Source organism: Bos indicus x Bos taurus, chromosome 5 (assembly GCF_003369695.1).
Source record: "Bos indicus x Bos taurus breed Angus x Brahman F1 hybrid chromosome 5, Bos_hybrid_MaternalHap_v2.0, whole genome shotgun sequence".
In the NCBI taxonomy this organism is placed as follows: Eukaryota; Metazoa; Chordata; class Mammalia; order Artiodactyla; family Bovidae; genus Bos; species Bos indicus x Bos taurus.
The window spans coordinates 64,849,682-64,993,860 of record NC_040080.1 but is presented as its reverse complement, the minus strand read 5'-3'; the positions used below and the strand labels follow the sequence as shown (position 1 = coordinate 64,993,860).

Sequence of the window (144,179 nt, the reverse complement as noted above, 5' to 3'; positions counted from 1 at the left end):
GTTGGTTAGAATTTAGCTGGTGAGACAAAATATACAAAAAAGACCTAACACTCAGGAAGCAGTCAACAAAAGTTGGGAAATAATCCACAGTGGCACCCAGAACAGGGCCTGGAAATAAAGGTCAAATGAATTGAATGGATGAACAAATGAAGATGGGACTTAACTGGCTCGCGTGGAGTGGAACGGTAGTACACAGAATACTGACAGAGAGTTTAAGAAACAGTAAATAGACCTATAGTTACTACTTCTATTAAGAAACATGCAGGAAAAGTATAGTCTGGATGGACAAAGGCCTTCAATGTCAGGTAAGAATTTGATTTTCCCAGTCTGCCACTTAACATGCAATTTTGGACAAGATAATCAATTCCTTGCATTTCATAATTTTTTAATCTGTGAGATGAGGGTACATGCCTTATATAGTTGTGAGGATGGAATGTTACAAAACCCAACATGGTGCTTAGTACTGCTGCTGCTGCTGCTAAGTTGATTCAGTCGTGTCCGACTCTGTGCAACCCCATAGACAGCAGTCCACCAGGCTCTGCGGTCCCTGGGATTCTCCAGGCAAGAACACTGGAGTGAATTGCCATTTCCTTCTCCAATGCTTGAAAGCGAAAAGTGAAAGTGAAGTCACTCAGTCGCGACCGACTCATGGCGACCCCATGGACTGTAACCCACCAGACTCCTCCATCCATGGGATTTTCTAGGCAAGAGTACTGGAGTGGCTTGCCATTGCCTTCTCCAGGTGCTTAGTACACAGGTGGCTAATAATAAATGGTAACTGTTACTATTCCTATTATGCCATGAGAGCAAGCTAGATTTAAACTTAAAATGTTTAATTGGGAGTCAGTGCAGTAAGGAAAACAACATGAACAAAGTGGTGTGAAGAAAAGGGTACTAGAGAACAGAAAAGCTAGAACTGGAGACCTGCTAATCCAGGTCTATAGCTTTGTGATTAGGAAACTAAGAAAACTTGTAATGAAACTATTGTTTCAAATGAAAAGTGCTAAAATGGAACACTCTGGATTAGCAGGTCTCCAGTTCTAGCTTTTCTGTTCTCTAGTACCCTTTTAAAGGCCTTATAATAAGACATGGAGAAGGCAATGGCACCCCACTCCAGTACTCTTGCCTGGAAAATCCCATGGACGGAGGAGCCTGGTAGGCTTCAGTCCATGAGGTCGCTAAGAGTCAGACACAACTGAGCAACTTCACTTTCACTTTTCACTTTCATGCATTGGAGAAGGAAATGGCAACCCACTCCAGTATTCTTGCCTGGAGAATCCCAGGGATGGAGGAGCCTGGTGGACTGCTGTCCATGGGGTAGCACAGAGTCAGACACGACTGAAGCAACTTAGCAGTAGCAGTATAATAAGGTATACACCATGATATTAATAGGATTTACAAATCAATTTGTGATTCTGGGTCTTTTTTACCTTTTTATGTTTATAATATTTTCTACTTTTTTACTCTATTTTTTCAATTTATTTTCTATTGAAGTACAGTTGATGTATAATACTATATGGTATATAGGTGTATAATATAGTGATTGTATTAATCATTAATTTTCTAATTTTTCACTATACCATTCTAATCTGTTTTATTTTGAATAGTTCTTATGCAAATATTTTTATATAAAAAGATTTACAGTGAAGTCAATTTTGGAAGCTAGGAACTCTTTAATAAAGTCTTCTGATCATTCAGTTCAGTTCAGTCACTCAGTCGTGTCTGACTCTTTGTGACCCCATGAATTGCAGCATGCCAGGCCTCCCTGTCCATCACCAACTCCCAGAGTTCACTCAGACTCACGTCCATCAAGTCGGTGATGCCATCCAGCTATCTCATCCTTTGTCGTCCCCTTCTCCTCCTGCCCCCAGTCCCTCCCAGCATCAGAGTCTTTTCCAATGAGTCAATGCTTCACATGTTAGCTGACATTTATTGAACAGCCTAGATGGATTGAGCAAAATCTTGCCGTTAATGTCTGTCTCAAACCACCAGCAATCCACATGGAGTCATTAAGAGTGAACAGGTGGTACCTCCACGAAGCTGATGTATCTTCCAGGACAGGAATCAATGGTACCCAGAGAAGCAAGAGAGAGGAGAGGGCCATGGCTATGTTCAAAGGCTTAGGAACTCAATTACTTTCTCCATCACATTTCAGTTCATGTCCCATCAGAGAGAATTTCTCTCATTCTTGGGTAATTATGAGAACTGGGTTAAAATAAAAAGCCATTTATTTAAGACAAGTTTTTAAAGCATGGCTTTAAGTTTCTCTGTGAGCTTACATGCTCCTTTGCTTATAAAATGCAATAAATATTTGTTGATGTGATATGTTATCCAAAATACAAAGTGAAAATGGAAGTCACTGAGTCATGTCCAGCTCTTTGCGACTCCATGGAATATACAGTCCATGGAATTCTCCAGGCCAGAATACTGGAGTGGATAGTCTTTCCCTTCTTCAGGGGATCTTCCCAACCCGGGGACTGAACCCAGGTCTCCTGCATTGCAGGCAGATTTTTTTAGCAGCTGAGCTACAAGGGAAGCCCAAACTATAAGGTGACTAATAGCAAACAGTGACTTTTAAATCTTTAAACCATCTGTATTCAACACCATTCATATAATTATGCTCCATAGTAATAGTTACAACTGTATCATACAATATTTGGGGCAAGTTATCAACAATAGTGATTTTTGCATTTAAATGTTTAATTTGTCCTTCTCTTACATTAATAATATGGCAGAAAAACAACTGCTTGAAGAGTTTTAAAATTCCATAAAATGGTAATTTAGACGAATGTAGGTTCTTAATTGTATGCACATAGACACAGCCCTACACTGAAATTTTGGTATGTTCTATGATTTGGAAAGTTCATGTTCTTATACTTCAGCTGTAATGTGGTCTCATTTATCAAAAGATTTCCCACCTATCCTGAACAACTGAATTTAACTAGCCAATATGCAGCTAACATCAGTAGCATTTGGAGACATTTTTTCAGCAAAGGATTTTTTTAATCTTCAGTTTCAGTCACTCAGTCGTGACTGACTCTTTGAGACCCCATGGACTGCAGCAAGTCAAACTTCCCTGTCAATCACCAACTCCGGGAGCTTGCTCAAACTCATATCCATCAAGTCCGTAATGCCATCCAACCATCTCATCCTCTGTCATCCCCTTCTCCTTCTGCCTTCAATCTTTCCCAGCATTCAGGGTCTTTTTCTAAAGAGTCAGTTCTTCGCATCAGGCGGCCAAAGTATTGGAGTTTCAGTTTCAGTCCTTCCAATAATATTCAGGACTGATTTCTTTTAGGATGGATTGGTTGGATCTCCTTGCTGTCCAAGGGACTCTCAAGAGTCTCCTCCAATACCACAGTTCAAAAGCATCCTCTTCAGCTTTCTTTATGGTCTAACTCTCACATGCATACATCACTACTGGAAAAACCATGGCTTTGACTAGATGGACCTTTGTCAGCAAGATAATGTCTCTGCTTTTTAATATGCTGTCTAGGTTGATCATAGTTTTTCTTCCAAGGAGCAAGGATCTTGATTTCATGACTGCAGTCATCATCTTCAGTGATTTTGGAGCCTCCCAAAATAGAGTATCTCACTGTTTCCCCATCTATTTATCATGAAGTGATGGGACTGGATGCCATGATCTTAGTTTTATGAATGCTGAGTTTGAAGACAACTTTTTCACTCTCCTCTTTCACTTTCATCAAGAAGCTCTTTAGTTCCTCTTCGCTTTCTGCTATAAAGGTGGTGTCATCTGCATATGCGAGGTTATCAATATTTCTGCCTCAATCTTGATTCCATCTTGTGCTTCATCCAGCCCAGCATAATTTATATGCAGCCCGGACTCTGCACATAAGTTAAATAAGCAGGGTGACAATATACAGCCTTGACGTACTCCTTTTCATATTTGGAACCAGTCTGTTGTTCCATGTTCACTTAAAACTGTTGCTTCTTGACCTGCATACAGATTTCTCAGGAGGCAGGTAAGGTGGTCTGGTATTCCCATCTCTTTAAGAATTTTCCACAGTTTGTTGTGATCCACACAATCAAAGGCTTTAGCATAGTCAATAAAGCAGAAGTAGATGTTTTTCTGGAACTCTCTTGCTTTTTTGATGATTCAGCAGATGTTGACAATTTGATCTCTGTTTCCTCTACCTTTTCTAAACCCAGCTTGAACATCTGGAAGTTCACGGTTCACATACTATTGAAGCCTGGCTTGAAGAATTTTGAGCATTACTTTGCTAACATGTGAAATAAGAGCAATTGTTCAGTAGTTTGAGCATTCTTTGGCACAGACTTCCTTTGGGATTGGAATGAAAACTGACCTTTTCCAGTCCTGTGGCCACTGCCGAGTTTTCCAAATTTGCTGGCATATTTAGTGCAGCACTTTCACAGCATCATCTTTTAAGATTTGAAATCGCTCAACTGGAATTCCATCACCTCCACTAGTTTTGTTCGTAGTGATGCTTCCTAAAGCCCACTTGACTTCCCACTCCAGGATGTCTGGCTCTAGGTGAGTGGTCACACCCTTGTGGTTATCTGGGTCATCAAGATCTTTTTTGTACAGTTCTTCTGTGTATTCTTGTCACCTCTTCTTGATATCTTCAACTTCTGTTAGGTCCATACCATTTCTGTCCTTTATTGAGCCCATCTTTGCATGAAATGTTCCCTTGATATCTCTAATTTTCTTGAAGAGATCTCTAGTCTTTCCCATTCTATTGTTTTCCTCTATTTCTCTGCACTGATCACTGAGGAAGGCTTTCTTATCCCTCCTTGCTATTCTTTGGAACTCTGCATTCAGATAGATATAGCTTTCCTTTTCTCAAACTTTGCCTTTTGCTTCTCTTCTTTTCTCAACTATTTGTAAGGCCTCCTCAGACAACCATTTTGCCTTTTTGCATTTCTTTTTCTTGGGGATGGTTTTAATCACAGCCTCCTGTACAATGTTACAAACCTCCGTCCATAATTCTTCAAGCAATCTGTCTATTAGATCTGATCCCTTCAATCTATTTGTCACTTCCACTATATAATTGTAAGGGATTTGATTTAGGTCATACCTGAATGGTCTAATGGTTTTTCCTACTTTCTTCAATTTAAGCCTGAATTTGGCAATAAAGAGTTCATGATCTGAGCCACAGTCAGCTCCCGGTCTTGTTTTTGCCAACTGTATAGAGCTTCTCCATCTTCAGCTGCAAAGAATATATTTTCAATATGATTTCCATATTGACCATCTGGTGATGTCCATGTATAGAGTCGTCTCTTGTGTTGTCGCAAGAGTTTTGCTATGATCCATGTGTTCTCTTGGCAAAACTCTGTTAGCCTTTGCCTTGCTTCATTTTGTACTCCAAGGCCAAACTTGCCTGTTATGCCAGATATCTCTTGACTTCCTACTTTTGCATTCCATTTTTTAATCTTACACCCAGGAAAAATAAAGATGTAAAGGGAGAAAATGTTTCAACCTTCCCTAATTTAAGCTTTTGGATTGTCTCCCTCTGGGACTTAATCACAATTGTTTTGAGAAAAAAAAAAAGAAGAAGAAGAAAAAGGAAAAAAAACTAGCTTTTATTGAGTTCTTAGCTCAATATAGTTAATCATCAAGGAAATGTCAATCAAAATGACAATGAGATATCTCCTCACACCTATTGTCAAAAAGCTATTGTCAAAAAGTCTACAAATAACAAATGTTGGCAAGGATGTGAAGAAAAGTGAACCCTTATACACTGTTGCTGGGAATGTAAATTGGTGCAGCCACTGTGGAAAACAGTATGGAGGTTTCTCAAAAAACTAAAAATAGAACTACCATATGACCCAGCAATTCCACTCCTGGGTATATATCTCCCAAAAAATAAAAACACTAATTTGAAAAGATATATACATTCCAATGTCCATAGCAGCATTATTTACAATTGCAAGACATGAAAACAACCTACCTGTCCATTAACAGATGGATAGATAAAGAAGATGTGGTAAATATACACAATGGAATACTACTCAGCCATAAAAACTAATGAAATTTTGTCATCTGCAGCAACCTGAATGGACTTGGAAAGCATTACACCAAGTGAAATAAGTCAGACAGAGAAAGACAAACACAGTATGATATCACTTATATGTGTAATCTAAAAAAAATAGAATGAAGTAGTGAATGAAACAAAAAAGAAGCAGACTTATAGCTAGAGAAAAAACACTAGCGGGTACCAGTGAAAGTGGGAATGGCAATATAGGGGTTAGGGACTGGGTGGCACAAACTATTGGGCATAAGTTTGGCTCAAAGATGTATTGTACAGCACAGGAAATATAACCAATATTTTGTAATAATTGTATATGGGAAATAACCTTTGAAACTGTATAAAAATAAAGAATGTAAAACAAAAATTTTAAATAAAATATTAAAGTTTTAAAAAACTAGCTTTTATTGAGCACTTACCATGGACCAACCAGGTACTATGAAAAGTGCTTTCCATACTGCAGCTTTTTAATCCCTCCCCAGTGATCCTTTACAGGTGAAGAAATTATGGCTCAGAAGTAAGGGACCTGTCTAAGGTCACTTTTCTACAAGTGGCAGAACCAAAATCTAACCCCTACCTGTTCAACTCCAAAAGCCTTTGTTCATGACAATTCCTCTCTGGCCCCAACTCATGTGAGCCTGAGCCATCCTGAGAGATAAGTGGCCCAATCAGCACCTTCAACAGGCCAGTGCTGCTGCGTATCTTTCAGGCTATCCTGGGGATGCTGTATGATCTCCTATGAATGTTCATGTCCAATAAAAATCACGTCTTAGAGAAAAAGATTAAATGATTATGCTATACACTTTATGTAGCACTTATTGTGTCAGGCACTGTATAAATATAATGCATGTTTATTTTTAATCCTCAAAAGCCTACACATTAGGTATCATTACCGTCAGCTCTAATTTACAGGTAGTAATTTAAAACAGAGAAATTAAGTAAACTGTCTAGGGTGACACAGCTGGCAAGTAGAAAATCTGAGATTCAAAGGCAGACAGGCTAGTGCCAAGGGCCAGGTGCCAACTGCCTACACGTCCTCTCACAGAGACCAGGCTATTGTTTTCACATCTCCCGCTGACTCTGGGTAAAGCAAGGACCAAGGCTTTTGGAAGCAGATTTACTATTTGAGGTTTGGAAATACACTTCTTGGCAAAGTATTTGGGGATGTAGAGATAAATTATTCAATTCAAAAAACATTCTGTTTGTATGCTCATGTACCTTTTTGTACAAAACACTCTAGACTTGTATTTTCTTTGGTAAGACCTAAAGGGGAAATAAAAATGTTATGACCATAATAAAAGGGCTTTTAAAATATATATAGACTCCAAGACCTTTCTTCTAGTCAGATAATATCTAACTGACTATAGGAATATTAACAAGTGAAAGACCATGCATTTGAATTGCAGAAAATTAATATTTAATTTGGTGTCTATGGTATATTCTCAGGCATAGGACAGGGTGATTTTTAAAAGCAAAATAAGAACATAGTGCAGCTCACAAAGCACTCAATTGTTGTGAGCCCCCTCTAGAGCCAGATTAACATGAGTTAATCAGCCTATTAATTAAATAATTCAATCACCTATATGAACCTTTTTCCTAATATGATCTCATAACCTTTGGCCCCATAGAAGTGGAACTCATTCAAACTAATTAAGCTGCTGCACATTGGCTATGTCAGGCAGAAAAAAAGGAAATTCCTCATCCAGCAATGTTCTAGTGCAGAAGAGAGAGTCTAAAGACTGGGAATGAAGCCATTTAAATGAATGCCCACTCTCTCCTGATTTAATTGTGCTGCACTGAATTGACTAACAAGACCAAAATGAGAAAACCCATCCAATTATTAAGAATTGGGTGTATCCATTGCCCTTCATACACCATTGACTTGATTCACTTTGGAAAGCAATGCAGATAAAAGAAATTCAAATATTTAAGTAGACTTTTTTCCCTGGGAGAGAAAATGGTCTTGTCACAGGGCTGAAATCATCCTGAAATACAAGAACGGGTGCTTGATGCTGAAAACTGCGACCCTGGGAACTAAAAGACAGCCTAGGGCTTCCCTGGTGACTCAGTGGTAAAGAACCTGCCTGCCAATGCAGGAGATGTGGATTCAAACCCTGGGTCAGGAAGATTCCCCTGGACAAGAAAATGGCAACCATTCCCGTATGCTTCCCTGGGAAATCCCATGGACACAGGAGCCTGAGGGGCTACAGTCCGTATGGAGTTGGACATAACTGAGCAACTGAGCACGTATGCATCCATGCTCTTGACAATGAAAATTTAGCCTGAACACAATGGAAAAAGCTAGTAGTAATAAAAGGTGGCCTAATGACAAATAGATTGAAGGGACTGGATCTGATAGACAGAGTGCCTGAAGAATTATGGACAGGGGTTCGTGACATTGTGCAGGAGGCAGTGATCAAGACCATCCCCAAGAAACAGAAATGCAAAAAGCAAAATGGTTGTCTGAGGAGGTCTTACAAATAGCTGTGAAAGGAAGAGAAGTGAAAGGCAAAGGAGAAAAGGAAAGATATACCCATTTGAATGCAGAGTTCCAAAAAATAGCAAGGAGAGATAAGAACACTTTCCTCGGTGTTCATTGCAAAGAAATAGAGGGAAACAATGGATTGGGAAAGACTAGAGATCTCTTCCAGAAAATTAGAGAAAGCAAGGGAACATTTCATGCAAAGATGGGCTCAATAAAGGACAGAAATGGTATGGACCTAACAGAAGCAGAAGATATTAAGAAGAAGGTGGCAAGAATACACAGGACTATACAAAAAAGATCTTCATGACCCAGATAATCACAATGGTGTGATCACTCACCTAGAGCCAGACATCCTGGAATGTGAAGTCAAACAGGCCTTAGGAAGCATCACTATGAACAAAGCTAGTGGAGGTGATGGAATTCCAGTTGAGCTATTTCAAATCCTAAAAGATGATGCTGTGAAAGTGCTGCACTCAATATGCCAGCAAATTTGGAAAACTCGGCAGTGACCACAGGACTGGAAAAGGTCAGTTTTCATTCCAATTCCAAAGAAAGGCAATGCCAAGGGCTGCTAAGACTACTGCACAGTTGCATTCATCTCACATGCTAGCAAAGTAATGCTCAAAATTCTCCAAGCCAGGCTTCAGCAATACGTGAACCATGAACTTCCCAATATTCAAGCTGGATTTAGAAAAGGCAGAGGAGCCAGAGATCAAATTGCCAACATCCGCTGAATCATAGAAAAAGCAAGAGATTTCCAGTAAAACATCTACTTCTGCTTTATTGACTATGCCAAAGCCTTTGACTGTGTGGATCACAACAAACTCTTAAAAATTCTTAGAGAGACGGATATACCAGACCACCTGACCTGCCTTCTAAGAAATCTGTATGCAGGTCAAGAAGCAACAGTTAGAACTGGACATGGAACAGCAGACTGGTTCCAAATTGGGAAAGGAATACATCAAAGCTATATATTGTCACCCTGCTTATTTAACTTATACATCGTGAGAAATGCTGGACTGGATGGAGCACAAGCTGGAATCAAGATTGCCAGGAGAAATATCAATAATCTCAGATATGCAGATGATACCACCCTTATGGCAGAAAGCAAAGAAGAACTAAAGAGCCTCTTGATGAAAGTGAAAGAGGAGAGTAAAAAAGTTGCTTAAAACTCAACATTCAGAAAACTAAGATCATGGCATCCGGTCCCATCACTTCATGGCAAATAGATGGGGAAAAAATGGAAACAGTGACAGACTTTATTTTGGGAGGCTCCAAAATCACTGCAGATGTTGACTGTAGCCATGAAATTAAAAGTTAACTTCCTTGGAAGAAAAGTTATGACCAACCTAGACAGCATATTAAAAAGCAGAGACATTACTTTGCTAACAACAGTCTGTCTAGTCAAAGCTATGGTTTTTCCAGTAGTCATGTATGGATGTGCAAGTTGTACTATAAAGAAAGCTGAGCACTGAAGAACTGATGCTTTCGAACTGTAGTGTTGGAGAAGACTCTTGTCTTGTCAACTTGGACAGCAAGGAGATCCAACTAGTCCATCCTGAAGGAAATCAGTACTGAATATTCATTGAAAGGACTGATGCTACAGCTGAAACTCCAATACTTTGGCCACCTGATGCGAAGAACTGACTCATTTGAAAAGACCCTGATGCCGGGAAAGATTGAAGGTAGGAGAAGGGGATGACAGAGGATGAGATGGTTTGATCGCATCACCGACTTTATGGACATGAGTTTGAGCAAGCTCCAAGAGGTAGTGATGGACAGGGAGGCCTGGCGTGCTGTAGTCCGTGGGGTTGCAAAGAGTAGGACACAACTGAGCGACTGAACTGAACTGAATAATAATCCAAAGAATAGCAGTGTTCTAAAGTGTACTATGTATGGTTGCAGAAATAGAAATAACTGTCACTTACTGAGAATGAAGTACTTGCTAAACTTGGGGCAGGGGGTGGGATGTAACATATTGAGACAGACACAGTATTAGTAATCAGACAGCCTGGGATCCGGTTCTGACACCTCCACCTGTGTGACATTTTGAGGTTTATTTCCCTTTGTAAGACGGGGTCAATGACACCCATCTGACTGAGTCACTGTAAGGATCAGGTAAGATAATGTATATGTGGCAGAGATTGCTATATGGACTCCCAACTTTTAGCTAGCACTTGGCTCCTTGGAATAAACACTATTTCCCAGACTCCCTTGCAGTTGAGTGTGGGTATGGACTACATTACGGCCAATAGAAAACAGACACCTGTGTATGTGGTAGTTTTCATTCACCCCCTTTAACTCAGTCATCCTCATGGAAACCTGGTGATCTAGCTTGCAGGAGAAAGGGATAAAGCATACACTCCTGAAGATGACTGATTCCCCCTTATTCACACTCCCGACTAATACCCAGGATGTGAGTATGAGAGGATAGCTGAGGATAACTGTCTCTTTCCTGGACGAAGAGACATAGGCAAGATTGTCCTTGTGGAGAGCAATGATCTCCAAAGAGGAGACCTTTTGCTTGAGTCCACAGTGTGGCCAGAGAACATAACATTTCTTGACACCTTGGGTAATCCAAAGTGACGCGATAGTTGATCAACAGTCAGGATTTGTAAAGGGTTCTCTTTACCAGGGCAGCCAACAGTAATTTATGATACTGTTTTCGTTTGATAAAATCACTGTGTCTTTAATCATGAGTTCAAAGAGCTTGCAAAATCTCTCATGATCCAACTTTTGCCCACCTTCAGAGGTTGATACCAGTCATTCGAATGTGCAGTTCCCCTCATGTGTCAAACTATATGTTCCCATCCCTTGCAATGGCTCACATCCCTGCCACCTGCTGAACCTCTACACATCCTTCAGAACTAAGCTCGAATGTCTTCCCTTTGTAAAGCTTCTCATGATTTCCACAGGTGGAGAAAACTGCCTCTCCAATACACTAGCCATTGCAGCATTTTGTTCACATGACTGTCTTCCCCACCTGACCATGAGCTCTTGCAGAGTAGGGACCACATGTCTTTGTATCCCCAGCACTTGGGACTTAGATATCTTAGACTCAAGTTACAGATAAATGTATTAACTAGCACTTAATCAAAAATTAATTGGCTGTCTAGCTAAAAGGATGTCTTCATGATCTGAATGGACTCAAAGTTAATCCCCCCTCAAAATAAATCAGATCCTGGTTATTAGGAACATCGTACCCCAGAGAGATATACATGATACTAGCAAATCTCTCAAACGAATTTTAGTAGGGAGGACCAGGATACAAAAGTTTGAGGACAGTTAAATACATACATACCCTGCTGCTGTTGCTTCTCAGTCACTTCAGTCGTGTCCAACTCTGTGCAACCCCATGAACTGTAGCCCACCAGGCTCCTCTGTCCATGGGATTCTCCAGGCAAGAATACTGGAATGGGTTGCTGTGCCCTCCTCCAGGGTATCTTCCCAACCCAGGGATGGAACCCGTGTCTCTTACATCTAACCTATATTAGCAGGTGGGTTCTTTACCACTAGCATCACCTGGGAAGCCAGCATACATACTTACGACCCAGAAATTTCACTCTGAGGTTTATACCCAAAAGAAATGAACATGCGTGTCCACACAAACAGTTGTACGTGAATATTTGTAGTAAAACTGGAAACAATCCAAATATCTACCAACAGGTAAGTAAATAAACAAACTGTGGTATGCTCATATAATAGCATATGAATATTACAAATAAAAAGCAGAAAGCTATGAATACATGCAACAACATGGATGAATCTCAAAACAATATGTTGACTAGTCCATTCACATGAAGCCAAACAATAAACCAAAAGAATGTATCTACAGTGGTTGTCTCGGATGGGAGGATTTATGCCCCCCTTTTTAAAGGGGGCACATGGGAATTCAAAGATTAAAAAATGTTTCATATCTCAATTTGAATGATGATAATCTGATGAATATATTTATCAGAAATTGCTGAACTAAAGATCTGTGCCCTCTACTACATGTAAACTATCCCTCAATAAAGAAAAAAGTTTGAGGACTACTGCTTTATAAAAATCACACACTTCAAGAAGTAATACTATAGACATTTTCCCTTGGGAGGTGGGAAACCTGGAGTATAGCTCTATTTGAAACATCAGCTCATAGGAGGGAATATACAGTGCTATAGCCAGCATAAAAACAATGCAAAATATAAACCCTATTAAAAATGACAAACTGTCAGTCTATTGAGGCATCAAAGAGGAAAAACTGTTGTTCAAAAGCCTTCATTAAAATTTCACTTTTGCTTGCCTGTCCATAATAGATCTCAAATCAATTCTTTCATGATGAATTGACTATTATAATATTGCCTATTATATTTAGCCTATATTTTATGAAAGTGGAGAAAAATATTCTAACTTGAGGAGGCAATCAGGGAAATGTGATTGCAAATAACAGCAAACAAAGGCATTTTATGAAGCTGGAGTGATTGGTAAGTGCTTTGAGATCTGTGAACTAAGAGCTATGCAGCCTGAGCCTGGTCGCTGAATAAGAAAATGCTTTTATTTTCAATAATCTGCACAACTGATACCAGTGGTCAACACATTTACCCCCAAACCTATACTTTATATTTACTCCTCTGAAGTAATTCAGTGTTTCTAAGCCTTTAATACTGAATATCCTCCTTGGTGTCCTGGTAAATATTGCAGAAACAGGAACTCCTTTACTGGTGTACACATACACACACCACATTTATCTTCCACTCACTGGGTGTGCTCTAGAGTTACGGTCCAACTCTCCCACTTATTAGCTCTGGAAACTTGAGCAATTTATTTAATCTCTGTTTTCCAGATCTTTCATCTGTAAAATGATATAATAACAGAATGTACCTTAAAATCATTTACAGGTTAAATACAGTTATGTGTTTAGCACAGAATCTAGCTCATAGCAAACATCAGTAAATGCTAGAAAAAAGGCAACCATACAATAGAACTTATCAATTAATTAAAAAAAGATAATGATGCTGAAAGGGGGGAAATTGATTTCCTAAAATCATGCAGATGTTTGATGACAGAACTGGTACTAGAACAGAAATTTCCTGACTCCTAGACCAATGGTCTTTCCAAAATCCCTGCTCTTTTCTCCTCTGTCCCCCAACTTTTACTACTCCATGACTAAGAAGACACTGTGATGATCAGAGTCAAGAGACTCACATTCTACTCCCAGACTGACACTTCCCTGAACTTCTCATTTCCTTTCTGTAAAATGGAAAGATTGGAAACAAGACTGCAGAGATTCTGACCAGCAAAAGTATTCTGTGATTCCATTAGCAAATCTAAACCCTGCACCATTTTTATGAATGCAGAGTGGGTCAGAAATCAGTTACACCACCAACTGTAGTCTTCTGCTTTGACTGATCACTTGTCCAGTTGTCCAGTCTTTCACTCATTACCTTGATATCTGCCTCCAAAGTTCTCACCCTCTGCCTGGAGCAACATGGGCAGGAATGTAATGAACACAGGTGAGGCAGGGAAAGGCAATATAGGAGACTTGAGAGCATGTTCCTCATGCCTGATGGTTTATACAACAGCCACCCAAATTAAAGCGCAACCAGCAATTCTATTAATATAAGAGCATATAGCATGTTTTATGAAAATAAGCAGTATACAAAGTCTGGGAACTAAGTTCGATTCTGACTGCAAGAAAATGTATTCCTCTTCCTTCTCTACCATGAAAAAAGAGTGCTCATTTAGAGTAACAAGTTCTGTACACACAAGTTTTATAAGAACTCCCAGGTGTAAGTAAGCATGTGAATGCCATAGGTTAAAAGAAGAATAGAGGTGAGCTACACCACTGTGATGAGCTAGAAGCCAACTCATCATCTCTCTGCTGGCTTTTAGAGAGCTTACGACAGACTCAGATGCATTGCCTGTCTTGTCCCTGAATTCTTTTTTTTCCTAAAACCCCACATAGCCCATCATGTCCACAGCAGAGGATCTGACCCACATAGGTGGGAACAAGTGGTTTATCAGCTCATCAAACATGAAGTAAAAGTAAGGACATTGAATAGTCTTACCCTTCACCCCGAGAGAGAACAATATAGGAATCCCCTTCATAGGAGGAACAGAGGAAGGAATTGAGGACATTTAGCTTAGAAAAAAGGTCAACTGAAGCAAAAAAAGAAACATCAGACATGAAAAGGGCCAAGCCATGGTGGAGAAAAGCAGTCACTTCCCATTAACTAGAATGAACATAACTCTCATTGTCCCTACGATGCTACTGGCTTATGTCTGTGGACCCAGGGCCAGTTTAGCCTTCATCCCATTGGAAATATTTTTATTAAAGCTGCATTAAGATAACTCAGAATGGGTTTGGTAGACTTCCACTTTGTACTTCCAGCTTCTGCCTTCATTCTCCTTTAGCTTTGTCTAAGACCCCCATGCAATAAACAGATAGCTAACTTTAACACATGGTTTCCAACTGAGAGATGATTAACAATGCATCTCTCTTTTCCTGACCCTTTCCAGAGGCAAGGTAACCAGCACTTCCCTTTCAACAACGGTATACAGTGTGCCCTCTTACCCAAATGATAAAAGATATCCATACACAAACAGGAGAAACTACCCATCTCAGTTCTGGAAGACAGATTCAGGATTGCTTCCTCTACTGGCAGCTTGGTAGACTGGCCGCTGAGATGCTTAGATGCACAAAGAGGCCGTGCCCCACAGTTTACCAAAGCATGGGTTGTTTTTCTTGGGTCATTAAGTCATATCCAACTCTTTGTGACCCCATGGACTGAAACACACCAGCCTCCTCTGTCCTACACTATCTCCCAGAGTTTGCTCAAATTCATGTCCACTGAGTTGGTGGCACTATCTAACCATCTCACACTCTACCACTCACTTCTTTTGCCTTTAGTCTTTCCCAGAGTGGGAACATGGGAAACTTAGAGTAGACTCTGGACAGTTCTGCCATAGAGAGAAACACAGAAAGTAGTCTAAACACTCTTACTCTAGTGTAGTTGTCATGTATTGTATGGAGTTTAACTGGTAATTTTTTTATTTTGTAACAAATCTTTTGGCAGCAATGATTTTTTAAGTGCTTATTCATAAAATAGTAAGTACTAAATTTCTATTTTTCAAGAATGTTAAGAGTTGCCATCCATCATGGGGCCTATAACAACATCACTGACCACATAGAAACCTGAAGATGTGAACCTCTAAAAAGCATCAGCTTCTACTTCAAAAGTTATTTTCAGAAGACTGTGACCCAAAATAAAGATTTAACACTTTCAGTTCCACAAAGTCTTTTTTTATGTCACTCTATGAGGCACAAATTTTGATCTAGATCAAATGACTGTTCTAAATTCATTTTACTTATTTTATATTCCAAATGTTTCTGTGCAGATACCAAAAATAAAAAGAAAGCTGTATGCATTGCTTCTGTAAGCAGAAACTGTCAGTTTTATATCAGTGTCAGCACTGAAGTTTCAAAGAGAAAAAATAATTGGTTAATTCCAAAAACAGATCTAATATTTTCAATATTTCTACCCATCTCATAAAAAAGTTCAACAGTGAATATTAAAATTCCTATGGCAGAAATATAATTTTTGGAATACAATATCATGGTTAATGCAATATTCTTACTAAATTAAGGAACCCATGGGGAGAGCAGCTGAAAAGAAAAGCTTGATTAAAATCCATGTGTTCTAGAAGACATACAGATGGCTAACAAACACATGAAAAGATGCTCAACATCACTTATTATCAGAGAAATGCAAATCAAAACCACAATGAGGTACCATCTCATGCCAGTCAGAATGGCTGCTATTAAAAAGTCTACAAACACTAAATGCTGGAGAAGGTGCAAATAAAAGGGAACCCTCTTACACTGTTGGTGGGAATGCAAACTAGTACAGCCACTATGGAGAACAGTGTGGAGATTCCTTAAAAAACTGGAAATAGAACTGCCATACGACCCAGCAACCCCACTGCTGGGCATACACACCGAGGAAACCAGAATTGAGAGAGACACATGTATCCCAATGTTCATCACAGCACTGTTTACAATAGCTAGGACATGGAAGCAACCTAGATGTCCATCAGCAGATGAATGGGTAAGAAAGCTGTGGTACATATACACAATGGAATATTAGTCAGCTATTAAAAAGAATGCATTTGAATCAGTTTTAATGAGGTGGATGAAACTGGAGCCTATTATACAGAGTGAAGTAAGTCAGAAAGAAAAACACCAATACAGTATATTAACGCATTATATGGAATTTAGAAAGATGGTAACAATGACCCTATAAGTGAGACAGCAAAAGAGACACAGATATAAAGAACAAACTTTTGGACTCTGTGGGAAAAGGTGAGGGTGGGATGATTTGAAAGAATAGCACTGAAACATGTATATTACTATATGTGAAATAGATCACCAGTCCAAGTTCAATGCATGGAAAGGGGACTCAGAGCCTGTGCACTGGGACAGCCCTGAAGGATGGGGAGGAAGGCAGGAGGGGGGTTCAGGATGGGGAACACATGTACACCCCTGATTCATGTCAATGTATGGCAAAAATCAGTACAATATTGTAAAGTAATTAGCCTCCAATTAAAATAAATTAATTAATTTTTTAAAATAAAATCCATGTGTTCTAAACATGCTGTATCAATGGTTCTTCTGATAAGTCTGATGTATTTCTTAGCACAAACTAACAACAACAACAACAAATATAAGTACAACCTATGGAGCAGAAATGACTTAGCACTGGTTAAGATACAACATAATTTATAATTATGTCCAAATAAGTTGCAACATTCCACCAATAAAAATTAAATATACAGGTAAAATTTTACTAATATTTTTATTTATATAATGGTTACAGTAGTTGAACCTGAAAATATTTTACTGAAGTTGATGTAGAATGCAGAAAGAACAATTTGCCCGTGAATTAGAAAATACTTCAGAAAACTATGCATTTTAATTATTTGTAGCTCCTTTCACTTTCAAAAGTCTTAATTTTTCTCCAAAGCGTTCTGAAGGGCACTCCATCTAAAACTCAGGAGAACAAAATGAATACAATCAGAGGAAGGCAGTAAGAGGCAGATTTCAATTCAAGGTAAGAAAGCTTTCATCTAATCAGAGACATTTGACAAGAGGGAGCGTAGTGTGGGAGAGAGATCACCTGACACAGTGTCCAGAGAGGCAGCTGATTTCATTATTGACAATGGAATGGGCCGCTGCGAGAGGCCCTGGGCTCACCACCACTGGAAATTAAACACGATCAGCAAAGGGACCTACCTGAGTTGGAGAAGGATCCAGAATATCTCTGAGCTTCCTTTAAACCCTGTGACTGATTCATTCAACAAATGATCGTTGCTCTCTCTTGCCCTGCTCACCCTGGAAGTAGCTAGTCGGCCACTGTGTCATGTGAGATGATAAATGTTTGTTGTCGTAAGTTGTTAGAAAAAAATTGAGTGCCCCTTACATGTGAGGCATGGTTCCAGCGGTGGTGAACAACTGTATGAAGTGCCAATAAGTGCTTGATATCTGGCTACCAGAAAAATAGGCCAATAAATCAAGTAGTGAAAAATGTGAAAGTGAGTATGTGAAAAAGGACTGAAAACTCTCAAGTACAACACAGATGCGAGCTATAATTGCTGTTAAATTGAACTATGTATTTATGTCTTTAATTTATTCTTCGTTTGATAATTAGTCATACACAGAGCTGTTTTATATACATGATTCTAGTCTTCCAGGTTCAGGTTTTCAGCTTTCTGTTTTCAGTTGAGTACCCCTTAATTGGTGTTAACTTGTATTTAGTTTTGTGAAACCATCCTTCCATGTAAGCATGTTCTACTTCCAGAATAGCTTGTGTGAGTCTCAAGGTCAAGGTCCCATCTTGCCTCTTTCCACTCAGCACTCACAGTGTTTAGATCAAGGTTGGGTACTCATAGCAATCTCAGGACACCAGATTGGCCCCACAAAGATGCTTTCTTCCCCATTTGGTGTGAGTTAAGTCTCAAATTTTTCCCACTTTTTTTTTTTTTTTTTTCCCATAAGAAAAAAACATTTACTTCAGGAAATAAGAAAATCTGTGGTAAGAAGAAGCCATTAGCACACGGAGGATGTGCTAATAAGAGACAAAAACATTTTATCAGCCTGATATACATTTTTCTCTTGCAGAAGACTTTACCTACTAGGAAAGCTGTGACAAGCATATTCTGATTGAGAAGAGGCATATTTCTGAAGGAGACAGTGCCTTGGACGGTGGAAGGAATGACCTGTGACAGTTGTCAGTCTTGACCCATGCTGGCAGGCTCTGCCTGGAGGGGGACCTGGCTCCCTGCATAGGAAGGTCCGCATGCTGTCCCTGGGACTGTGCCACTCACCATTTTTATGACAGCTCTGGCCCATGGGAGTAGCTCACTGATGGCAGGCTGTTTGCCTCATCACTCCTCTTTGTTCTTAATAGGAGAGAAACCTATGGTAGCAGTAAGGTGGACCTAATGCGGCCTGGAGTTCTGCTTTGTGCCCATTTAATACTGAGGAATGGAGTCCATGGTGAAGCTCCATCTTCTCTTCTAAGATCTGTCCAACAACTGTCATGACAGCCTGAGCCTCAATAGCATTGCTGTAATCAGACTTCTTCTGACAGTTCCATGGCTCTGAGCGGTCCCTGCTGCAATCTTGCCTTTTTGGTGGGGCTGTTCTGGTCTTTTGCCTTTCTGGGGAAAAATCCACTGCAGAAAGTGCTTAATCCTTTCTCTGACGTGGTTTTCTAAAGAAACCTTCCCCTTCTTCAGGATTAACTGGTGAGACTTGCTTTGTAGGGACTCTGCTGATTCCTTTCTCTGGCCAGGGTGGCTCAACTTGCAGGCCAGGTAGGACCTCCATACTGCCAACCCCTTTTTTATTTTATTTTTTTTTAATTGAAGGATAATTGCTTTACAGAATTTTGTTGTTTTCTGTCAAACCTCAACATGAATCAGCCATAGGTATACATCCCCTCCCTTTTGAACCTCCCTCCCATCTCCCTTCGCATCCCACCCCTCTATGTTGATACAGAGCCCCTGTTTGAGTTTCCTGAGACATACAGCAAATTCCTGTTGGCTATCTATTTTACATATGGTAATGTAAGTTTCCATGTTGCTCTTTCCATACATCTCACCCTCACCTCCCTTCTCCCCATGTCCATAAGTTTATTTTCTATGTCTGTTCCTCCATTGCTGCACTGTAAATAAATTTTTCAGTACCATTTTTCTAGATTCTGGATATATGTGTTAGAATACGATATTTATCTTTCACTTTCTGACTTACTTCACTCTGTATAATAGGTTCTAGGTTCATCCACCTCATTAGAAATGACTAAAAGGTATTCTTTTTTCTAGTTGAGTAATATTCCATTGTGTATATCTACCACAACTTCTTTATCCATTCACCTATCAATGGACATCTAGGTTGCTTTCACGTTCTAGCTATTGTAAATAGCGCTGCAATGAACAATGGGATACATGTGTCTTTTTCAGTTTTGGTTTCCTCAGGGTATATGCCTAGGAGTGCGATTGGTGGGTCATATGGTGGTTTTATTCCTAGTTTTTAAAAAAATCTCCATACCCTCTTCCATAGTGGCTATATCAGTTTACATTCCCACCAACAGTGCAAGAGCATTCCCTTTTCTCCACACCCTCTCCAGCATTTATTGTTTGTAGACTTTTACGATGGGCATTCTGACTGGTGTGAGGCGAAATTTCATTGTAGCTTTGATTAGCCTTTCTCTAATAAAGAGCGATGTTGAGTATCTTTTCATGTGTTTCTTAGTTATCTGTATGTCTTCTTTGGAGAAATGTCTGTTTAGGCCTTTTTCCCACTTTTTGATTGGATTGTTTGTTTTTCTGGTATTGAGTTGTATCAGCTGCTTATATATTTTGGAAATTAATCCTTTGTCAGTTGTTTCATTTGTTATTATTTTCTCCCATTCTGAGGGTTGTCTTTTCACCTTGCTTATAGTTTCCTTTGCTGTGCAAAAGCTTTTAAGTTTAATCAGGTGCCACTTGTTTACTTTTGTTTTTATTTCGATTACTCTAGGAGGTGGGTCATAGAGGATCTTGCTTTGATTTATGTCACCAAGTATTCTGCCTTTCTTTTCCTCTAAGAGTTTTATAGTTTCTGCTCTTATATTTAGATCTTTCATCCATGTTGAGTTTATCTTTGTGTATGGTGTTAGGAAGTGTTCTAATTTCATTCACCTGGCGCACTAAGCGCGGCTGAGAGGAGCTACCCCACGCCCCCAAGCCCGAGGCCAGGGGCCGCGGCCAGTAGGACCAACCCCACATCCAAGGAGCCGTAGCTGTTCGGGCGCAGGAGGGCCTAGAGGAGCTATCCCACGTTGAAGGTCAGGAAGGGTCGCAGTGAGAAGATACCCCTCGTCCAAGGTAAGGAGCAGCGGCTGTGCTTTGCTGGAACAGCCGTGAAGAGATACCCCACACCTAAGGTAAGAGAAACCCAGGTAAGACGGTAGGTGTTGCAAGAGGGCATCAGAGGGCAGACACACTGAAACCAAACTCACGGAAAACTAGCCAATCTAATCACAATAGGACCACAACCTTGTCTAACTCAGTGAAACTAAGCCATGCCTGTGGGGCCAGACAGGCAGGTCATGGTGGAGAGATCTGACAGAATGTGGTCCACTGGAGAAGGGAATGGCAAACCACTTCAGTATTCTTGCCTTGAGAACCCCATGAACAGTATGAAAAGGCAAAATGATAGGACTGAAAGAGGAACTCCCCAGGTCAGTACATGTCTAATATGCTACTGGAGATCAGTGGAGAAATAACTCCAGAAAGAATGAAGAGATGGAGCCAAAGCAAAAAGAATACCTAGCTGTGGATGTGACTGGGGATAGAAGCAAGGTCCAATATTGCATAGGAATCTGGAATGTCAGGTCCATGAATCAAGGCAAACTGGAAGTGGTCAAACAAGAGATGGCAAGAGTAAACGTCGACATTCTAGGAATCGGCGAACTCAAATGAACTGGAATGGGTGAATTAAACTCAGATGACCATTATATCTACTACTGCGGACAGGAATCCCTCAGAAGAAATGGAGTGGCCATCATGGTCAACAGAAGAGTCTGAAATGCAGTACTTGGATGCAATCTCAAAAACGACAGAATGATCTCTGTTCGTTTCCAAGGCAAACCATTCAATATTACAGTAATCCAAGTCTATGCCCCAACCAGTAACACTGAAGAAGCTGAAGTTGAACGGTTCTATGAAGACCTATAAGACCTTTTAGAACTAACACCCAAAAAAGATGTCCTTTTCATTATAGGGGACTGGAATGTAAAAGTAGGAAGTCAAGAAACACCTGGAGTAACAGGCAAATTTGGCCTTGGAATACGGAATGAAGCAGGGCAAAGACTAATAGAGTTTTGCCAAGAAAATGCACTAGTCATAACAAACACACTCTTCAAACAACACAAGAGAGGACTCTACACATGGACATCACCAGATGGTCAACACCGAAATCAGATTGATTATATTCTTTGCAGCCAAAGATGGAGAAGCTCTATACAGTCAACAAAAACAAGACCAGGAGCTGACTGTGGCTCAGATCATGAACTCCTTATTGCCAAATTCAGACTGAAATGAAGAAAGTAGGGAAAACCACTAGGCCATTCGGGTATGACCTAAATCAAATCCCTTATGATTACAGTGGAAGTGAGAAATAGATTTAAGGGCCTAGATCTGATAGATAGAGTGCCTGATGAACTATGGAATGAGGTTCGTGACATTGTACAGGAGACAGAGATCAAGACCATCCCCATGGAAAAGAAATGCAGAAAAGCAAAATGGCTGTCTGGGGAGGCCTTACAAATAGCTGTGAAAAGAAGAGACATGAAAAGCAAAGGAGAAAAGGAAAGATATAAGCATCTGAATGCAGAGTTCCAAAGAAGAGCAAGAAGAGATAAGAAAGTCTTCCTCAGCGATCAATGCAAAGAAATAGAGGAAAACAACCGAATGGGAAAGACTAGAGATCTCTTCAAGAAAATTAGAGATACCAAGGGAACATTTCATGCAAAGATGGGCTCGATAAAGGACAGAAATGGTATGGACCTAACAGAAGCAGAAGATATTAAGAAGAGGTGGCAAGAATACACAGAAGAACTGTACAAAAAAGATTTTCACAAACAATGATGTGATCACTGACCTAGAGCCAGACATCCTGGAATGTGAAGTCAAGTGGGCCTTGGAAAGCATCACTACGAACAAAGCTAGTGGAGGTGATGGAATTCCAGTTGAGCTATTTCAAATCCTGAAAGATGATGCTGTGAAAGTGCTGTACTGAATATGCCAGCAAATTTGGAAAACTCGGCAGTGGCCACAGGACTGGAAAAGGTCAGTTTTCATTCCAATCCCAAAGAAAGGCAATGCCAAAGAATGCTCAATTGCACTCATCTCACATATTAGTAAAGTAATGCTCAAAATTCTCCAAGCCAGGCTTCAGCAATATGTGAACCGTGAACTTCCTGATGTTCAACCTGGTTTTAGAAAAGGCAGAGGAACCAGAGATCAAATTGCCAACATCCGCTGGATCATGGAAAAAGCAAGCAGTTCCAGAAAAACATCTATTTCTGCTTTACTGACTATGCCAAAGCCTTTGACTGTGTGGATCACAATAAACTGTGGGAAATTCTGAAAGAGATGGGAATACCAGACCACCTGACCTGCCTCTTGAGAAGCCCATATGCAGATCAGGAAGCAACAGTTAGAACTGGACGTGGAACAGCAGACTGGTTCCAAATAGGAAAAGGAGTATATCAAGGCTGTATATTGTCACCCTGCTTATTTAACTTATATGCAGAGTACATCATGAGAAATGCTGGACTGGAAGAAACACAAGCTGGAATCAAGATTGACGGGAGAAATATCAATAACCTCAGATATACAGATGACACCACCCTTATGGCAGAAAGTGAAGAGGAACTAAAAAGCCTCTTGATGAAAGTGAAAGTGGAGAGTGAAAAAGTTGGCTTAAAGCTCAACATTCAGAAAACGAAGATCATGGCCTCCGGTCCCATCACTTCATGGGAAATAAATGGGGAAACAGTGGAAACAGTGTCAGACTTTATTTTTTGGGCTCCAAAATCACTGCAGATGGTGACTGCAGCCATGAAATTAAAAGATGCTTACTCCTTGGAAGGAAAGTTATCACCAACCTAGATAGCATATTCAAAAGCAGAGACATTACTTTGCCAACAAAGGTTCCTCTAGTCAAGGCTATGGTTTTTCCTGTGGTCATGTATGGATGTGAGAGTTGGACTGTGAAGAAGGCTGAGTGCTGAAGAATTGATGCTTTTGAACTGTGGTGTTGGAGAAGACTCTTGAGAGTCCCTTGGACTGCGAGGAGATCCAACCGGTCCGTTCTGAAGGAGATCAGCCCTGGGATTTCTTTGGAAGGAATGATGCTAAAGCTGAAACTCCAGTACTTTTGCCACCTCATGCGAAGAGTTGACTCATTGGAAAAGACTCTGATGCTGGGAGGGATTGGGGGCAGGAGGAGAAGGGGATGACAGAGGATGAGATGGCTGGATGGCATCACTGACTCGATGGACGTGAGTCTGGGTGAACTCCAGGAGTTGGTGATGGACAGGGAGGCCTGGTGTTCTGTGATTCATGGGGTCACAAAGAGTCAGACACGACTGAGCGACTGAACTGAACTGAACTGTTGAGTTTTCCTAGCACCATTTATTGAAGAGGCTGTCTTTACCCCCATTGTATATTCTTGCCTCTTTAGCCAAAAAAAAAAGGTACCCATAGGTGCATGGGTTTATTTCCGGACTTTCTATCTTGTTCCATTGGTCTATATTTCTGCTCTTGTGCCAGTACCATACTATCTTGATGACTGTACTTTGCAGCATAATCTGAAGTCAGGAAGATTGATTCCTCCAGCTCCATTCTTCTTTCTCAAGACTGCTTTGGCTATTCAGAGTCTTTTGTGTTTCCATATGAACTGTGAAATTTTTTGATCCACTTCTGTGAAAAATGTCATGGGTAATTTCATAGGGATCACAATGAATCTGTAGATTGTGTTTGGTAGTAGTCATTTTCACAATATTGATTCTTCCTACCCAAAAACATGGATTATCTCTCCATCTGTTTATGTCATCTTTGATTTCTTTCATTAGTTCAATTCAGTCACTCAGTCATGTCCAACTCTTTGCAACCCCATGGACTACAGCACACCTGGCCTCCCTATCCATCACCAACTCCCGGAATTTACTCAAACTCATGTCCATTGAGTTGGTGATGCCATCCAACCATCTCATCCTCCATCATCACCTTTTCCTCCCACCTTCAATATTTCCCAGTGTCAGGGTCTTTTCAAATGAGTCAGTCCTTCCCATCAGGTGGCGAAGTATTGAAGTTTCAGCTTGAACATCAGTCCTCCAATGAACATTCAGGACTGATTTCCTTTAGGATGAACTGGTTGGATCTCCTTTCAGTCCAAGGGACTCTCAAGAGTCTTCTCCAACACTACAGTGTAAAAGCATCAATTCCTCAGCACTCAGCTTTCTTTATAGTCCAACTCTCACATCCATACATGACTACTGGGAAAACAGTAGCTTTGACTAGACAGACCTTTGTTAGCAAAGTAATGTCTCTGCTTTTTAATATGCTGTCTAAGTTGGTCATAACTTTTCTTCCAAGAGTCTTTTAATTTCGTGGCTGCAGTCACCATCTGCAGTGATTTTGGAGCCCCCCCCCCCCAAAAAAAAAGGTTTGTCACTGTTTCCCCATCTGTTTGCCAGAAATTGATGGGACCGGGTGCCATGGTCTTAGTTTTCTGAATGTTGAGTTTTAAGCCAGCTTTTTCACTCTCCTCTTTCACTTTCATCAGAGGCTTTTTAGTTCTTCTTCACTTCCTGCCATAAAAGTGGTGTCATCTGCATATCTGAGGTTATTGATATTTCTCCCAGCAATCTTGATTCCAACTTGTGCTTCCTCCAGCCCAGCGTTTCTCATGATGTTCTCTGCAAATAAGTTAAATAAGCAGGGTGACAATATACAGCCTTGACATACTCCTTTCCCGATTTGGAACCCAGTCCATTGTTCCATGTCCAGTTCTAACTGTTGCTTCTTGACATGCATACAGACTTCTCAAGAGGCAAGTCAGATGATCTGGTATTCCCATCTCTTTCAGAATTTTCTAGAGTTTGTTGTGGTCCACACAGTCAATGGCTTTGGCATAATCAATAAAGCAGAAGTAGATATTTTTCTGGAACTCTCTTCCTTTTTCTATGATCCAGTGGACATTGGCAATTTGGTCTCTGGCTCCTCTGCCTTTTCTAAATCCAGCTTGAACATCTGGAAGTTCATGGTTCACATACTATTAAACCCTAGCTTGGAGAATTTTGAGCATTACTTTACTAGCGTATGAGAGGAGTGCAATTGTGCGGTAATTTGGGCATTCTTTAGCATAGACTTTCTTTGGGATTGGAATGAAAACTGACCTTTTCCATTCCTGTGGCCACTGCGAAGATTTCCAAATTTTCTGGCATATTGAGTGCAGCACTTTCACAGCATCATCTTTTAGGATTTGAAATAGCTCAACTGGAATTCCATCACTTCCACTAGCTTTGTTCATAGTGATGCCTCCTAACACCCACTTGACTTTGCATTCCAGGATGTCTGGCTCTAAGTGAGTGATCACACCATTGTGATTATCTGGGTCATGAAGATCTTTTTTGAATAGTTCTTCTGTGCATTCTTGCCACCTCTTCTTAATATCTTCTGCTTCTGTTAGATCCATACCATTTCTGTCCTTCCCATCTTTGCATGAAATATTCCCTTGTTATCTCTATTTTCTTGAAAATATCTCGTCTTTCCCATTCTATTGTTTTCCTCTATTTCTTTGCTTTGATCACTGAGGAAGGCTTTCTTATCTCTCCTTGCTATTCTTTGGAACTCTGCATTCAAATGGGTATATCTTTCCTTTTCTCCTTTGCCTTTCACTTCTATTCTATTCACACCTATTTGTAAGGCCTCCTCAGACAACCATTTGGGATTTTTCCATTTATTTTCCATGGGGATGACCTTGATCCCTGACTCCTATACAATGTGACAAACCTCTGTCCGTAGTTCTTCAGGCACTCTGTGTATCAGATCTAATCCCTTGAATCTATTTGTCATTTCCACTGTATAATCATAAGGGATTTGATTTAGGTCATACCTGAATGGTCTAGTGGTTTTCCCTACTTTCTTCAATTTAAGCCTGAATTTGGCAATAAGGAGTTCATGATCTGAGCCACAGTCATCTTCTGATCCTGTTTTTGCTGACTGTATAGAACTTCTCCATCTTTGGCTGCAAAGAATATAATCAATCTGATTTCAGTATTGACCATCTGGTGATGTCCATGTGTAGAGTCTTCTCTTGTGTTGTTGGAAGAGAGTGATTGCTATGACCAGTGCGTTCTCTTGGCAGAATAGCTTTTGCCCTGCTTCGTTCTGTACTCCAAGGCCAAATTTGCCTGTTACTCCAAGTATTTCTTGACTTCCTACTTTTGCTTTCCAGTCCCCTATAATGAACAGGACATCTTTTGGGGGTGTTACTTCTAGAAGGTTTTGTAGGTCTTCATAGAAACGTTCAACTTCAGCTTCTTCAACATTACTGGTCGGGGCATAGACTTGAATTACTGTAATATTGAATGGTTTGCCTTAGAAACGAACAGAGATCATTCTGTCGTTTTTGAGACTGCATCCAAGTACTGCATTTCAGACTCTTTTGTTGACTATGATGGCCACTCCATTTCTTCTAAGGGATTCTTGCCCACAGTAGTAGATATAATGGTCATCTGAGTTAAATTCACCCATTCCAGTCCATTTTAGTTCTCTGATTCCTAGAATGTCAATGTTCACTCTTTCCATCTTCTGTTTCAACACTTCCAATTTGCCTTTATTCATGGACCTAACATTCCAAGTTCCTATGCAACATTGTTCTTTACAGCATTGGATTTTAAACTATTTCATTCATGTCTTATAATTTTCTGTGTACAGTTCTTTTGTCTCCTTAGGTAAGTCTATTCCTAGATATTTAATTCTTTTTGTTGCAATGGTGAATGGGATTGATTCCTTAATTGCTCTTTCTGAATTTTCATTGTTAGTATATAGAAATGCAATATATTGCATTGTGTATTTATTTTGTATCCTGCAATTTTTCTAAATTCACTGATTAGCTCTAATAATTTTCTAATGCTACCTTTAGGGTTTTCTATGTACAGTATCATGTCATCTGCAAACAGTGAGAGCTTTACTTCTTTTCTGATCTGGATCCCTTTTACTTCTTTTTCTTCTCTGATTGCTATAACCAGGACTTCCAGAACTTTGTTGAATAATAGTGGTGAAAGTGGATACCCTTGTCTTTTTCCTGATCTTATGGAGAATGCTTTCAGTTTTTCACCATTGAGAAAAATGTTTGCTGTTGGCTTATCATATATGGCCTTTACCATGTTAAGGTAAAAGTGCATGATCAAGGTGCATGAGCTTTTCGATGTGTTGCTGAATTCTGTTTGCTAAAATTTTATTGAAGATTTTTGCATTTATGTTCATCAGTGATATTGGCCTGTAGTTTCCCTTTTTTGTGTTGTTTTTGGTTTTGGTATCAAGGTGATGGTGTCCTTGTAGAATGAGTTGGAAAGTGTTCCTTCCTCTGCAATTCTGCAGTTTTTTCGAAAGAGTTTTAGAAGGATAGGCACTAGCTCCTCTCTAAATGTTTGATAGAATTCTCCTGTGAAGCCATCTGGTCCTGGGCTTTTGATTTAGGGGGAGATTTTTTATCACAGCTTCAATTTCAGTGCTTGTAATTGGGTTATTCATAATTTCTATTTCTTCCTGGTTCAGTCTTGGAAGATTGAACTTTTCTATGAATCTGTCCATTTCTTCCAGGTTATCCATTTTATTGCCATATAGTTGTTCATAATAGTCTCTTATAATCCTTTGTATTTCTGCATTTCTGCATATAGTTGTTCATAATAGTCTCTTATAATCCTTTGTATTTCTGCATTGTCTGTTGTAACCTCTCCTTTTTCATTTCTAATTTTGTTGATTTGATTCTTCTCTTTTTTCTTGATGAGTCTGGCTAAAGGATTGTCAATGTTGTTGATCTTCCAAAGAACCAGCTTTTGGTTTTATTAATCTTTACTTCTGTTTCTTTCATTTCTTCTTCAATTATTTATGCTCTGATCTATATGATTTCTTTCCTTATACTAATTTTGGGGATTTTTGTTCTTCTTTTTCCAGTTGTTTTAGGTGTAAAGTTAGGTTGTCTATTTGATGTTTTTCTTGTTTCTTGAGGTAGGATTGTATTGATATAAACTTCCCTCTTAGGACTGCTTTTGTTGCATCACATAGGTTTTGAGTTATGTTTTCATTGTCATTTGTTCCTAGAACTTTTTTGATTTCCCTTTTGATCTTTTCAGTAACCTATTGGTTATTTAGAAACGTGCTGTTTAATCTCCATGTGTTTGTTGTTTCTTACAGTTTTTATCTTGTAATTGATATCTAGTCTCATAGTGCTATGGTTGGAGAAGATGCTTGATATGATTTTAATTTTCTTACATTTACTGAGGTTTGATTTGTGACCCAAGATGTGGTCCATCCTGGAGAATGTTCCATGTGCACTTGAGAAGAAGATGTATTTTTCTGCATTTGGATGGAATGTCCTGAAGATATCAATGAGATCCATCTCATCTAATGTATCATTTAAGACTTGTGTTTCCTTATTAATTTTATGTTTTGATGATTTGCCCATTGGTATGAGTGGGGTGTTAAAGTCTCCTACTATTATTGTGTTACTGTCAATTTCTCCTTTTATGTCTGTTAGTGTTTCTCTTATGTATTGAGGTGCTCCTATGTTGGGTACATATATATTTATGATTATTATGTCTTCTTCTTGTATTGATCCCTTGATCATTATGTAGTGTCCTTCCTTATCTCTTGTAATCTTCTTTATTTTAAGGTCTAATTTGTCTGATATGAGGATTGCTACTCCAGCTTTCTTTTGCTTCCCATTGGCATGGAATATATTTTTCCATCCTTTTTCAGTCTAGATGTGTTTTGAGCTCTGAAGTGGGGTTCTTGTAGACAGCATATGTATTAATCTTGTTTTTGTATCCATTCAGCCAGTCTGTGACTTTTGATTGGAGCATTTAATCCATTTAAATTTAAATTAATTATTGATATGTATGTTCCTATTGCAATTTTCTTAATTTTTGGTGTTGCATTTGGAGATCTTTTTCTTCTCTTGTATTTCATGACTATATAAGCCCACTTAATATTTGTTGTAAAGCTGGTTTGGTTGGTACTGAATTCTCTTAACTTTTGCTTGTCTGAAAAGCTTTTGATTTCTCCATCAATTTTGAATGAGATCCTTGCTGGGTACAGTAATCTTGGTTGTAGATTTTTCCCTTTCAGTACTTTAAATATATCCTGCCATTCCCTTCTGGCCTCTCTGCTCCCCTCTGGCCAGCAGAGTTTCTGCTGAAAGATCAGCTGTTAAGCATATGGGGTTTCCCTTGTATGTTACTTGTTTCTTTCCCCTTGCTGCTTTTGATATTCTTTCTTTGTGTTTAGTCTGTTAGTTTGATTGGTATGTGTCTTGGCATGTTTCTCCCTGGGTTTTTCCTGTTTGGGACTCTTTGTGCCTCTTGAATTTGATTAGCTGTTTCCTTTTCCATGTTGGGGAAATTTTCAACTATAATCTCTTTAAAATTTTTTCTCATACCCTTTCTTTTTCTCTTCTTCTTCTGAGACCCCTATACTTCAAATGTTGGTGTGTTTGATAATGTCCCAAGGTTTCTGAGACTATCCTCAGTTCTTTTCATTCTTTTTACTTTATTCTGCTCTTCAGAAGTTGTTTCCACCATTTTATATTCCAGTTCACGGATTTGTTCTTCTGCTTCAGATATTCTGCTATTGATTCCTTCTAGAATATTTTTAATTTCAATAATTGTGTTGCTTGTCTCTGTATGTTTATTCTTTAATTGCTAGGTCTTTGTTAATTGATTCTTGCATTTTCTCCATTTTGTTTTCAAGGTTTTTTATCATCTTTACTATCATTATTCTGAATTCTTTTTCAGGTAGTTTGCCTATTTCCTCTTCATTTATTTGGACTTCTGTGTTTCTAGTTTGTTCCTTCATTTGTGTAGTATTTCTCTGCCTTTTCATTACTTTTTTTTAACTTATTGTGTTTGAGGTCTCCTTTTCCCAGGCTTCAATATTGATTTTTTTCTTCCTTTTGGTTTCTGCCCTCCTAAGGTTGGTCCAGTGGCTTGTATAAGTTTATTTTAGGGTGAAATTTGTGCTGAGTTCTTTGTTTGTTTTTCCCCTGTTGGGCAAGGCTGAGTGAAGTGGTAATCCTGTCTGCTGAAGATTGGGTTTGTATTTTTGATTGTTATTTAGATGAGGCATCCTGCACAGGATGCTACTGGTAGTTGGGTGATGCTGGGTCTTGTATTCAAGTGATTTCCTTCCTGTGAGTTCTCATTATTTGATACTCTCTAGGTCCAGTACTCTTGCCTGGCAAATCCCATGGACAGAGAAGCCTGGTGGGCTGCAGTCCATGGGGTCGCTGGGAGTCGGACACGACTGAGCGATTTCACTTTCACTTTTCACTTTCATGCATTGGAGGAGGAAATGGCAGCCCACTCCAGTGTTCTTGCCTGGAGAATCCCGGGGACGGGGGAGCCTGGTGGGCTGTCTCTGGGGTTGCACAGAGTCGGACACGACTGAAGCGTCTTAGCAGCAGCAGCAGGTAGTTCTCTAGTAGTCTAGGGTCTTGGAGTCAGTGATCCCACTCCAAAGGCTAAGGGCTTGATCTCTGGTCAGGAATGAAGATTCCACAGGTGGTTTGTTATGGCATTAAGTGAGATTATAAAAAGTATCCAAAAACAAGAAACCAAAAATGAATCCCAGACAAATAGCAGTTAAAAAATCAGGCAAGTAATAATTAAAATAATGGAATGTGCACATATTACACATACACCCATGAGCAAAGTCAAAGCAGTCCAACAAAAATAAAGTATAGTAGACTCACCTGGCAAACAAAGGAAATCAAAATTATATGTGCCACTTAAGTACAAAACTAATTAAAGCACAAACTAGAAAGCAAAACTAAAGCAAGGTGCCAAGTAGTGAATAAAGCAATGAAAACAAAACTATCAAATATGTTGATAGGAAAGGAAAGAAAGAATAGATATACAAAGTTAAATAGAGGTAGATGAAGAAGATTTGTATACATTAAAAATTAACTGCAATGGGAGAAGAACAATAGGAAAGGCAAACAAAGGAGTAAATGTAGAAAAAATATAGTAGGTTTAAAAAATTAAAATTAAAAAAAGAGAAAAAAAGAAACCTCCACAGAACTGAAAAGCCCAGTGTAGTGACAGAGGTTTATAACAACAATAAAAAATGTGACTGAGAAAAAAAGCTTAATTAGATTTCATAGTGCCAATAAAATCGACAACTACAACAGAGGCGGGGGGGGGAGGGGGCGGTGGTGTGTGGTGGTGGGGGGTGGGGGTAGAGAAAAAAGTCCAAAAGGATCTATAGAACAATCAAAACATAAGAATAAGAAATGATTTTCTTGAATCACTGCTGTCAGACCCCTTTCCCTCACTGAGTGTCACAGTCCTCCTCAACTCCCTAGGATGCCCTCCAACACCGTGCTGATCTCTGTACCTACTGTGGGGCAGCTCAGATTCTAATCTGGTCCTACTCCTGTGTGTTCTTGCCTCCAATGCTCACAGCTATCAGAACTAGTGTGTTTTCTTTTGTGGGAGCTTTCAATGTCCTTTTATATATTCCATAGACACAGAGTCTGCCTAGTTGACTGTGTGGATTTAACCTGCACCTCCTACAACTGGTGGGAAGTTTGGGTCTTCTTCCTTAGCCACACTGCCCCTGGGATTCAACTGTGGTTTTATTTCCACCTCTTCATGTGGGTTGTCCACTGGGGTTTGCTCCTGAGGCTTCCCTGGAGGACTTTGGTTTGCCCCTGTGAGGGCCAGGTGTGGAGGTGGTGCAGTTGCTTGGGTCACAGGGATTCTGGCAGCACCAGGTACTCAGGGGAGTTGGCGGTTAGGACAGCAGAAAATATAGTGCTCTAGAAGGGTATGGCAACCAGTATTGACCAATATGCTTCAGTATTCTTGCCTGGAGAACTCCCCTCCCTGACAGAGAAGCCTGGCAGGCCACAGTCTTCAGGGTACAAAGAGTTGGACATGACTGAAGCGATCCTGTGTGCAAAGATAAATGCAAGATATTTTTTGCTTGTGGCAGCTCTGCCCCAGCGAGAGTTGAGAGTGAAGGTGGCACTGCTGCTTGGCTTGTGGGGACCCTGGTGGTGCTAAGTGTGCAGGGACACAGGACTGCCTCTGCCGCAGGAGTTATGGCCCTATCAGAGTCTTTTTTGAGCCTCTTGTAGCTAGCGATCAGAAGGCCTCTTTGGCCAGTCTTTCTCCATAGATCCACCCATTCAGGCACTTAGAGGGCTCCGTTGCCTGGGACCCTTCTCTGTTGTTTGGCATGTCAGGCACAGAGAGAAGCCCCCCAGCTGGGGTCCTACTCTGTAGATTGGTGTTTCAGGCACTTAAAGGGGCACCCTGGGTGGGGTCCTACTCTGTAGTTCAGTAAGTCGGGCATTTGATGGTCCAGCCTCTCTATTGTTCAGCTGCCAATGCTGGCATGGGGTGAGAGAGAGGTTATGGTGATGGCTCCACCCCCTACGCATGACTCAGCAGTATTGCCTTGCTTCCATGGCTGCCCAGCTTTCCTCTATAGGCGTTTCCCACCACAATCTCCTCCCTCACTTCCCCTCAATCTGTCTCTCCACTGTCAACAGCAGCCCTCACCCTGGGGTTGCTCCACAAGCCCTACACTACAGCTCCCAATCGCTGCACCTTCCAGGCGACCTGCGGCCCTGTCCAGGGTATGTATGGCTGCAGCAAGGGCTGTCTGATTCTCATTCCATTTAGGCTGCCACAGATTAGCTGTTTCACTCTCAGCCTTAAATGTTTCTCCTCTGACTCAGACAGTTGCCCCGATGTGGGGATCAGACCCCCTGCTTCAGTTCCCCCACCCACCGAGGGAAGGTCCATTCCTACTAATGCTCCTGTTTTTCCCCCTCTAAGTTTCTACATCCTATCGAGTTTTGCATGGTTCTATATATTCTTTTTCACTGGTCAGGTACTCCTGTCTGCTCTCAGCTGGTATTCTGCATGCACTTCTGTGTCTGAAGGTGTGTTCCTGATGTATCCATGGAGAGAGATGTACTCCATGTCCATCTACTCCTCCGCCATCTTGTTCTCCCCCCACCTTTCTTTTATAGAGTAAGCCCTTTCTGTGCTCCTTCATTGTTCCCATCTCCTACTATTCCCCCACAAAATGAAATGTTATTGTGACCAAGATTCAGCAAACAAAACTAACACAACTCAAATCCTTAAAACCTAAGAATACATCTCAGTAGAAATTCAAACCCACTACTGTACCCAGCAGCTTTTGATTCCCAAAAAAGATAAAAACCTGTGCCTTAATATCTAATTCTTCTCCACTCCCCTCAATCACACTGGATCCTTTATCATTATTATAATGTTTCTTTGCATAAATGGCTGAAAGCATTCTATGCTCTTGAGAGCTCGTCTGAATCACACCCACAGATCATATTGGGTGAACTTGCAATTATTTCCTGCAAATGCTCCATGAATGTGCCGAAACCAAGCATGAACACTGCCAGCCCAAGTGCATTTTTATTTTTCCCCAAGACTTTACAGCATCTAATTTCTGAAAACAGGGGGTGTAAATAGTAGTTTCTAACACAAAACTGCGGATGCTCAATTTGCAGAGGAAAAAGTTTCCAGTTTCTACATTCATGATTTCAATGTTTAAATTGGGCTTCCCTCATAGCTCATTTAGTAAAGAATCTGCCTGCAATGCAGGAGACCCCAGTTCAATTCTTGGGTTGGGAAGATCCGTGGGAGAAGGGATAGGCTACCTACTCCAGTATTCTTGGGCTTCCCTTGTGGCTTAGCTGGAAAAGAATCTGCCTGCAATGCAGGAGACCTGGTTTTGATTCCTGGGTTGGGAAGATCCCCTGGAGAAGGGAAAGGCTACCCACTCCAGTGTTCTGGCCTGGAGATTTCCATGGGGGGTCACAAAGAGTCAAACACGACTGAACGACTTTCACTTTCACCTTTTCACCTTCGGTAAAACCATAAATAGTATTTGATCAGCTGCCACATCTCTTTCATTTCCAGCAAAGGTTATGACAGAAAACTCCCACAGTTTAAGGACGACAGGGGCTCCTACTTTCTTCTAACTTTCACATAACTGGGAAAACATTTATGAAACTCTTACTGATATATGGTTTATGTTCCCTGACAGCTACTTTGTATGCCAGGGAGCATGAAGGTGCAATGGGAGGGGAGAGTCAACATCACATCAGGAAGGAGCAGAATGTGACATGGAGGAAGGCCCATCCACACAGGAAGAGAAAACGGAAAGCCTCCCACTTCCAGATCCCAGTGCAGTACAAGGAGGAGAGCCCAAATGCCCGTGACTACCCTGTTCCCTCTGAAGTGGGACCCGAGGAGTAGGAGCCATAATAGAAACATCTAGACAAACAGATACAGAGAAGCATGAGAGCTTTTGGTAGGATCTGTGATTTGGTGTGCTTTCCTGAGCAGAACTCGGGAAGCCTATGAGGCTACAGGGAGGGTTTCATCCTAAGTAGCATGGGAATGAAGTTCAGGCCTGGTAGAGGGAGGAGCCTAGACAGAGGAGCCCTGGCAGTGCTCCTGGCTTCCCGAGGCTTAAGCAAGGTGTGCAACAAGCAAGGACTGACTGTACAGCACAGGGAACTGTACTAAGCACCTTGGAACAACATCTAATGAAAAAGAAACTGAAAAAGAATATGTGTGTGTGTGTGTGGCGGTTGTTGGGGTCGGGGGGTGGGGGGTGGTTATTCCCAGATGATTCAGTAGTAAAGAACCTTCCTGCCAATGCAGATTCAATACCTGGATCAGGAAGATCCCCTGGAGGATGAAGGATGAAATGGCAACCCAGTCCAGTATTCTTAAATGGAAAATTCCATGGACAGAGAGTCAGACACTGAGCAACTGAGTACATACATATATATGGAACTGAATCACTTTGCTGTACACCTGATACTAACACAACATTGTAAATCAACTAACTTAAATAAATTTTTTTTAAAGGCATCCAAGAGATCTTGGACCTCCCACCTGCTCTGGAACAGGGGTTCAGGGACCAGAAGGGATTTGCGAAGGACTGTAATTAGGACAAAACAGTTGCAGCAGAAAGAACTTCATGATCAGAGGCAAAAGTAAGAACTCAGTATTGGAGATCTGACATCCAAATGACCAGAGGGGCCCATATCCAACAGTGGGAACAGAGGGAGCAGCCACAGCATAGAGAAGATTAGTGAGGAGCCAAAGAACACTGCATGGCTCTGAAATTCCCACCTCTCCCCTGCTGACAGGAGGTCACACGTGCCTCACCCTTTGATCTATCTAAGTATCATCTTAGAATAGGAGGGGCAGGAGGGACGGGCCTCTAAAAGACTGAATAGTTACCCAAAGGGGACTTGGTCATCCAAGGGAGGCTATTTAAACCCAAAGGTTCAGATATAGCCTATATCTTTGTGACTGTGTGGATCACAAAAAACTGGAAAATTCTTCAAGAGATGGGAATACCAGACCACCTTACCTGCCTCCTGAGAAACCTGTATGCAGGTCAAGAAGCAACAGTTAGAACTATACATGGAACAATGGACTGGCTCCAAATTGGGAAAGGAGTACATCAAGGCTGTATATTGTTCACCCTGCTTATTAAACTTATATGCAGAGTACAACATGAGAAATGCTGGGCTGGATGAGGCACAAGCTGGAATCAAGATTACCAGGAGAAATACAGTAACCTCAGATATGCAGATGACACCACCCTTATGGCAGAAAATGAAGAGGAACTAAAGAGCCTCTTGATGAAGGTGAAAGAGGAGAGTGAAAAAGCTGGCTAAAAAAAAAAAAATTTTTTTTCAGAAAACTAAGATCATGGCATCCAGTCCCATCACTTCATGGCAAATAGATGGAGAAATATTGGAAACAGTGAGACTTTATTTTCTTGAGCTCCAAAATCACTGCAGATTGTGACCGTAGCCATGAAATTAAAAGGCACTTGCTCCTTGAAAGAAGAGCTCTGGCTTATTAAAAAGCAGACGTTACTTTGCCAACAAAAGGTCTGTATAGTTAAAGCTATGGTTTTTCCAGTAGTCATGTACAGATGTGAGAGTTGGACCATAAAGAAGGTTGAGCATCGAAGAATTGATGATTTTGAACTGTGGTGTTGGAGAAGACTCTTGAGAGTTCCTTGGACTGCAAGGAGATCCAACCAGTCCATCCTAAAGGAAATCAGTCCCGAATATTCATTGGAAGGACTGATGCTGAAGCTGAAACTCCAATACTTTGGCCACCTGATGTGAAGAACTGACTCATTGGAAAAGACTCTTATTCTGGGAAAGATTGAAGGTGGGAGGAGAAGGGGTCAACAGAGGAAGAGATGATTGGATGGCATCACTGACTCAATGGACATGAATTTGAGCAAACTCTGGGAGATGGTGAAGAACAGGGAAACCTGGCATACAGTCCATAGGGTTGCAAAGAGTTGGATACAACTGAGCAACTGAACAACAGGGATAGCATAAACTGACAAAGTTAATTTCCACACCTCCCACTACCTACCCCCACCCAGCTGAGTATGGTCTGGTAAGGAAGATCACATCAGATTTAGGAAACAAAGAAATCCCATTTGTTTTGCACATCTGTGTGAGTCATGTGAATTTAACATTCTGCTTACTATCCACAGTCCTAAGCTCTCCCTTGCTACCATCCAATTTTAAAATACTCAGTTTATTTCAAATGTTGTGTGTGTGTATGTTTTCAGTCCCAATAAGATTTCCTTTTTCTTCTAGGTCTTATCTCATCAAGATATACCTGAGAAAATATTGAAACTTGGTAAAAGATGCCCCCCCAAAAAATCCCAACACTGCTCTGACAAAACCAATGGGGGGACATCCCCAGATTGCCAGCCCCTGGGATCCTAGGGCTATGATGACTTAATGAAATCAGGAAGGAAGAAGGGTGTGTGTTCGTGTTGCCAGACCAACAAGCTCTGCCATTCATCCACTGAAACATTCAAAACCAGACTGGGAGGTTCCAGGGGCATCTAAATGTAAGGAAGACCTTTAAATTTCCCCAAATGAAACACACATCCCCACCAAATCTTCAAAGCCTTAAAAGTGTCTACAAACTGACCCAGTGGTAGGAGATAATAGTGAACCACCCCTACACACAGAGCAATCTTGTGTTAGCTTCCCACCACCACCATAGCATGCCATCGTCATGGTAACAAGGCAAACCTGTCCCCTCTCTCATCCCAGGGGCAGTCTCCTTGAGTCTCTATGTTACCCATTTGTAAGTTATTTTCCTCCATTCAAGTTCACCCTTGATGTTCCATCATCTTCAAATCCTTTTGGAAAGAGAAAGTGAGTGAGTAAATTCATTTTATTCTTATAAAAATGAATACCATTCCAAGATTAACCTGGGACAGGAATAAAAAGGATGGAGTATATGCCTTTCTCAAGGCAAGCCAAAGCCCTGCAGGACAGGATTCCAGGGTTTGACTGCTGTTCCTTCTATTGCTGTCGACAAGGTCCCTTCCCGCTGACAATTTCCTTTGCTTTCATCTGTCCAGGGCCTACCATGGTTTGAGTTGTTCAAGCCTGAGACCCCATTCTGTATAGTGATGTCAGAGACCTTTGCCTTCTTCAAGTTAGCCTTGCTTCTACACTTTCCCTATGCACTCTTTTGTAGGCAGCGTGCTTTCAGTTATAGAAGTCACACAGTTATACTCTGGTTTGCTATTTTAAAGTGCTAGCCTAGAGGGTTTAGGATGAGGGGATGGGAGGAAGGCTCAGGAGGGAAGGGATATATATATAGTTATGACTAATTCGTGTTGTTGTACCACACATTGTAAAGCAATTATCCTCCAATTAAAAAATAAATAAAAGGGCTTCCCTGGTGGCTCAGTGATAAAGAATCTACCTGCCAATGCAAGAGACACAGATTTGATCCCTGATCCAAGAAGATCCCACATGCCTCAGTAGATTCATTCATATCAAATGCTGGTATGTGGCAGGTACTCCAATGGTGGCTATTGCTATCCCCACCCCCAACCCTCTATAAACCCCAGTCATTTCAGACTCCCCTCTCCCTGTGAACACCAAGATTTTTCACAACTGTGTGCTTAGTCACTCAGTAATGTCCAGCTCTTTATGACCCATGGACTGTAGCAACTAAACCTGAGCACCACAACTGTAGAGCCTGTGCTCCAGAGCCGGGGAGCCACAACTACTGAGCCCGTGAGCCGCAATTATTGAAGCCTGAGTCCCCTAGAGCCTGTGCTCCACAACAAGAAAAGCCATCACAGTGAGAAACCCATGTACTGCAACTAGGGAGTAGCCCCCGCTTGCCAGAACTAGAGAAAAGCCTGAGCAGCAATGAAGACCCAGCACAGCCAAAAACAAATAAATAAAATTATAAAAAAAAAAAAAAAAGAAGAAGAAGAAGAAGAAACAGCCCCAAAAAAGTGCCAGTTCTTTCTTGTATTCTGCCTTGTAAAATGCCTCCCTTCTCTCACATCTTAGGCAATAATTAGCATCTGGGGGAGCAGGGGGTGGGGAGTGGGGAAGGGGGGGTCTGCGGTTAAAAAACAAAAGAAGGCATCCTCCTTCCAAATAGTTTTCTTCCTCCTTGAAGTCCAGGTATCACTGGATGATGAAAAGTCCAGTTGCTGCTGCTGCTAAGTCACTTCAATCATGTCTGACTCTGTGCGACCCCATAGACAGCAGCCCACCAGGCTCCCCCATCCCTGGGATTCTCCAGGCAAGAACACTGGAGTGGGGTGCCATTTCCTTCTCCAATGCATGAAAGTGAAAAGTGAAAGTGAAGTTGCTCAGCCATGTCCGACTCTTAGCAACCCCATGGACTGCAGCCTACCAGACTCCTCCATCCATGGGATTTTCCAGGCAAGAGTACTGGAGTGGGGTGCCATTGCCTTCTCCGGAAAAGTCCAGTGCACATGGATTATATTTCCCAGAGTTGCTCTTTCCATTTTTACTAGTAGAAACTTTTTTTAAAATGCTCTATCAATATTTAATGATAGCAATTATCTTTGGCAAAAGTTCCTTCAATTACGTAAGATAGAAGGACAACATTTGTATAGCCCTGGTATAAAGATTCTCATTCCATTACATTCAGTGGGGGAGAAAAAATGTAATAAATTATTAACTACCTAAAATTGTTGCCATGAATAATAACGTGGTCAGCGAGGACTTCCATCAATACGCAAAATCAGTCCTATGAAGACGCCACCACCTACAACCGTACACACAGCCCTCCCTTCTCACTCCTGAGGCAACCCCAGGAGCATGTTTTCACCCTGACTACACCTCCTCTTCCTGAACTGGTGTCAATGTTGAGAAGTGAAATCTGAAATCCGGAGAGAGGCACAGTGTTTTCTAAAGGGAAAGTCTGGCTGCAAGCAGAGCCCTCAGCCTATGGTGTCACCACTAATGCTGAAAAGCCAGAACCCCAGTGCTGTCCTCACTGTGTGCTGTGCCTCATTGCTCAGTCCTGTCCGACTCTTTGTGACCCCATGGACTGTACCCCACCAGGCTCCTCTGTCCATGGGGATTCTCCAGGCAAGCATACTGGAGTAGATGACCATGCCCTTCTCCAGGGGATCTTCCCAACCCAGGGATTGAACCCGGGTCTCCCGCATTGCAGACAGATTCTTTACTGTCTGAGCCACCAGGGAAGCCCCACAGGCTCTGTGAAATCTGGCCACTGGCCTGAACTCTCCCAGACGCTTCCCAAGGATGACTGTATGACTTCCACCAACACTGTTTTGAAAAAGGCAAGACAAAAGAAACTGAGTTTTCATGTGAAAAACAATTGAGCATTTACATCTTCCCAAATATTTCTAGAACTCTAACCCAGTAATGAACTCTAAGCAGTAATGAAAAAATTACTGATAAACAAAAATTAGAAGCCACTTTCTTAGCACCACAGCTGAATAGTTCTCCCATGTGGACCACAAGAGCACTGAGGCTACTCACTGCAGTGAAAATGAAAGTGTTAGTCACCCAGCAGTCCTAACTATTTGTGACCTGCATGGACTGTAGTGCTGTAGGCTGACCGTTCATGGGATTCTCCAGACAAGAGTACTGGAGTGGGTTGCCATTCCCTTCTCCAGGTACCTTCCTGACTCAGGGATCAAACCCAGGTCTCCTGCATTACAGGCAGATTCTTTACCATCTAAGCTACCAGGGAAGCCCACTCACTGCAGCGATTCCCACTATTTTGTCCCAGGTGACACTTTCTGCCATTGCTACTTGAGCTCCTTTTCAAGAAGAATGCAGCTCTCCCTGGGAGAGGAGTAAAGAAGACCAAGGGACTATCACATCTGATCCTTTATCACCTCTTCCTGAACATGGAAGAAAAGTTCTTCAGGAGGGAACCCTGAGAATTTCTCCCAGCTTCATCCTAAACCTGGAATCCATACCTCTTTGCACTGGATTCATGGTGTATTTTCTACCCAAATATATATCTCTGTCGTTACTGCAACTACCTTCTCTACCACCACAGCTCATCCATGTAACTATTAATAAAAGAGTATAGATCATCTCTATGAGAATCAGCTGATAAATCCAGTGGGCAAAAATTCACCTAGCTAGGCGACTGAAGCTAGCTTCAACCAAGAACATCCAAGATTTCATCGATAGGAGAAAGGGAACAGGCCTTGGTCCAGATGCCCCACTATCTGTTTGATGTCCATAAGAAAAGCATTCTTCATGGTCTTGAAGGATTCTTACTCAAAATGGCAGCAGGATAAAGAATACAAGCAAGCAAAGAATCACATGGGCTCCCAGAACTTGGTGTAGAATATAACGTGTCAGAAGGAGCAGAATCGCACACCCGGTGGTGTGGAGCAGAAACTGTGCAGAGCATCCCTGCCTGGCAGGAAAGGAGATGACCGCCAAAAGCAACTCAGATCTGAAGCTGCCGACAAAGGCTCTGCAAATGAACCCCACTTTACGAGAGACAGCAGGAAGCAGTTTGTAGTCTGAATGGAAACTAGTCTGCACAACAATGAAAACTTTCTGTACAATGTTGGTCCTAAAACTAATCATTACTTTACTGAAAAAGAAAGTTTGGAATTTTGTAATACTCAATATCTCCCCCAACTTTACTTTTTTTTTTTTTTCATTTTTCTGTGACTACTAATAAATAAATGCTTTTTAATTAAGTATGGTATATTACTAAAGATTATCAAGTTATGACTTAAATTTATAACTTAATTTGCCATCTTGAAAAAAATTAACAGCTGAATTGAGGTTTACAAAATTCAAGGAAAGCAGGGAGGGAGGGAAAGAGAGAGGGGAGAGATGGGAAACAATTCACTTGTCTGAAAATTGCACAATGGTAATCTATACAATGGAATATTTACAGAACCATTAAAATCATTTTCACAAAAAAATAGGCTATGTCATGGGGAAATGTTCATGATATAGCAAGTAAAAAATCAGGAAATAATACATTATAAGACAATTTTTCTAAAAAAAAAAAACTCAGCCCTGGTAAAAATACCCCAAAATACCACTTTTTCCCCTTGATGATATGATAGAGGGATTTTTATTTCCTTTATATTTTTCTGTGTGTGCATGCATGCTAAGTCGCTTCAGTCGTGTCCAGCTATTTGCAACCCCATGTAGCCCTCTGTCCATGGGATTCCCCAGGCAAAATACTGGAGTGGGTTGCCATACCTTCCTCCAGGAGATCTTACTGACCCAGGGATCAAACCTGCATCTCCTGCAGCTCCTGCATTGCAGGCAGATTCTTAACTGTTGAGCCACCAGGGAAGCCCATATTTTTCTGTATTTTCTATAATACATGCATGTAACTTTTATGTTCAAAAAAATAATAGTGTTTTTTAAAGACTATCTCAATCATAAGACTTAAGTCATAAGGATTTAAGCATATAAAAAGATAAGGTAAAGGATCAGAGAGGTAGATATTGGCCGTGACCTTCCAAGTTCCATCTGGGGTAGGACCCTGGAGATGACCCTAGCTGATATTAGGGGTAAGAGCAGCAGGCTGTCACTGACTGATGCTATTTAAGATTCAGATTAGAACCACCTCTTCATTTGGGGGGTTCATTGTTGCTGAAAAGTTCTTTTGAGATTCAGTTGTATCTGAATTAAGTGGGTAAAATTTCGAACCTGTAATTATTCCCTAATCTGGCCATGTCTTACGATTTTCTGCAATGATTAAGATAGGCTTTACAAGCCCAGAGATAAATCCATGCACCTATGGACACCTTATCTTTGACAAAGGAGGCAAGAATATACAATGGAGAAAAGATAATCTCTTTAACAAGTGGTGCTGGGAAAACTGGTCAACCACTTGTAAAAGAATGAAACTAGAACATTTTCTAACACCATACACAAAAATAAACTCAAAATGGATTAAAGATCTAAACATAAGACCAGAAACTATAAAACTCCTAGAGGAGAACATAGGCAAAACACTCTCCAACATAAATCACAGCAGGATCCTCTATGACCCACCTCCCAGAGCAAAGGAAATAAAAGCAAAAATAAACAAATGGGACCTAATTAAACTTAAAAGTTTTGCACAATGAAGGAAACTATAAGAAAGATGAAAAGACAGCCTTCAGTATGGGAGAAAATAATAGCAAACGAAGCTACTGACAAAGAATTAATCTCAAAAATATACAAGCAACTCCTGCAGCTCAATTCCAGAAGAAGAAATGACCCAATCAAAAAATGGGCCAAAGAACTAAACAGACATTTCTCCAAGGAAGACATACAGATGGCTAACAAACACATGAAAGATGCTCAACATCCTCATTATCAGAGAAATGAAAATCAAAACCACAATGAGGTACCATCTCACACTGTTGAGAATGTCTGCTATCCAAAAATCTACAAACAATAAATGCTGGAGAGGGTGTGGAGAAAAGGGAACCCTCTTACACTGTTGGTGGGAATGCAAACTAGTACAGCCACTGTGGAGAACAGTGTGGAGATTCCTTAAAAAACTGGAAATAAAACTGCCATATGACCCAGCAATCCCACTACTGGGCATACACACCAAGGAAACCAGAATTGAAAGAGACATGTGTACCCCAAAGTTCATCACAGCATTGTTTATAATAGCCAGGACATGGAAGCAACCTAGATGTTCATCAGCATGAATGGATAAGAAAGCTTTGGTACATATACACAATGGAATATTACTCAGTCATTAAAAAGAATACATTTGAATCAGTTCTAATGAGGTGGATGAAACTGGAGCCTATTATACAAAGTGAAGTAAGCCAGAAAGAGAAACACCAATACAGAATACTAACGTGTATATATGGAATTTAGAAAGATGGTAATGATAACCCTATATGCGAGACAGTAAAAGAGACACAGATGTATAGAACAGTCTATTGGACTCTGTGGGAGAAGGCGAAAGTGGGATGATCTGAGAGAATAGCATTGAAACATGTATATTATCATATATGAAACAGATCGCCAGTCCAGGTTCGATTAATGAGACAGGATGCTCAGGGCTGGTGCACTGGGATGACCCAGAGAGATGGGATGGGGAGGGAGGTGGGAGGGGGGTTCAGAATGGGAAACACATGTACACCCATGGCTGATTCATGTCAATGTATGGCAAAAATCACTACAATATTGTAAAGAAATTAGCCTCCAATTAAATTATTTTTTTTAAAAGGACACACAAACAAAAAAAATAAGATAGGCTTTACAATCATAGCAGCTTTGTCTTATAACAAGACAGAAGACGGTGCCTATCTCTTTATATTGCATGGAAGAAAAATCCAATGAAGACATCTGTCCCTCAGGATGAAGAACAGAGAAATTAATCAATCTTAATTTTTCTCAAAATTTTTCATCTTCATTGACTGTTCAACTGTCCAAGGCCCTTTGTTTGCACTATTAGATCATAAATCTAATTTAATAGCATGCAAAAACTAAGCAATTTTAGGTCCAAGTGGACTGTTTACTAGTTTTCCTTTCATTAAAGATGATTTTCTTCTTAAAGAAGACTCCTGCTTCTGATTTTACATTTTCTTTCTCGAAGAGGGAGCTGATATTGTTTCTACATGCAACTTACATACTGGCAGCAGCAGTACCCAGCTTTACCAGACAGTAACGTTCAAGCCATGGTGTTCAAGGTGCTGGAGGCTCCATTTTCATAGGAATGGGATCTGGGTTAACACAGCAGATCACTTAGGCTGGGGAGGGCTAAGAATGTTTCTAGAGGACTTCTCAGAACTATCTGGCCTTAGTATCTCTGCATAGAACTTGTCCCCCACACCCTATCCTTCAGAGCACCAACATTTCTCTAAAATCTGGCATTTGCAGCCCTCAAGGTTTAGATTCCTACTCAACATTTATCTGTGTTTTCCCAATATCTAATAGAACTCATTCCCTAAACAGAAGCATATTGAGCATCTCCACTGTGCTCAACAGACACTGTGATAAGTGTTGGTTTGAAGGCACTGAACAAGACAGACCCAGCTGCCATTCTCAAGGGTTCATTCAATAGGGAGAAATAGATGAGAAAATACTTAAGCCCAATTTCAGTCAGTGTGAGATCAGTGAGGAAAATCAAGCACAGTAGTGAAATAGAAAGTTACAGGGGCAAGAGCTTGGGTTGGGTGAACAAGGAAGGCTCCACTGAGGAGGAGGAATTTAAGCTTAAATCTCATACAGAGAAGGAGCTGCCATTAAGAGAGCAAGGGAGGTATGCACCAAGAAAAGAACTCCAAATTCAAAAGGACTGAGGCAGAGCAAGTTTCATTCACAAGAGGAACAAGCAGGGAGCTAGTCTGGCTAGCATCTAGGGAAAGGAGGGCCAGACAACATTAGAGAGGTAGACTGAGGCCAAATCATGCAAGATCTTGTAAGAAGGAAGCTCACATTTTATTTTAAACATGGATGGGAAAATGCCAAAGCTGTACTACCACTGTCTGAAGAAGCTATCATCTCATCTATAAAACTTAGGAAGGATGATTCTGGTCTGTACCATTTTACTTCAAGGCACCCCCAACACTGGGATTTCCTAATGGACACAGCTCCAGGGTACCTGAAGGTCTTAAAGGTGCTCAAAGCCCTGCAGTAGCTTCATGAATTAGAGGCAAGCCCATCAGTCCTTCCATATTCATTTTAATCTAAAATACTTTTGAAAGATATCACAAACTTTAATTGTGGTTAGAGAGAATATAGCCAAGTTCCACATTCCAGCTCCCTCCACAAGTACCCCCAAGCTCAATCTCAACCCACTCCCACCTGTCCTTCTCTGAAACCCACCTCTCCCATAGCATCCTGCATCCAAGGACCAACAAATTCACTTCTCTAGTTTCAAAAGCCAGGTATAATTACCTAACACCTTGCACACCCTCAGCTCTTATTTAATCCTCACCAAGTCCTTATAAAACCTTCAATTCCACCTGCTTCTCTCCAGCTCAGTCATCATTATACAGCAAGTATCTCTGAACTGGTCTCACAGTCACTTTTGTTCTCCTGCAATACACTGCAGCCTGAAAGGTCTTAAAGATGCTCAAAGAGCTCTGCAACAGCTTCTCGATATGCTTAGGACAACTACTGAGCCAGCCTACAAGGTTCTGTGTGGTCAGGTCACGTTACTCACTCTAGACGTATTTGTATATGTGTGCTCCAGCCACTCTGGCCCCAATCCATTCCTCAAATCATCTCGAGGTCTCTGCCCTTATTTTTACAACCCATATCTTTGCTTTACTTGGTTAATGCCTACTGATTTTTAAGATCTCACCACAAACATCGCTTCCTTAGGAAAGCTTTCTTGGATTTCCCTATTTGATTTTCTCACAGCTTGTATATTCATAGCTCCTATGAAAACAGTGGAAACACTGCACAAAACTAATTCAATTGTTTTTATTTCACTTCCTGATACATACACATTCTAGTAAACTTAGGTTAACTGATGAGTAAGGAAGGACTGAAAGGAATAGGAACTCTAGGTTGTCTAGTCTTTCCTTTTATGTCATCATTCTCAGTGTAAGCAACTGGCTAATGAAGGGAAGTAACACAAGTGAAAATGGGCAAGATAGACTTCTCTGGTGTCTGATATTTCTTAGAATGCTACTGCTAACTCCCATCACTCAAAGCAAGTTCTGGTTCAAATGCAAAGTGTGGCTTCGTGGGTAGGGTTGCCAGAGTTTGCAAATAAAATACGCAAGACATTTAAATCTGGATCACAGATAAATAACAAATCATTTTCCAGTATAAGTACATCCCAGATATTGCATGGGACATACCGTATCTTAGGGCTGTTGGTGCTCCCTTCTTCCTCAGTCCTATGTATAACCTTTTTTTTAAATTGTGATAAAATACATGTAACACAAAATTTACCATACTAACCATTTCTATGACTCAGTTGCATTAACTACATTCACATTGTGCAACCATCACCACCAAACATCCACAGAATTATCTTTATCTTGCAAAACTGAAACTCTAAACCCCTTAAACACAAACTTCATTTTCCCCTCCCCAAAGTCCCTAGCAACCACCATTCTGCTCTGTGTCTCTATGAATTTAGCTACTCTAAGTGCTTCAGATAATTTAATCGTAGAGGTTTGGGGTTTTTTTTTTTTACAGTATTTATAGACAGGCTATTTTAGTTAGCATAACGTCTTCAAGGTTCACCTATGTTCACCTAGTGTATGTCAAGATTTCTTTCCTTTTTTTGTAAAAAAAAATTTAATCTTTTTTCAGCTTTATTGATGTGTAATTGACAAAAATTGTATATTTCAAAGGTGTACAATGTGATGGTTTCATGTAAGTGTACATTGTGAAATGATCACCAAATCAAGCTAACTAGCATTCATTACCTCACATAATTACCTAGCCTTCTCCCCTTCTGGCAACCACCTGTTTGTTCTCTGTATCTATGGTTCTGTTTCTGTTTTGTTATGCTTGTTCCTCTATTTTTTAGACTCCACATGTTAGTGAAATCATACCATATTTGTCCTTCTCTGTCTGGCTTACTATCTGTCTCACTTAGGATACTACCTTCTGGGTCCATCCATGTTGCCAGCAAGATTTCATTCTTCTTTATGGTTAATATTCTATTACGTATACCTACCATGTCTTCTTTATTCATCTGTCTATCAGCAGACACTTAGGTTGCTTCTACATCTTGGCCATTGCACACAATGCTGCAATGAACCTAGGGGTGCACACATCTTTTTGAAATAGTGTTTTTCTTTGGAAAAGAGCCTGAAGTGGAACTGCTTTACCACATGGTAGTTCTATTTTTAATTTTTTGAGGAAACTACATATTGCTTTCCATAGTGGCTGTACCAATTTACTTTCCCACCAGCAGTATGCAAACAGTCCCTTTTCTCCACATCCTCACCAAGACTTGTTTTTTGCTGTCTTTGGGTGATAGATTCTGAGAAGTGTGAGGTGATGTCTCACTGTGATTTTTATTTGCATTTCCCTGATAATTAGTGATGTTAAGCATCTTTTCATGTGTCTTTTGGCCATTAGTAAGGATGTTGGGGAAATGTCTATCCAGGACCTCAGCCCATTTTTCAATCAGGTTGTTTGGTTTTTTATGTTGAATTGTATGAGTTCTTGGCATATTTTAGATATTAACTTTTATCAGATATATCATTTGCAAATATCTTCTCCCATTAGTAAGCTACTTTTTCATTTTGTTGATAGTTTTCTTCATTATGCAAAAGCTATTCACTGAGATGTAGTCTCATTTTGTTTCCCTGAGGAAATAGATCCAGAAAATATTCCTAAGATAAGATCAAAGAGCATACTGCCTATGTTTTCTTCTTAGAGTTTTATGGTTTCAGCTCTTACCTTTAAGTCTAACCCGTTTTGAGTTAATTTTTGTACCTGGTGTAATAAAGTAGTACAGTTTGATTCTTTTGCATATAGCTGTCCAGTTTGGGGGTTTCCCTATTGTATAGCTTCACTGTATTTACCTTTCCTTTATATCATTTATCAAAGTTTGTGAGTATATTTTAAATTGAAGTATTACATTATTCAATCAAGCTTTCCTACAAGTCTATGAGCTCCATGAGGATAAGGGCGTTGTCTTCTTAGTTAGCCATCACCATGATCATCTAATATTGAGCTGAGCACCTAAGAGATGTTCAACAAATATATGTTGACTGAATGAATGGGTTGTAACACCCAAGATTGCAATTGCATTCACATTCTATGCATAGCACAAGCTAGAGGCTATGGTGATGTAAAGGAACTAAATGTGACCCTACCCTCAAGAAGATTTGGAGATGAAAACAGACAGATAGTAACAGAGAAGGTGTGAGAAGCACATGAATAACAGAAGCAGCCAAAGAAGGGAGAGATTAATTCTCTAAAAAAGATGGAAGCAAAGTTAAGAAATATGGTCTGAATCCCCAACTTTCATCTAGGCTTTCTTCAATCTCCTAACAGATTTTACATCCTACTCAATACTTTAGCTTTCCAAAATGAAGATCTAATTCTTTAACCTATTAATTTATAGACTGGACCAAAGTATATAAAGGTGAAATGGAAAAAAAAATTATCACTTTCATTTTCAAACCTGATATAGTCTTTCTTCTCCATCCAAAGCTGCTTGGAATGCTATCAGAAGATCTCAATACCAAGACCTCTGCCCCAACCTTGCTGTGTGTGTTAGTCAGCTCAGGCTGCCGTAACAAAATACTATATACCAGGTGTTTAGACAATGGACATTTATTTTCCCACAGTTCTGGAGTCTAGAAGTTCAAGATCAGGTTGCCAGCATGGTCAGGCTCTGGTAAGAACTCTCTTCCTGGCCTGCAGATGGCCGCTGTAGGGGAAATTCACTGTTTTTACCTCTATCCTCACGTTCTCAACACTTCAGATAACACATACTTGGGGCTTTTTCCCTGACCAGTTTTCCAACCTCAGCTGAGTGTCCTACAACTCAATTCTGACACTAATTGGAGTTACCACTAACCCCAGAGGATGAAGATTCAGTCCTATAAGACTGCCTCCCTCCTCAGATGTCAGTTGCAAGTAGTAGGTCCCCGGGTTACTACCCGAACCTCTGTCTGACTTGGCTATAAATCATGTCTCCCAACCTCCATTTCAGGTTTGAGAATTTGCTAGAGTGACTCACAGAATTCCAAAAACAGTTTACTTACTACAGCCCATTTAGTATAAATGGTATTTTAAAGGATACAAATAACCCGTCAGATGAAGAAATACATAAGTGAACTCTGGAAGCATCTTTCCCTGTGAAGTTGGGGTGTGCCATGCTCCCAGCATGTGGGTTGTTCACCAGACTGGAAGCTCTATCAACCCTGTACTTTGGGGGCTTTTATGGAGGTTTCATCACATGAGTGAGTGAAGTCACTCAGTCGTGTCCGACTCTTTGCAACCCCATGGACTGTGGCCCACCAGGCTCCTCAGTCCATGGAATTTTCCAGGCAAGAGTACTGGAGTGGGTTGCCATTTCCTTCTCCAAGGGATCTTCCCAACCCAGGGATCGAACCCGGGTCTCCCTCACTGCAGGCAAATGCTTTACCATCTGAGCCACCAGGGAAGCCTTTGGAGACTTTTATGGAGGTTTCATCACATAGGCTTGACTGATTATTAACTCAACTTCTAGTCCTTCTGCCCTCTATGGAGAATGGGGGATGGGGCTGAAAGTTCCAAGCTTCTAGTCATGGCTTTGTCTTTCTGGTGACCAGCCCTCACCCAGGAACCCATCAAAAGTGGCCTTATTAGAACAACAGATACTTCTATGACCTGACTAGATTCCAAGGCATTTTAGGAGCTCTATGCAAGGAACCGGGGGCAGAGACAAGTAACTTTTCTATTATTTCACATCTGTTTTTTTCCCTGTGTCCTCACATGGTGGAGAGAGAAAGAGATCAGGAGTCTCTCTTACAAGGACAGTAATCTTACTAAATATCAGGGACCCAGCCTATGACCTCATTTAACCTTAATTATGTCTCTGTAGTCCCTATCCAAATATAATCACACTGGCAGTTAGGGCTTCCATATATGAATTGGAGGGTGGGGAACACAATTCAGTCCATATTTCTGTGATCTTGTTCAAATGCCAAACTACTCTGGTCTTCATCTTCAACCAGAGCCCACAAGCTTCTTGTTTTTGTGTATAAAGTTTTATTGGAATGCAGCCATGCTCAATCATTTACATGTTGTCTATGGCTGTGTTTGCACTTCAAAGGTGTAGTTGAATAATTGCAACAGTGATCTATCTAACAGCCTGCAAAGGCTAAAACACTGACTACCTGGCCCTATACAGAAAAAGTTTGCTGACCTTGTACTTGGGTGATCCCTCAGGACTCTTTCAGCTTTAACATTCTAGGATTCTATTCATGCCTTCGACCTGGAATATCTTTTAGTTCAAGTCTTCAGGTTCTGTAAAAAACATTAGTGACCTAATGACTCTTTTAGTGGGTATTAAATGCTTATACCAATAGAGATGTTTTCTTTAATCTCACACTGTAGCTAACCTCTGCACTGTTATTAAGTGAGCTTAAGTAGACATGGAACAAAGTCCTTAGACATAGTAAATGCATTTTATATCTCCATAGCCAAATACATTCCCACTAAATCATTGTTTTAGGGGCTCTGTTGAGTGCCTAATGTAGCGAGAAAAAACAGAAGTGTTCTGGCCTCACTGGTTTCCCCTCTCTGATCTTGTATAGCCCCTCTAATCTGTACCAAACAATCTGACACAGAGATATGCACCATTTTGAAGTGCTTTCTAGTTACATTATGTGCATTAGCCTTGTATCCCACACTAGACAGTCAGCAGCTTGGGATCAGGGATCATGCTTTCTGAATCAAAAAAGTACAGAATTATAGAATTAAAGAGCTAGAAAAGATATTAATAATCATAATCCAAACTTCTTGCTTCACACATGAATAAACTGAGGCCCAGACCAAACAAATAGCTTATCTTACTTCTCATTAACTGCCATAGTACTTATCAAGCGCTTGATTCAGCATTTCTGTATGGCAAGGACTTGCAAAATGATTAGAGAAGGAAATTAGAAAAGGAAATTAAGAAGAAAGGAAATTTCCTGGATCTTGACTTGAAAGACTTCTGGTGGTATGTTCTAAAAAGCAATCTAAACTCTACAGTTTCTTGTACCTCTAACACAACATTTTTTAACATGTAGTCTGTGGAACACCAACCCCAAGAGAGCTTGGAAAAGGCCTCATACTGTATACCTGCCTGGAGAACCAAATGTATACCATTATAGCAAGGCTCTGAGAAGCTCTGAGGTAAATATACCTGATTTACACCAAGATGCACAAACACCTGGCAACAAAGCCACTTTTTTTTCACAGAATATCTATCATCTCAGAAACACAGGGAAATATACAAGAAAGACAAAGTCAGACAAACGTGGAGTTTGGTTAAACCAGTGGATAACTGCCCACTCTCTAAGAACAGGTGAACTCTTTAAAGTCAGGCCAGTACACTGAATAGATTTTTACTCCCACAACCTACATACAACTGAAACACTGATGTTCAGTTCAAAGAAGGCAATTATCTTCTTCTCAAATTGAGTGCAATGATATCTTTCCAATTAAAGGTAGAATCCACTCTATTGGCACCCTGCTAAAGAGTAAATTGAGTTGATGAAGACAGCTATCAGTAATAACCATGGGTGTCAAATGGTAAAAGTAACAAATTAATGGAATATTTTTTGAGAGAAGAAAAGGTCTATTTAGGAACCACATGTAACTTGCTCTTCAGGCTTGGTCACAGTACTAGTAAGTTGGTGTTTAAAACACTCCCAGAGACTCCCACTGCTGGCCAAGACCAGATAGCAAGGACCAGATTTACCTTCCCAACTAAATCAAAAAGTGGACAAGTATATGAAATAATAGGTTTCAAGGCATAGGACATAGGCAACAAAGAACAATGATTCCTGAAACACAGAAAACAAATGAGGTGAACCATACAATTGATCTAGCTTACTGCCTTGAAAAAGCTCCATGACACAGCACAGAGAGAGGGAATCATGACAGAGCCCAGTAGGCAACCTGAGACAAAGAGAGAGCACTAGGAGTACAGGAAGACCAAGACAGCTAGAATTCATAAGACAGAGTAGCAGAGAGAAGACGTATGAGACATAACTCCAGATAGCTGAAGAAACCACCTGAGAAGATTAAAGGGAGCCATGCCCAGCTGTTCCCACCATCCAGATTGGAAACCTCATGACTCCTGGGGCACTGAGTAGAATGACTTGCACAGAAGTGACTTGCACTGATAATAGGGAATAATTGTTTAGTTGCCAAGTCATGTCTGACTCTTTTGCGACCCCATGGACTGTAGCCAGAGGGAATAATTAACCCAAGACTAAATGCTGCCCTGCTCCTCAAAATAACCTTAAAAGCAAGACCCCAAAAGAACAAAAGTTTTCAAGTAAGTTCATTGTTCCCATGAACAAGGCTCAAGAATATTAATAGTTATACAAAAATATCCAGTGTATAACAATGTAAAATTCAATGTCTTCTATTCAAACAGAAAATTACCAGATATGCAAAGAACCAGAAAAACACAACCAAAAATGAGGACAAAAAGCAAATTAGAATTGACACAGATGTTAGCATTACAGATAGGACATTAAAACAGTTATTACAACTGTGTTTCATGTGTTTAAAATGTGAACTAGAGACATGGCAGCAGCAGCAGAGACACGGTAATACAAAAAGACCCAAATTGAATTTCTATATATGCGTATGACAATGTCCAAAATAAAAAAATCATTTGTGAAAACAATTGGAGTCATTTTTCTAAATTCAAATCTCTACAAAATCAACTGCTTTCTTAATTAAGAAAGCAATTGCTGGCAATTTTCAATTTACCAATGAGTTTACAAATTCCAGAAGTTTTACTTGGTCAGTCCTAGTGTGGAATTAAGAACTTATTGCCCATGAAAACAATGCTCTTATTTATTGATTCATTCAGCAAACTTCTAGAAGATTGCCTATAAATTGAATCCTTTGAGGATTCAGAGTGTGCAGGACATTGTTCCTATATACAAAGAGTATTTTAGTAGAGAAGATACAGACATGCAAAAAAAACAAAATAAAATAAAAAATATGTATGTTGATATATGTTAAGTACTAAGAATGTCATTTAGATCAGTGTTCCTTAAAATTTGGTCTATGAGCTAGTGAGCACCCCAATTCCCTAGGACTTGCTTAAAATGTAGATCCTTTAGTCTTTCTCCAACTCTCCTGACCCCAGATCTCTGGAAGTTATTTGTATAAACCCCAAAGTTTCAGGGTAATGGCATATGTGATACAAGCAATATACGGTAGAAAAAAAAAATTTTTTTTTTCATCTCTTTCAGCTGCTATGGCCAGGGAAATGTTTAGAAATTCAGAAATTGATTAAAAGAATTTCATTACATGGAAACTGAAACTCAAAGCATTTTATGCAAGGATTCTGATTTCTGAATAACAGAGTGCATGCATGTGTGCTCAATCATATCTGACTCTTTTTTTTTTTAATATCATCTATATTTTTTATTTTTATTTTTTTAATTTTATTTTATTTTTAAACTTTACAATATTGTATTGGTTTTGCCAAATATCAAAATGAATCCGCCACAGGTATACATGTGTTCCCCATCCTGAACCCTCCTCCCTCCTCCCTCCCCATACCATCCCTCTGGGTCGTCCCAGTGCACCAGCCCCAAGCATCCAGTATCATGCATCGAACCTGGACTGACAACTCATTCCATATATGATATTATACGTATTTCAATGCCGTTCTCCCAAATCATCCCACCCACTCCCTCTCCCAACCTCATGGACTGTAGCCCATCAGGTTCCTCTGTTCATGAGATTTCCCAGCCAACAATACTGGAGTGGGCTGCAAGGATCTTCCTGACCCAGGGATCAAACCCACATCTCCTGTATTGGCAGGTGGATTCTTTACCACTGAGCTACCTGGGAAACCTGACTGACAGAGTAAGGAACTCTAAAAATCCACTTTGCCCATAAAAAAGCAATGAGAATACTAGCAAAAATTGTCAAAATTATCTTTTTCAGAACTCTAGAAATTAGCCAAAGTTTTTGACAATCCAAGGTGTGTTTACTCAAAACAGTAGTTGAATCTCCATAAAAAACAGGGAGTTTTGTTTAGCCCTATTCCTATTCATCTCTCCCTAGCTCTGCAATGATCTTGAAAACCAGCAGCCTTGCAATCACAATAGTCATGAATACCAGCAACCTAGAAACCATTAGAAAGGGAAGAATGAATTTGGGGCTGTTCAAAAGCCCCATTCCACTATTTGACCTACCTGGCACATCCCTAAAAACCCCCACTTTCAGGGTTCATCTTTATTCCTCCTGATTCAGAGCTCATTCATCAAAAACAGATTTTTCCCCTTGAGTCATTGTTCAAAAATAATCAGCAGCAATTGCTTAATAATAACTTGCTGAGGCAGCAATAACAGCTGGGACAAATGAGATGCTAACCAAAAACTTAAGAGGAAAAGCTGGAGAATGGGATGTCCAGAGGGAACTGTGAAGGGTTGTGGCCTATTTTTGGGTATTTAGAAGGTCTTTTGCAGGACTGGGTATAATTCTCACCTCTGGCTGACCATGAAGCTCTGGACAAGCAGGAAATAAAGACTAAAATAGTGTTGTAAACTGTCTGCCACAGCATTAAAAACATTTCCTGACACACTCAAACACACACACACACATACACACACACACCCCCTTGCTGAGGCTTCCAGATTTATTAGTGCAAAGTATATAAGGAAATCTCTGTCTTATCATTAACTGACCACTAAGATAACTGAGCAGAGACTGCAGTGACCACACACAACAAAGAATACAGACTTTACAGAATTAGTTCAGGAAAGTCACTAAACCAGAAAACAAACAAAGAAACAACAACAGCAACAAAACCGCAGCAGCAGCAACAACCAAAACAAACAGCAATAACCAATCCAGGATGAGTAGGGAGTGGAATCTGACTTCCAGAATTCCTGTATTACATTATTTTAAATGTTCCAATTTTAACAAAAAATTATGAGACATGCAGAGAAACAGGTGAATAAGGCCCATATAGGATGTGAGGGGCAATAAATATCAACTGTTCCTAAATTAGCTTTGTATCAAAGTCACTAGACAAAGACTTTAACTTAGATAAAGATGTTAAAAGAACTAAAGAAACTTATGTCTACAGAACTAAAGAAGAGTAGAAGAACAATGTCTCACCAAAGAGAGAATATCAATAAAAGGACAGCAATTGTTAAAAAGAACAAAAATTATTGAGTTGAAAAGTACAATAACTGAAATGAAAAATTCAGTAGAACACTTAGCGTATTTGAGGATACAGAGGAAAGAATCCACGACCCTGACAATACAACAATTGAAGTTATCCAGTCTGACAACACTACAAAGCTACAGTAATCAAAACATCACATTGGCACAAAAACAAACACAGGGATCAATGGAAGAGACTAGAGAGACCAGAAATAAACCCACACATCTACAGTCTATCAACTTTCAACAAAAGACACAAAAATACATAATGAGGAAAAAAGTCTCTTCAGCAAGTAGTGTTGGGAAAGTTGTACAATCTCATGTAAAGCAGTAAAGTTAAAACACATTCTCTTACCATACACAAAAATTAAATCAAAGTGACTTAAATATTTAAACAAAAGACATGACATCATAAAATTCCTAGAAAAGAACATACGAAAACACTCTCTGACGTAAATCATACCAGTGTTTTTTTAGGTCAGTCTCTCAGGGCAATAGAAATAAAAACAAAAATATATAAATGGGACCTAATCAAACTTACAAGCTTTTGCACAGCAAAATAAACCATAAACAAAATGAAAAGACAACCTACAGAATGGGAGAAAGTATTTGCAAACTATATAACCAATAAGGGTTTAATTTTCAAAATATACAAACAGCTCATATAACTCAAAACAATAAGCAAGCTATTTGAAAAATGGGCAGAAGACCTAAATAGATATTTCTCCTAATGGAGAAATACAGACAGCCAATAGGCACGTGAAAAATGTTCAACATGGCTAATTATCAGAGAAACGCAAATCAGAACTATAACAAGGTACCACCTCACATGAATCAGAATGACCATCATTTAAAATTCAATAAATAATAAATGCTAAAGAGGGTATGGAGAAAAGGGACCCCTCCTACACAGTTGGTGTGAATGCAAGTTAATGCAGTCACTATGGAAAACAGAATGGAGGTTCCTCAGAAAATTGAAAATAGAATTAACCTATGATCCAGCAATCCCACTCTTACGCATATACCCAGACAAAACTCTAATTCAAAAAGATACATGCATCTCTGTCTTCATAGCAGCACTCTTCACAATAGCCCAGACATGGAAACAACCTAAATGTCTATTGACAAATGAATGGATAAAGAAATATGGAGAGAAAAGGTAAGATAAGAATATTTGACAATTTGTAAAGTTTAAAAATAAAATAAAATTTTAAAAAAAGAATATTTGTAAAAAATAACAGCCAATTGTAAAGGAAAAAATAAACATTAATCACATCCAAGAAACTCAACAAACTTCAAATGGGATAAACTCAAAGATACTCTCACCCACACACATCATAATCAAACTACTGAAAGCCAAAGTATTTTGTACAAGACAGGAGACAGTAAAGGACCTGGATTAGATATGCATAGAGTTCCGGGATAACAGGAGAAAGCACAGTTTAAAAAGTTCATTTGGGATTAGGCTACCAAAATAGTACTGGCTTGAAGCGATAAAGGCCTGAACCAAAACAGCAGCATTGAAAAATGGAAAGGAAGGAATAAAATAGAACATTATAAAAGCCAAATCAGTAAACCTAGACACTGATGTCATTGGCAGTGTGTATGGAGAGCACTCAGAAATGACCCAAGCTTTCAAGTCTCAGTGGCTGCAAGATGGCAAAGGTAAAGAAATCAGAAATAGTTGGTTAGAAAAGGAAAGATAAAAATATGAAGAGTGTGATTTAGGATATGTGGAATCTGAAGCCCTGAACAGACACAGAAACCACTAGTAAGGGGTTGAAAATGTGGAACTGAGAGAGACGGGAAGGGCTGCAGTCCTGGTTTGTTCCTACTGCCCTGACATCACATCCAGTTAAGCATCTGTGCCAGGCAACAGCGTCCCAATTTGGGCAACAAATTATATGACCACACTATCTCTGAGGGAGAGAGTAAAAAGATGAGCTTAAAAGCTCACAGCACAGAACACTGGGAAATGCCCACAGATAGGTGAGAAGAGAAGGAATAAAAATGAGCCATGGAAACATGAAAACAGAATCAGAGAAATAGGAAAGTATCTTCAGAGAAGAGAACAAGGTGTATGACTGGGGGAAGATGGTCGGCTTTGATGTGATTTTCAGAAACCCCAGGAGGGCAGATTCCATCAAGTGGATTATGAAACATCCAAATTTTTTTTAATTTTGTCATTCAAGAAAGTAACAAGTTAGAGGATGGTTTGTTTTTTAATGCTAAGTATATTTGCTGGCTGAGGGGAAGGAACTAGCAGAGATGAAGTGATAGAAGTAAATGCCAAGATAATGAAAAGAGTGAGGTCTCAAAGGAGGTGAGCACAGCAGGAAAGGAGATGGCAAAGACAGGAATTAAAACATCATGTGAAAGTGAAAGTCACTCAGTCATGTCCGACTCTTTGGGACCCCAGGGACCCATGGAATTCTCTAGGCCAGAATACTGGGGTGGGTAGACTTTCCCTTCTCCAGGGGATCTTCCCAACCCAGGGATTGAACCCAGGTCTCCCACATTTCAGGTGGATTATTTACCAGCTGAGCCACAAGGGAAACCCAAGAATACTGGATTGGGCAGCCTATCCCTTCTCCATCTTCCCGACCTAGGAATCAAACCAATGTTTTCTACATTGCAGGCAGATTCTTTACCAACTGAGCTATCAGAGAAGCCCAAAACATCATGTAAGTGGAGCTTTTCTTAAAAATAAATGAAGGCAGAAAATGTTTGAAGCAATGAGAAGTTGTGGTAACAGAAGAAAGGAACAGAAAATGAAGGCATTATCATTCCTTGCAGTCAGGAATGGCCCTTATTTATTGAGTGTAAATGCGCCTGACCACTTGGATTCAAATTCAGCTCTGCCATTTCTGTTATTTCAAACAAGTTGTCTGACACTCTGTGCTTCCATTCCCTCATCTAGAATAAGAATAATCATATCATTGTTGTAAGGTTGAGTGTACACAAGCAAAAGTGATTAGTAACACTGAGTGTTTAGTAAGCACTCAATTGTTATTTGCCTAGTATTATCTGAAGCTCCCTAAATATCCCACAAATAAATGAAATCAGAGTCGACATAATCTGCTGGAAGCTAGGATTTGGGAATGGTGTTGAAAAATAAAGATCAAGAAGATGAGAATGCTAGAATTCTACAGAAGGCAAAATTAAAATAACTAACATATCAAGATCCTGGTTAAGGGAGAGACTCCTAAAACCAAAGAAAGTTGATGGTGACTGGTATGTGATAAGGATGAAAGGAAGTCTGAGTAGGTGTCAGGGAACGTGAGGGGAAGAACCCAGCAAGCTAAATGATGAACTCTCCAATATTCCCACATAATGAAATGCCCTAGTTATCCCCACAAGGTCTGGGAGATTGTATTAAGACAACATATTACAAAAAAGCACTTGCCAATTATGCACACACATGGAAACCAGAGGAATATGCCAAAAACTTCTTTGCTTTCTCATAAAGTCATCTTTCAGTTAATTTAGTCCACCTCAGATAAACCACCTGAAGTTTCACATTCTCCTTCTGGATTTCTTCCCTCTTCCATCTCTCCCTGCTTCACCTCAACTCACTGGTCCTTTTCTATCCCCTTCCTCTACTTCCAAGTCCCAGCTCCACCTGAGAGAGGCAATATTCCTGTGTAAAGAGACTCCAGGACCTTCAAATCTTTCTCAATTAACATTGACAATATCTTGTCTGACTTGAAAAAACTTGTCTGACTCTTTTTGACCCCATGGACTAAAGCCCACCAGGTTCCTCTGTCCATGGGATTCTCCAGGAAAGAATCCTGGAGTGGGTTGCCATTTCCTCTACCAGGGGATCTTCTCGACCCTGGGGTGGAACTCATGTCTCCTGCAGCTCCTGCATTGGCAGGTGGATTCTTTACCACTGAGCCACCTGGGAAGCCCAGAGCAAACTTACTACTATATTAACAAAATCTCTATCTCTTTATTTCAATTTAGAAAACACATCTCTAAGATGAGAAAAGAAACAGAAGGTGGCAGGGGCAAATAAAATCCTGTCTTGTAAGGTAATCATTTTAAATACAGAGTTTGTCCCAGCCTCCAGAACAGTGTCTAAACATGATCATCCCCTAATGAATTTTGGATGGATGAATAAATGAAAAAATACAAACTTCAAAGTAAAACATGACTGCCTTGAACAGTAATGACTGTTGACATCTATGATAGTCTTTCCTGAACTTTTTGTTTGCTAACTCACTATTAGACCTGATTGCACTGAGTCCCAATGTTTCTTGCTTCCCTGTATCCACACCCTTGGCTGGTTGTCTTCTCACTTTGATTCTGGGCATGGCCATTTGATTTGCTTTGGAGAATGAGAGAAAGCAGTCAATTGGACTGAGCAGAAGCTTAAAAAGATGCTTGTATATTAACTATCATGAACATGAGAACAAGCCTGAGCTAACCTAGTGGAGGAATGTAACAAACACAGGAAGGACAGATGACGTGTCCCTATCAAGTTCATCCTAGGCCCACAAGCCACTGGCCTACCCACCAGCTCATCACATCATTGAGATCAGTGGAACCACCAAATTCTTGAAATATAATAGTTTTTGTTTGAAACCACAAGGTTTGAAGTCATTAAGCAACAATGGCTAAATTGTTCCAAATCCCCCCGACTCCCAACTGCATTAGACTGGCAGCCCCACTGCACCACTCTGAAGGGTGAGAGGACCATTCACACCATCATCTATGTTGTGCAATGCAGGGCCTTTCAGGCTGCACACAGCAGCACCGCTGGGGGAGCACCAGAGTAAATCAAACCCTCTCTCTCCTGCTTGCCCTTCACCTTTAATGACAAAGGAAGAAAGTGAAAAGAAAGTTAAAGGCAGCTTGAGCTACCAAAACTAACTGCATATTGCAAAAGGAACCATTTCACTTGACTGAACAGTTCAAACAAATTTCAGCTCCTGAGCATTTTAAACACAGAGAGAAAACAATATAAATAATGTATGTGTGTGTGTGTATATGTGTGTGTACATACATATACATACATATATATCTATATGGCTGTTAATGAATCATTTGCAAGGGACATTTTGAATGTAAAATGGTGTGAATTTCTACACTCCTTCTTTCTGGCTTTCCAGGCAAAAGTCCCATCAATCTCTAAACCCTGACACCAGGCAGTTCATTGTTTTTCAAATTTATGACATTTTTCAGCCCACTGTTTTTAAACTGTCACCCTCAGTGGGTAGCTGGCACAACTCATTGCTACTCTCAGCTCCCACTGAGCTCATCGCCCTAGGAGTGATGTGCTAGCAAAATTTCCAGTTGACTGATCTCCAGGATGGTAAACACTCTCTGTGTGCTTCCTCTGATGACATCATTAGTTTTGTCCTCCAACCTTACCCAGAACAGAAATAATTAAGATTGTGATTGTCCATCCCAAACACAGATAATGAAAATGAAGGTAATTGAAAATAGAACCAGTCATTCTACTCAATCTCTTGGTGGGATGGAAGACTAACTCTCTCCCAGACATCCCAATAGTTTTATGTCATTGTTGCAAAAACGTCTCTAATATTGCAGGGTCTATCTGGTCTATTGAGAGACTATTCTGTATCTGGTTCTTCACTGAAACAGGCTTATTTTGACCTGCTGAATTTTCTCATTTATTTTATGAAATGCATAACTTATGCACTCAATTCTCATCTCAGGAAACAGTCTGATTTCTCCCAGAGTTTTCAAACTAAGTACATGGAATTCAGTGAATGTGGAAGTCAGTTTCTCCCCTTTGTCCCTGGTTGGACATTAGGGTGGAGTAGGTGCCTGAATGGGCTTCCCAGGTGACTCAGTTGTAAGGAATCCGCCCGCCAGGAAGGAGATGTGGGTTCAATCCCTGGGTTGGGAAGATCCCCTGGAGAATGGAAATGGCAACCCACCCCAGTACTCTTGCCTGGGAAATCCCATAGATAGAGGAACCTGGCGGGCTACAGTCCATGGGGTCGCAAAGAGTAGACACGACTGAGCGACAGTTAGGTAGTTAGAATAGAAAAAAGGAGTTCAAAATGGCGGTAGCTAAAAGACAAAGAAAGGAAAAGCCTGTGAAAATAGAACAAAGGAAGGTTCAAGGACCAGAGTGAGGACCTCAGGTAAAACAAACATCCCTCCTGGCTAGCCCAATTTACATAAGGCAGGCCCAGAGGGGAGGAGAAAAAACATATAAAAAGAGGAGCCAAAATTGAGCTGGGGGGCCTCTCTTCTCTTTGGTCTTTTGGGTCAGCATGCCCTCATGCCTTGAGGATGTATTTTCCTTTACTTTCTAAAGAAAACTGACCTGTAACACGGAGCTGTAACACTGGTCCATTTGAGAGCTGTAACGCTGGTCCATCAGTCGCTTCAGATTTTTGTTGCAACAAGACAGAACCAAGGATATTACACACTCCCCCAACACGACTGAAAAACAACAACATGTGCCTGAGTGGAGGAATCAGAAAACCAGGATCAGCTGCTTCTGCCCCAAGCAGGGGTGCAGCCTGCACACGTCACTGTCATGTCTAATCCTCAGATGCCTTAGCGACAAAACAAGGGTTTGGATGATTTCCAAGGCACTGAAAGCTTATATATTGGAGTGAGCAAAAAGTTCATTTGAGTTTTCTCAGCAGATATTACGGAGAACCCAAATGAACTTTTTGGCCAGATCAATATTATCCACAGATTTTTGTGATATTTTCATTCACTTTGCTAGAGAGCATACACTTATTTCAACCTTTATCGCATTTCCAATCGATATACCTCTTTTTTTAATTGTTTGCCTGGATACAATTTTCATAAGTGTATTTTTAGTTCCCCCTTCAATCTTGGGCTTGAAAGGATCTGAAAAGTAATTGTGCAACTCACTCATTTAACAAACATTTAGTGAGCACTTATTGTGTGCCAGTCCCTAGGCTAGGGGCTTGGGAAAATAAAATGTAAATGATTATAATACTGATGTTCTTAATTATTTCTCTTCAAAAACACTGAATGAGAGACTTGATCTCAGCCTCAACCCAAAGTATACATCTAGTCTAAGAAAATGTTTAATTCAAAAGATCACTATGTTATACCAGACCCAAGAAGACACTAAAACCCTTTGCTAATATGGCATTGGCAACTCATACCCTCCAGCACATTTTAAAGAGATAGTGTTAAAGTGATTTGAGTTCTGAAAGTGTGTTAGTTGCTCAGTTGTGTCTGACTCTCTGCAACCCTATGAACTGTAGCCTGCCAGGCTCCTCTGTCCATGGGATTCTCCAGGCAAGCATACTGCCATTTCCTTGACTTGTCTAGCCAGTGCCTGGTACAGTGGGAAAGAACTATTGTAAGTTTTATCTTCCTACCCTTCCTTCCTTTCTTTCCATCTCTTTTTCCCTAAAATTAGCCTGTCTTCTCTCTCACTCTTCCTACTCCAGCTGTACTCAAAGGGTACGTCACTGAAGCAGCAAGATCAGCAAGCATCTTCTTCATCCCCACTTTCAACACTAGTGAACTGACAACTGCCTACTTTGCTTCTAACCTGACTGCATTCCCAACCTTTTATCCAGTACATGCTTACACCAACATAAACTGGAAACCAAGTGGGTGAAAGGAAACCTGGTATTATCCATAATTTGCTGTGTTATTAAGAAAGCTGCACTTTTGGACTCTGTGGGAGAGGGCGAGGGTAGGATGATTTGGGAGAATAGCATTGAAACATGTTTAATATATGTGAAATGAATCACCAGTCCAGGTTCGATGCATGATACAGGATGCTCAGGGCTGGTGCACTGGGATGACCCAGAGGGATGGTATGGGGAGGGAGGTGGGAGGGGGGTTCAGGATGAGGAGCATGTGTATACCCATGGCAGGTTCATGTTGATGTATGGCAAAACCAACACAATATTGTAAAGTAATTAGCCTCCAATTAAAATAAATAAATTTCTAATAAAAAAAAAAAGAAAGCTGCAGAGTCTGATATTAACCAGGAAGTCAAATAATTCACGTTTGCAGGAAAATTCTACATCTGCTGTTCTCCACTCCCTAACAAGTCTCAGTAAGATTGAATCTGTTGTGTGACTACATATTTACATAACAGATTTTTCTCTGCTTTTCTGTTGCTCTAACTGATTTAGAATGTAACTCTAATCTCCAGTGCCCCTCCCGCCAGGAACTAAGTCTATTAGAATTCAAGAATAATGAAGACTCATTAGTAGTGGTGTATAAGTCATTACAAAAGATAATTTACCACACAAAGAAAATAAATAATTAAAAAGGTTTTCAAACACAGTATTTGGCCACTTTTTTAATGAAATATATCCTAAGAACTAATCACATGGACCACAGCCTTGTCTAACTCAATGAAACTATGAGCCATGCCATGTAGGGCCACCCAAGATGTATGGGTCTTGTTGGAGAGTTCTGACAAAATGTGGTCCACTGGAAAAGGGAATGGCAAACCACTTCAGTATTCTTGCCTTGAGGACCCCATGAACAGTATGAAAAGGCAAAAAGATAGGACACTAAAAGATGAACTCCTCAGGTCAGTAGGTGCCCAATATGTGACTGGAGATCAGTGGAGAAATAACTCCAGAAAGAATAAAGAGATGGATCCAAAGTAAGAACAACAATCAGTTGTGGATGTGACTGGTGATAGAAGCAAGCTCCGATGCTGTAAAGAACAATATTGCATAGGAACCTGGAATGTTAGGTCCATGAATCAAGGCAAATTGGATGTGGTCAAACGGGAGATGGCAAGAGTGAACATTGATATTTTAGGAATCAGCAAACCAAAATGGACTGGAATGGGTGAATTTAACTCAGATGACAATTATATCTATTATTGTGGACAAAAATTGGTTAGAAAAAATGGAGTAGCCATCATAGTACACAAAAGAGTCTGAAATGTAGTACTTGGATGCAATCTTAAAAAGGACAAAATTATCTCTGTTCATTTCCAAGGTAAACCATTCAATATCACAGTAATCCAAGACTATGCCCCAACCAGTAATGATGAAGAAGCTGAAGTTGAATGGTTCTATGAAGACCTACAAGACCTTCTAGAATTAACACCCCAAAAAAGATGTCCTTTTCCTTATAGGGAACTGGAATGGAAAAGTAGGAAGTCAAGAAATACCTGGAGTAATAGGCAATTTGGCCTTGGAGTACAGAATGAAGCAGGGCAAAGGCTAATAAAGTTTTGCCAAGAGAATGCACCCGTCATAGCAAACACCTTATTCCAACAACACAAGAGAAGACTCTACACATGGACATCACCAGATGGTCAACACCAAAATCAGGTTGATCATATTTTTTGCAGCCAAAGATGGAGAAGCTCTATACAGTTAGCAAAAACAAGACCAGGAGCTGACTGTGGCTCAGATCATGAACTCCTTATTGCCAAATTCAGACTGAAATTGAAGAAAGTAGGGAAAACCACTAGACCGTTCAGGTATGACCTAAATCAAATCCCTTATGCTTATACAGTGGAAGTGAGAAATAAATTTAAGGGACTAGATCTGACAGAGTGCCTGAAGAACTATGGATGGAGGTTCGTCACATTGTACAGGAAACAGGAATTGAGACCATCCCCAAGAAAAAGAAATGCAAAAAGGAAAAATGGTTGTCTGGGGAGGCCTTATAAATAGCTGAGAAAAGAAGAGAAGCAAAAAGCAAAGGAGAAAAGGAAAGATATACCCATCTGAATGCAGAGTTCCAAAGAACAGCAAGGAGAAATTAGAAAGCCTTCCTCAGTGATCAATGCAAAGAAAGAGGAAAACAACAGAAAGGGAAAGACTAGAGATCTCTTCAAGAAAATTAGAGATACCAAAGGAACATTTCATGCAGATGGGCTCAATAAAGGACAGAAATGGTATGGAACTAACAGTAGCAGAAGATATTAAGAAGAGATGGCAAGAATACACAGAAGAACTATACAAACAAGAGTTTTATGACCCAGATAATCACGATGGTGTGATCATTGACCTAGAGCCAGACATCCTGGAATGTGAAGTCAAGTGGGCCTTGAAGCATCACTACAAACAAAGCTAGTGGAGGTGATGGAACTCCAGTTGAGCTATTTCAAATCCTAAAAGATGATGCTGTGAAAGCGCTGCACTCAATATGTCAGCAAATTTGGAAAACTCAGCAGTGGTCATAGGACTGGAAAAGTCAGTTTTCATTCCAATCCCTAAGAAAGGCAATGCCAAAGTACTGCACAATTGCACTCATCTCACATGCTAGTAGGGTAATGCTCAAAATTCTCCAAGCCAGGCTTCAGCAGTATGTGAACCATGAGCTTCCAGATGTTCAAGCTGGATTTAGAAAAGGCAGAGGAACCAGAGACCAAATTGCCAACATCCATTGGATCATGGAAAAAGCAAGAGAGTTCCAGAAAAACATCTATTTCTTCTTTATTGACTATGCCAAAGCCTTTGACTGTGTGGGTCACAACAAACTGTGGAAAATTCTGAAAGAGATGGGACTACCAGACCCCCTTTCATGCCTCCTGAGAAATCTGTATGCAGGTCAAGAAGCAACTGTTAAACTGGACATGGAACAACAGACTGGTTCCAAATAGGAAAAGGAGTATGTCAAGGTTGTATATTGTCACGCTACTTATTTAACTTATATGCAGAGTACATCATGAGAAATGCTGGGCTGGATGAAGTACAAGCTGGAATCAAGATTGCTGGGAGAAATATCAATAACCTCAGATATGCAGATTACACAACCCTTAGGGCAGAAAGTGAAGAAGAACTAAAGAGCCTCTTGATGAAAGTTAAAGAGGAGAGTGAAAAGCTGGCCTAAAGCTCAACATTCAGAAAACTAAGATCATGGCATTCAGTCTCACCACTTCATGGCAAATAGATGGGGAAACAATGGAAACAGTGACAGACTTTATTTTGGGGGGCGCCAAAATCACTACAGATGATGACTGCGGCCATGAAATTAAAAGACACTTGCTACTTGGAAGAAAAGCTATGATCAACCTAGACAGCATATTAAAAAGCAGAGACATTACCTTGCTGACAAGGTCCATTAGTCAAAACTATAGTTTTTCCACTAGTTATGTATGGATGTGAGATTTGGACCAAAAAGAAGGCTGAGTGCCAGATAATTGATGCTTTTGAACTGTGGTGTTGGAGAACTCTTGAGAGTCCCTTGGACCTAAAGGAGATCCAACCAGTCAATTCTAAAGGAAATCAATCCTGAATATTCATTGGAAGGACTGATGCTGAAACTGAGGCTCCAATACTTTGGCCACCTGATGCATCAGAAAAGACCCTGATGCTGGGAAAAATTGAAGGCAGGAGGAGAAGGGGATGACAGAGAATGAGATGGTTGGATGGCATCACTGACTCAATGGACATGAGTTTGAGCAAGTTCCAGGAAATGGTGAAGGACAGAGAAGCCTGGCGTGCTACAAATTCATGGGGTCACAAAGAGTCGGGCACAACTAAGCAACTGAACAAAAAAACAAGCACATGAAATATATGTTTGGAAATGAGAAAGGTAAAGGGAAGAAATGAAGTTGGAGAATTAAGCAGGAGTTCATATACTGAATACTTTCTCCCAAAGTGAATGTGAAACCATGGGAGGATTTCAAGTGTGATCCTATTTGCATTTAAGAAAGGAAACATTGACTATTTTATGAAGAGTAGACTGGAAAGAGCAAGAGAGTTTAGGGCAACAAGTTAAGAGGTTGGTGCCTATCCCAGCCACTAGGCTCTCTCCACAACACCAGTATCAAAACATTTTGAGGCTCCTTCACAGCCTTTATCCCTCTGCTTTAAAGCATTTACATACATGCTTTCTCTCTCCTTCTGGAACAATCTTCTTAAGGTGGGAACTAAGTCACATAGCCTCATAATAGCCAGCAATTAACACTTAGGATATACTAGCACCCTAGGTACAATGCAGGAGACTCCGGTTGGATTCCTGGGTAAGGAAGATCCACTGGAGAAAGGATAGGCTCCAGTATTCTTGGGCTTCCCTTGTGACTCAGCTGCTGAAGAATCCACCTGCAATACAGGAGACCTGGGTTCAGTCCCTGGATTTGGAAGATCCCCTGGAGAAAGGAAAGGCTACCCACTCTAGTATTCTGGCCTAGAGAATTCCATGGACTGTATTGTCCATGGGGTCACAAAGAGTCAGACATGACTGGACGACTTTCACTTTCACTTTTAGGTACAAAACGTTTAACTCCACAGTAACCACAGGAGATAGCTATTATTCCCCATTTACCAATGAAGAAATTCTCATTCGGAAATATTTGCCCAAATAGGCTGGTAAATGGTGGCGCTTGGATTCCCATGCAAGTCTGCCTTGCTCCAGGTCTCTCTTCACTCCTGCAGTGATCAATAAACACACACACCGTTGAGCTGCAAGATGTCTGATTCCAATCTTATCAAACTACAGATTTTCGTTTGATGTGTGCTTTCCAACAAATGGGTGGGAAAATGTTAACCATATTTCAGGCTTTTTTTTTTTCCCCCTGTACCAGGGGGCTTTTTATTCTCACAGTAAATGTAAAGGTGCAATTTGGGGTTTTTCAAAACAGTATCGTAAGTACTGAACAGACTTACCAGCCAAGTCGGATGAAAAGGAAAAGGATGCTGGAACCAAAGAGGAAAGCCAAGGCCAGCCAAGAGCATCCGCGGCAGGCTCTGTGCAGTACCAGGAAACATTAAAGGCTGGCATCACTCCCCTCTTAATCCATAATGTGACTGAGCTGCAACCCCAGTGGTTTTGAGAAAAAAGAATCAGCAGAATTTTGCAACTTTAATAGAATGTATAAGCAACTAAAAGTTGCAGGGATGCCTTCTCTTCATTACCTCAGCAGTCATACTCTGACCTTGTGGCCGCTCTTTGTGAAAAACCCTATTATGTTTTCTCACTTAAGTAGAATTAACATTTTTCCCTCTGTGGCATGAACTCATGGTAGACGAAAGCTTTCATAGATAGCAAGTAGTTTTTCAATGTCACATTCCTATCACAGTGTTATGGAACAAAACTAATTGTCATCAGGATTGAAGGCAATTCTATTCACAGCAAGATAAATTGGATTTCTAAACTGTGATTTCCATTGTGTTACCTCTGTGTATCATGAAAGTTATCCTGATGTGCACAGCAGTCAGGCTACTTACTTATACAGTGACGTCCAGCTTTATGCTGAATCTGTCATCTTTTGCTTCCCAAGGGAGGACAGAAGCACAACAGAAGCATAATTGTAGACCACCATTCAATGGAAGGGGTTAATGAGGATACATTGCTTTAAATATCAGTGTGAACATTCAAAGACTACAAGAAAATAGTCCATTCCCTTAGAAGAGTAGGCATCCTTGTGAATTGTCCATTTCATTACTGTGGAGTTTTATGTGCATGTGAGGTTTCTCTCTCTCTCTACTTTTTTAATAATACTTTTTTAGATATATGCATACAGTATAACTGGGCTTCCCAGGTGGCTCAGTGGTAAAGAATCTGCCTGCCAATGCAGGAGGCACAAGAGACAAGGGTTCGATCCCTGGGTTGGGAAGATCCCCTGGAGGAGGAAATGGCAATCCACCCCAGTATTCCTGCCTGGGAAATCCCATGAACAGAGAAGCCTGGAGGGCTACAGGCTGTCACAAAGAGTCAGACACGACTGAGCCACTGAGAACAGCATACAGTATAACTATTTCAAAATGTAAACCACCACCAATAAAAATATCCCATCTTGCAATCTGTAAATTTGGACTCCACTCATCTTAACTTTTAATATATTGAGCAATGTCTTAGGTTGCACTTTCAAAATCTTTTAGAAAAAAATAAGATTTTCTAAGTTAATTAATAGATTAAAAATACTATGGAGAACGAGATGGACAGTGCAAATGTTCGTGCTGTTGTCATTAAAAGGCAAACTAGGACTTGCGTGGTATCCAGGGGCTAAGACTCTGAGCTCCCAACATTGGGACCCCAGATCTGATCCCTAGTCAGGAAACTAGATCCCACACGCCACAACTAAGAGAATGAGTGCCGCAACAAAGATCAAAGATGCTGCATGTCGCAACCAAGACCCAGGGCAGCCAAATTTTTTTTAAAAAATTGTTTTCTAAAGGCCTCTCACAAAAAGAAAAAAAAAAAAAAAGTCAAACTGGGGATAGTAAAGCCTAGAACCATGGACTTCAGAGTCAATCCTCTGGGTTTGAATCTTGTCTCACCACTGTTGTGATCTGGACAAATTACTGAACCTTACTGTGCCTCCATTTTCTTATCTGCAAAATGTAGATTATAAGAATACACACTTCATAGTAGATTGTCATGAAGATTAGAGCTAACAACATACTTAGAAAAATTCCTGGCACACACTAAACACTCGGTGGTACAACTTATTATTACTACTACTATTATTATCTGAAAGCAGCCTGTTTTTTACACAAACAAGTGATAAACTACTCATAGTTCTATCTCAATCATTCCAGCAGGTTAACTTAAAATCTCTTGCAAGCAGTATCATGTTGCCTCATTCACATTTCTAAGCATCTTTGAAAATAAGAACACTGCAGTCCTAAAAAAAGAAAAACAAACTTTTTATAGTTTACTTTTCCCCACTTATTTTTTATTGATGGTAATTTTCTATGTTGAAAGCAAATCCAAGTTATCCAGCCCATTGCTGTTGTTTAGTCACTAAGTCATGTCTGACTCTCTGCGACCCCACAGACTGCAGCATGCCAGGCTTCCCTGTTCTTCGCTATCTCCCAGAGTTTGCTCAAACTCATGTCTATTGAGTAAGTGATGCCATCCAACCATTTCATCCTGTTACCCCCTTCTCCTCCTGCCCTCAATCTTTCCCAGCATCAGGGTCTTTTCCAGTGAGTTGGCTCCTCACTTCAGGTGGCCAGCGTATTGGAGCTCCAGCACTGGAGCCAAAAAAATAAAATCTGCCACTGTTTCCACATTTTTCCCTTCTGCTCGCCATGAAATGATGGGACTGGATGTCATGATCTTCATTTTTTGAATGTTGAGTTTTAAGCCAGCTTTTTCACTCTCCTCTTTCACCCTCATCAAGAGACTCTTTAGTTCCTCTTTGCTTTCTGCCATTAGAGTGGTGTCATCTGCATATCTGAGGTTGTTGATATTTCTCCTGGCAATCTTGATTCTAGTTTGTGAGTCATCCAACCTGGCATTTCACATGATGTACTCCGCATATAAGTTAAATAAGCAAGGTGACAATATACAGCCTTGATGTACTCCTTTCCCAATTTGGAACTAGTCCATTGTTCTATGTCTGGTTCTGACTATTGCACTTGACTTGCATACAGATTTCTCAGGAGGCAGGTAAGGTGGTAGTCCCATCTCTTTAAGAATTTTCAAAAAAAAAGAAAAGAAATTTCCACAGTTTGTTGCGATCCACAGAGTCAAAGGCTTTAGCATAGTCAATGAACCAGAAATAGATGATTTTATGGAATTTCCTTGCTTTTTCTATGATCCAGAGGATGTTGGCAATTTGGCCTCTGGTTCCTCTGCCTTTTCTAAATCCAACTTGTACATCTACAAGTTCTCAGTTCACATACTGCTGAAGCCTAGCTTGAAGAATCCTGAGCACTGCCTTGCTAGCGTGTTAAATGAATGCAATTATATAGTTTAAATATTTTTTGGCATTGCCTTTCTTTGGGATTAGAATGAAAACTGACCCTTTCCAGTCCTGTGGCCATTGCTGAGTTTTCCAAATTTGCTGGCATATTGAGTGCAGCACTTTAACACCATCATCTTTTAGGATTTTAAATAACTCAGATGGAATACCACCTCCACTAGCTTTGTTTGGTGTCCAATCAATACCTGGGCGTTGTTCCTTTGTTTCCTGTCAAATCCTTATAGGATCTTGGAAAATATCACCACCTGTAACATTCCCCACTGTAAGACACAAGATAAAATTCCTTTGTTTTTGGCATGGGTCATTTATGTATACTGGAAATTATATAATCATACATCTTATTTGCTAAATACTAAAAGGAAAGGAGACATTATACCTTACAGTGTCTCAGAAAGAGGTAAAATAAAGAGAATGCGAACAAGTAACAGTTTCCTAGTTCATTTGGATTAAAGAGAATTCCTAGTTACACACGATGAGGTTTTCACAAGCAGCAAGTTAGAGAACCTATATTTTTGTGTCAATACAAAACTGCCAAATGATTTTTCCCAAAATTTAAATTTTTCTATCTAACAAAACTGATTTTCTTGAGTCCAAGGAGGGTATGTTATTCATCCAGCAGTATCTAGCAAATATAGATTGTACAATACTTATTGACCTAAGTAAATCTGAATGGCACAGCACTGGGCTCAAGGGAGACACTCAAATATTTTTCGAATGAAATGAATGAATCAGACAAAGACTAACGGAAACTGGTTCTGGGTGATCTGTCTTGCTGGTTGTAATAGAGATTAAGAGAGAAATATAGGAGGGTGGAATGGATACCATCCCAAAGCTACACACACACATACATATCTAATACAGAAAGTCCCCTCCATACTAATGCATTCCATTCTGATACCACGTTCCATTTGTTCAGTTGACTGACAAGTCCAACAAAGGAAGCCTAGGTACCCAACTGACACAACTGGGTACATAGTACTGTACTGTAATAGGTTCATAATACTTTTCACACAAATAATACATTAAAAAAAACACACAAAAAATAAAATAGGCTTAATCTTTCAGTACAATACCTTGAAAAGCATAATAATAGAGTACAACAGTAGTACAGGAGTTGGCATCAAGTGAACAGACAGGAAGAGTTACTGACTAGAGGAGGGAGAGGAGGTGGGAGATGGTAGAGCCAAAGGATCATCAGCAGTAGGAGATGGAAGGCAAGCTTCAATTTCACTCATGCCTGACATTGATGGCATAGGTTCTGGTTCCATGCTGAAACCAGATGCACATTTCCCACCTTTGAAAGTTTGCAGCTTGAAGGTTCCTAGGTAGCAGAGTTTTTATATATGCATTCACATACACAACCTGAAGCAATATCAGTAATCTACATTGAGAATTAATAGGAGCCAGCACTTCTCTGCTGGTCTAATGGCTAAAGACTCCAAGCTCCCGATGCCAGGGGACTGAGCTCAATCCCTGGTCAGGAAACTAGATCCTGCTTTCTGCAACTAAAAGATCCCACATGCAGCAATGAAGATGGAAGATCTTGCAAGTCACAACTGTTGTATAAATAATGACAATATTAAACAAATTGCTTGGATATAATCCACCATTTACAATAGGCTTGATCTGTTCTTGAGGGAGAAAATTTCCCCAATTTGTATCATTTTGGCTTTTAAATCTGAAAAAAAAGGAAACAAACTTTCTGAAATGTCTACTGAGATAGATCGAAGCTGCTGCATCCCTGTTCATCACATTCAGGTCTAGGGTAACCACGTGTCATCATCATTCCCCAGCACTGGAACTGAGAACTGAGTTCAGTCCTCCCACATGACATCATTATTCCTAAGATCTTTCAAGACATTTGAAAGCCCTTCAAACTCTCTTATTCTTCTCAGTCCCTGTCCAGTCCAACCAGGAAGGCAGACAGTTGCCAGAACGGTTAGGTCAAGGATTGAAACAAGTGGGGAATATCTCTTTCTACAATGATGAGTATATTCATCCTATGCAAAAAGATAAGTAGATAGAGGTAAATCTATATTATAATCAAGGGTACTGCTCTTCATAGTAGAAATAAGCAAGACATTTCCTCCAGATTTTATTTCATATGCCATCATTTCTCAACACTGATTTCTGTTCATAAACAAGTTTCACTGGGAAATTTCCATTTAAGACAGTATATTTAAAGTAGCCCAAAGAGAAACCATTTACACATTTTGCTGTAGTTCCAAGTAAGGTCAATTTCACTGAGGCATATGGCAAAATTTTAAAAATACTTAAAAGTCATTGAAACAAGTTCATTATCAGAGGAGATCATATGCATGTTCACAGAGGAGATGCAGATGTTACACTGAGATTTGTCAAGTTGTCAAGGAAAACAACTCAGGGCCAGGGCCAGAAGGAAGGAATTCTTGTCTCCTAAGGCTAACCTAAGTAAAGAGAAGCACCCCAGCTTGCCTCTGCCAAGAATGCTGTTCCATAGCAATTAAAAACTCTGGATGGAATATTGAAAACATCTTTTTTTTTTAATGCAAGTATGGGCTTGTCAAGAAAACAAAGAGTCCTCAAAACCCAAAAATCAAGAGAAACGGGAAACACAGAGAAGCAGAGCCCCAAAATTGACATTTACTCTGTCGGCATTTGCCAAACCCCAGAGTCCTTAAACTTCATTTTCTGACCTTAAAGATCATAAGGGTCAGTCTAAAGTGGGAGGCTCTATAAGAGATTTCCCCCTGAATCACAAAAGGCCACACTCACAATATCAGAGTGAAGTAGAAATCAGCCAGCCCCAGTTCAAGGAGGCAGCAAATAAAATTGCCTGCCTGCCCTAAATGCTGTCACTAGTTTGGGGGTAGGTGTGGAGGGCGTGAATCTCCCTTGAGAATTCTTAACACAAGCTGATTCTTTCTAAAGCTTGTAGCCCAAACAAATAATACCTTGGAGTGAGAAAACTTAAACAGATACTTCAGAATAAAGTGATCTCACATTGGTAATGCCCTGGACATCTAGCAGAAACTAATGAAAACCCTAAAAGAACCCACCTTCAATGTAGGCATGAAAAATTCTCACGGATAAAAATAGGAAGTCAGAGTCACAAATCCCAAACCAGGGAAGCATTTAACTCACTGTGAAAGGCAGCAGAAACAGCAGACGACATAAACTAACTTGTAAACTTCAAATATAGGAAGAAACCTACAAGTATGTTTACTTTTGTTTAAAAATTTAAAAGGGAGGGTTGAAACTATGACTAAGAAGAAAAAGACTTCAGTACTCACAGGAAGAAGTGGAATCTCTGGAGCTATGGCAGGAAAAGAGGGACAGGAAGGGGCAGGGCCACCTTGCCCGCAGTCAGCCATCCCCCAGGCCCCCAGTCTGCAGTGGCTGCTGCCCTACAGGGAGCTTAAGTATCAGGGATAGATACCTGATTGGATACCTGGATGATCTAGTAGTTTTCCCTACTTTCTTCAATTTAAGTCTGAATTTGGCAATAAGGAGTTCATGATCTGAGCCACAGTCAGCTCCCGGCCGTGTTTTTGCTGACTGTATAGAGCTTCTCCATCTTTGGCTGCAAAGCACATAATCAATCTGATTTCAGTGTTGACCATCTGATGATGTCCGTGTGTAGAGTCTTCTCTTGTGTTGTTGGAAGAGGGTGTTTGCTATGACCAGTGTGTTTTCTTGGCAGAACTCTACTAGCCTTTGCCGTGCTTCATTTTGTACTCCAAGGCCAAATTTGCCTGTTACTCCACGTATTTTTGACTTCCTGCTTTTGCATTCCAGTCCCCTATAATGAAAAGGACATCTTTTTCGGGTGTTAGTTCTAGAAGGTCTTGTAGGTCTTCATAGAAACATTCAACTTCAGCTTCTTCAGCATTACTGGTTGGGATATAGACTTAGATTACTGTGATATTGAATGGTTTGCTTTGGAAACAAACAGAGATCATTCTGTAATTTTTGAGATTGCATCTAAGTACTGCATTTTGAACTCTTTTGTTCACTATGATGGACACTCCATTTCTTCTAAGGGATTTTTGCCTACAGTAGTAGATATAAAGGTCATCTGAGTTAAATTCACCCATTCCAGTCCATTTTATTTCACTGATTCCTAAAATGTCGATGTTCATTCTTGCCATCTCCTGTTTGACCACTTCCAATTTGCCTTGATTCATGTACCTAACATTTCAGAGGTTCCTAGGCAATATTGCCGTTTATAGCATCGGACTTCACTTCCGTCACCAGTCACATCCACAACTGAGTGTTGGTTTTGCTTTGGTAAATAGATGGGAAAACAATGGAAACAGTGAGAGACTTTATTTTGAGGGGCTCCAAAAATCACTGCATATGGTGACTGCAGCCATGAAATTAAAAGACATTTGCTCCTTGGAAGAAAAGTTATCACCAACCTAGATAGCATATTAAAAAGAAGACACATTACTTTGCCAACAAATGTCCGTCTAATCAAAGCTTTAGTTTTTCCAGTAGTCATGTATGGATGTGAGAATTGGACTATAAAAAAAGCTGAGCACCAAAGAATTGATGCTTTTGAACTATGGTGTTAGAGAAGACTCTTGAGAGTCCCTTGGACTGCAAGGAGATCAAACCAGTCCATCCTAAAGGAGATCAGTCCTGAATATTCATTGGAAGGACTGATGCTGAAGCTGAAACTCCAGTACTTTGGCCACCTGATGCAAAGAACTGACTCATCGGAAAAGACCCTAATGCTGGGAAAGATTGAAGGCAGGAGGAGAAGGGGCTGACAGAGGATGAGATGGTTGGATGGCATCACTGACTCAATGGACGTGAGTTTGAGTGAACTCCGAGAGTCAGTGATGGACAGGGAGGCCTGGTGTGCTGCGGTCAATGGGGTCACAAAGATTCGGACACGACTGAGTGACTGAAATGAACTGAACTGAACTGATAGATTTATCATGTCCTTCGTTGTGACTGCCAAAGAATGACCACACCCTCACCGGCTCATTGTCAGTCTTCCTAACACAAGTGTGCTACAGACTGAGAGGTGAATTTCCCCTGCTGACACTCAAACGTGTTTTCTGAAAGGGTGTTTGCAAGGCGTTGTGGTTTATCAATCAAGGGATCCACAAACATTAAAAAGATGCCTTCCAAGCAGGGTGAAAATCTAGGATTCCCATGGGTCCTGAGATTTCTTGGACAGCCTGGAACTCTTCACCAGAAAAGAAGGGGGTGAAGGCCAGTTTACAGATTTCAGTGGAGGCTTTGGGGGCTCCATATACAAAGGACTTCCCTGGTGGCTCAGGTGGTAAAGCATCTGCCTACAATGCAGGAGACTCGGGTTCAATCCCTGGGTTGGGAAGATCTCCTGGAGAAGGAAATAGCAACCCACTCCAGTATTCTTGCCTGGAAAATCCCATAGACGGAGGAGCCTGGTAGGCTACAGTCCATGGGGTCTCAAAGAGTCAGACACGACTGAGCGACTTCACTTTCACATACAAAGATGTGGATTCAGATTATTCAGATCAAGGAATAATCAACTTTGAAGGTGATTGACACAATCAAAACCAGCCCTGAAAACAGAAGAATCATCCTGTCTGCTTGGAATCCAAAAGATCTTCCTCTCGTAACCCACCTCTTGACCCTGCCTCTGTGCCATACCCTTTGCCTTTCTATGTGGGAACCGTGAGCTGACCTGCTGGCTGTACCAGAGGTCGGGAGACAGGGCCTCAGTGTGCCCTTCAACATCACCACATGGTCAGTGAATTTCAAGAGTGGCATATAGCTATTCCCCCAAATTTGAGCAAGCTGAATAATACCATCAGTCATAATAATGGCTAGTGTGGTTATGAACACTTAATGTTTATTTGTTTTATATCTTGCTGTAATAAAGAAACGTTCTGCATTCAGAGAAAGACTTTAGAAAAAATTTTAATAGAATCCTTAGAAATTAAAAATCTCATAATTAAAATTTAAAACTCAGTAAACATGTTTACTGTGTGGCTAGACCCACTGAAAGAGCATTTATGAAATAGACTATAATCCTGAAGAAGTCAGCAAGAATATGGAACAGAGAGACAAAGAAGTTGAAAATAATGAAACAATCATTAAAAAGCAAAGAAGATAAAGTGAGATGCAATGGGAGATCTAAGTCAGTGAAGTAAGGCAAGAAAATGAAAGAAATGAATTTAAGTACTAGAAAGGAAGAAACTACTTGTGTATGATATATTATCTATACAGAAACCTCTGAAAAAATTCCAGATTTTTTTAATAAACAGTAGAACTTAACATGAGATCTGAATATAAAATCAATTGTCCTTCTAAACCAACAGAAAAGAGTTCAAATGCATAGTTTTTTTAAAAGATATAATTTATGGCATTTTAAAAATGTGAAGAATATAAAAATAAACATACCAAAGATCTTTATAAGAAAAAATTATAAACTTTTATTAATAGACATTAAAAATATCTAAATAAATTGAGGCCATGTTAATGTATAAAGAGAATCATTATTAAAAAGATGTCAATTCTCTTCAACTTAATTTATGGATTCAAGACAGTCAAAACTGTAGGGAGTCTTCTGAGTCTTGACAAGCTAATTCTAAAAGAATATGGAATAGAAAACATCCCATAAAGCCTAAGGTATGCCTGAGGAAGAACTAGGTGGGAGAAGTTGTTTTTTAAGTGATACTTGAAGCTATGTTAATGAATATATTGTGGTATTTGCATTGGAAAAGACAAATACACCACTAGGACAGGATAGAAAACCAGAAACAGCCCCATGTGTTTGGAATGTGATTTATATTAATAGCAGAGATGTGGAATCACAGGGCAGTGGGAGAAAGCTGGATTTCCAATGGATTCAGTTCAGTTCAGTCGCTCAGTCGTGTCCGACTCTTTGCGACCCCATGAACCGCAGCACGCCAGGCCTCCCTGTCCATCACCAACTCCCAGAGTTCACCCAAACCCATGTCCATCGAGTCGGTGATGCCATCCAAGCATTTCATCCTCTGTCGTCCCCTTCTCCTCCTGCCCTCAATCTTTCCCAGCATCAGGGTCTTTTCTGATGAGTCAGTTCTTCGCATCAGGTGGCCAAAGTATTGGAGTTTCAGCTTCAACATCAGTCCTTCCATTGAACATCCAGGACTCATCTCCTTTAGGATGGACTGGTTGGATTTCCTTGCAGTCCAAGGGACTCTCAAGAGTCTTCTCCAACACCACAGTTCAAAAGCACCAATTCTTCAGTGCTCAGCTTTCTTTATAGTCCAACTCTCACATCCGTACATGACTACTGGAAAAACCGTAGCCTTGACTAAATAGACCTTTGTTGGCAAAGTAATGTCTCTGCTTTTTAATATGCTATCTATGTTCGTCATAACTTTCCTTCCAAGGAGTTAAGCGTCTTCTAATTTCATGGCTGCAATCACCATCTGCAGTGATTTTGGAGCCCAGAGAAATAAAGTCAGCCACTGTTTCCTCTGTTTCCCCATCTATTTGCCATGAAGTGATGAGACCAGATGCCATGATTATGCTGCCCCAACTAGTTATCCATATTAAAAAAGGGGTGAGAAATCTCACCGTACCCACAAAACTCAATTCTATATGGATTAAAAAGTTAAATGTAAAAGGCAAAACCGTAAAATGTTTGGGTGAAAATCTCAAAGATTATCTTTATGATATTAGGGAAGGGAAGGATTTCTTTAGTAAAGTACACATATGTGTATACACAAACACACACACACACACACACACACACACACACACTCCTACCAATAACAATGGGTAAGTTTAAGTAGGTTAAAATTAAGAAATTCTGTTCACCAAAAGATACCATTAAGAGAGTGAAAAGGCAAGGCACAGAGTAAGGACCTGAAAAAATGACAAAATGTTCAGATCTAGACTATATATGGAACGAATACAAATAAATAAGGAAAACACAAGCAATCTTATAGAAAAATGAGGAAGGATGAACAGAAGTTTTGTGGAAGAGGAAGATAAAAAACATTCAACAAGCACAGGAAAAGAAATTCAATTCAGTTCAGTTCAGTCACTCAGTCGTGTCCAACTCTTGGAGACCCCATGGACTGCAGCACAACAGGCCTCCCTGTCCATCACCAACTCCCAGAGCATACTCAAACTCATGTCCATCAGGTCAGTGACGCCATCCAACCATCTCATCCTCTGTCGGCTGTCTCTCACTGTTTCCATTGATTCCCCATCTATTTGCCATGAAGTGATGGAACCGGATGCCATGATCTTAGGTTTCTGAATGTTGAGTTTTAAGCCAACTTTTTCATTCTCCTCTTTCACTTTCCTCAAGAGGCTCTTTAGTTCTTATTTGCTTTCTGCCATAAAGGTGGTGTCATCTGCATATCTGAGCTTATTGATATTTCTCCCGGCAATCTTGATTCCAGTTTGTGCTTCATCCAGCCCAGCGTTTCTCATGATGTACTCTGCATGTAAGTTAAATAAGCAGGGTGACAATATACAGCCTTGACGTACTCCTTTCCCAATTTGGAACCAATCTGTTGTTTTTTAGTAATTAGGAAAATGCAATAAGTTCTGGCTTAGAGCCATAAGTTATGACTTTACTCCTGCAAGATTTGCAAAAATTTAAAGATAATGTTGTCAAGTGTTGGCAAAGATGTGGGATAACAGAAGCAGTGATATCTGCTGGTAGGGAGGGTAAATTGGTAAAAATCACTTTGACATTTATATAGTTTATCTTAAGGTTCACACAATGCAGGGCCTATCAACTTCACTCCTGGATAAACTTGAGAAGCTCTTGCACGTGGGCACCAACTAACAATGTTCAGAGCACCACTGTTTTCTAGAGGAATGGATAAATTATGATATTTCATGTAATGGCATTCTTTGCTGACATGAGCTACAGCTACATGCAAAAAAAAAGTGGATGAATCTTAGAAACATGTTGAGTGTAAACAGTTGTCAAAGAAAACTTACAATATGATTATATTTATATGTCAGAAACATGTAAGCTAAGTACTATCTTATTTGCAGACACAGATTTATGTAGCAAAACCACATGGAAAAATAAGAGAATGATAAACTCAAAATTCAGGGTTGTGATTGTTCTGAATGTGGAGAAAAGAGGGTGGAACCCAAGGGACACATGCAAGACTTCATGAGTAATGAGGAAGTACAAGTTTTCAAACTGGGTCATGAATTCCTGGCAATTTATTCTATTGTCATTCTTTGGAGATTAAACACGTTTCATGTATACTGCTTTGTATCTGCAATATTTAATTAAAAAATTTTTAAAGATGATAAGACAAATAAGTGACAGAAAATATCTATCATATGTGTAAAAACAGACAAAATGAGAAGCACAAAATAGAATAATCTTCTACCAATTACTAAGAGAAAATGAAAACACAATAGAAAAATGAGCAAAGGGTATTGTGCAAATCACACAATAAGAAATACAAATGGCCAATAAATACATGAAAAGACATTTAATTTCACTAATCAGTGCAAATGAAACAGAACTATATTTCACCCATCAAACTGAAAGCATTTTTTAATGTGATAACAGCAGGATTAGTAATGGTGTGAAAAATGAACTGACAAAATCTTGTGGAGGACAATCTGATGTTATCTATCAAATTTTAAATGTAAATACTCTTCTGCTCAGCAATTCTGTATCTAAGAACCCATCTGATAGAAATACACATACATTTAGGTCATGTTGTATATAAAATGTTCATTGTAGCATTGTAATAATGGAAAATTGGAAATGACTTAAATGTCCATCAGTAACAAATAGTTTATTTATTTTATCATTTTGAAGTGTCTTCAACTACCAGCAGAAATTGTGCCTTAAATAAATAGGGACTCTTTTTTCTGTTTTTTTTTTTAATCATATAACAAGCTCTGCATAAAACTCATACCACTGTTTGCTCAGCTGCTCCACTTTGTCATCAAGGACCCAGCATCTTTTCATCCCTCAACTCCTCCATCTTTGAGTACTGACTGATTATGTTCTCAGCTCTTCACTCTCTTTGTCTGCAGTGTAACCTTGCAGTGTGCTATAACAGGCTGATGTTAGACTTGGCCTTGCAACCTTGATTAGCCAGTTGAATGTGAGTGGAAGTAACTGTGTATATGCCAATTCTAAGCCAAGATCATAAGTATCTTGTGTTTCTACTCACCTTCTTGCACTCCTGTGTTGCTTCATAAAAAGAACTACATTAGAGAGCTACTGATGCAAGGAAAATGAGGAAATACATAAACAGACCTGAACCTAACACCCAACTTGGAGCCACACCCAGCCAGTCTGAAATGAGCCCAGCAGAGCCAGAGATCGCTCACATACCTCTGAGTGTGGAAACAAAAGTTTACACTTGTAATCCACTGTGATTTCAACGTGGCTTGTTAGACAGAAAAATGAAATAATAAGCTTGGCATGGTGACTTTGCAGCCTTATGCCTGTGGCCTTGGGGCCTCAAGATAGTTTCAAGCTCCATAAATTGCAACTGACTTCAAAGCAGGAAGTGGAGGATGTGAGAATGGCCAGGGCAGAGATAAACCTCCTCGTGATGCTTTTGCCTTTTTTCAAGGAATAGAGATTCCCTGGACACCTCTCTGCCAACTTCCCCTCACATTTCATACTCCAGATTGTGTCACACGGTCTCTTTAGCTATTACAAAGGGTAGAAAGTACATACTTGCAAAGGGGACCGACTGGCTGGAGAAAAGGCCTATCTTCTCTGAGAACAAGAGATATTTGCCCTTTCAGTCAGTTCAGTTCAGTCGCTCAGTCATGTCTGACTCTTTGCGACCCCACGGACTGCGGCATGCCAGGCCTCCCTGTCCATCACCAACTCCCAGAGCTTGCTCACACCATGTCCATCGAGTTGATGATGCCATCCTTTACCTGGACAAAATCAAGGGCTTACTGGCAAAGTATGTATAACTGTGGTTTCTTCCACACACGTTTTGTAACACTGAGCAGAGCTCAGATAGAATAAGGTAGATTTATATGTAGTGACATGAAAAAAAATTAAGGTCATTCAAAAAGAATAGGCAATTGCAAAACAATACATGTAATATTTTCACTCATGTTAAAAAATAAGAAATTCAAGTTACAGTGCATACATATGTATGTAAATACACAGGAAAGGGTCTAAAAAATACACATCAAACTCTCATAGCAATCACTGCTGAGGAAGAGGTGGTTTAGGAAAAGGATACATTTTAAAGAACCTTCCTGAGAACCTTCTGAAAAACAAATATCGTGTATTAACATATATATGGAATCTAGAAGAACCAACCTATTTGCAGGGCAGGAACAGAGATGCAGACAGAGAGAATGGACTTGTAGACACAGCATGGGAAGGAGAGAGTGGGGCAAATTGAGAAAGTAGTGAGAGTCAATTCCTAGGTAGGTCGGTAAGAAGTCCAGGGAGCTCAGATCCCCAGGAGAGGGGGGCCTGGGGTTCTTGAGGAGATAGGGCTCTGGAATTCTCAGGGAGGAGGAAAGGACAAACATCTTTTTCCTCTACATTCTTTAGTCTTAGTCACATAAAACATTTTTTTCTTTAAGCCCCGAACTGATGATTACACAACAAACAACTCAGTTCAAACTCTACTAGGGATTATATAACAACAATGTATCCTGCTTGAGGACAGTTTCTCCTTCCTGAAACCCTTCTGACTAATCCTGTTATCTTAAAATGTACCTTATGGGAGTGGGTCTGGTAAAATATTTACAACCTTGAGACATTCTTTTGATTTATTGTAATAACCAATTTTAAAAGTATATAATTCCCTTGCTAAAGTCTAGCGAGGGGGGCACTGTCCATCCCCCTTCTGATGTCTATGTCAGAAGCTTTCTCTGTTCCTTTTCTTACTTTAATAAAACTCTGCTACACAAAAGCTCTTGAGTGATCAAGCCTGGTCCCTGGTCCCGAAGCTAAATCTTCTTTGGAGATCACAAATCAGACACCATTCACTGTAAGCTATCAGTAGCATTGACATATATACACTACCATGGTAAAATAGATGGTTCCTGGGAAGCTTCTGTATAACAAAGGGAGCTCAGCTGGGTGCTCTGTGATGACCAAGAGGGTTGGGGTCAGGGTGGAATGGGAGGGGGGCTTAAGAGGGAATGGTAGGTGTTAGTCACTCAGTCCTGTCCAACTCTCTCCAACCCCAGGGTCTATCCATCGAATTCTCCAGGCAAGAATATTGGAATGGATTGCCATTCTCTTCTTCAAGGGATCTTCCTGACCTAGAGATCGAACCCATGTCTCCTGCATTGCAGGCAAATTTTTTACTATCTGAGAATATACATATACTTATAGCTGTCTCTGGTGGCTCAGAGGATAAAGCATCTGCCTGCAATACAGGAGACCTAGGTTCGATCCCTGGGTTGGGAAGATCCCCTGGAGAAGGAAATGGCAACCCACTCCAGTATTCTTGCCTGGAAAATCCCATGGACAGAGGAGCCTGGAGGGCTACAGTCCACAGGGTCGCAAAGAGTTGGACATGACTGAGCGACTTCACTCACTCATAGCTGTCTCACATTGTTGTACAGCAGAAACCAACACAACATAATGAAGCAATTAACAGTCAGTCAGTTCAATTGCTCAGTCATGTTTGACTCTTTGTGACCCCGTAGACTGCAGGATGACAGGCCTCCCTGTCCATCACCAACTCCCAGAGCCTACTCAAACTCATGTCCATTGAGTTGGTGATGCTATTCAACCATCTCATCCTCTGTCTGCCCCTTCTCCTCCTGCCTTCAATCTTTCCCAGCATCAGGGTCTTTGCAAATGAGTCAGTTCTTCATATCCGGTGGCCAAAGTACTGGAGTTTCAGCTTTGGCATCAGTACTTCCAATGAATAGTCGGGACTGATTTCCTTTAGGATGGACTGGTTGGATCTCCTTGCAGTCCAAGGGACTCTCAAGAGTCTTCTCCAACACCACAGTTGAAAAGCATCAATTCTTCGGTGCTCAGCTTTCTTTATAGTCCAACTCTCACATCCATACAGGACCACTGGATAAGCAATTATATTCCAATTTAAATTCCATATAAGCAATTATATTCAATTTTAAAAGTAAATTTTTTAAAAATTAAGTTATATTAAAAATAAAAGTACTTTTTCCTGTTGCTCTATGTCCTTACTTCTGTATTGCTTAAATTCTTAAGAACATACAATAATTTATGGATTGCTTTTTTAAAATTTTACTTTTCATTAAAAACTAAAAGCTGCATAAGTGAGAAAACTGAACATTGAAAGAGAATATGAGCTAGACGATCTGTAAATTTTTTCTCACTCAAAGGGAGGAAAAAAAATTTTTTTTCTCTATAATCCAATCAATTTCTGGCTTCTAGAAAGGAAACAAAATCACTCAGAGAGATGTTTTGTTTGTGCACTGTGAAGTCAAGTGGGCGTTAGAAAGCATCACTACAAACTAAGTTAGTAGAGGTGATGGAATTCCAGTTGAGCTATTTCAAATCCTGAAAGATGATGCTGTGAAAGTGCTACACTCAATATGCCAACAAATTTGGAAAACTCAGCAGTGGCCACAGGACTGGAAAAGGTCAGTTTTCATTCCAATCCCAAAGAAAGGCAATGCCAAAGAATGCTCAAACTACCGCACATTTGCACTCATCTCACACGCTAGCAAAGTAATGCTCAAAATTCTCCAAGCCAGGCTTCAACAGTATGTGAACCGTGAACTTCCAGATGTTCAAGCTGGATTTAGAAAAGCCAGAGGAACCAGAGATCAACTTGCCAACATCCACTGGATTGTTGAAAAGCAATAGAGTTGTTGAAAAGCAAGAGAGTTCCAGAAAAACATCTACTTCTGCTTTATTGACTATGCCAAAGCCTTTGACTGTGTTGTGTGGATCACTAAACTGGAAAATTCTTAAAGACATGGGAATACTAGACCACCTGACCTGCCTCCTGAGAAATCTGTGTGAAGGTCAAGAAGCAACAGTGAGAACTGGACATGGAACAACAGACTGGTTCCAAATTGGGAATTTGTCACCCTGCTTATTTAACTTATATGCAGAGTACATCATGTGAAATGCCAGGCTGGATGAAGCACAAGCTGTAATCAAGATTGCTGGGAGAAATATTAATAACCTCAGATATGCAGATGACACCACCCTTATGGCAGAAAGTGAAGAAGAATTAAAGAGCTTCTTGATGAAAGTGAAAATGGAGGATGAAAAAGTTGGCTTAAGGCTCAACATTCAGAAAACAAAGATCATGGCATCTGATCCCATCACTTTAGGCAAATAGATGGGGAAACAATGGAAACAGTGACAGACTTTATTTTGGGGGGCTCCAAAATCACTACAGATGATGACTGCAGCCATGAAATTAAAAGATGCTTGTTCCTTGGAAGGAAAGCTATGACCAACCTAGACAGCATATCAAAAAGCAGAGACATTACTTTGCCAACAAAGGTCTGTCTAGTCAAAGCCATGGTTTTTCCAGTAGTCATGTATGGATGTGAGAGTTGGACTATAAAGAAGGCTGAGCACCAAAGAATTGATGCTTTTGAACTGTGGTGTTGGAGAAGATTCTTGAGAGTCCCTTGGACTGCAAGGAGATCCAACCAGTCCATCCTAAAGGAATGGTTGGAATGGTTCAGTCCTGAATATTCATCGGAAGGACTGATGCCAAAGCTGAAACCAGTACTTTGGCCATCTGATGCAAAGAACTGACTCATTGGAAAAGACCCTGATGCTGGGAAAGATTGAAGGCAGGAGGAGAAGGGGCCGACAGAGGATGAGACGGTTGAATGGCATCACTGACTCGATGGACATGAATTTGAGTAAGCTCCAGGAGTTGGTGATGGACAAGGAAGCCTGTCATGCTGCAGTCCATGGGGTTGCAAAGAGTTGGACACAGCTGAGCGACTGAACTGAACTTGTCATGTCTTTAAAATTGAAATCCTTTGTAAAGTCCTATCTCGCTTGTTAACAAGCTTCATTAAGAATGTTAGACTACCCAGCATTAATCTCCACATACCCCAGCCTTCCTAACCGGGCAACTCAGAGACTAGCTTATTTATTGTGTGAAATGTTCATTGTAAGTGCATTCTCTTATACTCACATTGCCAGCACACATAAGCACTTTCATGTAAATTCAATCTGCCTCGGATGAAATCATCCTTTACTTTTAAAACCATGAGTATATGACCAATGATGTTACCAAATCCAAAGATCACTGAGGAAAGGAAAAAAAAAGAATAGTTATACTAAAAATATATATATAGTTCAAAACATAGCTTTTATAGAAAGTATTTCTATATTCTGAGCACTCTTTATAATGTAAGAAAGTTTTCTGTATTAAATAAATAAGAGAGTAGGGATCTTGTTTCTTTTATTTTATAATTCTTATGGAAACTTCTTTATTTTACTATATATATAAACACTTGAAACTGTAAAATAGTGTCGCTTCAATTCCATTTATTAAGAGCTGAACTAGGAATGAAACTGGGATCTGGATTCCAAAACGATGAGTTAGTCATGCTTCCTCCCCACAAAAAGCTTGTAATATGGTAAGAAACACAGAAGTAAAAGTGGGTGAATTTAATCAAATGGGTAACCAACTTTAAAAAGATAGAAATGTAATGAGACAGAGAAAATTGTGTTTTCCTGGAACTCCTCTCAAGGTTAACATGTGAGGTTGGAGGACAGACTTGGAGAGAATAAAGGAGATCAGGGAAAGAAGGAGATGAGAACCAGAGGGAGACAGGTGATGGATTATTCACCACCCCTCCACCCACACTGTGGTCTTATCCAGTGGTGTATGTGGCTGGAGGTGTTAACTCCTAGTGGTCCTGCCTTTTATTCTCCTCTCTGGGCCCTCAGCCTCTCCTCCAAACCTGTGTGGGCAAAGTGTCAGGAGAGAGAGATATTGTAGATGCAGGTTGTTTTTTTTTTTTTTGAAGTATAGTTGATTGACAATGTTGTGTTACTGTCTGCTATACAACAAAGTGATTCAGTTATACATATATATGCTCTTTTTTTTTTTTTACATTCTTTTTCATTATGGTTTATCACCAGATATTGGATGTAGTTCCCTATACTATATGGGCTATTGAATGGGCTTCCCTGGTGGCTCAGATGGTAAAGAATCTGCCTGCAATTTGGGAGATCTGGGTTTGATCTCTGGTAAGAAAGATCTAGAGACGGGAATGGCAACCCACTCAAGTATTCTTGCCTGGAGAATTCCATGGACAGAGGAGCCTTGTGGACTACAGTTCATGGAGTCACAAAGAGTTGGACATGACTGAGCGACTAACACTTTCACTTTACTTTTCTTGCTATACAGTAAGACCTTGTTGTTTAGCCATTTTATATACAATAGTTTGTATCTACTGACCCCAAACTCCCACTCCATCACCCCCAATCCCCTCCCCCTTGGCAACCACAAGTCTGATCTCTATGTCTGTAAGTCTCTTTCGACTTCATAGGTAAGTTTATTTGTGTCATATTTTACATTCCACATATAAGTGATATTATATGATATGTGTTTTTTCTGACTTACTTCACTTAGTTTAATGATCTCTAGTTCCATCCATGTTGCTGGAAATAACATGATTTCATTCTTTTTTATGGCTGAGTAGCATTCCATTGTATATATATACCACATTTTCTCTATCAATCAATGAACATTTAGGTTGCTTCCATGACTTGGCTATTGTGAATAGTCCTGCTATGAACATAGGGGTGTACGTATCTTTTGGAATTACAGTTTTGTCTGGATATATACCCAGGAGTGGGATTGCTGGATCACATGACAACTCTATTTTTAGTTTTTTGAGGAACCTCCATACTGTTTTCCATAGTGGCTGCACCAATTTACATTCCCACCAACAGTACAGGAGAATTCTCTTTTCTTCACACCCTCTCCAGCATTTGTTATTTAGACTTCATGTATGGATGTGAAAGCTGGACTGTTACGAAGGCTAAGCACCGAAGAATTGATGCTTTTGAACTGTGGTGTTGGAGATGACTCTTGAGAGTCCCTTGGACTGCAAGGAGATCCAACCAGTCCATTCTGAAGGAGATCAGCCCTGGGATTTCTTTGGAAGGAATGATGCTAAAGCTGAAACTCCAGTACTTTGGACACCTCATGCAAAGAGTTGACTCATTGGAAAAGACTCTGATGCTGGGAGGGATTGGGAGCAGGAGGAGAGGGGACAACAGAGGATGAGATGGCTGGATGGCATCACTGACTCGATGGACGTGAGTCTCAGTGAACTCTGGGAGTTGGTGATGGACAGGGAGGCCTGGCGTGCTGGGATTCATGGAGGTCACAAAGAGTCAGACACGACTGAGCGACTGAACTAAACTGAACTGAAGTGATAGCCATTCTGACCAGTGTGAGGTGGTATCTCATTGTAGTTTCAATTTGTATTTCTCCAATAACTAGCAATGTTGAGAATCTTTTCATGTGCCTGTTGGCCATCTGTATGCCTTCTTTGGAGAAATGTTTACTTAGTTCTTCTGCTCATTTATCTATTGAGTCATTCATTTGTTTTGTTGTTGTTGAGTTGTATGAACTGTTTGTATATTTTAGAAATTAAGCCCTTGTTGGTTACACGGTTTGCAAATATTTTCTCCCATTCTGCAGATTGTCTTTTCTTTTTGATTATGGTCTCTTTTGCTGGGAAGCACTTTTATTTTAATCAATCCTGCAAAGGAACTGCAAACTGAGTGAGTTGCTTGTTAAGGCCAGAAACACACTGAAACCCATAATGTGTAGACAAAATACTTAAAAAAAAAAAAAAAAAGGCGTTAAGTTAAATTCGTGGATTTCCACTATACTATCTCTTCCTTGAGAGGCTGGCACTTCTCTACTGAACTCCAGACCTACATCCCTCATCACCAGAGTCAATCTCCTCATCTTTGCCCAGCAAACCTGCCTTCCTATCTTAGCAGATCAAACACCATCAGCTACTTTACGTTCACCAGAAACAGTGAAGTTAGTCTTTACTCCTCTACAGTGAGTCCCTGTCTGATTAAGTCTACCTACTGAGCATCTTTCAAATGCAACTCTGTAATCTCGGTGCTCCCAGTCACTGCCTTAGTTCAGATCCTTAGCATAGCCCCCTTCCTTCCACAGTAGCTCTCTGTGGTGTCTCAGCTCCAGTCTCATCAGCCTTTAGCTGTTCATCTTTCTATTGTTGCCAATGACCTTTCTAAGATGGTCATTGGATTATGTTATATTACAATTCTTCAGTGCTATCATCCACAAACACAAAGTTCAAACTTTTTAACATGGTGAACAAAGTGTGTGATGATCTTTTTCTGCCAGGCTTTTCAGTCTTGTCTCCCATCAATCCCTACATGCAAATCCTATCCTTGACATGTATTCTGAGTCTGAGAGCCACGTGTACTTTTGCTAGGTCAAATGCTATAGTGAACCCTAGAGACACAAGAGTGAGCCAAGAGAGGATGGCCCAGTCCTCCTGGAACTTAGAGTGCCCTTGCAGGACCCCAAGGAGAGGGAAGCACCCTCTCCTTGCCCTCTGCACCTCTACACCTGCTTTTTACCTGCCCCACATCCTGGCTTGTCAGAGGCATAGCCTCGCTGGCACAGCCAATGACTGACTGTGTGAGAGAATTACTTAACCCCTCCAGGCCTCATCTATAACATGACTAGGTAGCCCACGTGATCTTTAAAATTTCTCCCAATTTTTGCAAGTTAAAAATCTAAAGAATACTTCTAAATTTCCAAATTAGAGAAGAAAGAGTTCTCAGAAATGTCCCAACAAATAGTGATGTTTAAACTCTTGTAAGCAGCACTGTGAACACGTTGAAACTGCCAAGTTTTCTTTTGCCATAAAAGAAGGGATCCAGATTTCAAGCAAGATATGTTCTCCACTGACTCTTAAGCTGCAACACCTAATTAAGGTGTAGCTTTATCTAACTAACGCCCTTTGTAAATTAGAAAACACTAAAGAAAATGTTTCTGTCATTCCTCTGTGCCTGTGCTATTTTTCCATGAAGTCATTATATAAGTGCCTTCCCTGAATTTCAAGGGAAAGGAAGATGACCTCGCCTCTGAAAAGCTATTTCTTTTGTGTCTAACGAAAGGAAAGTGGGCCTTTGGCATTTTTTTGCTGGATACCTCAAATCCAAATTTATACCACTGAATTACAAATAAGTCTCCTGGAATAGGATCAGACAGTGCCAAACTGTCTTCAACCCAAAATAAAGCTAGCTTTGATGTATTTTTAACCTAGGTTCATAAATTAACTTTCAGAGAAAAACCCATATTTCAAGCTGAAATAAAACTGTGAAACACATATAATTAACCAAATCATGAACAGTTTTCATTTTGATTCTTTCACTAGACTTTTAAAGGGAAAATGTTATCAGATGAGTTTTTAAATGTATTATTATTGTGCTGGTATCAATTTCCCAGTTTTGATATTGAACTAGGGTTATATGTTTACTTCAATAGCTAAGGGAAGTTGGATGAAGGGTACATGTGACTCTCTTTACAATTTTTGCAACTTCCTATGAGTTTATAGGGGGCTTCCCTGGTGGCTCAGATGGTAAAGAATCTGCCTGCAATGCAGGAGACCGGGTTTAATCCCTAGGTCGGGAAGATCCACTGGAGAAGGGAATGGCAGCCCATTCCAGTGTTTTTGCCTGGAGAATTCTACGGACAGACCCTAGGGTCACAAACAGTCAGACACGACTGAGCAACTATATAGGATAGGATGAGTTTATAATTATTTCAAAATAAAAGCCAGGGTCCACCTAATGAATTAATGAATCTAATCAGGGATCCCCAATGGTTGTTAACATCACAAAAGAGAGATAATTGGGTATCATACATGTCCTAGTAGAAGCATAAGTCCATCCATGAATAATGAGTGAAAGTCACTCAGTCGTGTCCAACTCTCTGTGACCTCATGGATATACTGTCCGTGGAATTCTCCAGGCCAGAATACTGGAGTGGGTAGCCGTTCCCTTCTCCAAGGGATCTTCCCAACCCAGGGATGGAACCCAGGTCTTCTGCATTGCAGGCAGATTCTTTAAGATCTGAGCCACCAGGGAAGCCCAAGAATACTGGAGTGGGTAGCCTATCCATTTCTAGCGGATCTTCCCAACCCAGGAATCAAACCAGGGTCTCCTGTATTGCAGATGAATTCTTTACCAGATTGTTTACTCATCCATAAATGAGTCTTACCAAAGCAGCCATGAATGTAATCCAATCTCCATCCAATGACCAATTTGTAGGAAAATAAAGAGCAGAAGAATAGACTGAGAGATATCACAAGGGGGTACAATCAGCAAGATCCAGATAAAGGGAAAATCTACAGAACAAATGATCTTGTTTCTTCAACAAATAAGTTGCAAAGAGAGACAACAGAGACAGAGGTGGGGAAAATCTGGGGATAAGAGCCTTAAAGACACATCAACCAGCCTCAATGCATGAGCCTTATTTAGATTCTGCTTTGAACAAACTGTTAAGACTAAAAATCCTATTGGATTTAAGAACTGATTAGGCATTTTAACACTCATTGAATATCTTATCATTTTTTAATATTAACTTAAAAAAAAGTCCACATTTTATATGTATAAAACTTTTATTGAAGTTTATTAATGGCATCTTCCTGAGTGTTTAAGTGTTTTTGTATGGAGGGTGCAGTCCCTGAATTGTGGTAACTAGATGCAATAATGGAGAAGGCACTGGCGACCCACTCCAGTACTCTTGCCTGGAAACTCCCATGGACGGAGGAACCTGGTAGGCTGCAGTCCATGGGGTCGCTAAGAGTCGGATATGACTGAGCGACTTCACTTTCATTTTTCACTTTCATGCATTGGAGAAGGAAATGGCAACCCACTCCAGTGTTCATGCCGGGAGTATCCCAGGGACAGCAGAGCCTGATGGGCTGCCATCTATGGGGTCGCACAGAGTCAGACACGACTTAGCAGCAGCAGCAGCAGACACAATAACGACCTAAAGCCCTGGCCTGCAGGGAGCACCTGGTCACCATGAGGAAAAGAAAGCAGGAAGGTTGAGAATCAGACACTGATTTAAATTTGTCTTCCTCTTCCAGTGAGTTTCCACAACTCTCCAATTGAAATATTAAACACTTGGCAAAGCTAAATACCAGATAGGTTTCTTTCATCAGCCTGGGTGGTTCCAGGTGTGCAGGAGTGAAGAATACCCAAATAGAAAACACTCTGCTCCATTAGTCTGAGATGTGGTTGAGAAGAAACTTCGATTACCACTCCTGTTCTTAAGTGTTTATTATCTGGACAAATTATCACTTCCACCTAAGTCTCCTACAGTTCTCAGAAAAAAAAAAAAAAAATAGTGAGTGTTTTCGGATCAGATCAGATCAGTCGCTCAGTCATGTCCGACTCTTTGTGACCCCATGAATCCCAGCACGCCAGGCCTCCCTGTTCATCACCAACTCCCGGAGTTCACTCAGACTCACGTCCATCGAGTCAGTGATGCCATCCAGCCATCTCATCCTCTGTCGTCCCCTTCTCCTCCTGCCCCCAATCCCTCCCAGCATCAGAGTCTTTTCCAATGAGTCAACTCTTCGCATGAGGTGGCCAAAGTACTGGAGTTTCAGCTTCAGCATCATTCCTTAGGGCAGTGCTAACTAAATTTTAATTTTAGAAGTCTCAATATGTTAGGTATGTTTTGTTCAGGAATTTTTCAGCAAGACTTTGTTGACAACTACGTCTTTCACAAATATTTCTCTGTGTGATACTTGATGTCCTTTGGGAATTTGAGAGTAGAGATGAAAGTTTACTAAACCTAGTTCTCAGGAAATAGCTGAGATTTTATGAACACACCAAGACTTCCCAAGGGGAAACTGAATTGGGGTGATGTCCCTAATCCTTCCTTTGAATGGGGCTGCTCAGCTGTAATAAAGGATGGGAGATCCCTTGGGATGGCAGCCAGAGAGAGAAAAGGAGGTGGCTCTTATGGTTGGTTTTTTAAATCTCAGAGACAGAGGTATATAGATTTATATGGAATTCATGCATTTGCCCCCACTCCAGTACTCCTGCCTGGAAAATCCCATGGATGGAGGGGCCTGGTAGGCTGCAGTCCATGGGGTCGCTAAGAGTCGGACACAACTGAGCCACTTCACTTTCACTTTTCACTTTCATGCATTGGAGGAGGAAATGGCAATCCACTCCAGAATTCTTGCCTGGAGAATCCCAGGGACAGGGGAGCCTGGTGGGCTTCCATCTATGGGGTCACACAGAGTTGGACACGACAGAAGCGACTTAGCAGCAGCAGCAGCAGCATGCATTTGCATATAAACCCAAATATCAGTCTCTGCCACCCACCCCACACACCCCCACATTCCCCCCTGCCCTGCTTAAAGGGAACCTCCCTCCAGTATGATTTTCCTTTCATCAGCTCCTGCATGAAATTTAAGCTGCAGCTTCTCTGTACCTAAAATTTTAAATGTTTACCTTTAACATTTTAAGTCCTTAATCCTTCTAGAATTGGTTTCTGTCTATTATGCAAGTAGTAATCCATTTTTTTTCAATAGAGACAGCCAATTTCCTAACACTTTCTATTGAATGCTCCATTTCTCACTGCAGATCTGAAATATGTCATATATCCTTCCATGTACAAATGGGTCTATTTCTGGACTCTCTTTTCTGTTTCATTAGCCTGTTTATCTCTCCATGCACCAATTCCACATTATCGAAATACTACACATTGCACAAGATTTATAGTAGAATCTGTTTCCCATCTCATTATTCTTCAGCAATATATTAGCCATTTTTAATTCTTTGCTTCTCAACTTAAATTTAAGAGTAAGTTTTTCAAGGTCACCATGAACTCCTTTTAAGTTTTTTACTGGAATTTTATTGAACCTAATTGATCGATTTGGGGATAAATTGCTTTTTAATGTTATTCCTTCTATTCTTGAAAATAATATGACTCCTCGTTTTTAAATGTCTTCCAGTAAATTTTTATTATTTTCCCCATAACAGTCCCACATGTCTTTGGTGAGGTTCATATCTAGGAACATTTTATTTTGTTAGCTAATATAAATGTTAGACATTAAAACTCTGTTTCTTTAACTATTTGCTGTTGATGTATAGAAACACATATGATTTTTGTATAAAAGTTTTGTAACCAGCAATCTTATAAAATTCTCTTATTAACTCTAATAATTTTCTATAGGTTCTTAGAGGCTAAACAATCATATCATTTGAAAATAATTACAATTTCCCTAAGCCCTTTCAAGTTCTGTATTTTCTTTTTCCTGGCTTGTTATTTGGATAAGATATCTAGTACAAAGTTGAACAGAAATGTAATAGCATAATTCTTGCCTTTTAAACAGAACGTTTTTAACCATTCATCATTAAATATTGTGTCAGTTCTTCACCAGATCCACCCCTTCATAGCCTGCTCTGTGATGCCAAGGCTGGGAACCTATAAATACATACTACATTTCCCAGACACCAACTTTTTGTTAGATTCTGCCAATGAGAGATTGGAAGGCAAAAGAAGGGAAGACAGGACTTCCTGATTTCTAGTTCCTGTTGACATTCGTCCTATAGATGACAGCTTCAGCTACTAAGACTTTTGACAACCCAAGCACTAAACCCCAGGATGCCTCCTCAGTGAGCAAAACAGTAGATCTGCAGCACCACCTCTCAATCACTGACCATACGGGTCCCTTATGGGCCGGAAGGTGGCCTTACTTAGAGATATTAAGATATGCAAGTGTATTAAATGAGTTGAGAATATTCCTTCTTTTTCTATTTCTAAAATAGTCTAAATGTGATTAATAATATTTTACTTGAATGTTCAGTAGAACTTGCCAGTGAAGCCATCTGGCCTAGTGTTTTCTTTCAGGGACAATGTTGAACTACTGATTTGATTTCTTAAATCATTATAAGACCATTTCGGTTTTCTATTTTTTTTATAGAAAGAAAGACTCTTTTGAGAATTTGTGTTTTTCAAAAAATGTGTTCATTTCAACTAAAACATTTATAGACAAAATGTTTTTCATCATAGTCTTGAATTTTCTTTTTAATCTCTACATCATCTGTGGTGATAGTCTCTTTTTTTCTTCCAAATATTTTTTTTGTGCCTTCTCTCTTTTTTCAATATTCTTCTCAGAGGTTTGTCATTTTACTAATCCTTCAAAAATACAATTTTGTCTCTTTTGATACTTTCTATGCTATCTTTGTTTTCTATCTACTGTATTTTTATAGCAGATATCTACATGCTATCTGCTATATTTTTACAGCATGTGTGCATTCATGACTATATTTTTTTTCACAGTACTGTTTTGGCTTCATCTTACAAATTGTTTGCTTTATGTTATTGTTTAGCATTGTTTTTATTATAATTTCTTCTTTAATCCATAAACTTTAGATTTGTGTTTTTTAAATTTTACAAAATTGTGGGTACAATATTCTACCTATGTCCTTTAGACCAAGATTGTCAATTACATTGCTAAAATCTGCAATTTTGATTTTTTTTAATCTGCTTAATTTATTAATTACTGGGAAAGAGAGGTTAAAATCTCCAACTCAGTTACCAGATATGCCTGGCAGCTCGACCTCTTGTCTCTTTGCCTTTCTGTCAATTTTGCTTTATATATTTTAAAGTATGTTGTTAGTGTATCTCAGCTGAGAATTTTCATATCTCCATGGCAAACTGAACGTTTATCATTGTGTGGCAACACTCCATCTCTAATAATAAGTACTCTTTATCTTAAAGTCTCTTTTGTCTTACTCGATATAGTATATCATCTTATCCTGATTTGTGAACTTTATTATAGTTATCAATCTACGTAAGGAGTTGAAAATGGTAGCCATATCCCAGTCTCTTTGATCAAGAGGCCCAAATGACTCCAGCACCTTTTTCTTTCCTTGCTAAAGCATGATAGCATCCAAATAAGTATGGGTGGTTTTTCCTTGCAAGTACTTTCAAATAATCACCTTTGCCCCCATGGCAACAAGGCAGACTCCTCCTCCAGGCTTCCATTCGGTGGCCCTATAGCAATATAGATGCCTATATCCACTATATGACAAATATAGGCACTGCTCCTTTATTGCTGGTGGCCAAATTATCACTTTCTGAAAGCTGCATTGGATGAGGTTCCATCTGCTCTGGGTAACAAGGCCCCTAAAAGGGTCCTATACGTATAGTTGTCTTTTTTATCAATTAAAGCATACAAATAACCTCTTCCAAAAATCTTAAGTTGAAACAGTATCCTTTTACTAACTCATCTATCAAGATTATTATCAACATAAATCTACTAATCTTACTGAATAAGATGGCTGCTGCTGCTGCTAAGTCGCTTCAGTCGTGTCCGACTCTGTGCGACCCCATAGATGGCAGCCGACCAGGCTCCCCCGTCCCTGGGATTCTCCAGGCAAGAATTCTGGAGTGGGTTGCCATTTCCTCCTCCAATGCATGAAAGTGAAAAGTGAAAGTGAAGTGGCTCAGTCCTGTCTGACTCTTCGCGACCCCATGGACTGCAGCCCACCAGGCTCCTCCATCCATGGAATTTTCCAGGCAAAAGTACTGGAGTGGGGTGCCATTGCCTTCTCCGAAGATGGCTACCATACCTAATTAAATGAATGTGTTAGAAGATAGTTAACTGTAAATCACTTTGGATATCAAAAAGCTTTCTTCTAATCATGTGTCTTTCACGATGACATGCAGTGAGTGTAAGGTATAGCAGAGATGACACAATAAAGGGGGGAAAGTATGCTTCAGAACAAAGTCTCAGTTCTCTGATTTGCCAGCTGTGTGACCGTGGGCATGTTAAGTAATCTCCCTTTCCTAGTTCTTCATCTGTAAGATGAGGATAAAAAGATATACCTCCAGGGACTTCCCTGGTGGTCCAGTGGTTAAGGCTCTGCACTTCCACTACAGGGGGCTCTGGTTTGATCCCTGGTTGAGGAACTCAGATCCCACATCCACATACCACACATATCTCAAAAGGCTGATAATGGACCAGCTCCACCCCTTGCCTGTCGTTACTGAAATAAGTCCAGATTATGCCTAAGCAGAACAGCACGGAGTTAAAATCCAATGAAGTCTTGCCATGCCCACAGGACTGAACTATTAGCTGAAACTTGAATAATCAAGTTTTAAGTTAAAAAACAAAAAGGCTCTGCTGGTATTCCTCAATGCTAAATAAACTCCACACTCACATTTTTGAATTGATAAAGCTAAAAAAACTAATAGCTATGACATGGCCTGAAATCTTGGCAACTTTAAGTTAGGATTCAGAAGATGTTAGAGAGCAGCACCTGCTGGCAAACTGAGATACTGCAGCCCACTGGGTCTTCCAGTGAAAGTGAGGCCAGTGAAAATCCTTTGTCCCAAAAGTGGCCCTACATTCATACAGAGGGGCAATCCTCCCGCCCATCTCTCGATCATCCCTCAATAACCAAGACCTGCCTGTCTGCCTCCCAAACAGCTCTCAGGGTCTTCCACCTTCCACACTTGGTCCCCATGCTCACCACCCCAGTCCAAGCTGCCACCATTACCTCCTGGATTCCAGGAACAACCTCCTCAGTGATTTCCCAGATTTCAGTCTGTTTTCCACCGGAAATAGTCCTTTTTGTGTGGTCTTTTTTACACAGCACCATTATGATCCTGTCACTCCCTACCCAGCAATTTCTTATTGAAGAGGTTAATCTTTTACTGAGTTACCAGATTTTTCTCTTCACCATGGTTGTCCATCCCTCCAGCATCATCTCTCCACACAGCTTCCCTCCACTCTCTGCTCCAGCCACAGTGAATGTCCCTCAGTTCTGGTCAGCTCATACACACACCCTGTATCCTGCTCTTCCCTCCACAACCTATTATCCCCTTTACCTTAAATCTCTTCATCCCCATCCCGCTCGCCTACCTCTTACTCACCCTTCCCTTAACTTTCATTCCCGTGGGAGGACTTTTTTGACCTCTCTAGAACGGATCAGGTTCACTTGCTCTAAATTTGAAACTTGTTCACCTATTAAACCTGCTGTGTAATTGTCAGCCACCCCATCTAAAATGTAAGCTTTGCGAGGACAAAACACATTACTGTTCTGTTCACCACGGTAACCTCAGCACATGGTATAGTGCCTTAGCAAAAACTTAATAAATAGTTGTTAAGGTGTTGAATTGAATTGAAATCTAGTATATATTCAATTGAACTACAAAAATAGCCTTTCTAAGGTCAAAATGGTCAAATATTGGCAATTATATATGTTCAACCTAATAAATGCTGGGAGAAGAAAGGAGCCTTTGGAGTTACTGAAAAAAAATCAATAAATGTCTTTCTAAAATGGTACTTTTTAGATTTTCACTGAAATCCATATCCTGGGCCATATCTGTGTGCATGCTCTGCCTCTTCAGTCGTGTCCCACTCTTTGCGACCTTATGGACTATAGTCCACAAGCCTCCTCTGTCCATGGGATTTTCCAGGCAAGAATACTGGAGTGGGTTGCCATGCCCTCCTCCAGGGGACCTCCCTGATCCAAGGACTGAACCAGCATCTCCTGCATTGTAAGCAGATTCTTTACCACTGAGCCATGGGGGAAGCCCATCCTGGGCCATATACACAATTAGAAATCCATGAATTCGGAAAGTGACCTTCAAAAGGAAAAACCAAACATCTGTGCTAGCCCTTAAAAACGCAACTACCAAAAGTTCATTTTCTGACCTTCGTGAGTATTTTGGCTAAAAATAACTTTCTGACCTCACTGTGCCAAAGTGCTGATGATAATTGGCCGTGTGCACAAAGGAGTTAAATCTAGAACATTTCTCATTCTGCCAAATGCTCATTGCAGCTGTTACCTTATCCGTCATTCAACATGTCTCCCAAATGGACATCGTCATTCATCCTGTCCAGCCCCAGACCATTTCCTTCATCTGAACAGGCAATTCAAAAGAAGCAAGCCTCTGGTTAAATAAATGCATCTGTATTTCCTCTGGAATTTGTTCATACTTTCAGATAAACAAGCTCAGTGAGAGAGAACAGGGTAACAGGCTCCAGGACAAAAGGAAGTCTGTCAGACAGATGTTGCTTTGTGCAGCCGACCATGCCTTAAAAGCTTCACATAAGACTAACAGAAGGCAGAGGGCCAGGGTAGAAGGGAAATTTTTTTAGCCTATTTAGTGCTTTCTCTACTTTTAAATGAAGAGGGAGCCTGGTCCAATTTCCAGGTACAATGGATTCCTCACAAACTTTCAGTGATTTGGATACTTTTAAGTATTATAGTCCATATTTTAAATTCCAAATTTTAAATTATTTATTCTTGCTAAAATATACTGGCTTTCTACTTCTGTTTATTACTGTTATGGCTGAAAACAGATTTTCTTACTTAACCTCCATTCCCTGTGTCTTACTGGTCCCCAAATAATTATAGTTTATGCTAAAACTTATCCCACTTTCTTCCCAAGGGAAGGATGTAGAAAAAAAGAAAGAAGAGCAAGACAAAGCCTTGGGGGTCACCAACATTTAGAGTCTGGTTAGAAATGGAAAGGCCAGTAAAGGAGATGGAAAAGTAACAGCCAAAGTAAATCATTAAATTGTCCTAATTAATAGCATAAAAATGATACCATCTAAATGTCACAAAATGCCATATATTAAATCAAGAATGGAATACCTATGTAACTGAAATCCATGAAGACATTAAAATGATTATGAAGACCTGTGTTTATTGATTTTGGAGGATAGTTATGAGACATTAAATGAAAAAGTGAGTCTCAAAACAGCATATATAGTATAATTTCACTTTTTTAAGTTAAAAAACCTGGAAAGATAAATGCCAAAATGATAGTGATAGATTTTTGCAAATGTTCTGTTTCTGGTTTTCCTACAAAGAACATGTTACATGAATAAATAAGAAATAAGAAATTTCTTTTATTTATTAATTGGGGTAAGGATTGAAAGGGCTTCCCTGGTGGCTCAATGATAAAGCATTCCCCTGCCAGTGCAGGAGACTCGGGTTCAGTCCCTGAGTAAAGAAGATTCCACAGGGAAGGAAATGGCAACCCCCTCCAGTATTCTTGCCTAGGAAATCCCATGTTCGAGACTGGTGAACTATAATCCATGCATGCATGCTCAGGCACTTCAGTCATATCCAACTCTTTGCAACGCTATAGACTAGCCCACCAGGCTCCTCTGTCCAACTGGAATGGGTTGCCATACCCTCGTCCAGGGGATCTTCCTGACCCAGGGATCAAACCTGAGTCTCCTGTACTGCAGGGGGATTCTTTACCCACTGAGCCACCTGGTAAGCCCTGGACTATAGCCCATGGGGTCGCAAAAGAGTCGGACATGACTTAGTGACTAAACACCAACAGCAAAGGATAGAAAAGGTGCTATGTGCCTGCAAAGTTAAGGGCTTGTCCATCAATGCCCTTACATTTCAACCATGGAAGTTTAGCCTTGATTAGTCTTAATCTCCCTCACTGAGCCTTACACTTTGTAGGTTGCAGTAGAAGTAACTAAAGTTAGGAAAGTTGGTAAAAATTTAAAATGCAACTATGTCATCTAAGAGAATAATATTTTATACTGGCATTTTTCAAATATTTTTAGCCACAGAAGTTTTATTCAAATTCAATATTTTGGGAAATCCAAAAGCAGGCTAAAATAGACCCAGAGGGAGGGTATGGGGAGGGAGGAGGGAGGAGGGTTCAGGATGGGGAACACAGGTATACCTGTGGTGGATTCATTTCGATATTTGGCAAAACTAATACAATATTGTAAAGTTTAAAAATAAAATAAAATTTAAAAAATAAATAAATAAAATAAAATAGAACTACTGCAATTGAGGGGAGTAAGGAGAAAGTAGACCCCAACCAGTTTGAGTTCCCATGGGAAGAATAATAATATCACAATAGTAACAGAGAGGCAGCATCCTGTAAGGAACAGACCATATATCCAGGAGCAGATTGCCTGGGCTCCAATTCTGGCCCTACCACTAACCAGCTCTGTATGTTTAAGCACTTACTATGTGCCAGGCAATGCGCCAAGTGCTTTGTATGTATTGTCTCCGTTAATTATCAGAGGACACAGAGAGGTTGATTAAATTATTCTAGATCCCACAGAAGAGCAGGAACCTGAACTGGCATCTAATTTCAGAGCCCATGCTCTTTTGTCCCGTTTTTATTGAAGTATAGTTGATTTACAATGTTGTGTTAATTTCTGGTATACAGCAAAGTGATTCAGTTGTACCTTCATATTCTTTTTCTTCTCCAGTATGGTTTACTACAGGATATTGTATATAGTTCACTGTGCTACACAGTAGGACCTTGTTGTTTTATCTGTTTTATATGTAGTCGTTTGTATCCGCTAATTCCAAATTCGTAATTTATCCTTCCCTACCTCCTTTCCCATTTGGTAAGCGTAAGTTTGTTTACTATGCCTGTGAGTCTGCTTTTGTAAATAAGTTCACTTTTAGATTCCACTTATGAGTGATATCATATGGTATCTGCCTTTCTCTGTCTAACTTACTTCACTTAGTATGATAATCTCTAGGTTCATCCATGAGGCTTCCCTGGTAGCCCAGCTGGTAAAGAATCTGCCTGCAATGCAGGAGACACCGGTTCAATTCCTGGGTCAGGAAGTTCTCCTAGAGAAGGGATAGGCTACCCACTCCAGTATTCTTCGGCTTTCCTGGTGGTTCAGACAGTAAAGAATCCTCCTGCAATGCAAGAGACCTGGGTTCGATGCCTGGGTTGGGAAGATCCCCTGGAGGAGGGCATGGCAACCCACTCCAGTATTCTTGCCTAGAGAATCCCCAGGGACAGAGCAGACTGCCAGGCTACAGTCCATGGGGTCACAAAGAGTCAGACACGACTGAGAGACTAAGCACAGTACACAGGTTCATTCATGTTGCTGCAGATGGCATTATTTCATTCTTTTGTAGGCATTGAACTGCTTAGTTCATGGTAACAGGACAGTTACAACCATTTCCAAAGCTGCTAGCTTTTCTGTAGTTATACAGAGCAGTCGTTTTAAGTAACTGGAAAAGACCCGGAGAGGGAGCAGGACAAAAACAGGTTGTCTCCTCATAGTATTTTCATCTGTAGAAGGGCTCCAAGTAGACTTATATCAACTTCATAAATCCTGAGAAAATGAAGTTTCATTATTGCTGTATTTAATTAAGCTCTCTTACAAGTTCCCATCTCCCTTCTAAGCAGAAAGAGGGAACGAGACATTTTAGTTCAAGCCTATAATCTCAGTCCAATGCTCAAATCTAAACAAAGTCCTTAGATAATTTGATGTCTTTAGGATAAATATTCTGCACTTTCCAGGTGGCACTAGTGGTAAAGAACATGCTTGCCAATACAGGAGACATAAGAGACACGGGTTTGATCCCTGGGTTGGGAAGATCCCCTGTAGAAAGGCATCGCAACCCACTCCAATAGTCTTGCCTGGAGAATCCCATGGACACAGGAGTCTGGCAGGCTATGGTCCATGGGATCACAAAAAGTCAGTACATGACTGAAGCAACTTAGCATGCACAGGATAAATATTCAGATGTTCAGGTGTCCTTGCTTCTTCTCTTCACCAAAATGATGTTCAAGGAAGAGGAGGAATCCTTGGTTCCAGACAGTGTCCCCTGCTTCAAAATGCCCAGCCTGGACTTGTTCCTGAACTGATAACCTTCAGGAAGCAGACAGCCACTGGATGGTTCTAGTGTCTCCTGCAGAAGACCCTAGCTGAGCAGTTCCATGATGGCCTGGTGGTTCTCCCTGGTTGACTCACATGAGCTCTGCCACATCCTTCCTCTGGCTGCCGGTCTATGTGGCCAAAGGGGGCTCGCCTTCCTCTTGTCGTGCCAGATGCCAAGGCAGGGCCTATGACTCTCATTCGATTTGGCCTCCTTCCCCATCAGGTCGGGGGAGGCACATGGACCCTTCTCAGTCTCCTCCATACCACATAACTTGATACAGGAAATGCCTGGGAGAAGGAGATAATCCAGTCACGTTCCAGAGTCCCAAGACTAAAATGAACCATCACCCTCCATCCTGGTAGGTAATGACCCAACACACCCATCTCCCACCTGCCTCCTTTTTTTTCTTTCCACAATCCCTAAAGCCAGAAGAGGTGAATTTTTATTTACCTCCCTTTCCTCACTTGCTAGGACTTGCCATCATCGCTTTATTCTCCTCCTCCCAGATTGCAGGCTCATGGCTAAGCCTTCCTGGAGAACAGAATTCAAGAGAGGAAAAGATCATCTTTACCAACTAACATAAACCAAATTTGAAGTTTTATCGTAAAGATGAACCTCATTCTTCTGAGAAGAAAAGATCTCTACCAAATTCTCAGAGAGCTCTCTTAAAACCAGGCAAGGAATGATTTAGGGGTATCCTTGTATAAAGTCAACACAAATGGCATTTGAATTTGTACATAATTTGGATGCATAAGTATATCTATAGCAACAAAGTGTGCAAAACTTGTGAATCCCCTGACTCGGACCACAGGAGAACAGGATGTGACTATTATGGTAATGAGCTCATTAATATCATGAATACAATTAACAAATGAGGTTGATTATCACTGGCAAGCATTCATTACAAAGAGATAAGCTGCTGTGCTCAACCACACAAGTAACTATTTTGCTGTGTTTGTCCGGAAGCATTCTTTTCATCTTTGCTCATTTATTACCGTTAAATGGATAAATGGCTGGGAATGTGGGCTCAGCTCATTACTTATATATATTACCTTGATTATAATTTGACCTCATGCACATTTCAGTTAGAAGAACCCTACAAAATATCATGTCTATTTATAATACAGCCGCACCTACCAAGTCTACAGAGAAACAACATCCTAATTGGAAAGAATAAAGGTTACCTTTGAGCGTAAACTGCACATTCATTAAGTCATCGATTTTATTCCTTTCTAATTATTGGTGGTTGTGCATCTCCTAGTAACTGAGATAAAGCTGTTTTTCCTCCCAACAACTCCTGAGAAATGGAAACCCTAAAGATCAGATAAGTGGATTGGGAGGATGTAGTTTTAACATGCAGTTTATTGGGGCCGTCGAAAATTAAGAAATATGTAGGATTCAAACTCTAACTTCCTTAAGTTCTGTGGCCAAAGGTCTGTTTTTACATCACTTCTTCTCTATCTGTGTCATTAGAGATACATCTTCTTTGAAGTTCAGAGTAAAATAATATTGTTGCCAATACACCCAAAATTAAATGTGCCTGCATGTATGCTAAGTCTCTTCAGTCTTACCCAACACTTTGCGACCCTATGGACTGTAGCCCTCCAGGCTCCTCTGTCCATGGGATTCTCCAGGCAAGAATATGGAGTGGGTTGCCATGCCCTCCTCCAGGAATCTTCCCGACCCAAGGATCGAACCCGTTTCTCTTTATGCCTCCTGCATGGGCAGGCAGGTTCTTTACTACCAGCATCACCTGAGAAGCCCTAAAATTAAATACACATCTTGTCAATGGCAGTTTTTCTTGCTACCCATCTATAAGAAGTGAAGACATGGTTCACAGCTGTGGGTCTTGAACTCTTTGAAGAAAAGAATACAGTTCATCTCCACTGGGAAACTTCCCGATCACCAGCCCTCAGCACCATCCTCTCTCACAGTAACCTAAGTTGTCTCCCTGCTCATCTCATCCTGCCTCCCATTCACTGAATCACCCGTTGTATTAGTCTGCTCAGGCTGTCATCACAAAATATCACAGGCTGGGTGGCTTAAATGACAGACAGATACTTTCTCACAATTCTGGAGGCTGAAAGACAAAGACAAGGGTGCCAGCAGGGCTGGGCTCTGGGGAGAGCGCTCTCCTCGGGTGGCGGATGGCTGCCTTCTTGCCATGTCCTCCAGTGGTGAAGAGACACCTCTGATGTCTCTTCCTCTTCTTATAATGGCACCAGTTCTATCAGATCAAGGTCCCACCCTTGTGCCCTCATTTAAACAATCACCTCCTTACAGGCCCTGTATCCAATGCAGTCACACAAGGCCTGGGACTTCCATATGTGAATGGGAGGGGGATACGATTCAGCTCATACCTCCCGTGGCCTGGCATCCTCAATTACAATCTATACCCTGAGTGGGGAGATTGGCTGGTAGGTAGCAAGGCTCAGCCAACTCACCATTTTTGTCATTTGGCTCCTGAAATAACTTCTCCAGGTGGCCCCTTGCAGAGACCAAGACATAAATTTCTCAGGGAAACTGTAAGGGTTGATGGAGTATGGAAGGTGTCAGTTAGCCAAAAGATTTAGCCGTGATTATCTGAGCAAAAAAATGGCTCTGACTGTGCTCTGACTGTGGAAGGATGAACACAGGGTTACACTTCAGAGTGGATTGTCACCTGCATCCTCAGATCTGAGAAGCACTGGAAACGTCTTCTAAAAACGTTTCTCTCGTTGGCCTGATGCTTTCACCATTAGAGATGCATTCCATTGGCTTAAGGAAAGGAGGCCCAATGTAGCTCTCAGTTAATAGAACACGGAGGGAGAAGAGACTGTTTCTTAATTGGGTTTTTTTTGTTTGTTTGTTTTTATTGTAAGAGCTTCTAGGGAAGGAACAGCATTTTTCTCACTTTGAGCCCTTACTTCACCTACCATGGTGACTTGCACAAAAATGGTGCTCATTAAGTATGTCTTGAGTGACTGCATATTACCCTGAAGGAATTGAATTTCTTTCACTTCCACAAGCCAAGTGCTGAGTAGAAACTATTCTCTTCATTGTTCTCTATGTCTCTGAATATATTTGCCCATTTCATTTTCACTTCCTGAGCCAAACTGAGTGTGAATGCCATAAAGGTCAAGCAATAAAACAACCTAAGCAGTCACATATTAACACTCACTTATTCCTAGACTTCTCCCCCACTTTGTGAGTATGTTAAATAGAACACAAGTTAGTTCCTACTTGGTGTGCATCTGTATAACAGGAAGTCATTGTGGGCCACAGGATAATCACAACCAATATGCCATTCACGTTGCAAATAAATCTACTCTTAAACATTCTAACCACTGATTCATTTATCGTATTTTCTGGTTGTTTTTATATCGGACAGCTAAAGTTTCTGCCTTCTTCAGTTTGTGGCATTAGAAAAATATTTCTGTTTTGAAATTGCATCTTTTAGCTAAAGGAGTTGGCACTAAAAGAATGGACAAGTTAACATGGCCAGAAGAAGGCCTTGCCCCCCAAAGGCACAGACTCGGTGTTTCTGACAAGGATGGGGCAGCAGGAGAAGGTGTCAGGCCATGGCCAAGGTGAAGCGATGCTCAGTGACTTGGACTCACATCGAGCTCTTCTCTAAATGCTAGTTTTCGACCCATCTGGTTGAGAAGAAGGAACAGAATCTCCCTCAAATTAGCATAAGAAAAGCAGCTCTATTCAAAAGGTATATCTCTTGGGGAATCCAAGGACAAAAAATAGGAAAATTGGAAAATCAGGACAAAAATAAAAACAAACCTCAGAGGACAAAATCAGAGCTTGTTGGGGACCCTCTGCAGCACAAGTTCCCTGACCTTTACACCAACACCACAGTAAAAATGTCTGGGCTCTTCTGTCTGTCTCTGTGACTTAGTCCCTTCAATTGCTAAGTGTGGCCCTGGGACATACATCATTGCATCACCTGAACTTGTCAGAATACAGAATCTCAGGCCCCACCCCAGCCCTACTTAACCAGCATCTGCCTTTTAGCAAGATCCTTGGATGAGGAGAGAGAGATACATAGAGAGATAGAGAAATGATATAATAGGCGGGCTCCTTGGCAATGGACTGACCACCCCTGAGGCAAGAGGTCACACTTGATTGAATTATCTTTAGGGTACATAAACCAAAGGCCATGAGCAAGAAGAAAAGTGAGGGATGTCAGGCAAATTGGCTTACCTGCGTATTTGAAATGTGTTTCTGAGCTCAGCGGAGCCTGAGTACATTTTGAGTGTTTCGCCCCTGCAAGAGTCTCTATGGTGGGCTGTTACCACATTTGTGCCCATTTCCTGAATTAGGCATCCTTGTTTCTCAGGTGACAAGCAATGTCAAGTGTCATTAGCAGAGTGAATGTTTGTGAGCACTGCTGTCCCACCAGAAGAATGCACTCAACGCACACAGAAAATGAAAGAGAAAAGGGAGCTCTTTATAATTCTCACCACTTCAGCGATGCAGTAATGAGCTCTCACCGCCTCTCTTCTTTTCTAAAATCCGAATCCTTCCAAAGCAGGATGTGCACTGATGCTTTCATCTTGGGTGGTGGTTTCTATACCTGCAGGTACAGAACAGAGCTCCATGTCATTTTCTCCTCAGGATTTAAACCTAGCTTGAGGAGGCAAGCTTGTGGGTAGCTAATTAATAGATTTTTTTTTTTTTTTTTTACAATTGCATGTATCTGGAATTTTCTGATTAAATTTCTGAGCCAATTAAAAATGAGACCAAAAGATTAATAAGCATTTTCTTCCTGCCTTGTGGAGTTGAAAACTGGCTGGGGAAGCCCCCAGGCAAACTCCTGAGTTGGGAGACACACCATAATAGAGTGGAAGGCTGTGGGCACAAGGGTTCAAAATAGGCACCGTTTCTCCCCTTTCTCTCTCTCTCTTCCTCTCCCTCCCCTCTCTCCCACTCAATAAAGCGCTAATCTCTCTGTATCTGTGCTCTAGTTTTCAGCACACAGAAGCTTTTTTCTTATCTACTAACAGCCAGAAATACAGAACCCTCCCGGCGCCCCAGGATCACAGGATTTCTACTATACCCCAAAAGTCCATTTTCCGTGTCCTGCCAGTCAACACATTCAATGGGTCCTGCTCCCTGGGGACAGACAGCCTGCAACCTGCCCTATCCTCCTGGGGCTCCTGCCCTGAGCACACCCTCTCTTCTTATCAGAAGAGGCATTGGCAACTCACTTTTGTTAAGAATGTTCAGAAGCAACCATGCGCTAAAGGGAGTTTAGGACCTAACAGAGGCTGTCTCTGTGATGTCATTTTTATAAATATAAGGAGTCAGAGGGAAGAGAGCTTCAAAGAAAAAATGTACTAAAATGATGCCCAGAACAGCATCTGCAGGTTAATACTTTTTCAAACCGTGTGGTTCTAGTGGGTGTTTCCAACACGTCCCAAGAGGAGGGCGCCTGCCCCAAGATGGGCCAATCATAAAGTCTCAACCCTATCACTTGGATTGGCCCAGGAATAGACATGTGACCCAAGTCAAGCCTATCAGAATTTTACTCTGGATTTTTTTCAAACCTGAGAGGTGGAAAGAGTCTTTCCTCTCATCTTGGAAATGTAAATATGCCAGGTTGGAACTACAGCAACTGCAACCCCAGGCACATGAGAAGCCAGTCTGAGCAGATGCTCAAAGGTGATGCTCAAAGAAGCCAAGACAAGCAATGAAGAGCAGGAGAGCCCTTACATGCCCAAGTCCCTGGTGCCAGTTTTCCCCAATGCCCACTCTGGCCCTGCCCTTGTCTACTTTCCCTAGTTCAAGTTCAGTTTCTTTCATTTGCCACCAGGAGAGCACTAGCTAATAGGTCCAGGACCTCCGCTGCTGCTATAGATGCTCTCACTGAAACCTGCTCCCTCCCTTTTAAAACAGAAATGCTACCTTATGAACAGGCAGAATTGATAGAATTGTAAAGATTCACATCACAATGCAACCAGAAGATTTAAAGGGATAAGAAAAGATGAAGAAAAAACAAAGACAACTGTCCAAGCATTTTATGTCAGGATCTAATTGCCATTTTACACAAGTCTCTATCATTAATGGAATATTCCTAGATTTTTCTATTTATATGGATTGCACACAGCACACTCACACTCACATCAACAGAGAGCATTCAGTAGTGAAAGTGTGTTTTAGTCATTCAGTTCCGTCTGACTCCTTGCAACCCCATGGACTGTAGCCCACCAGGTTCCTCTGTCTGTGGGATTTCCCAGGCAAGAATACTGGAGTGGGTTGCCATGCCCTCCTTCAGGGACTCTTCCTGACCCAGGGATTGAACTCAGGTCTCCTGCGTTGCAGGCGAATTCTTTGCCATTAGGTCCTTGCCAACGCAGAGTATAGAGGACTGAACTGAACATCCCTTGAGTTCAACAGAGACGGTGAGTCAGCAGAGAACATGTGACTTTGGTGACCAGTCACTTAACTCTGGGACTCTGTTTCCTCATCTGAAAAAGGACTTTAATAAAGAAGGAAATTGGGGGTGAGGCAGCTGTTAGAACTAATAAACAGGGACTTCCTTGGCAGCCAGTGGTTAAGACTCCACACTTCCACTGCAGGGCTGCAGGTTCAATCCCTGATCAAAGAACTAAGATCCCACACATGTTGCATGGTCCAGCCAAAAAATAAAAAAATTAAAAATAATAAAGTAAATTTAGAAAGAACTAATAAACTCAGCAAATAGCTGGATATAAAGTTAACACACAAAAATCGGTTGCCATTTCTGTACACTAACAGTGACCAATCTAAAAAGGGAATTATAAAAATAATTTTATTTAAAATATTATCAAAAAATAAAATACTTAGGAATTGATCAAGTAGGTAAAAGATTTGTACGATGAAAACTACATAATATTGCTGAAAGGAATTACAGAAGACATGAATAAATGAAAATATCCTTTGGATGTGATAACTTCATGGACTGGAAAACTTAATTTTGGAAAACTTAATTTTAACAAAAATGTCAGTATTACCCAAAGCAATCCACAGACTCAATGCAGTCCCTATCAAAATCCTAAAGATATATTTTTAAGAAATAGAAAAATCCATCCTAAAATTTATATGGAATCTCAAGGGAGAGTAAACCAAGGTTCATGCATTCTCAGGTCAACTCCAAGTCAGAACAAGCCCTTTGACAAAAATTTCTCAGGGACCTACAGCAAAGATGTCTAGGACTGTTTAATCCCAAGCAGGCATCACAATTTATTGTAAAACCAAATTTATTAAAACAGGATAGCACTGGCCTAAGACTCAAGATAAATCCATAGTTTCGAGTAGAAAACTATGAAAAAAATCTTAAATAAAAGTTAATGTAGAGACTTCCCTGGTGGTCCAGTGGTTGAGAGTCTGCCTGCCAATTCAGGGGACACAGTTTGATCTCAGTTCCGGGAGGATGCCACATGCCATGGAGCAGCTACACCCGTGTGTCAGAGCTACTGAGCCCATGTGCTACAGCTACGGAGGCTGACAAACCTAGACCCCATGCTCCGCAGCAAGAAAAGCCACTGCGAAGAGAATCCAGCGCGCAGCAGTGAAGACCCTGTGTGGCCAAAAATAAAACCAAATAAATACAAATAATTTTTTTAAAAAAAGAATTAATGTGGCTTATTCCATAGACTTAGGTATAAATTCAGTTACAGCTCTTCTACTTGTCTAACTAATTGCTCAAGTTTCCCACCTTAGTAAGAAATTAGTAAGAAATTCATAATCTTCAGATTTTCCTTCATTCCAGCCAAATTGCTCAGGAACTGCAAGGGCCTATAGCATCCAAGAGAATTGGGGTTCAGTCTGCCACCCTCATCCTAGCAGAATGGGAACTGGGTCTAATCAAGTCACTGTTTCCATTGTTTCTCATTGTAATACAGTAGTCTTACTGAAAAAAGGATTCTATGTATTTTGCCAGCTGTTGCTAGCCCACTGCTACAGTAAGATTTTTGTGGATCCAGGTTTCTGCATAGGCAGCTTCTTCAAGGAATACTCTTTGTGCTAAGTTCAAGAGCACCAAACTTCTTGGGGCTCTCAAGATTGCAGTTCCTAGTGGTCTGTTTTCTCCATTCCCCTTAGAGCCACCTTCCAGGGTACCAGATAAACACTTAATAGAGTAGAAGGAGGCCAAAGTAGGTAGTAAATACTAAAAGACTTTTGCTGGCTTTTGTCCCCAATTTCTAGGAGATGGCCTCCTAAATCTTCAGAATTTCCTGATGATAGGAGTGTCTTTGGTATTCATGGTGGGCCCATCAGACCACACATCATTGTTTATGCTAACAAAGTGATTCCCGTGGACCTCTAAGGTGACTGAGAATAGGGGCTGGCCATACCAGAAAGAACCAACTGTGTGATTAGAGGGCTGAGCTTTAAAACACATGCTATTAGCCCAATCTCTAGGTAGGGAAGGGAGACTGGAGATTTAGCCACATGCCAGTGATTAAATCAACCATACCTATGTATGACACCTTGATAAAAACACCAAAGCATGGTGAGAAATGGCCATGGGACCTCTGAATTTGCAGCTGGTGCTTGAAACTGAGGGCACTCTTATAGATGACTGTGTTTTTCCCTCAAATAAATAGAGGACTTAGAAGTAATGCAGGCAAGAAAATGTGGCAGTAAAGATGGACAGTAGTGGACAGGTTCAAGAGACAGAGTGAAATCAATAGGACTTAATGATGGATATTGTCATACACAATCCTAAATTGCAAATTTTTAAAAAACAATGAGCTATCAATCTTACTGTTACAGAAGAATTTTTAAATAGGAATTATAAAAACATGATTTTTTAAATCATAACCAAATAATACCTATATGTATCACTGCATAATAAGGATAAGGAAAAGCAAATAACTCTAATCTTTATTTTCATGTGCACTATTTCACACAAATCACATCAGTCAGGGACTAATAGATATAACTTCAGGGAAAGCAAACTATAAACCATAATAGAGATTTGTTATTTTTTAAGTCATTAACATTATAATCTCGTGTCATCTATCATAAGACTTGTCACTATCATACAAGCCTCAGAACTGTGCCTAATTGACTGAGTAGAAAATAGCTTTAAATTTCTATCTCCCTTTTTCTGTGGTTGAAATTTAAATCAGGCCAGTATTACAGTGCTCATCAATGAGTTTGCCCAAAGGAAAAACCTTAAGAGAAGCTTATATAATGAAAGAGCTAGCGCAAGAGCCACTGCACAGCACCACCTACAAATGAAACCTGTAACAGAGGCTCAAGAGCTTACTTTGTACTGTGAAGTTGGAAAAAATTGAGGACATAAGGTCTTTAAACTGCAAAGGTCCTGGGTGGTGGTGGTCCAGTGGCTAAGACTCCACTCTCCCAGTGCAGGGGGCCTGGGTTCAACCTCTAGTCAAGGAACTTGATCCCACATGAGCAACTGAAGATCTCGCATGCTACCACATGCCACAATGGAGACTGAAGATCCTGCATGCCACAAGTGAGACCCCACGACAGCCAAAGAAGTAAATAAATATTTTTAAAAACACTCTACTTCTGTCAAAATAAAATCAAAGCTAATAGTCCTCAATGGCTTTGAGAATCAACTGGCCAAAGAGGCAGATTGTCACGTGTGTCCATATCCCATGGATACAATCAACAGGAAAGACTGGAAAGGTAGGCACTTGAGAAATTGTTTCTCCACAATTAGGGGTATGGAGAACTGCAGGGAAAATGAAATGTTCCCTGTGCAGCTTTCTTTAAACATCTTTATTTCTGTCCCTGAGCAACCCGGATGTCTGCAAACCACACCAGCCCATGAGGTCACAGTAACAACACCCACATATTGCTGTTTCCTAGCCTAGTGCTATTAGGCTATGCAGCTGCCACTTCAAAGCCTCTCCCATTCTGAGACTCTCCGCGTGTTGTTATGCTCAGACAGAAGTCTGTTCACATCCCCCTGCTCCAAATGTCCACTGTCAAAGAGCCACTTGAGGGAGGTATCCTGACCCTGCCACAGCTGCCCATGTCCTCATACTCTGAGGGCCACCCTGGGAGAATGGCCTCATGCCCAGTGCTGACACCCAGATTTCCAAGCAGGAGCAGCTGGTTCGCCAAGGCTCGCAACATCCTTCATCAAAGTGATCCCTTCTCTTCTGCTGTCTCCCTCCCTGCTGCCTAAAATACATTTTACTTACTCTCAGAGTCAGACCAACAGCAACAGATGGCCATGCCAATCCCAAGCCACATATCCCTCGGGAGCCCAAGCAGGGCTCAGTTCTGTGCAGACACGGGGAATAAGCTCAGAGAGAGAGGGATGCAGTAAAGTATTAACACTTGATGAATCTGGAAGACAAAGCTTATACATCTATTCATTGTTTTAGGATTTCCATTTCTCTGTAGATTTGAAATATTTCAAAATAAAAAGTTGAAGGAACAATTTAAAAATAAAAGGTCTACAGAAGATAGAAATCAAATTGCTTTAATGATTACATCCTAAATATGGTTCAATATATAGGACTTCCAAGGTGGCTCAGTGGGAAAGAATCTGCCTGCGATGCAGGATATGCAGGAGACATGGGTTCAATCCCTGGGTCGGGAAGATCCCCTGGAGGAGGAAATGGCAACCCACTCCAGTATTCTTTTTTTTTTTAATTGAAGGATAATTGCTTTACAGAATTTTGTTGTTTTCTGTCAAACCTCAGCATGAATCAGCCATAGGTATACATTTATCCCCTCCCTTTTGAAACTCCCTCCTGTCTCCCTCTCCACCCCACCCCTCTAGGTTGATACAGAGCCCCTGTTTGAGTTTCCTGAGACATACAGCAAATTCCTGCTGGTTATCTATTTTACATATGGTAATGTAAGTTTCCATGTTACTCTTTCCATACATCCCACCCTCTCCTCCCCTCTCCCCATGTCCATAAGTCTATTTCCTATGTCTGTTTCTCCATTGCTGCCCTGTAAATAAATTTTTCAGTACCATTTTTCTAGATTCTGGATATATTGTTAGAATACAATGTTTATTTTTCACTTTCTGACTTACTTCACTCTGCATAATGGGTTCTAGGTTCATCCACCTCATTAAAACTGACTCAAATGTGTTCCTTTTTATGGCTGAGTAATATTCCATTGTGTATATGTACCACAACTTCTTTATCCATTCATCTGTCCATGGACATCTAGATTGCTTCCATGTTCTAGCTATTGTAAATAGTGTTGCAATGAATAATGAGATACGTGTGTCTCTTTCGATTTTGGTTTCCTTAGGGTATGTGTCTAGGAGTGGGATTGCTGGGTCATATGGTGGTTTTATTCCTAGCTTTTTAGGGAATCTCCATACCATCTTCCAGTTTACATTCCCACCAACAATGCAAGAGCATTCCCTTTTCTCCACGCCCTCTCCAGCATTTATTGTTTGTAAACTTTTTGATGATGGCCATTCTGACCAGTGTGAGGTGATATCTCATTGTAGTTTGGATTTGCATTTCTCTAATAATAAGCAATGTTGAGCATCTTTGCATGTGTTTGTGCCATCTGTATGTCTTCTCCACTCCAGTATTCTTGCCTGCAGAATCTAATGGACCGAGGAGCCTGATGGGCTACAGTCCACGGGGGTCACAAAGAGTCAGAAGCAACTTAGCAACTGAGCGTGCACCTGGCACACACATATAGTTCATAATCATTAAAACGAGAATGGTGATGGCCTGGGCTAGGGCAGTGACAGTGAGCGTAGAAGCTAGGTTTGAGAGAGAGATGTCTGGCTGGAAACAAGAGGATGTGATTTATTGGATATGTGGTATGAGGGAGGGAGGAGTCAAGGGTGACACTATGATATACAGGTTGGGACAGATGATTCAAGAGGAGGACAACACATGTGGACACGGAACAGAGGAAGAGGGTGGGATGAATTGTGAGACTGGGATTGAGGTATGTGCAGTGTCGTGCACAAAACAGATAGCTAGTGGGAACCTGATATATAGCACCGGGAGCTCAGCTCGGTGCTCTCTGGTGACCTAGAGGGGTGGAATGGGGGGCGGGGGGGTCCAAAAGGAAGGGACGACATGTATACATGTAGCTGGTTCGCTTCATTGTGCAGCAGAAACTAGCACAGCATTGTAATGCAACTGTACCCCCAATCGAAAGTTAATAAAAGAAGAGGACAAGAGATCAATTCTGTTTGGACAGGACATCCAGGTGGGGATGGTCACAAGGCACACTGGACCATGAACAGAGCTGAATTTATGAGGAGTTAGGAGTCAGTAGAAGCTGGAGCCAGTGCATGCATCGGGTCCTCCACAAAAAGTAAGGAAAGGAGAAGAAAGGGAACTGAGGACAACGCTCAGAGAGGCTGAGGGGAATCCCTCATTTCCAAGACAAAGCGCTCCATGTGAATCCCACACACTATGTTGTCTCCCTGTATAATTCATTCCTGGGCAAATTCCGCTCCTCATTAACATTTCTTCTTTCCTTAGATTGTTTTTTATTATTTCAGTTTTATTATGCTGGTACAAAAGCCAAGTACTCCTCCTAATAAATGGCCTTTTTCATCTGTTATATCACCCAAATGAATTCAAGCACTTATAATTAGCAAGGTTTACATAACAGGTATAATTTCTTGATAATAAAGTCAGGCCATTATCGTTGGTTTTTCTTAATGGGAGCATTTTGTTTTTGAAATAAACAGCAGGCATTAACCAAAGATATCTGGATAGTAATAATATCCAACTCTGATCATAACCCGTTTGCTACTCTCTTGAAACTAATCATAATTCTACAACAAAATAAAAACATTAGGGGATTAATAAAAGCCATTTTATCAGACAAGGCTCATTCTTCTTTAGTGCTATATTTGTCACACAAGGGAAAATTACTTTATTACATGGATAGCAATGCATTTATGACAAGGCACTTGAAAAATAAGTCTGACACTCATTTTGAAATGAAATTCCATTTCTTAGTAGTCAAAAGCCATGCAGTCATCAAAATCCCTTAAAGAGAAAAAAAAAAAAACTGCATGCTTTTAGTGCTTTTAAGGGCTTTGTTCTTAAATAAAAGGACTTAGTAGGTGCAAGTATTAACAGTTTAGACTGTTGATATATGGTTTAAGTTAAATCAGAAATGAAATTCAGTACTATGGTCATACCATATCAAAATAATTAGCAAAAGAAAGGATTTTTTTAATTAATCAGTAATTTTATATAGGCAAGCAGATAATTTCAAGGAAGGGGGAGGGGAGAAAAGCCACTTCTTCACTTAGAAGATAAATGGATAAATCACTGGTCTTGTCACCTGTGTGTCACTGGCTTACCCCACCAGCCACTTAGGAAACGCCAAGGTTCTGCAAAGTATCAGCTACCCTACCCCAGTTCCACCCCTGAACAAGTACGTCTAATCAGGGTGGAAGAGACTACCCATCAGAATGGTCTCCCATTTCATAATACAAAGTTGTAACTGGAAAGCATCTGCCCAGCCTGGAAAACCCAGTTGCCACTCCTTTTGCACCTAGGTAGAAACTCATAACCCATTCTCACCGTAAAGTCTGCTACTTCTGGACCTGGGCTTTTAAGAAGGCAGGCATCTCTGCTCCAGACTCTCTTTTTTCCCTCCTCTACCAGCTCGATGCAGATGACAACTAGATCCAAGAGAACTGCAGAATCTCCAGGTGGAAGTCTCCTGGGCCCCTGAATCAACGCATGGAGAACCATCCACTCTCCACTGGCCTGCATGTGAACAAAATATAAATTCTTACTGCATCTGAGCCATTATGCATTTTGGGTATGTATGTTGCAGCAAGTTATCCTTTGTAAGATACCAGAGATGACGTGTATGTGCTACTCATAGACAAGTCAAATCCACTATCCAGTCAGCTACTGTGTACCATAGCTTTTTTCTATTTTCTGCTCTACTCCTTGAACATGAGGCATCCCATTGTCAACTAGGTACCACTACATCTACTGGGCTTCCCTCCTCATGACCTCAGTCAGCAACATGTGCCGCTTCTGTTGGGATCACCAGACTGGCTGCCACAGCCACTGAGTACCTCTGCCTCCACTGGTACTTCTGCCTAATCTGGGTACCGCATATGCTCTGACCTGACACCACCACCCTTTCTGTATGCTGCTACCTCTCCAGCTAGAGCACATAAAGTACTGAAACGCCTCCAAGGTCTGTGAGGAAAAATAAGTGAGAGGGGTTTTGCAGGTGGCTCAGTGGTAACGAGTCTCCCTGGAGAAGGAAAGGGCAACCCACTCCAGTATTCTCACCTGGAAATCCCATGGTCAGAAGAGCCTGACAGGCTAAGGTCCATGAGGTCGCAAAGAGTTGGATACGACTTAGTAACTAAACAACAACAACAATATAAGTGAGAATGTCTCTCCGTTTCAAAGTCATTTGGCTCCAAGCAACTGAAAGAGAAAACCCAGTTCATGGTGACTTAAGCAATAAAAGCATTTTCTTACCTCATGTGACAAGAAGTCCAAATATGCTGAACTCCAGATTGGGTGCACAGCTCCTCAACACCATCAAACATCTTACTTCTTTCTATCTTGACTTTGTCGTTCTCCTCTGTCAGCTTCTCATTCTGAGTTATCACAAGATAATGGCCACCAGCCCAAGCAGTATATCCCCATACAACAACAGTCGGGTAAAAAAATAGGAGACGTTTTTCCCAGAAGCCCAACTGCAGATATCTCCCACCATAACATTGGCCTTACATACATAGCCACCCTGACTCCAGAGAGCACTGGAAAAGGAAAACCCTGTTGAAAGGAATGAGATTGCCAAGGAACTTCCTTGGCAGTCCAGTGGTTAGAACTCTGGGCTTCCAATGCCAGGGGCACAGGTTCAAACCCTGGTCCTGGAACTAAGCTGCTACATGCCCCACAGCTCAGGTGAGAAACTGTTTTTTAAAAAAAAAAGGAATGATATTGCCATTCATGACTAAAACCCATCATGATTTTAGTCCCTAACTTGGTGCTGCCGGCCCCCTCCCCCCCAAAAAAAAAAAATTGTGTTTACCATAAAGGAGAGAAATGGCTATTGGGGGTGGAGAGGTAACCCACAATGGCTGCCAGATTCTGATACCACCACACTGCCTCCCACACAGGCAGAGCAGTTGAAAGCTTCTCTGCCTTCTGTGACCCACACCTGTGCCCCTGGGGAACCGGCCAGGTACAAGGTTAAGTGGGAGACATCTGCCCTCTATGTTACACACACACATTTGCTGTGTCTATGGCTTTGATAGTGGGTCAACCATTATTAAGCCTGTCTCTTAATATGATCGCTCACCTAGTCATAAAATGGCTTCCTCGCAGTGGCACCCCTCCAGTTTGAGAAATGAGCTCACCGTACCTGTGTATACTATACCTCATAATAGTCATCATTTGGCCTCAAGCCGCAGATTACCAGCCCAGTCGTATCACTTCTCATTTTTGCCTTGACACAGCTGGGCTTCAAATTGATAAGCATATTGTTTTGGATACATAGAAAAAACACTGGTCAGAATGTGTTAGAAAAAAAAGAGCCTTCTCCAAAAAGAAAATATCATTGGTGTTCAAGTCGCCTTAACAATAAACACTAATAATGACAACAAATTGTTTGTTCAATATTAACTGCATTTAACTGTGAGACAAATCAAAGATCGCCATAGGGAACACTTGGCTTGCTAGGAATGGTATGTTTTAATAATTCTGAGAGAAAAATTCTAATTCATCCACAACGTCAAAGGGTAACATTTCCCAGGGGAAATGAAATTAATCATAGCAAAGGAAAATGCAACTGAGTTAAATGCATTTTTTTTTATGCTATTAATACTTTTATTCTACTTTTCTGAGTGAATTCCCAAAGTGATGGGCTCTTGTTGGCAAAAAAACTCCAGAACAATCTGAGATGAGGCTTTCTGATCACCCACGCTTCATATCTGGGCCAATTCACAGGCCTTTGAGACAAGACAGATAGCGCCGCTGACACTAGGTTTCCAAAAGAGAGAGTGAATTTTTTAAAGCACATTATCTATCGAGGTGGTAACAGGTAAGATGTCTTTGGGGCTTCAGTTTAGGTCGGTGATTTCTAATCTACATAAATTTCCTTGGAACTGACTGTAAACTAGTTAAATGGTTGGCTGGTGACAAAAAGATGAGGAAAATAATGCATGCATATAAAGCAGCACAAAAGCTTTGGAGGGATTTGTATCTGTTCTGTAATTATGTTGGCGCATGGGAAATTAAAATTCTTGTTGGCCTCTCCCTTCGCTTTCTCCCACCCTCCAGGCCCCCTCATCTTGTCCCCAATAAATGAGCTCTTGGAGGAAAAGGTAGTTTGAGGTGGAAGAAAGCAAAGAGAAAGATGAGAGAGCAGGATGAAAAGACAGCCCGGCGAGAGCCTCCCTGTTCCCCAGGGAGGCACGGGGCTCTCACACAAGCAGGAAAGGCTGTTTTAATTAAAACCTGTGGTCGGTTCAAGGAAGAAAGTAGTTCAGATGAATAGTTTTCCTCATACATCCCTCATTACAGCTTGCACTTTGGGCTGTTTATGTTATTTCTCTAGACCAGGGGTGAACAGGGACAAATCTAGCCCAGCGCCTGTGTTTGTATCACCCTCAAGAATGGTTTTTACATTTTTTACATAAATATCTACATATTACTCCCAGTTTTTCCTCTTAGCCTGCCAAGTCTAAAACACTTACTCTCTGGCCCTTTAAGAAAAAGGTTTCCACTCTTTCCTCTAGTTGAGACCTCCAGGGGGCAGCACTGCTCAGTACATTCCTTTTCTTTTTTTTAATCTCTTGGATTCTATAATGCCTGATGGTTAGATTTTTTTAAGTTCCAAAAGAGAATGCTAAATGCAGGAAGACATTTAAAAAAAAGAAGAAGAACCTAAGGCTTCAGTTCAGTTCAGTCGCTCAGTCGTGTCCGACTCTTTGCGACCCCATGAATCACAGCACGCCAGGCCTCCCTGTCCATCACCAACTCCCAGAGTTCACTCAGACTCACGTCCATCGAGGCAGTGATGCCATCCAGCCATCTCATCCTCTGTTGTCCCCTTCTCCTCCTGCCCCCAATCCCTCCCAGCATCAGAGTCTTTTCCAATGAGTCAACTCTTCACATGAGGTGGCCAAAGTACTGGAGTTTCAGCTTTAGCATCATTCCTTCCAAAGAATCCCAGGCTGATTTCCTTCAGAATGGACTGGTTGGATCTCCTTGCAGTCCAAGGGACTCTCAAGGGTCTTAGAGGTGCTAATTGGCTGGTCAAAAGTCGGTAAAGGGAGACACAGCAGACTCCTACCTTGGAAGAATCTGTGTCCCAACTTGGAGAGGATAGTAAGAAGTTTTATAGTAATGGTGCAAAGAGGGTGTGATCAGCTTGTGGACGTACTTCTGATGGATTGGTGGTGAGGTAAGTAGGAGCCAGCATCACCAACCTTCAGGTTCCAACTGGTCTGGGGTCTTAAATGCTTGTGGGCAGAGTACCATCCTTAATCCGTAAACTTCTCCCACCTGTAGTGGGTTTCAGAGATACTGTAGTTCAGCTGCAAAACAGCTCAAAGATATTGTTGTGTGTATCCATTGATAGGGAAGGGCTTCCCTGATGGCTCAGTGGGTAAAGAATCTGCCTGCAATGCAAGAGACACAGCAGATGTGAGTTTGATCCCTGGGTTGGGAAGATCCCCTGGAAAAGGAAATGGCAACCCACCCCAGTATTCTTGCCTGGAAAATCCCATGGACAGAGGATCCTGGCAGACGGGCCACAGTGCAAAGGGTTGCAAAGAATAGGACACGACTTAGCAACTAAACACACTTTTTAATAGGGAACCAGGACCATGCCCTGTTTCTCCCTGGTCTCCCTCCTTTCCCTAATTAGCAACTGCTTGAATATGCCCATTGGAATTCAGGGAAGGTCCTGGAGGCTGATTTTCCAAAAATCAAAAAAACAAGGGACACAGGAAGGCTTTGTGCCCAGGAACTCCACACGACCCTGCAAAGGGTACCTTGATGGAGAGAGGCCAACGCGTTTTTTAAAAAAGCAAACAAACAAACTAATCTTATTCCTAAGGAGAGGTACAGTTTGAGACTCAATCCCTGGGTAAGTGACAATCCTGACATTGTCCTAAACAATATATTTATGATTATATGGGCCTTTGGGGAGGCACTGCAAAACACACTTACTTTGAGGCTCAAAACTGATTTATGACGTACTTAATGGTAAACTAAGAGAGGAGAAACACATTGAGAAAATAAAATAAATTTCTTTCATTATGTTTACTAAGAATTACACCAGGGAGAACATAATTTGTTTGGTACATTTTATGCCCATTTTGAATGTCTCAAGTGATAAGAATTTCTGACTCTTTCCTTGGGGGAGGTAGGGACTATCCCTAAGCTAATACTTTTCATTGTCATTCATGTTTTCCAGGCAATAGTTCAAGGTATAATAGGTTTACTCACCACTCTACACAGATGCTGAATTGAAACCTTTCTAATAATACCCAAACTGTATTCTAATTTTTTGCTATGCTTTCAAAAGCTTGGGGATATAAAACCTTGATGTGTATATTTTAACAAATATTGATGCTTTCTTTGGAATTTGGGAGGCAAGTGTCAATGGATTGGATATAACTAAATGAATTGGATAGAACTAAACACTTTGACCTGTCATCTGGTCAGTTGTGATTAGCCTAGGTGATATTGCATAGGTGAACTGTGCTTTTATGTTACCTAGACAGTGTTAGAGAGAAACCCTTCATTCCTCTCCAGAGTGCTCTTTTGAAAGTCTTGCTGCTCTAGTTAGTTCAATGCTATTTATTTTTACTTGTGTTCATTACTTTAGTCCTCAGGAGTAATGTTCAATGTTTAGCAACAATAAATTTTATTTCCCACGTGACAGCCTGGTTACAAAGCTGATACAAATCCCTCTAAATCTTTTGTGTCGCCTAGTATGCATTCATTATTTTCTTCATCTTTTTGTCACCAGCCAACCATTTAACTCATTTACAGTCAGTTCCAAAGTAATTTATGTAGATTAGGAATCAAGAGTAGGCAAAGCCCTCCAGGCATCTCACTTGGCCCTCTCAGCTGTGGATTGGGGTCTTCCTCTATCAAACCAACCCCTCATCCAGCCTCTTCAGAGCTGCGATGCTGGCTTATTTAACTTCCACCATCAGAACACACACTCTCTAATCATAATCAATCGACAAACAATTATTTATTTCTAGCCATGTAATGCTCTCCTAAGAAGTTGCTCCGGGTAAAAAAATCAATAAATAAAACCAAAATAAATGACAACAGATGGCAAGAAGGCAATATGAAACAAGTGATTTTTCAGAGTTGATTTAAATGCTTAGCTAAGCATTCCAGAAAGTCTTGTCATTTCAAAAGCGAGTGTTGTACATACAGGGTAGAGGGAATCAAGTGGTCCTCAACGAAACTGTCTCTCGGTATTAATTTATCAAAGGGTGGACCAAGACAACCTACATTAAAATATATTTTGACTATTCAAGCTGTTTTGGACAGTTTTTAAATATTACTCCTGTAAAAGTCAAAATGGAATTAGTACTGCTAAGAGAGCTCTCTAAAATAGAGCTGAGAGGCCACTGAGAAAATGTGCATGTACACATCTCGACTGGATGGTATCTAACCTTTTTGTTAATCAACAACTTATATTTCAAATCGCATATCTCATAGAAAAAAAGAACAGGGAATCAGGTCAGGTTGTATGAAAAAATAATAAAATGCAGGCTTGTCCTGGTTGCTCTGTTAACACCTGGGACAGGCTCTCCCTGACATCAGGCACTGCAGCAGCCCTTGTCGGCTGCCCCTTGCCCGACGCACCCTGGGCACAGTTGGCACATCCAGGGGCCATCAGGAGCAGCAGCTCTTCTTGCAGGAAGTGTGTCTGTAGGTTTCACAGCTGCAGGAGCAGCTGGGGTCCATTTGGAGGAGAGGTGAGGCTGGGGGTGCAAAGCCAGAAAGCAGGCTCACTTGTCTGGTGGGAGGTGTGTTGGAGCCGAGGAACCCAGGTGCCCTAAAGGAATCGGACCTTTAGGCTGCATCATCTCATCACTGGCAACCAGACATCTACCCAGTGTTCCAGAGACTCAAGATACGTATCAGACCTCGACTGTAAAACAGCTCGTGACAGCCAATTTACTGCATCCTTACCCTGAAACAACTCATGGTAGCCATCCCTTAAGGACAAATATTTCCTTCCCTGTGTCAGACACGGTTTTTGGCTTTGTAAGCCTCTGACTCTTTCTCTTCCCCAGAATGTTTTCATTTTTACCTAAATCTGTGTCTCCAGAATTACAGTTCTTGTGATTCCAGATAAAGCTCTTTTCTTATTTGCAGCCTTCTGCACTGGGGGACAGGATTGTTGCTATTGCTGACACTCCAATACAAAAAAATCTCCTTGTCTATTTAGGGTATATCAGAAATGGACAATGCAGTTTCTCTAAGGTAAAGTCAATCATCAAATATTTATTGACTTCAGGTCAGTTCAGTTGCTCAGTCGTGTCTGACTCTTTGTGACCCCATGAACCACAGCACACCAGGCCTCCCTGTCCATCACCAACTCCCAGAGTTTACCCAAACTCGTGTCCATTGAGTTGGTGATACCATCCAACCATCTCATCCTCTGTTGTCCCCTTTTCCTCCTGCCTTAAATCTTTCCAAGTATCAGGGTCTTTTCAAATGAGTCAGCTCTTTGCATCAGGTGGCCAAAGTATTGGAGTTTCAGCTTCAATATCAGTCCTTCCAATGAACACCCAGGACTGATCTCCTTTAGGATGAACTGGTTGGATCTCCTTGCAGTCCAAGGGACTCTCAAGAGTCTTCAACACCACAGTTCAAAAGCCTCAATTCTTATGCACTCAGCTTTCTTTACGGTCCAACTCTCACATTCATAGATGACTACTGGAAAAAAACATAGCCTTGACTAGATGGACCTTTGTTGGCAAAGTAATGTCTCTGCTTTTGAATATGTTGTCTAGGTTGGTCATAACTTTCCTTCCAAGGAGTAAGCGTCTTTTAATTTCATGGCTGCATTCACCATCTGCAGTGATTTTGGAGCCCAAAAAAATAATCAGCCACTGTTTCCACCGTTTCCCCATCTATTTGCCATGAAGAGATGAGACCGGATGCCATGATCTTAGTTTTTGGAATGTTGAGCTTTAAGCCAACTTTTTCACTCTCCTCTTTCACTTTCATCAGGAGGCTCTTTAGTTCTTCTTCACTTTCTGCCATAAGGGTGGTGTCATCTGCATATCTGAGATTATTGATATTTCTCCCAGCAATCTTGCTTCCAGCTTGTGCTTCTTCCAGCCCAGCGTTTCTCATGATGTACTCTGCATATAAATTAAATAAGCAGGGTGACAATATACAGCCTTAATGAACTCCTTTTCCTATTTGGAACCAGTCTGTTTTTCTATGTCTATTTCTAACTGTTGCTTCCTGACGTGCATACAGATTTCTCAAGAGGCAGATCAGGTGGTCTGGTATTCCCATCTCTTTCAGAATTTTCCACAGTTTATTGTGATCCACGTGGTCAAAGGCTTTGGCATAATCAATGAAGCAGAAATAGATGTTTTTCTGGAACTCTCTCACTTTTTTGATGATCCAGCGGATATTGGCAATTTGATCTCTAGTTCCTCTGCTTTTTCTAAAACCAGCTTGAACATCTGGAAGTTCATGGTTCATGTATTGCTGAAGCCTGGCTTGGAGAATTTTGAGCATTACCTTACTAGTGTGTGAGATGAGTGCAATTGTGCGGTAGTTTGAGCATTCTTTGGCATTGCCTTTCTTTGGGATTGGAATGAAAACTGACCTTTTCCAGTCCTGTGGCCACTGCTGAGTTTTCCAAATTTGCTGGCATATTGAGTGCAGCACTTTCACAGCATCATCTTTCAGGATTTCAAATAGCTCAACTGGAATTCCATCACCTCACTAGCTTTGTTGAGAGTCACTGTTTACTCTGTCTTATGTTGAGAGCTATAGAGAATGTCATAAATGGACTCAAAGAAGTGATGATTGAAGACCCCTTAATAAAAAGTTGTCAACAAGAAGGCCAAATCCAAAAGGATGGAAAGCTTGGAGGGAAAGAGAGGTGTATCTATATATCCCTTTCTTCTCCCGTTTTATCCCCAAAGCTCTCCCAGCCACCACCCTTCAAATTAAACTTGATGTATTAGGACATGGGTGCCATTAGACCTTTTAAAGCAGAAATAGAATAAAGCCATTTTCATACCATTTTTTCATGGGGTTCTCAAAGCAAGAATCCTGAAGTGGTCTGTCATTCCTTTTCCAGCAACAAAACTAAGACACTTACACCTTGGAAGAAAAGCTATGACAATCCAAGAGAGCATATTAAAAAGCAAAGACAAAGTGATGTATAGTCCAAGCTATGGTTTTTCCAGTAGTCATGTACAGATGTGAGAATTGGACCATAAAGAAGGCTAAGCACTGAAGAATCAATGCTATTGAATTATGGTGTTAGAGAAGAGTTTTGAGGGTCCCTTGGACAGCAAGGAGATCAAACCAGTCAATCCTAAAGGAAATCAGTCCTGAATGTTTATTGGAAGGACTGATGCTGAAGCTGAAGCTCCAATACTTTGGCCACCTGATGTGAAGAACCAACTCATTGGTAAAGAAGCTGATGCTTGGAAAGATTGAGGGCAGGAAAAGAAGGGAGAGACAGAGGATGAGATGGTTGGATGGCATCACTGACTCACTGGACATGAGTTTGAGCAAACTCCGGAAGACAGTGAAGGACAGGGAAGCCTGGCATGCTGCAGTCCACAGGGTCGCAAAGAGTCTTAAAAAGCATGAACAAGGATAAGGCCATAGAAATAAGAGCAACCAACTTTTCTTGTAAACAAGTTCTGGATGGCATTTGCAAAGATCTGCCCAAATTTTCTGTGACTCTAATGAAGTAAGCCACACACACACACACAAAACCCTGCCTCCAAATGAGATTGTATCTAGACCATGTTCAGCAGACTCATGCTTTATTTATGCCTTTTTAAAATTACATTATTAAAGAAAAAAATCTTTGAAAAGCCCAAATTTATAACTGTGTCCTTTTAGAAATTAGGTCATGAGAAGTTGAGTCAAAACAAAACATTTAAGACTGCCCAATCCAAAGCAACACAACCAAAACCTTCATCAAGGGTAAAAATTCACCCAAACAGAATTATGGTGTTGGGAAGATAAAACCTATATATCAAATTTTCTTACTGAAACGATTAGGATGTTTTAGAATTTTATTATATTTGACCATCTAGTCATTAGTTAAATATGTAATTTTTTAATCCACCATTATTTTACCATGCCTTCAAGTTTAAAAAAATATTGTGGGTCATGGTTTTCTTTTGAGTTAGTAATTAATCTGTTCCTATTGAAGTTGATTTTCCACACCTCTTTTCATACTGGAAGTTTCTTTCCAAATTATTTCATCTTCTGGACCATTCTAAATAGCAATAGGCCGAGCTTCATTAATAAACGCCTAACAGTTCTCTCACCTCTTCATCAGGGGTGCTCGGGGTCAGTGTCGGGAGGATGTGTGCAGTCTTTCCCCAGCTTCTGTGCTTTGATGGTGACTAGAAGCAGCCAAACTCCCTTGGCTAGTTTGCATGTTAAAGGTAGTACTGGCAGGTGTCTGGTTGAAGATCTAAAAGCTCCTCTCTTGTGTGTGCAAGGGCAAACTCTTCAGTGACGTGAATTGACAATAAGAAGCATATTCAATAAACTTCAATAACCCTTTGTACCCACTTTTTTAAGCCAGAAAACCTGTATTAGAGAAAGTTTGGACCTAATGTTTTCTACTGTGTCACTCTGCCCAACTTGCCTTAGTTGTCAACATAAAACCTTTTAATGTGTCCCTGCTTCCTAATTCTACCAAACAGAGGCAGAAAACTCCAAGTCTGGTTTTTTAATTGTTTTTTCACTTCTTTTCAATTTCTAATTCCACTTGCAGATCACTCACTTGTTTTTTATACAGAGCAGAAGTGCTTGAATTATGCATAAAACCTTTTAAAAGGCATTTTTTCAGATAAAACACTTTGTATTATTAAGCATTGTAAAATTATTATTGCACATCACTTTTATTATGTAGCTCATTTTAAATGGGCCAGAATATTTTAATCATCCAAGAAAAGCCATAGTTTATAGCTTAAAGTTGAAAATATATCTGCACATTTTTTCCATAAAATATGCATGCATGATTTTCAGCTCCATTTAACTAATGTGTTTTGGAAATATGTTACAATAGTAAATGCAACAAATCTCAGTTGAGGGAAAAAAAGTAATATAAAAAGTTGATTAATAGCAATGTATACTTTTTTTCATTTTACAGAAGTCCCTATTATGAAATATGAATCATTTTACATAGATAACCTCTGTATTTCTGTGCCGTTTATCTAAACTGTAGTATATTACAACTCTGGGTGCAGAATTGCAAATTACGTCAAAGAAACAGTCAAAACAACATAAATTACCCATAATGCACTTGCAAAGAAAACGTTGCAACTGTTAAAGAATTAAAGAGTAATCCAAAAAAAATCAGGTAATGCCTACAGCCTGGATATAAGTAGGATCAGAAATGTAATACATTTGCAATTATATTATTGAAAATTATTTCTTAGTTGAACTAGTGATGTAAAAATGGAAACTGTGAGGTCATTTGGATTAATGATCTTCATAGTCAGATCCTGGTAAGCATCTAAAACATGTATGGCCCTGTATGTAAAACACATTTCCTAGATGGCATCACTTTTCTCAGATGTAACTTCACAGTAAAACTGAGCCAGTCTTTAAAACATGTATTAAAAAATTTGTATGGGAGCACATTTCCGTAAGGCAAAATTGGTTTGTGGTTTCTACTGTAAGAAAGAGAATTACTGTGCACAGTATAGGAAGTCTAATTTTATGGTCTGCATGACTGGGTAGTAGCTAGAGTTTTCAGCTCCACCACACATGTCATGAATAACAATACACTGAATTTACATAGCTATTTCCTCAGTGGAATTCCAAGACCACATAATCTCATTTAGACTCATAACATCTCTCCCAGGAACCATGAAGTAAGAAATATCTCCATTTTAAACAACGGAAAAGGAGGAGGCATATAGAGATTGAACCACATCTGGCACCAAAGAGATTAAAAAATATAATACTTTCCTAATAATGGCAGAACTTCCAACAATCCACTCAGAGAGATTCCAAGAGTGCAGACCCTGCTGACCACGCACAGGTGCCACACTTTCATAGTGGCCAACTCAGACCACTGCTGTAAAACAGACAAGCCTCAGTATTGGGAGAACCAGACTTCCCCATTTTCAACACTGACCCTGCACTTTTTACACCCAGACCACTACCAACTACCACCACCTCTCACACCGCCTGTCTCTACCTCAGGATTGTGCTTAGTCGCTTAGTTATGTATGACTGTGACCCCATGGACTGTGGCCTGCCAGGCTCCTCTGTCCATGGGGATTCTCCAGGCAAGAATACTGGAGTGGGTTGCCATGCCCTCCTCCAGGGGATCTTCCCAACCCAGGGATCAAACCCAGGTCTCCTGTACTGCAGGCAGATTCTTTACCATCTGAGATACCAGGGAAGCCCTATGCCTTCTATTAATAGGGCCCAGCACTCATCCCTTGGTTCAGCCCTTAATGGCTCTGGTCTTCCTAGACTTTGGCTTCTGCAAACTAGATCTTCTTCCCTGCTCTTACTATTGATTAGCATATCTAAACACAGGACTCTCCTCCTCACCTTGGACTTGTGGGCCTCAGGTCTCCTTCCTGACTTCTCCTTCCACATGGGAGCTATTGATCGTCTTTCAGCCCAGCCTGAGACTCAACATTCCCACACATTACTCCATAGGCTAGACGCTAGCCAGCCCACCTGCAGTCTGGATCTGTATGGCCCCAGCTGCCACTTGAGGGCAAGCAGCTCCTGTAGCAGTGGACTCTAACATACTTCTATATGACTGATGGCCTGAACACCGGGGTAAGGAGGACAGAATCACAGACCTAGACCCCAGACAGCCTTGCCATTCTGTGGCCATGGCTGTACTGCCCAGTGACCAGCCAGCAATGCTAGTCATCTTCACGTTCTTCAACACAGAGGGGACGTGAAGGCAATTAGTGGCTGGACAAACAGCTCCAAGAGGTAGGTTCTGCAAGCAATGAAATGTAGCAAAATATTAATACAATCTTCCTAGGAGATGCAGCATTGAGTAATTGTGGTCTTCTTGCTCAAAATCTAGCCCCAGGCCTGTATTGCTCTTGTAATCATTTATATCACCACCAAAACAAAACAAAAAACTAGCAGCATGGGGAGCTTTTCTGCTGAGAAACTAACCAGTTTCCTAAGATGCTCATCTGTTGTCAGTGAGCAACTTGCAAACCACTTTGAGACAGGCAGGATACTGCCTCTTGGGAAGGTAGAGAGGTCAGTTTGACTGTTTAACTTGGCCTTAAAAATTATGCCCCATAAATGCTGATATTTTTCTCTTGGTGCTGATCCTCCCTGGCCATTTCCTGACTTGATTCCACCTTGTTCTTATAGCTTCTCACCATCACTCCAGACACTGCTCTGCAGCGCTGGTTACGAGTGAGCCAAGCCCCAGGCTGAACCAATTAGTGCCTCATCCATCTGAATACACTTAAGTTCAATGCCCTAGTGCCCTGGTCAGCAGAGAAGGCAATGGCACCCCACTCCAGTACTTTTGCCTGGAAAATCCCATGGATGGAGGAGTCTGGTAGGCTGCAGTCCATGGGGTCGCACAGAGTCGGACACGACTGAAGCGACTTAGCAGCAGCAGCCCTGGTCAGTAGCCTCTCCCAATTGAGCAATTGGTTTAAGTGATTTTCAATCATCACTGTCCATTTACACTCACTCCTGACCTCTCCAACCAAAAAGCAAAAATCTAAGAATTGTATGTTTCTTATATATTTTTTCATTGAACATCCATTTCCCTTATTTTTTCTTCAGTACATAATTTTGTTCAGTATGGAAGTGAACCTAGCTGAAAAATTCTCCTTCCTGGACTCCCCTGCAGTTAGGGGGGCCCTGAGACACAGTTGCCTTTTTTTTTTTTGGCTGCACTGAGTCTTCATTATTGCTCAAAGGCTTTCTCTAGTTGCAGTGAGCGGGGGCTACTCTCTACTTGCGGTGCAGGGGTTTCCCATTGTGGTAGCTTCTCTTGTTGCAGAGCACAGCCTCTAGAGTATATGGGCTTCAGTAATTGTGGCACACAGGCTTCAGTTGCCCCCAGGGCATGTGGAATCTTCCTGGACTAAGGATCAAACCCATTTCCCTGCACCCACAGCAGATCTCAATCACTGGACCACCAGGGAAGTCCTGAGACCCAGATCTTAACTCTAGGTGCAGAAGGAAGTCTTTGGAGAGAGCATCCCTTTCCAAACACCAAAGATAGAGGCAAACAGGCTGGGCACTTCTTCCAGTATAGAATGTGTAGTTGGAGCCAGAGATAGAAAAGTGAACTCACAATCATTAGGCAACACACCTGAAGATAAACACTAAGGATGAAGAAGGAGCTAGGACTCTGATGCATTGTGTGGGTGCTTCCCCAGCCATGGACTGCCCACCTCTGGACTTATTATAAGAAAAAATAAATAAAACCCCTGCTTGGTTAAGGCATGCGGTCAGATATTTCTATTCTTCTATTACTTGTAATCAAATGCCTTCCTACTTTATACTTGCTTTCTTCTTTGCCCATGGAATTTCTACTAGACTGGTCTATAATTGTCACATCCTAATGGCCAAAGCTCAGGTCTTATTTTCACACTTCCTGGCTTTTTACTTTTTAGCTGGAAACATACGCAACATTTGACCTATAAGACTAAAGCCCCTTCATCTTTTGCAAAAGCACAATAATGATGAAATAAAATAATATTTAAGCATGAATACTTCAACTATACACCCTGGCTTAAACCAAGGGAACTGGAGAACAAAGAAAGCAAATCATTTCATCAAGATTTAAAGAAGAGAAGATCAAGGTTTACATCTTCTCTTCATTATTCACTATTTGTACAGACATGAGCCACCCACTTAACTCTCTCCAAGCTTCAGTTTGTCTATAAAATGGAGATAACAATAATGTCTACCCATAGTTGCCATCACTCAATGAAAAAGCAGACATATGAACAATAATAGTTATTATTGACTGTAATAATCATCTAAGAGTCTTTTCATCATGTGAATAAAAATGCATTTTGACCTATTTTCTTTTCTGAATGTATTTTCTACAATTTTTATAATACCCTCCCCACCATTTCCAGAAAAAAGGATAAGGTAAAGGAGTTAGAAGCTATCTTTCCTGTGAATGCTCGATTCTAATTAGAATCCTAAGAAGGATTCCTCCAGCTGTGGATTGGATGCATTGATAACACAATGCATCTGGGACACATTGATAATCCAGCCCATACCAGTGAAGCGCAAAAGAGCAGATACCCTCCCCCTGTATGACGTAAAAACCGAGCACCCAAAGCCAACTAAAACCAGAAAATTGGAAATTTTCTAGTGAGCACATTTTTTTCTAGTAAGCACATTCATTAAGGGGGGTTTCTTTCCCTTTGTATACCACGAATTCATCTATTCTTCACCATGCCTTAAACAGAGATTATCCTCTACGTTATATGAGTGTGTGCCATATTACTACAATTTTTTGGAAACTATAGAAAAAGCAAAACCAATCTGTAAAATTTGTCTTCTTTCTCTTCCTCCTTTCATTTTTCTACTTATTAATAATTGACCATAAATATCCAGAAACTACAAAGATTCTGTTAGAATTTGATATATGTCTTATAAATTTACAGAAGAAAGTACCTGAAACCAAGGACAAAGGGATTCTTAAGGATGCTGAAAAGCAGTGCATGTTTCTAAGAATCTTCTCACAATGACAACAGCTCTCCTCAAGTTGTCATTGTCATTTCCATAATGCTTAGATCCTGAGATTTTAAAGTGCATGTATTGTCTGCAATACACAGCACCGGGCTGACGAGGGCTACAAACATTTCCTTGTAGAGTTTGGGCTTTTGTCCCTTCTGTCAAGGTTGGTGAGTGTCACTGTCTTCATTGCTGCCTGCGTTTCATGCAGATCTGGACATTAACTTCTGTACCAATTTCTATGAATACTCATTGCAACCTTGTTGATCATCAAGCCTGACAAGGTTAAACTTGAGAACGTGAAAGTCGGCTGAAAGCAGACTGGAGAAGTGTGCTCAGAGAAATGTCTGGATGTTCCCAAGACTGGGAAGAGAAAGTGTTGGTGCCTCTCCTCGCATCCCTGAAGCCTGAATCGAGCCCCCCGGGCCTGGCCCCCAGCTCTGTTCCCCTGGGGAACTGGCCCCCAGCTCTGTTCCCCTGGGGAACTGGCCCCGGGTCTAGGCTTGTCACCTTTCCTGCCACTGAGTCACGGGCTGTGTGAAGGAAAGCAGGTCATTTGGAGTCTCGGACAGAGAGGATATTTGTGCAACTGCTTACCTTCTCTAAAATGCCATTGCTTTTCCTACTTAACAGCTTTAAAATGTAAAAATTAGTAACAGTGTATGGGTACCTTCTCAAGGTTTTGGGCTAGGGGATAGAAGAAGCTAAACAGAATGACTCCTCCCCAGACCAGCTTGTTATCAAGAGCCTTAAATATCTAGATCCTTCAACACGACCGTCTCCCACCTCCTCCACCTCCTCCAGTTAGTGACTATACTTGCCTGTTTTCTTGATACCAGTCCCTGGGTGAAACAGCTGGTGTACTATACTACTGTACTTTTCAGAGTACTGTGCTGTACTCTGAACCCCATTATACATGGGGGTTTTTTGTTGTTGTTGTTTATTTTTATATTTGTTTGGTTTTTATGTATTATTTGCATGAAAAGTATCATAAACTTATTACAGTACAGTACTATAAAGCTAATTGTGTTAGTTGTGTACCCAGGCTAAACTTTGTTGGACTTACAAGCAAATTGGACTTAGGAATGTGCTCTTATTTGTTCGTATGTTGGGGACTACTATAATTATCATCCCCATTTTATAGATGAAAAGCTAGAGAGGAAAAGCAAATGCTTTGCCCAGGATTCCACAGCAAATGAACTACTAAGTGGCAAAGCTGGGAGTTGAACCTCAGTAGTCTGCTCTGACTTTCCCCAAGCGAGCCCCATGATCTTGGAGACTGTGGGGGAGGGGAGGTGACAAGTTTTATTAGTCCATTTGGGTATACATTTCAAGCCACTTTCACTAACCGAGCTCTAAGAATAATGAAGTTATTTGGTTACTCCAATCAGACTCCTGTGTCTATTTCTCAATTGTTTCAGAATTTAGATGGAAAGGGTTGCAAATTGCTTGCTCCCTCAGAAACCCCAACACTGACCTTGTCCGCTTTTACTGAAGTAGGATAAAGGATTGAAATTAGATAACCCTGTCTTTCCAATTTACTCCAAACTGGGGACACTTAGCTCAGTTAGGGAGCATTCATGCTTCTCCTGTCCAGTGACTAGACTTTCTTCCTCACCACTTGGATCATCACTATATCAAGGACTCCCTAATTTCCCTGGTCCTCCAGCAGCCTTCCCACAGTTCAAATTTCTTATATAATCTGGGTTTCCTTCCACTATGACTAAGTAGAGGAGATGGGAGTCCCTTATTGATGGGTTAGCCCAGGTTCTCTGAGGGTCCACACACCCAATTACACATCTCACCCATCATTCAAGTTCCAAGCGCACTCCTCTTACTCCATGAGCACACGACAGCCCGCTGTGTTCTCTCACCCACTTTACATGTGTGTGTACATGCTTAGTTGCTCAGTTGTGTCTGACTCTGCAACCCCTTGGATTGTAGCCTGCCAGGCTCCTCTGTCCATGGGATTCTCCAGACAAGAATACTGGAGTGGGTAGCGATTCCCTTCTCCGGGGGATCTTCCCAACCCAGGGATTGAACCTGGGTCTCCTGCATTGCAGGTGAACTCTTTACCATCTGAGCCACCAGGGAAGCTCACTGTAAACTTATAATCTAAAGCAAAAGCTTTCAACAATTATTTATTGGGTACCATTTGCACCTTGGAAATACCATTCGAAGTACCATTTGCTCTTTGGAAGAAAAGCTATGACCAACCTAGACAGCACATTAAAAAGCAGAGACATTACTTTGCCAACAAAGGTCAATCTAGTCAAAGCTATGGTTTTTCCAGTGGTCATTTATGGATGTGAGAGTTGGACTGTGAAGAAAGCTGAGCACCAAAGAATTGATGCTTTTGAACTGTGGTGTTGGAGAAGACTCTTGAGAGTCCCTTGGACTGCAAGGAGATCCAATCAGTCAATCCTAAAGGAAATCAGTCCTGAATATTCATTGGAAGGACTGATGCTGAAGCTGAAACTCCAATGCTTTGGCCACCTGATGTGAAGAGCCCACACATTGGTAAAGATTGTGATGCTGAGAAGCATTGAGGACAGGAGGAAAGAGGGCAACAGAGGATGAGATGGCCGGATGGCATCACCAACTTGATGGCCATGAGTGTGAGTTTGAATTTGAGTTGGTGATGGACAGGGAGGCCTAGTGTGCTGCAGTCCATGGCGTTGCAAAGAGTCAGACACAACTGAGCAACTGAACTAAACTGAACCATTTGAAGTGAACCGAAAGTTGCTCAGTCATGTCCGACTCTTTGCAACACCATGGATTGTATAGTCCACGGAATTCTCCAGGCCAGAATACTGGAATGGGTAGCCTTTCCCTTCTCCAGCGGATCTTTCTGACCCAGGAATCGAACAGGAGTCTCCTGCATTGCAGGTGGATTCTTTACCAACTGAGCTATCAGGGAAGCCCAAGTACCATTTATGCACCTAGAATTCAGCAGCAAAGAAGAGATAAATGTGGCTTTTCTGTGGCTGGCCTCACTTACAATTCATTCAGCCTGAGTAAACAGCTGTAGGGTATATGAATCTACATTTTTCTTCTCTAAGTTCCAGAAAAGCTGAGTGCCACTCAGGACTAAGCCAGAAAGTTTTGGAAAAGTTTATTCTATGTTCAAAAATAGGAAGGCCCATACAATTATCCAGTAGATAATGATTTCGATTAGAGATTTTGCCTTAGCTCTCGGATAGCTTTCATGGGGCCTACAAATCTTCTGATGTTGTTTGCAAATTTTTTGTGCATATACATCTGTGCATTTTACTCTGGAAAGGGTCTTTAGAATCTCTAGACCTCCATGAACCAGGTAAGGTTAAGAAACCATTGCTTTAGAGCAACTGTGATGAACGGACTCCTAAGGGAGAATCTGGTAGGATTTCTTCACACTCTGAGTCCTGGGGCTCTGGTCATACCACTAAAGAGACATGAAGTCAACTTGATGCCAGGGTACCATGGGTACAGAACATGCAACACTCTGGGTACCAAGCCAGGAGCACTATGGATACTGAGCCCACAGGGTCTTCTGTCTGTCCTTCTGCACAGCAACTACTGAAGGCATTTCCCCTAGGCTTTCTCTCCCTCAAAACTCCTCTTTCTGCTCTTCAATGTGATTAAAATCTCTCCAATCAAAAAGAGGTTAAGTTTCCCTTTCACTTTATATTTTAATTTAACAAAATAAAATTTCAAGACCTTAATGTAACTTTATTATAACTTAACTTGTAGCACAAAAATAGTAAAGAGGCACTGAAACATTATCAGTCTCTCAGTTTGGAGAGTCTTTTTTTAAATATCCTGGAAAGTTGTGAGGCCATATAAAAATTCATAATATAATGATAAACTCATCATAGCTACAACAAGTCATGCTTTTGCTAAAATAAGGTGCTTATATTCAAGTTTGGATAAATTTAAAAAATAACTCTCTTTCTGGCTTACTTCACTCTGTATAATAGGCTCAGTAACTAATGCATGTATATGGAATTTAGAAAGATGGTAACAATAACCGTGTATACGAGACAGCAAAAGAGACACTGATGTATAGAACAGTCTTTTGGACTCTGTGGGAGAGGGAGAGGGTGGGATGATTTGGGAGAATGGCATTGAAACATGTATAATATCATATATGAAATGAGTCACCAGTCCAGGTTCAATGCACGTTACTGGATGCTTGGGGCTGGTGCACTGGGATGACCCAGAGGGATGGTACGGGGAGGGAGGAGGGAGGAGGGTTCAGGATGGGGAACACGTGTATACCTGTGGCGGATTCATGTTGATATATGGCAAAACCAATACAATATTGTAAAGTTAAAAAATAAAAAAAATAATAATAACTCTCCCACTTTCCTCAATTTTCTGTATTTTTCACCTCCTTCTTTATATTTAAATACCCACCTTGCTATACTTCTGTTGCTTTCTTAAATTGTATTTTTTAAATTGGTAAATACATATATCTCCAAAGGGGAGAAAGACATGCTACAATTTGCACAGAATTTCACATGCCAAAACACAGCCTGGGGTTTCCTTTCTACTCTTAAAAAAGTGAAATATTAACTTTCTAAGTGAAAGCTTCTAGAAGGGTAGCTTGAAATTTAAACATAATGACCTCCTAAACAACCCACCAGGGTAAAAATGGTTGCAACCCACAGCTGCTACAAACTGCCTGCAATTCAAAACGTTCTCAAAGCTCTTCCTTCGCAGGACCTACATCTAAAGCAATCATTTTGCCAATCTTTCTTTTAAGGTTTTGGTTTATAGGATTGATGTAGAGTAAACCTGTGATAGGATGACAGAGAGTATGGTGTCCCTTTCCACTGAGAGCTAATGTAAGAGAGTTCACCATACGGAGGTGGGGGCACAGGCGGCACAGACTGGCAGTAAACTTCCTCTTCAGGAGAAATCGGCTTTTCTCTGATGGGCTCTTTGGTTATGAAAGGGAAAGCACACAATAGGGTGATCAAGGACAAGACAATGAGAGAGCTGAATTGTTCCACACATTTTAGTGAAAGGAATGTTGAGTTGCCAGAAGCAAGGAGGGAATTGCAGATTAGAGAGGCAAAGAGAGGAGAGAAGGAGGAGAGGAAACTGGCAGTTGGCAGAGGGCCAGGGAGCTGGACTTTTCAAAACAAGAAGGAAAAATAAGCAGTTTTTAAGTCATCTGCTATAGGTATTTTGTTTCAATGCAATCCTCATTTTTAACCATAAAATTTTTATGAAATTCCCTGTTTTTGTGAGCAGTGTCTGAGGTAGATGAAGGAGAAGTCCCTATGCTCTGCATTTTGATTGACTCAGGACATAAACAAGAGGACAGACACAGGAGTCGAGACAACAGTGAATTTGAAAATTCTGAGAAGCAGGAAATAGACCAATACATGACTAAGAAGACCAAGTTCTCCCCTGGAAATTGTCAGAGGGATGCTGTGTCACTTGGATTTTGTCAGACAAGCAGAACCACCATGTGGGATTTACTACGGGGATCGCCTCTTATACAGTAGTGGGAGCTGCTGAGGAATTCTGCGGAAGGCTGTTGGTCTCCTTGATTGTTGTGGGCCTGAAGTCTCTGTAGAGCCTCGGAACCATCGGTTGGGAGGAAGAGCTGGGCGTGAAAAGGGGAGAGTAAGGACAAACTGGAGCCCTCATGCCTTGTTACCTCTGACCTCAGTGACATAGGTGGTCTACAGAAGGAGCTGGTGCTCTTCACCACACATACGGAACCACACATACACCTGGCCCAGGATTCCAAGAAACTGAAGGAGGTGATCCAGCAGGAGCTGGAGGAGCTATGGGTTTGGCTGCTGCCTTGTACTACCAAGATGTGCCAATAGATGAGGGACAGCATGCCTGAAATCCAAGGGTGACTGGTGGCTAAAGACCCTGATGCTAGAAAAGATTGAGGGCAGGAAGCAAAAGGGGCAACAGAGGATAAGATGGTTGGATGGCATCAGCGACTCAAAGGACAGTTTGAGCAAACTCCAGGAGATGATGAAGGACAGGGAGGCTGGGTGTGCTACGGTTGGTGGGGTCTCAAAGAGTTAGACATGACTTAGTGAGTGACAACAACAATGATGGGCAATGGTGAAAGGAATCACTCCCAACTTTCACAGTGTTTTCCTGGACCCATGGATCCTAGTAATACAAGGAATAGCATCATACACGGGTCACTGATTTAAAGCATACACCACACCCTGGAGGGTTGGTGTTCTCCAGCTGTTCTCCAGCTGTTGCTTAACCTACAAGGTGTTGCTATCCAGCTGGCATGGAAAATAAATCAGCAAATGGCTAGTCTGGCATTCTAACAGACCAGTGACCTCTGGTCAACGAGGGACACAGTAAGATCAGTGAATTTCATTAGCATGAGTCCACGGCTGCACTTCAATTACTAGTAAATGAGTTCCTTGGTCAGGAGGAATGCTGTGGGAATACCTTGACATGAATCATACTCTGTAACTCCACAGATGGTGGTTTTGGCAAAAGCATTGACAGCAAGGAAAACAAATTCATATCAAGAGTGTCACTTCCAGTAAGAACCAAGTACTGCCTCTTCCAAGATGGATGTGGTCCAATGTACAATAATCAACCCATCACTAGGTCTCATCATCCTGGGGACTGGTGCCATGTAGTGGGGCTCAGAGTTGGTCTCTGCTATCGGCTGGTTGGGCACTCAGCAGTGACTGTAAACAGATCAGCCTTAGTGAGCAGAAGTCCATGTCGTTGAGTTCATACATAACCTCCATCTCTGACGCCATGGCCACTTTGTTCATGAGCCCATTGGGCAAGGATGGATTGACTTGTGAAAGAACCTGATTGACGTCCACAGAGCAGGGCATCTTTTCCATCTGATTGTTAAGATTCTCCTCTACTGAGGTTGCTCTTTCATGAATGGTCTCATCTTCATGCCCTATGACCATTCAGAAAGATCTATCCACACCTCTCCTTGTCATCAATTTTCCAGTTGTGTTGCTTCTTAGGCAAACACATTCCAGCTCATAACACTGACTATCTTATCAAACCATTAGCCATGGTCTATGAATCAGCATGGATTTCCCAGGTGACACTAGTGGTAAAGAACCACTAGCAATGCAGGAGACATAAAAAATGCAAGTTCGATCCCTGGGTCAGGAAGATCTCCTGGAGGAGGGGATGGCAACCCACTCAAGTACTCTTGTCTGGAGAATCTCATGAACAGAGATCCGTAGGGTCGCAGAGAATCAGACCCAAATGAAGCAACTTAGCATGCATGCATGCATGGATCAGCAAAGAGCCATATCTCAAGGCATCTCTTCTTCCAGGAAAATAATTAGATGTACTCCTTGAATTACTGTCCAACAATAAGACTTTCCTTCACTACTGTACTTCAGAGCCACCTCAGAGGGGGCTAGTAGTACTTACTGAGCTATCCGCTTTGGTTTGGGCCACATATCATACAGATCTATAAACTAGGCCTGAATTTTATTCTTCCTCAGTCAACATTAGTCATGGGGAACTCCCTATGAGGCTATTCATGTGAGTTGAGAAAACGGAAGCAAGATAGCAAGAGTGGGGGCCATGGGCATCTGTGCCACCTGTTCATTCAACTCACCTGTCCTTTCAGAACTTCTCAAGCTGTGCTGCAGGCCCAGCTTTATGATTTGGGGGGACAGCCAATACTCAGTTTATAACAGGCAGCTCAGGCTCATTTGATGGCCCATAGTTAAGTGTTGAGTCGCTAGTAAGACCTAGTTATAAGACATAAGCTGTTTCTCCAAAGAAAAATAGTCATCTACAAAAGATAGCAGAGTTTTGCTCCAAAATTCTGAAGGCAATATATGCTGTAGTTCACCTGTAGAGGCTGCCAAGGTGCCACATACATCTTGATCTATAGTTCAGTTCAGTCGCTCAGTCATGTCTGACTCTTTGCAACCCCTTGGACTGCAGCACACCAGGCTTCCCTATCTATCACCAACTCCCAGAGCTATGCCATCCAACCATCTTGCCCTCTGTTGTCCCCTTCTACTCCTGCCTTTAATCCTTCCCAGCATCAGGGTCTTTTCCCATGAGTCAGTTCTTCACATCAGGTGGCCAAAGTATTGGAGCTTCAGCATCAGTCCTTCCAATGTATATTCAGGACTGATTTCCTTTAGGATTGACTGGTTGGATCTCCTTGCAGTCCAAGGGACTCATCTTCTCCAACACCACAGTTCAAAAGCATCAGTTCTTCTGCGCTCAGCTTTCTTTATAGTCCAACTCTCACATCCATACATGACTACTGGAAAAACTATAGCTTTGACTATGCAGACCTTGGTCAGCAAAGTAATGCCTCTGCTTTTTAATATGCTCTCTAGGTGGGTCATAGCTTTCCTTCCAAGGAGCAAGCGTCTTTTAATTTCATGGCTGCACTCACCATTTGCAGTGATTTTGGAGCCCCCAAAATAAAATCTCTCACTGTTTCCATTGTTTCCTCATCTATTTGCCATGAAATGATTGGACTGGATGCCATGATCTTAGTTTTTTGAATGTTGAGTTTTAAGCCAACATTTTCACTCTCCTCTTTCACTTTCACTGTAGATCACTTTTTGATCTACAGAGACATGTCAGATACCATTGGATCCACTAGATCACATGGCAGAGTGCCCTATACAGCAATCTGGACTTATTTACAAAGACTTCTTTTTTGCTAAGGGATATTTTGGCCTATTTCTACAGTCACTTGAATATACACATGATACACAATCATTTGGGTTTTTTTCCTCCACTAATTTAGAACTTAAGTAAGGAAAAATGGACTCTTTGTTGTATGTTCCTCAAATACTCTAACATATGGGATGCGGAGACTCTGGCTTCTCTTATTTAAATGTATAAGGAAAGGGTAGCTTCCTGAAGCAGGAGCTCTTCAGGACCCCCAGTGACACGTGTAAGATAATCTGACATGTGTAAGATATAGGTCCTAAAATGGAGGAAAGGGCTGAACAGTGAAGACCCTAAGACTACTTATCTGATGCCAACAATTTATGAGAAAGTAAAAAATTCAGTTAATTATCTCTTTGGTCTTTCTCCCTGCACTAAGCACCCAGTTTGACTGATGGGCCCATCAGTCAGTTTGGTCCCACAGCCTATAAATAACAATCCTATGCTTGCATGAAAAGAAGAGCCTTCCATGAAATGGAGAAACAGTTTGACTGTGTGAACCCTATAATTTCAAACTCTTTGCTGCTTATCATATTTACTTTGTATTCATTCAGGCCAACCTGAACAGAAATGCTAATTTAACCCAGTTTAAAAAACAAAGTGGACAGAGATTTCACTTGAAATGGGATGATTTTTATTCTTGTCATCTCTGCCTCGGACACAAACATTTAATATTTAAATGTTACTCCATGTGAGATCTGGACTTTCTGCATTTTGTGGCTATGACAGGATTCAAATTTGATTCCATCTTATGTGAAAATATCATTTCAAAGTGTGTGCCCCAGGAGAATAACAAACCCAAGTCTTGGCATTTTTTAAAACGGACTTTTTTCAGAGGTCTCTTAAAATATGATTCATTCTGTCTCCTTCTAGACACCAGGAATTCAGCAATGACGCTTTTCATTTTCTCCAGAGCTTAGTTTGAATCTGTTACTAATGACTTACGGTAAGCAGAATGATTAATTACAAAATGAAGATTATTGTGTCTACATTTAACACATTAATTATTTTATAATATGTTAACCTTGCCCTTTTATTCTAAATTTAAATGCTACATTAATTGTGTCTAATTATAATTAGACTAGTTAAAACCTATCTGTTGTTTTCCTTTGTTATTAGTATAATCCTAAAAACACCTGCCCACCATCTACTAAATACTAGGGTTGCAGTGATTAATAGTAACAAATCCTGTGAAATCACTTTTTATCCTTAAGCAGTCTGAACAAATTGGGCCATTAAAATATCTTCACTTAAATGCTACACTGCTCTGGAATGTTTCATAAGGTTGCATAAATTCTGTCACTTCGCATCCCATAATTCACATAATATGACAAATGCAGTGCAGGGTTTAACCACTTAGCATCCATGACTGACCATGGCCTGGCAAAGCTTAGTGGTCATGTCATTCATTTTAAAAATGTATAAAATTATGGTCTTTTCTATTTAAATATTTTTTTTCTTAATTTTTACAATGCTGTGTTTGTTTCTGCCATACAACAACACAAATAAACCATAATTCCATACATCTCCCTCCCTAGGCTCCCTCCCCTGCCTCCATTCCATCCCTCCAGGTCATCACAGAGCACCAGACTGGGCTCCCTGTGCTGCACAACAGTTTCTCACTGGCTAACCACCTTACACCTCATAGTGTATTTCTGTTGACGCTACTTTCTCCATTTGACCCCTAGCTCCTTCCCTCACCATGTCCAAAAGTCTCTTCTCTACATCTGTGTCTCCATTCCTTCCCTGCAAATAGGTTCATCAATATCATTTTTCTAGATTCCATGTATGTGCATTGCTACTGCTGCTACTGCCAAGTCATTTCAGTCGTGTCCAACTCTGTGCGACCCCATAGACGGCAGCCCACCAGGCTCCCCCATCCCTGGGATTCTCCAGGCAAGAACACTGGAGTGGGTTGCCATTTCCTTCTCCAATGCATGAAAGTGAAAAGTGAAAGTGAAGTCACTCAGGTGTGTCCAACTCTCAGTGACCCCATGGACTGCAGCCTACCAGGCTCCTCCACCCATGGGATTTTCCAGGCAAGAGTACTGGAGTGGGGTGCCATTGCCTTCTCCGATATATGCATTAATATACTATATTTGTTTTTCTCTAACTTACTTCACTCTGTATAACAGGCTCTAGGTTCATCCACCTCACTACAACTGACTCAAATTCATTCTTTTTTATTTCTGAGTAATATTCCATCATATAAATATGCCACATCTTCTCTATTCATTCATCCGTCGATGGACATCTAGGTTGCTTCCATGTTCTGGCTCAAAATGGAAGACAATAATTGCAAATTAAACAACTGACAAAGGATTAATCTCCAGAATATATAAGCAGCTCATACCACTCAATATTAGGAAAACAAACAGCCCAATCAAAAAATGGGCAGAGGACCTAAACAGACATTTCTCCAAAAAAGACATGCAGATGGTCAATAAACACAGGAAAAGAAGCTCAGCATCACTAATTATAAGAGAAAAAGCTACAATGAGGTATCCCCTTACACTAGTCAGAATAGCCATCATCAAAAAATCTACAAACAATAAATGCTGGTGAGGATGTGGATAAAAGGGAACCCTCCTACACTGTTGATGGGAATGTAAACTGATATAGCAATTACGGAGAACAGTATAGAGATTCCTTAGAAAACTAGGAACACATCTACCATATGACCCAGCAACCTCACTACTGGGCATATACCCTGAAAAAAACCATAAGCAAAAGAGACATATGTACCCCAATGTCCATGGAAATAATAGTTTTAATATTTTCCTTAAAGATGATTTTCTTTATTGATTCTTCCAATCCATGAACATGGTATATTTCTCCATCTATTAGTGTCCTCTTTGATTTCTTTCACCAGTGTTTTATAGTTTTCTCAATGGCACCCCATCCAGTACTCTTGCCTGGAAAATCCCATGGGTGGAGGAGCCTGGTAGGCTGCAGTCCATGGGGTCGCGAAGAGTCGGACACGACTGAGCAACTTCACTTCCCCTTTTCACTTTCATGCATTGGAGAAGGAAGTGGCAACCCACTCCAGTGTTCTTGCCTGGAGAATCCCAGGGACAGGGTAGCCTGGTAGGCTGCCGTCTATGGGGTCGCACAGAGTCAGACACGACTGAAGCAACTTAGCAGCAGCATACACAGGTCTTTAGTTTCTTTAGGTAGATATATTCCTAAGTATTTTATTCTTTTCGTTGCAATGGTGAATGGAATTGTTTCCTTAATTTCTCTTTCTATTTTCTCATTATTAGTGTATAGGAATGCAAGGGATTTCTGTGTGTTGATTTTATATCCTGCAACTTTACTATATTCATTGATTAGTTCTAGTAATTTTCTGGTGGAGTCTTTAGGGTTTTCTATGTAGAGGATCAAGTCATCTGCAAACAGTGAGAGTATTACTTCTTCTTTTCCAATTTG

General features: G+C 40.7%; 1 pseudogene; it reads left to right on the top strand.

Moving 5' to 3' along the window:
• The first annotated feature begins 56,777 nt into the window (after window positions 1–56,777).
• LOC113893531 lies at window positions 56,778–137,911 on the top strand (annotated as a pseudogene).
• The last annotated feature ends 6,268 nt before the right edge of the window (window positions 137,912–144,179 follow it).